Here is a 144,179-nt window from a genome sequence, read left to right on the forward strand (position 1 = left end):
CCCACTCCAGAGAGGAGAGGAAACCCAATCTCCTTAATGTCTATGTATTCCCTTTGGGAAGAGAACGGGAAAGTTCCTCAGTCTGTACCCTTCAAAATATAAATAAATGCTCCATAGAGTAGGTAAGACAACTGGAGTTTATAACCAAGGTTTTTATCCCCCTTTGAGGTGTAAATGCAGAGAAAGACAAGTTTCTAAATCCGTCCTGAGGTCTGTTGGCTACTCAATCACACTTCCCAGGCTGGTCCTTAAACCAAGTCTCATTTCTTTACTCAGAAAGCCCTAGCCATGTAGAAACATAAAAATATTTTTTCTACTGTCCCACACCACCTTCTGGTAGAAAGCAGGAACAGTACAGATTCTGAAGTTTTATTTAATATGAACCAAAAGGAGAACAAAACTCCTTGGCTGTCCTCAGTCTCTGGGGTCTTACACTTTCTTTTGTTATCATCCAAAACAACCAATGTTATGGTTTAATCAAAAAAGAAGAGTCAGCCTCAATTTATGAAAACCTACAATCAAGCACAAAAAAAATTTTTTTTTAAACTTTTATTTATTTATTTGACAGAGAGAGAGAGAGAGAGAGAGGGAACACAAGCAGGGGGAGTGGGAGAGGGAGAAGCAGGCTTCCCGCCGAGCAGGGAGCCCAATACAGGGCTTGATCCCAGGACCCTGTGATCATGACCTGAGCTGAAGGCAGACACTTAACGACTGAGCCACCCAGGTGCCCCAAGCACAAAAGATTTTTGAGGACAGTGTTTGGCGTCGTGAAGAAACATACGTAAAAATTCCTGTGCCTCGTGGAGAATGAGAAGCAAACTCATCAGGCAGAATTAGTGATCTGTCTCCCAAAGGCAGCCCCAAGGTTAGAAGATGGAAGCCCTCTAAGGTCAGTGATTCTCAAATATAGCCTATCACCAACTGTATCTCTACCGCCAGGACCCACTGCAGAACTCCTGAATTGGAATCTCTGAGATTCTGGTGCCCAGGAATCCATACTTTTACAGTCTCTCAGGAAATCCCCAAAAAGGCAAAACACATTTGACATCATCTGCTCCAAGTTTTCTCCGAACTCAAAAAGGTAGGGTTCTGGGAAAGGTGTACAGCTCCACCTACAGGTGATGTTTGGTATTACAGCAATTCAATGTGCATCTCAATATACACTAATCAGTAGTATCCTCTCCGTGGGATATAAAAATAGAAACCTAAAACATTTATTTTTTTAAACATTTATGTTTCTACAATTATTGCCTTCAGTTATTCTCTTTAGAGTGTCTTTTGAAATATTCAGGGGCATCTTGGGCAGATTCCATAACTTTCTAGACATATTCAGTTATTAAAAATCCAGACTAGTTTAAAACTTCAGACTTAAACACTATTTAAATCTCATCTCCTCTCTACACCCTCCTCACCACTAAGCAACTCAGGCTAGGTCAGTGGCATAAGGGATTAGGATATATGATCTCACTCATATGTGGAATTTAAGAAACAAGGCAGAGGGATCATAGGGGAAGAGAGGAAAAAATGAAACAAGACAGAACAGAGAGGGAGAAAAACCCTAAGAGACTCTTAATCTTAGGAAACAAACTGAGGGTTGCTGGAGGGGAGGGGGGTGGGGGGATGGGGTCACTGAGTGATGGACATTGGGGAGGGCATGTGATGTAATGAGCACTGGGTGTTATGTAAGACTGATGAATCACAGACCTGTATCCCTGAAACAAATAATATATTATATGATAATTAATTGAATTTAAATGAAAGAAAGAAGAAAGAAAGAAAGAAAGAAAGAAAGAAAGAAAGAAAGAAAGAAAGAACGAACGAAGAAAGAAATTAGGATAGAAGTTTGGGGTATGATCCACTCTTTTCTCCTCAGTCTGAGAGCCTTAAAGCAGAAAGAGGGCTGTGGTTAGCCCTGAAATACAAGCTCCCTCTCCCTCCGTCTTTTTGGTGTTGTTCTCCTGAAGCTGGTGGAAAGCAGAGAGGAAAGATACTTGCTGCAGGGAGAGATTCCCAGCTCCCTCTCTGAGTGAGGGTCCCCTTACTGACTACCTGGGGGGTCCCTCTGCTCCTGCCTTATTCTCTGACTTTTGTTTCCCTCACGTGGAGCCTAACAGGGCATGGGTCCCTCTTCTCAGGATTATCATCTAAGGAAACGGGGGTAGGTGTCCCTCTCCTTCTTTTCCTCCCGGGTACTTGTCCTGCTGGCACAGTAGACTCAAGCAAGTCTCCTGCTTTCAGGAATATAGAAGCAAAAAACAATTAACATCCTTCAGGGGACGTGTCACGCTGTCCCAAGAACTCCTTACTACTGTGCACTCCACTCTGATGGCAGTACTAGGGGGCCTGCGGGGTCTGCTGCACCTCAGCAAGCTACTGGCAGGGAAGCAAGATGGCAGCCCTTCATGCAGATACCTCTGATCCCTACACATGGCTTTCTTGGAGCATCCTCTGGTTGAGGAGGGAGGTATGCCTCTTCTCCCTAAGACAGCCAACAGCCCTTCACTTGGGTCAAGGGGTGAAGCATGGCCAATGGTGGTAATGCCTGTTTTGTCCACCTCTATGTAATCCCTGATGGGAGCCATCAGACCCAAATCAATGATTGGCCGCTCCCTTTAGAATGGGGCATGCTCCATACTTTTTTGTCTTCAGTCTCAGATCCTAGTTACCAACAATAGAGGGTAAGGAAAAAATCCTAATCAGCAGTCTGTTACACAGTCGTATTCCCCCTGAAGCTAATTGTAGGAAAGATATTGAACTCCAACCTGTCTATTCACCATTGTATTTCCCATGTCCAGCAAGGTACCTGTGACATGGCAGGTACTCACTGACTCAAATGAATGAGTGAATGAATGAATGAATGAATGAATTTGCTTCTATGTTGGGAACCAAATTAGAGAATAGATTCTGTTTTCTTCTTACATGTGTACTTACAGATATTGCTGGGAAACAGTAGCCGCCCGGTTACTATATAACTAGTAATAATAAATATAACTAGTAATAATAATAAGAGTACTAGTGATAATAATATAAAAAACACACACACCAAATGCTATGTAGGGATTATAGGTTTAATACCTCCAACAGCTCTCTGAAGTGAGTACTGTTATCCCCATTTTACAGATGAGGAAACTAAGGCTTAGCTACTTTAGTAAAGAGCCTCAGTACTCTCAGGATATATCAAGATTTCTCTCATCGAGCTTCTTTTCTTGATCATGTTGAGCTTCTTTTCTTGGCTGAAACCCCGCAAATTTTATTTTTGACCCTTCAGAGTAGGGATGGCAACTTGATATAATTCCACACAATGATATCTGAATGATAGTGGTTGCCTACAGCTCTGTGTTGATGAGAATGCTGGGATCCCAGCATGATCGAGTAATTATGCCTGCCATCAGATGTAAGGGGCAAGTGGTGGGACACACACGCGATCTCCCTAATCCAGGGATCCGTCCACACCTTTTCTAGCAAAAGTTCGAAGTTGGCAAAGTCTATCTTTGGCGTCTCCAGCATTACCTCCTTCTACCACCTCCTCACCCTCCTCTTTCTTAGGCTCGGTGTCTTGTCTTTCCCCCATTCCCATTTTGTCATGGATCACTTTTACTTCAATCTACACGTGCCTGTATTGTCCCGAACTTCCCATGGGTATTTGCATTTAATCTTTAGATTCATTGGCTGCTCTGCTAGAGTAGAAAGTGCACTGAACCTACAATCAAATGGCCTGAGTTTCAGTTCTACCTCCAGTATTTATTTCCTGTGTGATCCTGCAACACTGACTTAATTTCACTCAGAGCATCACTTTTGCCAAAACAACTTCCAAGATTGCTTTAAGAATCAAATAAAACCATGAAGTTACAAGGCAATATAAACCCTAATTATTAAGACATGACAGCATTTGTCTGCAGTTGAAGGAAGTTCGGGATCTGGTGAGAAGCTAGAGGAGATATTCTCCCTGACAGGTAAGGTCTCTCAGAACCTCCAGCATTATCCCATGTGGACAACACTGAGCAATTCATAGTGGCTAAGATGGTGGGTTACAAGTTCAGCTCCACTCTGTACCAGCCATCTGACCCTAGGAAGGGTGGTATTATCTATCACTAACATCCCTGTTCTTTATTTATTTGAACTGAATTATTGCCAATGGCTTTTACAATATACTGTCTTTTATAATGTTTAATTCTATATATTTCTATAATTTTCTACTTGTTCTAACATAACTGATTTTTCTTTCCCTTTCATTTTCCAGAACCCAGTCTAGAATTTTGCACTGTCTTTCAATTGTTTTGAATGGAAAATCATATTAGTGATTCTCATTAATATAAAAGAAATAGTTTATTTATAGTCTTTACTGTTCACATTTTGCCTGAAGGAGTAACCATTGTTTACTTAAGGAAGAAAGACTGTTGTCATCATTACCTCTGAGTATTAATTCAAGATGCTTGTTATTAATGGATATAAAATTAAATTCAACCTAGAACTCACTGCTTATGCCAAGAACTTCTCAATAGTCAAGATCGTTATAATCATAACTCATATTTGTATGATTTTGGGGGGGGGGGTTACCAAAACATTTTCACATGCACTATCAAATTTACTCAGTAATACAACTCTTTGAGGTGGGAATGGTTTTACCAATTTGAAGATAAGGAAACTGAAGCTCAGAGTAGTTATCCAAGATTCAAGTAGAAAGAGTCGATCTGGCAGCGGTACTGGATCTCACTCTATTATTATTCAATAGCTGTCTCAAGAAAACCAAAGAATGAAAGGAATTTAGAGACAAGTGATGAAGGAAAACATGGCAGCTGAAGCAGATAGACCCAGAGTTGAAGTGCATTTGTGCATCCCACAAGAATTAGTTGGGAACCTGCTATGTTCCACTGTCGCTCAGTTGTTGGGATAAAAAGGTGAACAACACAGATGTGGTCTCTGCCCTCCATGAACTTACTCTCCAGCAAAGAAAAGAAGTAAATAAACAGGTATTGAGAATTACAAAGGGCATCCAAGGTCTCCTCTTACAACTCATTCAGTTTGCAGGTCAAGAAGCTGAGGTCCTGAATGGTGACAAGATTTGTCCAGAATCTCACAGGCAAATTGTCAGAAATCCAGGACATGAAGCTAAGGTGCCGAACTTCTGGTGTAATGGTTTCCCAATATGTAAATATCATCTTCAACATTATTACTGAATAATAGGCCAAAGAAAGCAGGGAGATTTAGAATCAGAATTCTTATCTCACCTTTGACATAGGTAGGGGTTACAGCACACTCAGTTCCATATTATTGTGGTTGTTGTCACTACAACAGCCGACTTGAGAATCCGTGACAGAAAATATTAAGGCCTGCAAAACCTAAAATGTTTACCATCTTCAACTTTAAATAAATGTTTGCCCGCTCCTGTGGTAGTAGAAAGAACTCCAAGTTGGAGTCAGAACATATTGATCTTAGTGCCATTTTTACTCTTTACTGTGTCCCGGAGAGAGTCTAACTTTTTACCTGCCCAACATGCATCCCCTGCTTCTTCCAGTAAATCATCAAGGTGAAGGTTTCCCTGGTAAAGTCCTGTGACATGATAGCTGCGTCACTTAGAAGGAGTTTAAGCTCCAAGTAGCTGAGGACTTCTTTAAATAACTAGGAAATATAGAACTAAAGTAGAACTGCTTTATTTTTTTAAAGATTTTATTTATTTATTTATTTATTTTAGAGAGAGAGAGAGAGAGCAAGGGGGAGGGGCAGAGGGGGAGAGAGAAAGAGAATCTCAAGCAGACTCCCCACTGAGCACAGAGCCCAAAGTGGGGATTGGTCCCATGGGGCTTGTATCCTCTGTATCTAAGACTGTTCCCAGCAAATTATGGAAAATTAGTATTTGTTGGATGAATTTTTTTGCAGTGGTTCTGTGGATGCAGCATGAGTTCTCCAGTTTCCAAATACTCTCATAACTGCTTTTGCTTTACATTTTGCTTGCTTTGCTCATTTATGTTCCTTGCCTGTCTATGAAGGGACATGGCAGACATGGTGTGGACTCACGAAAAATAACTTTATTATGTCTAATGCCTGTCTTCTGCATCCAAATGGATACTAACGTGCACCCAGTGAATAGCAAGATGAAGTTAAGTTCTCTAAATTTCTTCCAGTTTAAAGCAATGCCATTTCAGGTAAATAGCCTAAATTTCATAAGCCTGAACCCTTGTGATTCACTCTGCGCATCACTGAATTTAGCCACGGGGCTAGATTAAGAGAAAAGAGAACGAGATGTAGGAAATTTAAAAGCCCAACACCTGCCATCTCTGGATTAGACATAACAAAGGGTGTCCCAAGAGACAAGAAGGGGGAAGAATAAAACATTCACCCCACTCCCCATTCTGGTCCCACCCAGGAAATAAGCTGCCAAAGAGACAGATGTGTCCTCATTTCCCCTCCCTGGGCTCTGGCTGGGTGAGGGGAGGGTGCATCCAAGAAATGAGGGGATAACAAAAGAGCAGGGTGCATGCCACACTTACACGTGGGGCTTTGGGAAGATATCGTCTCCCGTGATGCCCCAGTGACATCACTGAAAAAAAATAATTGCAGGGGCCCCTGGGTGGCTCAGTTGGTTAAGCGACTGCCTTCAGCTCAGGTCATGATCCTGGAGTCCCAGGATCAAGTCCCACATCAGACTCCCTATTCAGCAGGGAGTCTGCTTCTCCCTCTGACCCTCCCCCTCTCGTGCTCTCTCTCTCTCTCTCACAGATAAATAAATAAAATCTTAAAAAAGAAAAAAAAATAATCCCAGAGTGCCTTTGGCACATCAGACACACTGATCCAGTCATCAGGAACAAAACCACATTCCCTCCTTTCATAAGGCTTAGGTTCCGGGGGAGAGAGACAGTAAGTGTGATACCTAAATAAATTATATAGAATGGGTTTTTAAAATATGGTGCTGGCCTCTATGGGAAGAATAGACTCTAAGGGGGCCTAAGTGTCGGCAGCCATTTTGGTAATCCAGGCAAAGGAGTGGAGTGTCGCAGTAAAGCGGGGGGAAGTCATTGAATTTGGGAAACATTTGAAGATAGAGCCCGCACCAGTTTCTGTGCCACTGGATGTGGCAGTGGGAGAAAAACAGAAGAGCCATAGATGATACCAGTGTTCTTGGCTGTAGGCAACTGGAAAGTGAAGCTGACAGTACCCGAGGTTGGAAAGATGTGAGTAGAGTAGCTCTGGGGGGGAAGATCAGGTGTCCATGTAAGATCTGAAATGTTTAGTCATCATCAAAGTGGAGATATCGAGGAAGAGCAAAGGGGATAGATTTGATACTGAGCAGAGATGGAGATGACCTCAGTTTCCACGTAGGAAGAATAGGACACAGGAGTCCCTGCCTGTCCTCAAAGAGGGAGGCAGCAGGGAGCTGGGTTGAGAGCTAATTGCCTGCTATGTGTCCCCTATGGCAAAAGGCTAGATATGGAAGTGACAGGAGCCCGGGAGTTCTATGGTGCAAATAAAAGCTGGCATGAGGCCCAGTGGGCCAAGAAAGACTACTGGGCCATGACCAGGCCACAAGGGAGAAGACCAGGGGCCATACCAACTACAGCCTTCACAGGGCCTGCATGCACAGCTCCGCCCACAAGCACAACCCCCAGGGCAGAGTCCCTTTAATATCCAGATGTGTTTGAGAACCATGTCTCTTCCCAAGTGCCTCCAGGATCTGGTCAAATTCCTCCTTGAGCTCAGAACTCTGGAGGAGAGAAAAGGTCTCACCTTGAACTCAGAGCCAAAGTGCTCCGGGTGTCTAGACAACAGCTCTTTCCTATGGGACCCTGCGTTGGAGGAAGTATTTTACTCACTTTTTTAGGCAGAAAACTGAGGTTCAGAGAAAGCAAGTGATATGTTTAAGGACCACTAGGAAGTGCTATATATATATATGTACCAACTAAAATATCATGGAGACAGATAATTAGGTATTAGAGCTGACAGGAAGACATCTGGGAGCTGGGCTTTCAGCCATCATCCAAGCTCTGCTCTAAAGTTCAAGTCCCAGCCACTCTGGGCTCTGCATAGGCTGCTTCCAGGAGCCCCAGGGCAATGCTCAGAAAAGAGCCCTGGGCCTAGGCTTTGGGAATAAAATACTCTGAAACCAGGAAGGGGGCTCACAGATGCAGTAAGAGGGACCCAAGGGGATCTGTGCAGAACACAGTGTCCAGTGGGATTTACCTTCTACTTTACTTATTTGTTTATTTTTAATTGTGGTCAAAAACATAAAATTTAACATCATAACCATTTTGAAATGTATGACTCAGTGGTTTTAAATACCTTCACACTGTCTTGCAAGCATCACCCACCATCCACCCGCAGGACTCTTTTCATCTTGCAAAATGACAATTCTGTCCCCATGAAGCAACAACTCACCATTCCCCTTTCCCCAGCACTCAGCAACCACCATCCTACTTTCTGTCTCTATGATTTTGACTACTCCACATACATCGTAGAAGCAGAATCATATACTATTTGCCTTTTTGTGACTGGCTTACTTCACTTAGCATAATGTCCAAAACATTCCTTCACATTGTAACATGTGTCAGGATGTCCTTCCTTTTCAGGGCTGAATAAGTCCCTTGTATGTATGTACCACATTCTGTTTGCCCATTCACCCACCAATGGACATTTGGGTTGCTTCCACCTCTTGGCCATTGTGAATAGTGTTGTGATGAATATGGGTGTGCAAAGGGATTTATTTTGAATATAGACTGCACTGGGCATCATTATCTCATTGAATTCTCCAAACCACCACGTGGCATGGATTAGAAGACTGCTAGGCATCCCCCAACGTCCATTCCCCCTTCTTCCTTAGTAATAGAGCCCTCCTTCATTTTAAATGAGCACAAAGTAAATGAGCGCAAAGTAAACCAAAAGCAACAAAGGAAAGCTGCTGATGCTCAGCTTCCCTTGCAGCTAGATGTAACTACATCACCAAGTTCTCGCCAATCGGTGTGAAGAGAAGTGGTCTGTGCAACTTCCAGGCAGGTTGTTCAAAGCTAGTGGTGCCTTTATCTTTCCTCCCTTCCTTCCTTCCTTCCTCCCTCCCTCCCTTCCTTCCTTGCTTCCTTTCCTCCCTCCCTCCTTTCTTTCTTTCTTTCTTTCTTTCTTTCTTTCTTTCTTTCTTTCTTTCTTTCCTTTTTTCTCTCCATCTTTCTTTCTTAATACTTTCTGTTTCCTACAGGCTGGAATATAGACGTGGTGGTGACCTATTTTGGATCTTGTGAACAAGAGTACCACCCCCACCCAGAGACAAGGAGCAACAAATAGAGGGAGCATGAGTTTCTGACTTCAGCTGTTTGTAAGGATCCTGACATCCCTCTGTCTTGCTTTCTGCTTTGACGTCTTTGCTACACGTGTCAAGCTGTATCCCAGCTAATACTGATAGAGTATTATTTAGCTGTTGCCCAGATGAGGAAACTAATGCTCAGATAGATTGACTTACATGCAATCGTAGCCACAGATGGACCAGCTCTCTCTGGTTCTACACCAGCATTCTTTCCACTATACCATCTTGCCTCAGATGTTTACGTGATGGATATGCATATGGGTGCACACACGTGTATATGGGTGCACATGAATTTAGATTGTTTCATTGAATTAACCTTTCTGAAAAAAAATAAAAAATTTACAGATTAATATTTTAATTGCACCAGGGGCACTTAGGATTTGAAAATATTTTTTGAAGATATTATTTAAAAGAATTCTTTTATAAAGTGAAGGTTACGTCTCCAGTTTTGTTTTGTTGTGTTCTGTTATGCAAGTCAAGGTTTTCCTATACAACATTTAGTTTACTTAACACAGATTACACACGCACACACACACGCAGAGCTAAATATGTCTCAATTGCCTTAATAGCTTATGATATTTGTTTTCAGGCTTCATTTGTCATATTGGAGGAGGGAGAAATCTAGAAGAGGGGAGGAACAAGATGGGTAATTCACACTTGAATTTTTAAATAAAATTTCTGTAGATCTATCACATTTGCAATTTAAATTGTTTTTCTGTTGCATGAGTGGTTTAAAAACTAAAAAACAGAGGGAAGAAAACGGAGCACACTGAATCATTGGTTTATAACCTACAATGACCATGAGTTTAGTGGGAGTGTATGACTATACTTCCTTAATTCTGCCATCTGGCAAGGTTTTCCATGTGATTAATGAGAGACCATTGCACAACATTGCCAGGAGGGAAACAATTCCAATTACACATAAAGCTAAACCATAATTACTATGCAAATGATTTCAGTAATGTAATAGAATGGGATATCTGGTCATTATAGGGCAGACAATTCACAATGCTAATTGGGGTTAGTCTCTTTTTAGAGGGTAAATAATATTTACAGTAAAATAAATCCAAACTAATATTAGGTTTGATTTTGCCTATAATCAAGGGGCATGGTCTGCTTCTGAAATTACATTTACATTAAAAAGATAAACCATACTTGCTGTGGTCTCTATCAGATGTAAAATGACTTTGGACTGAAAATACTGGGAACAAAATGATACTGAGATGAGATTTAGGATTTGAGAGGAGGGGTCAACAGTTGAGGGTCTTCAGGCCAGAAGATCCATGTGGAAATAGACAAGCTTTAACTCTCAGAGTTGCCCAAATAGACCTGGGGCAGGAGGTGATGCTTAAAACCTGAAGTACAGGGGAGGACAAAGAAAAAGAAAAGTCCTGTTCGGTCACCCTCTTAAAACCTTGCTTGTCTCCCCAGTCTCTCTTCCATTACCCAAGTATAAGTCCTACACTACCACCTACTTGTTCTATTACGATTGTTTCCAGCTCAGTTTCTTCTGACTCCCTTCTCCTCCCCATTCATGCTCACCTCTCCCCCCATTCTGTGCTATGGTAGCTCATGAGGTCCTTGCTTTCCCCTGCTAAGTCCCACATGTTTTACCTCCGGTGGAAGTACCCAAAGGCTCCTTCACCAAACCTTTCCCTCCCCATTCTGCAAAGCCACTGGGAAGGCACAGGACCTGAGCTTGGACAATCAGATTTATTCTCCCAAGACTCATATGGAACGGAGCTCATTCTCCCAGCACCAGTGCCTGAATTTTGAGCCGTACCAGCAGCTTCCCCACCCCCACCCCCCAGCAGACAGGATTCTGTTGTGGCTCCTCCCATCCTATTTTTAGGTCAGATTTTCCAGCTTCACTCCCATTCCCTGATCCACACAGAATCCCTCCAACAAATTCCCCTTCTGGATGATCTTTTTTTTTTTTTAAAGATTTTATTTATTTATTTATTTGAGAGAGAGAGAATGAGAGAGAGCACATGAGAGGGGGGAGGGTAAGAGGGAGAAGCAGACTCCCCGCTGAGCAGGGAGCCTGATGCGGGACTCAATCCAGGGACTCCAGGATCATGACCTGAGCCGAAGGCAGTCGCTTAACCAACTGAGCCACCCAGGCGCCCCCTTCTGGATGATCTTAACCGGCATTTGTTTCTGTGCCTTTCCCAAAAGGAACCCTAACTTGATACACTTCTCCCGAGAAGCGTAAGATCTACATGGCATTCAGTGGAGGAAGTGAAAAGAAGGTCATTATCCTCTCCTAGATTGGAGCTGTTGCTAAAGATTGCTTGTATCAGTTTAAATTTGGAAATATCCTGTGAGTACATGACATCACCAGAAGCAGGGCAAGTAGTTGTTGGAGAACCAAGCTCCCAACACAGACCACATGGGTTTGAACCTCATTTCCTCCACTTGAGAGCTGTATGGCGTTGGGCAAGTTGCTTACAAGGAAAATGGAGAGAGCAAGAATACATTCCTCCTAGGATTGCTAGGAGAATGAATGAGTTATATGTGTGGATTTCCTAGAGCAGAGCCTCATACCAGCAAGTATTGTGAGCATGTAAAATGGGATTATTAAGATTTCTGAAAAAATAGCCTATGTGGGTAGGCAAATAAGATTTAAAACATAATGCCTTAATACACTTTCTTGACCTCTGTGTACAAGGCTTTATGTAGCATCCAAAGTAGTTCCCCTGGGGCTACAAATAACCCCATGATATTGCCATTATTCAAGCCTGGTGGGATGATTTTTTGTTTGTTTTTGCTTTTACTTTATTTGTTTGTTCCAGAATTTCTCCTTTAGAACTTTATTTAGAGCCCACTTACATGGGTTGTAGCGCCCTTGTTCCAGTTGGAAAAGGGTGTAGTTACATAATACCAAAGGAAAATGACTATTAGAGTAGGTAGACAGTGTGGGACCACTGTTCCTGAGGTCACCCAAACCCTGCCAAAAAAATGAAATTACAGAAGTGAGGGCATATGGGTCTTTGCTCCCACAGGCACCACTGGCTCAGGGAACCCAAGTCCTATGGCAAAATTGCAGGTGCTTGCTTGCCTGACAGCAAAGTCTCCAATCCAGGACCCTAAATGTCCTCGGCCCCTGACCCACAGATGGCCTCCAAGGAAGCCCAGTCCTCGGACACATTCCTGCCTCCCCCACTCCAAGAATGTGTCGATCAGGACCTGCTTCTGCTGTTGCTACCTCTTGGTCCCACATTCCCAGCCCTGTCCAGAGCGCTTATTAGGCTCTCCAAAGGTGGCCAGAGTTTGATGCATATTACCTTGAACCACATCCCAGGAGCCAGATCCATGGGATATTTGAGAGCCCACTGGTGTCTTAGTAAATTTAATCCTCTACACAGTTCTGGATTTGAAGATAATGCCACTCTCAGAACTCTGAGTGAGACACTTGAGCCCCCAGCTGCTAATAACAGCAAGAAATGAGTCCACGGGTCTCCCTCCCAGGCTCCAACACACACGGTGCTTTGCATTCAAGACTCCCCAGTGCCCTCAGATGTCTTGGGTCAGGTGTGGCAATGGTGGATATAGTCAAAGCACTGGCATATTTCAATGCATGTCTGACTCAGAGAAAGAGTGGTGGTTGAAGAGAAGTTTGCCCAGTCATGTTCTGATACCAAAAGGTGGTCCAGTCACCAAGTGCTGCATAGGACACAAAGTGGCAGTATCATCTTCTAGAATAACTCATCTTAGGTGGTGGGCAGCTGTTCTTATCTTTGGTACTACCCTCCTCTCTTGCTTTGGGTTTATTCTGCCACTCTTTTTCTAGCTTGTTGAATTAAATAGTTTTATTTGTAATTTCTTATATTTGTCTGATAAATGTATTAACTCCATAAATTAAAGTATTGCAATCACTAAACCCCATTATCCTTTATTTATAGTGTTTTTATTTTTATTCAATTCTAAATATTTTGTAATTTTTATTATAATTTGTTCTTGAGATACATATTATTAATTATTGTTTTTTTCATTTTTAAAACTATAAGGATTGTTTATAGTATTGATTGCTAACTTGATTGCATTTAGTAGAACAACAAGGTCTATAGTGTGTTTGTTTTCAGGTATTTGCTGAGACTTTGAGGCTTTGTATATATTAATTCTTTAATTGATGGGATCAGGGTGGTTTTATTATACCTACTTTATTGTATTGTCCAAATCTCCTTAATCATTAAAAAAATTCTGTCTGCCTTATTTATCAGATTCTTAAAAAAAGATATGTCACACTCTTTCATGATTAGTAAGAATATTCCCATTTCTCCCTGAAATTCTTTCAATGTTGGTTTAAATATATTGAAAATGACACTGGTAGATGCAGATGATTTCAGAACTATTTTAGTTTCCCGGTGAATTGCCTAATTTATTGGTGATGACCTTCTTTATCTCTTACAGTGATTTTACTGCTGTGAAAAAGCTAATATCAATTATTAATATATTTTAAGCATATGTTAATAATCCATAATTACTAGTAATAATTAAGCTAATATTAAATTGCTTTTAACTACTTTTTTACAGTTTTGGCTTGTATAGAAAAAGGTGTTTCAGGAGTCAAAGAGAGTGGTTTGGGCTCAACCCCATTCAAGCAAGCTGTCAGTCTGTGAGCTCAGCATCCCTCTGCTGAAGCCAGCCCCACTTGTGAGAGAGAGATAGCAGATGCATGCCCTGTAATTTCAGTCATTTCTCCCCTTGCTCTGCATGCCCTGGGTGGAGGTGGGGACGGGACCCCGCAAGTCTAGGTGGTTAAAATGCTCCTAATACATACTTCTTCGTTGGCCACAGACCATTCCAGAGGCTGCAGAGCTGAGGTCCCCTCTTCTGACCAGGGTCATCTCGCTTCTACTCCACCGCATCTCTTTCTCATCCCAGCTCAGCCTTATCAAGCTCTCTTCTCCAGGACAAGGAACACGTCCTAGTGTCTAGGATGCTCAGTGGCCATCAGGATACTTCAGCTCAGCTCAGCTTAGCTGTGTAGAAGCCCAGAGACCAGGGGAAACCACATGGCCCATTTAGGTGTATGTTTGTTCTATAAACTGAGGGAGGTACATTTTGTAAAAGTCTGAGATCATTTCTAGCTGAGGAAAATGCTATGAATCTATAAATCTTATTGCATTAGGTGACCTTCTCTTCATGTTGGGAGTTTCAAATCCTAAGTACTTTGCTGAGAAATTAAACAAACAAATCCCCAGAACTGAGCACAAGAAGGTGTGGTAAAGAGGAATGATGGCAAGGGTGTGATGTTAGAAAATTCTAGGATGGGGGCGCCTGTGTGGCTCAGTCGTTAAGCGTCTGCCTTCGGCTCAGGTCCTGGTCCCAGGGTCCTGGGATCGAGCCCCGCATCGGGCTCCCTGCTCCGCGGGGAGCCTGCTTCTCACTCTCCCACTCCCCCTGCTTGTGTTCCCTCTCTAGCTGTGTTTCTCTCTGTCAAATAAATAAAACCTTTAAAAAAAAAAAAGAAAGAGGGTGCCTGGGTGGCTCAGTTGGTTAAGCGACTGCCTTCGGCTCAGGTCATGATCCTGGAGTCCCGGGATCGAGTCCCGCATCAGGCTCCCTGCTCGGCAGAGAGCCTGCTTCTCCCTCTGACCCTCCCCCCTCTCATGTGCTCTCTCTCTCTCTCTCTCATTCTCTCTGTCTCAAATAAATAAATAAAATCTTTAAAAAAAAAAAAAAAGAAAGAAAGAAAGAAAATTCTAGGATGGAGCCTGGTGGAGCAGGAACACTTTTCTTCAAACACTCAAACTAATGATGACTTTTTTTCCAGAAAATTCCCCTTTTTTTGAACTTCCACATCTCTAACAAATGAAGCATACCAATTTTCAAAACAAAGCAAGCTATGTGTAAGCATAAAACATTTAAAAATATATAACATGCTTTTGAATTTTATTTTAGTCTTCCAAAAATCTAACAAAGCAACTTCCTATCTGTTAAAAAAGACTTTAAAATGTCTATTATATAGACCCTCTATTTATAGGAAATCTTTCCTATAGCAATGTTTTTAGTCTAAAGTTTTATATAATTTGGGAGAATCGTGATACTTAACCAAAATTCAGATGCAAAAAGCACAGAATCTGAAATCACCAGCACGGCCCTTTTGCTATTTCACTAGAGGGCAGCATGTAATAACAAATAATGATATTACAAGGTGATGAAGTAAAAAGCTATTTTAATAACAAATGTCAGCCTCACAAAGACTTTAAAACAACATAAAGAATTTGAGTGATTTTCAGCTTAGCTTTCAAGTGCTGTGGATCTATTAAAGGCATTATTTTACTCCACACATTCACGCACTCTAATTTAAGTACAAATTCTTGAGACTAAAGTATATGGGTAGAAGGGTTGGATTCTCTGAGACATCTTTTCTTCATTTACATTTAAACTAAAGGAAATGAAAACCGACCTCCAAGCCAAGAAAGTTTTCAACAGATACCAAGAACCAGTTATAATAAAGCCTTTCTCAAAGTCAGATCTTGAATTTTATTTGGCTATTAATGATATTGGAAAGAAACTTGAAACTTTAAGGAAACATACCAACACCACTGAGAAATTCACCTGCAAATTCAGGGCATGAACATATTTTGCTTGTCCTGAGTGTGTATGCGAGTGTGTGTGTGTTTTAAGAACTGCCCATATTCACATTCACACTTTTCCTTACAAAAATCCAGATCCCTGGGTTATCTGGAGCATACAGAAGGTCTGCCAACACTGAGTCTGTATTTTCACATGCAACATGGGGCTGAAATCAAATGGTGGCTATTCCTTTCGGACAAAGCAAGAGCCCTTCAGTGTTTCTCATGACTCTGTTATGTCTTTCCTAGCTATATTTGTTTTCTATTGCCATGTAACAAATCACCACAAACTTAGAAGCTTAAACAACACCCACAGATTAGCTCACAGTTCTGTGAGTCAGAAGTCCAGACCTGGCACGACTGCATTTTCTGCTCAGGGTCTTACAAAGCCAACAACCATGTGTCAGCCAGGCTGCATTCCCATCTGGAACTTAGAATCCTCTTCCAAGCATATGGTTATGGCAGAATTCAGGTCTTTGTGGTTGTGGGCCTGAGCTCCCCATTTCCTTCCTGGTTCTGAGCAGGGCTACTCTCAATTCCTATTGGCCTTCTGCATCTCTCACAACGTGATCGCCTCCCTCTTCAAAGCCAGCAACGGAGAACTTACCACGCACCAAATCCCACTCATGCCTCTCATCTCTCGCCAGAGGTAACCCGGTCCCCTTTAAGGACTCACCTAGTTAGTTCAGGCCCACCCAGGTTACTCTCCCTTTCTTAAAGTCAGGTGTCCTGTATGACATAACCTAATCATGAGAGTGATGACCCATCACCATCACAGTCCCAGAGATTATCCAGACCATGTAACACGAGGCAGAAACCAGAATCCTGTCTACTGTGCTTGGCTGAGAGTCAGTTTGTCATTTATTATGGAGCATAGCACTCTTAACTTTTTCAGAATGGAGTTTAGAGGGAATTGAACTATTTCTATGCAAATATTTCTATTAAAAATTGAGAAAATGATCAGAGGAAAGGCCATAGCGTTGGAGAAAAACAAGAAAAATATTCCTACACGTTTCAGATGAAAATAAAGAGCACTATTTTTAGACACATTTATGCATTTATGTTACCCATCTGGCTGCTTTGGGGGTTTCAGTCTGTGACCTGCGATTTAAAGCATCTCCTGACATACATCTCCACTGAAAATCTCTGGAGTGCCTCTCAAAATGCATCCCCTGCGACTCTTGGCTCTTCACTCCTACTTCTCCCTTTTCTCTTGACTTTGGTAGCTTAAATCTTGGGGGGGGGTCCCCTAAAATGAGAGAGTTTCCCTACACCAGTGTTTCCCAAACTATCTTGTGGTGAAGAAACGTTCTTCCTGCAATCTACCGCAGACTGATACTTTTGTAAATCAAAATAATACAATCAAAACAAAATGAACTCACTGATTATGTTGTTGGATGTTGGAGCAATATTAAATTGGTACAAAAGTTTCTAAATTTTATCTTGTTAAAGACTGGTAACCAACGGTTCATAAACAGCCACCACTCCTCTAACCACACAACTCTAACAACGACCTTTCATCAAACAAATTTTCAGCGCAAATCATATGTAGTATTAAGTGACATATATTGCTATGGCTGTAACAGCTAACTTTTCTTGTGGAATTATGATGTGCCGCCATCAAGTATTTTTCTAGTACTTTATACACATGATCTCCCTTAGTCCTCAAAATCTACTCATGAAGTGGATTCTGTTATTTAATAGGTATGCAAACCAGGCACAGATAATGTAAATAACTTGCCCACATACACACCGATAGTCTGTGTTCTCAAATAGGGGTGTTAGAAATCGTACCCAATTTTGTGTCAGGAAGCAAACTACAACTCTTCTACCTCCCGGATACATGACATGGGTTGAATTATTTAACTTCTCTGAGGTTCATTGTCTTCAGTGAAATGCAACACTCCAATATACAGCTCCCTGGGATAAAATAGGGAGAGATCCTTACATGATATAATTTGTATTAGCACTTTACAAATTGTAAAATTCTCTTCAAGCATTAATTATATACACATATCAATTTTTTTTCAAAGATTTTATTTATTTGAGAGAGAGAGTACAAGCAAGGAGGGAGGGGCAAAGGGAGAGGGAGAAGCGGATTCCCTGCTGAGCAAGGAGCTTGACTCGGGGCCCAGCACCCCGAGATATGACCAGAGCCGGAGGCAGACGCTTAACTGAATGAGCCACCCAGGTGCCCCACACCCATCAATTTTTTAAGGTAATACGGGCAGAGTCTCTAACCAATGTCCTTCAAAAAGCTTCTTTCAAATATGCTGTACCAGTGAGGGCTCAGCAGGGGAAGAAAACCCACTCTTCCATATAGAAGGAATTGAATACAGGGAACCAATTACAGAGTTGATGGAAGAGCTGAAAATCCAGAGGTAGAGAAATAACCCAGAGATGATCTGTATTAGTGAGGGTTCTGCCAGAGAAACAGAATGGTATATATATATATAAAGAGAGAAGAGATTTTATATCTATAAATAAATACATAATAATTATATAAGAATAAAACAACAACAACAACAACAAAACAAAACAAAAAAATACATAATAATTATAAATATATATTTTCTATATAAATATACATAATAAATATGAATATACAATAAATATGAATATATAACAAATAAAATTTGTATGATCTACATGGATTCAATACAAATAGCAAAGAATTCTCAGTCTCTCCACCTACAAATGCTTCACATCTTAATCTTTTGTTCTCAGCTTTGTTCGTCTGCTTTCCTTTCTGTCATCCTAATGGCTGCCCTAGTCTGAACATACCAATGTTGCTTTCATAAATACATAGATACACGTCATCTGAGTTCCATAAAAATTCTGTGAGCCATAAGCTTAGCAGAGCAGACCCTGGGACTAAAAAGCCTAATTGCCATAAAATAGTAAATGCAAAGAACATCACGTATTTATTTTCACCAAATGATCAAGGATCTGGAAAAGGTGGCAAGCGTCTAAGCAGGGAAACTGGCCTCAGGAAAAATCCAGGAAACCAATTCATAGAAAAGAGGGAAGAAGGGCTGAACCTAGATGTATTTTGAGGGGGTGCTACAGAATTAGTGGTCTTTTGTATCTGCATAGCAGGAGGTAAAGTGGACAGGGCTGGATTGTGGCTCCAGGGAAAAGAAAAGTTCACGATGGGCGCTGTGAGGAGCTGGAAGCAAGCTCACCAAAGAAAGGCAGTCGCAGGTCTGGTCAGGACCAGCTGTGGCCAGAAGTCATCAGTTCCCGATGCTTCCAATCAGTCTTGAGGCAAAATTTGTCTCCTCTGAAAGTCCGGTTCTGCTCTCTGCCTTTCACATGCAGGCATGTGAGTGTTTTGAAAATGTTTTTCTTACACATGCATTATATATCTGCAGGTGGTGAGAACACAGAGCTGTTACTATCTTTGTGTTACTATTTGTCCCCAAGTCTTCTCCTTTCTAGTTTAACATCTCAACTTTCAGTAATACCTCAGCTAGCAGTCATTTTGCCACCTTGACAGCTTTTCTTTGGAAATAGATAACTAACAAGAATTGGTACTCCTTCACATTGTGATGGTTAATTTTATGTGTCAACTTGGCTGGGCCACAGTGCCCAGATATTTGGTCAAACATTATTCTCAATGTTTCTAGGAGGTATTTTTTTTGGAAAATATTAACACTTAAATAGTGGACTCTGGGTAAAGCAGATTGCTCCCCTTAATGTGGGTGGGCCACATCCAATCTGTTGAAGGCCTTAATAGAAAAAGACTGACCTCACCCATGCAAGAAGGAATTCTGCCAGCTGATCATCTTTGGATTCGAGCTGCAACTCTTCCCTGGGTCTCCAGACTGCTGGCCTGCCCCATCAGATTTTGGGCTCACCAAGCCTCCACAATTACATGAGTTAATTCCTTAAAATATATCAATAGATGGATGATTAGATAAATAGATTTAAAGATAGATATAACAATTAGGGAGATACAGATGATAGAGATCGAGACAGAGACAGACATCTCGTTGGTTCTATTTCTTCAGAAAACCTTGGATAATACATTTTATGAAAAGTGCTTTCATATGAGCTATGCAGTAGGTGGATTATGAAAGTCTTTTGTGCCAATCAACTTATACATCCTTTTCAAACTTCTTTCACCCAAATAGGGACATAAACATTTGTGATTCCTCCTCCACTTCTCTTCATTATTTTCCAAACTCCAAACCCCACAGCGGCCACTGAATTTTCATGATATCTGGTATGTCAATATAGATCTTAAAAGAGTTACACAGAGGTATGCTAAGCCTCAATTCATTAATAGCACTTGTAAAAAAAATAATCAGTGACCAGGAACTTGTTTATTCCCCAACTTTCCCTCTGATCTTCAAATAAGTTGCTTTTATTCAAATAATGCAGGCTTTCTAACCTACCAGTTATAAATATTATTACTAAAGTGGATTTGAAATTCAGCATCAAATCTGGAGAGAATGGTGAGTATTCTGTTGGAATAAAGATGACTAATAATGTATTATCAAGAGCAGCAACAGCTAAGGCTGATGCAATTGGCAAGTCACCCTCGTATTTCCAAAAACAGACCGCCTTGTTTAGATCTGGGATGTACTACTATCACCCTTCTGATGTGGAACTCTCTGGGTCTTTTCTTTGACCCAGTTCACTGACAGCATTACTTTCAGGCAAACAACCTTCAGTTAGGATGAGAAGTGAACAGGAGAGCAGTATGCATCGGCTATATTCTCTCTCTCTCCTTTCAAATCTAGTTTATGTAGGGTTTAGTTTGGGGACAGAGCTGCTTCAGATCACAGGCACCAGTCAACCCAGATTTTAAAATAGCAAAATTGCTTTGGACTTGCTGGAAAACACCTGCTACCCTATGCAAATCCCTCCACCCTATACCACATTTTCCTCTTCCCTGGTCTCTGCTTGGGACAGATCTGAGGCCTTCCCACAGTAATGCTTCAGTAGAGTGGAGGTCCTCAGAGCCCTACTTTGGAGCTAGTGCTCACCCCTCTTCTGATTGGTCAGCATCCATGCCCTACTGATTGGTAAATATGCTAAATATCATACCTGGTTGGTAGGGAAAGTTTTGAACATCGTTTTTATTTTTTCATACAAAGATTTTTAACTAATCTAGTTTTGTTGAAAAATAAATAATAAAATAAGAAGCAAGAGCATTTTTACAGCAATCTACACTTTGTAGCTTTTCCAATACATTAGCTTATTCAACAACTCTTGATTGACTCCTACTGTTCCAAGCACCACGATAGATATTCACACATACATACACACAAACATCATTTACTCCTCATGACAACCTTGTGATGTAGGTGGTACTATAATTTCCCCCCAATCATATTAATATTAGCTAACATTATTCTGTGTGCTAGATGGCAGTCACTATGCTAAGCATTTTACATGGATTAGCTAATTTAATCTACAACAATGTCATGAGATATATGCTTTTTTTTTATTCCCAATATCTAGATGAGTCAACTGGCCCTGAAAAGATTAAGTAACATCCTCAAGGCTAATGAGCTGGTAGGAACAGAGCAAGGACACTCATCAAGGCTTTCCAACCACACTGTGTTCTCCATTCTTGAATGTCCCCTTGCATTACAAGTTGACATTGGCAGAAATATTATGTAAGAGGCTATTGTCATTTCTAAGTGGCTAAAAGTGTATTAAGCTCTACCTTTCAGCTTTAGCATTGGCAACCTACACATTTCACATCAGAAAAGTTAGCATCCCAACAGTTAACTGATGTCTAGCTGAAACTCTGCTCGAATTTCTCATTGGTAATTCTTATCTTTAAAGGATGGGCATCTTGCTATCCCTCAGAGACTCTTTCTGTGCTTTTATTATGCATTGTATTTAAGATGAAAAAACTGAGACTTCAACTTCCTGGAGATGTGTAGAGCAGAGGGGTTACTGGAGATCTGCTCTGATTCCTGCCCCCACCCCACCTTTCTTTACTCCTGTCCAGAGGGAAATGCTTCATCATAAGCTTTGGAACAGGAAATGTGCCTATTTCATTTTATCTCCAGCCACTAACCTAGTGCCTAGAACATGAGAAAATATAAAACATTGCTTGAATACAGGAATAAGTATGGGTGATAAGTGGTACCTTTTAAACGTCTCCAAAAGAGGCAGTCCCCTTAGTCATGATAACTATCATACTTCCCACAATATACTTTCCAACCTTCTCAGGTTAAAAAGTCACCATATCCAGCACATGACATCTGACATCTGGTTCTCTCTTCATTCTTTCATACAACAAGCATTTACTGAAATACTCATTCATTTATTTAACAAGTATTTGCTGAGCACCTATTATACACCAGGCAATGTACTCGATTCTGGGAATACAGTGATGCACAAGAAGGTAAGTTGGGTCCCTTTCTCAGGCAGCTTATGTTCTAGTTGGGGGAAGGAGGTGGAAATGAATGACCCAGAAAACAACCAAAAAATAATACACAAAATACTTACCAATTGTATGAAGAGCTATGCAAAAAAGGCAACAAGGGAAGAGATGGAGAAACTAAGAGTAGCAATGAGACGGTGACCTTGAGCAGAGATCTAAAGAATGAGGATGATGTTGTCATGTAAAATGGTGGGAAAGAGCATTCTAGGCAGAGAGAAGAGTAAGTGCTAGGTCTCTTGAGGAACAGAAAGGAGGCTGGTGCTGCTCAAGGCCAGTGAGAAATGGGAGGAGACTTGGGAAAGGAGGAGAAAGCAGGCCTTGCAAGGCTTCATGGTACTGAATTCGCCTTTTCTTCTCAGGGAAATGCAAGACCGATGCAGGGGAATGAAAAGAATTTTATGTCTACTGCAGAGAGGACTGAAGAGGGAAGAATAAAGGCAAGGAGGTGATAGTGTCATGGACAGCAGAAGGAAGCATATCGAGGCCTACATGAACCGGGTGTATGGGATAGGGACAATCTGGCTTAAGCGCCTGAAATAGGGAAGAGTGGAACGGGAACAGTTTACAATCAAGAACTTTCGATTTATATAGATAAATTAGCTTTCCATTGCCTATTAAAGACCCAGATGGGGATATCAAGTAAGGAGTTGGATATACAAGACTTGAGTTCAAGGGAGAGGGAGAGAGAGAGAGAGAGAGAGCACAGAGCTGGAAGTAATAAATTTGGGTATTGCCAATAGGTAGTGGTATCAAAACCAAAGAAATATATACAAGGATTTTCCTCTTTAAACACCAGTTATAAACAGTGCTAACTAATCCTACGGTCTTGAGCAAATAAACAACTTCTTCACCCCAATTTTCTCATCTGTAAAATGGGAATGAAAGTACTACTTCTTAGGGTTGTTGAGAGGATGAGTTAAATAATCCATGTACCCTCCCTAGTCCTGGACAAACACTCCATGAGTGTTAATGTAATTTTTCTCCCACAACTGCCTTCACACCCACTCTGGGTATGATTGTATTAAGACAACTCAAGTCTGAGTGCCTTCAGTGGGGTCACCTGGATGTGCTTGCTCTATCAAATTCTAGAAGTCCCCCTATTGCCCTAAGTCCTCATCTGCCATCTCAGGCAGCTTTGGCCACACTCACATGCTCACAGTTCTTTAAGCAAGTAGAAGGCACCAGTCTCAGGGGTGAGATGTCAATATTTCTCCTGGCAGACATTCCCCCTTTCTAGGTTTGCTTTGAGGACCATCCTAACTGGGCTTCAAGGAACAAGCCCTTCTCCCTCCCCCCAGAGTTGGGAAGAGCATGGAAATGCCATGATGCTCTTATACCTGTGAATCCCATTTAAATTATCTTCCCAAGCCTTTCCTTATATAGTTGAAGGTGGTCAATGGAACTGATAGTCAGAGGACCTGTTTTTTCATCTCAAAGTAAGTCCCCCAGAAATGTGTCCAGTGTTACTCTTTATAATGCAGGGAATTGTCATACATTATAACTAGCTTTGGTCATCAGCCAAAATTCCAACAGGAAACAGCCCATTTCTCATCATTTATACTTTATTTTTTTTTAGTATCAAATTTATTACCTCATTACAACCTCCATGCAAATAAATACTGGCCCATGAATCTGAAGTCGAAAGAGATTTAAAAAGAATAAGAGTATATAATATTGCCTTTCTTTCCATATGCTTATGATATTGGGTTACAAATATGAATAAGACATTATAAATAGCTGTACTATAGAAGAGTTCATAAAAAGGGTCACATGGGTGATGTTTGAATTTTAAGGGAGGGAGATAATTAATTGCTTCTCCTCAGAGTTCAGAACTAATTAAGAAGTAGAGTCAGATACACGGAGACAAAAACATAAGCCTTATAATTCAGAAAGGCTAGATTGGAGAATGTCGTTTATCCTGTAGCAAATGTAGGCTTCCCAAGACTCCCCCCACCCCCGCACAACTCAGAAAGGCAAGATGACAACCTGTCTTCAGAACCCTACCATATGCAGGCAGGAGCCATGAATGCATGCCTATTGTTGGCAGGCAGATCCCAGAGAGGGAATCACATGGCCTGTTTTGAAGAAAGGGACAAACAATCACGGAAGCTTGGGCAAATGGAGATCAGACCCTCCCTGCCTTCCAAATCAGGATGGTAAAAGAGGAGAGAGATACCACAAGTTTCCTTGTATCATTTTCCTTCCTTCCTCCTTTAAGAAAAAGGAGGAGGAAGGATAAGAATGGCCCCTCCAGAGGTAAATGAAAGAGCTAAATGCTGTGAACATGCCCAGAGTGAAGAAAGAATCCCCTGGACATGGAAAAACCCAAGGAGGACAGCATCATGATGTTCATTTGCTCTGGGGCCACAAAGCGTGAATTTTTCAGGGGAAGGTGTGCAGGCAGCATTCCTATTGGATGGAGGGAGAGCGTGAGTGGAGACGAGAGGAAAGGCAGGTATGCCTAGGAAAAGTGAGTGTTCTAGACGGACTTGAAAACCAAAGCTTCAATGGGGACTGGAGGCAGACAGGGAAGAGGCCGTCTGAAGCCAGGTTGTGGAAGATCTTGGTTACAAGCCAACGAGTTTCTCTTTTATTTGGTCAGGAATTGGAAAGCAGTCAAAGTTTTTGAGTAAGAGAGGAACATAATTATAGCAATGCTTTAATAAGATTAAGTGGGCAGCAGGGTTCAGAATATATTATCTAGGGAGTGTTTGGAAGCAGGGAGATCAGTCAGACACTCCTATATGGGTTGGAAATGGAAGTAACATTAATTAGTATCATTGCAGTATGACTGGAAGGCAAATGGCTTGTGTCGGGCTTTAGAATTTACAAAGTTCTTGGTGCATTAATTACCTCATGTGATCCGGCAACTGTGAAAAGTAAGGAGCTCAATGATAGGCATACCCTAAGAAAGACACTTCGCATCATCAATAAATATTAATTGAATAAGGTCAAGGAAGACTCTAAAGGACTTGATGACTACAAACAGGAAGGAAGGCAAGAGGGCAGTTAAAGATGATCCAAAGCCCTCAAGAACAAGGATAATTAATTTTTTGATTAAATATTTACTGAGGTTCTACTATAATGCCAGGAATTGTTCTGGATGCTGGGCTGTAGCAAAGAACCTAATAGACAAATAGCTTATCCTCAGGGAGTGTATATAGTAGGGAAAAAAATCATCAAAAGATCTTTAAAGAAAAAAAATTTCAGGGAGGAAAGGGAAAAAAATCAGGTTAAGAGGATAGAGGGTCAGGGAGGTGCTTTTATAGATAATGTTATCAGAGAAGTCCTTTTTCTGAAGGTGACTTCTGAGCAAAGACCACACGGGAGTGAGTTGGAGATCCACACAAAGTTCTGGAAGAAGAGTATTTAAGGCAGCAAGAATGGTAAAGGAAAATCCTCAAAGTAGGCACCTGTCTGGTATGTTCAAGGAGCAGCAAGGAGGCCTGTGCAGACAAAGCAGAGACCACAAGGTAGGGGTGGTAGGAAATGGGTCGAGAAGGAGAGCCAAAGGCCAAATCCCAAAGGATTTTGTAATCCAGGCTAAGGAACTCTGGCCATGTGGAGAATCATTTATAGAGGAAAAGTGTGAACTTGCAGGAGTCCAGGCAGGAGGTGATGGTCACTTGGACTAATGTGATAATGTTAGAGAAGATGAAAAACAGCCAGAATCTGTTTATGGTAAGATAAAGTTTATAGAACTCTTCATTGGATTTGATGCGGAGTGGGAAAAAAAACTAAGAATGCTTCTACGGTTTGTGTCCTGAACAGTTCCTTACTGAAATGGGGGGATGGTGGGCAAGGAAAACAAGAGCTTTGCTTACAGCCTGTTGTCTTTGATAAACCTGGAGATGTTGCAAAGGAAAGATATGATTCTGGAGTTAGGGGGAGGAGTCAGGATTAGAGATATAAATTTGAGATGGCTTTACCATCATCAAAAATAGAAAAGCCAGGCAAGAGAAACTGGTTCTTCTATTTATCCAGTATTTATTAAGTACTTATTATGTGTGAAACACTTTTTTAGGCCCTATGGGTGCAGAGCCCAAAGATGTAGTCTTCCTCTTCAAAGGTCTTACCATTTATAAGCAAGGACAAAACCAAATACACTGTAGTGGGATAAGGCCTATAGCAGCAGCTTCCAGGGAGGTTGTGGGAGACAGCAGTGGGCCACTGCATCCAAGAATTCAAACAAGTCTTTCTAAAGAAGATGATAGCTGAGAGAAGTTTTGAGGGTTGAAGAACTGTTTGGGGTGAAAAATCCAGGACCAGGGAGAAGGGCGTTTCAGATGGAGGGAGCATAGTTAATAGCATGGAGGTATTTGGTAGCACGACACATCCGTGCAATGGTGGTTCTGTAGGTAGGACTGGAAAAGAGGGGGCTTGTGGGAGAGTGGCAGGAGATGAGACTGGAAAGGTAGGCATGGACAGATCACGAAGGCCCCTTTGGACCATGCTAAGGGAGCTGTTAGATGGGAAGAGGACAAGTTTCATTTTGGAGATGCCGAGTTTGAGATACAAATGTCACATGTCTAGAAGGTAACAGAAAACAGAAGATCAGAACTCCAGGGAAGGTCAAGGCCAGATTCATATTCTTATGTCTATCTGTATCTATAATATCTCAGAGTGTCCCTCATAGGGATGATCGTTGAAGCCCCAGATGCAGATTCAAGTTTCATTGACATAGAAAATGCAGAGAAAGGAAAAGCAGGAAAAGAACAGAATTGTAGGCGGAGCCCACAGTTGAGGACTAGAAGAGGAGGAGGCATCAGGATGGAAGTCAGGGATGTTTATGAACTGAAAGAACACAGTGTCACCGTAGCCAAGGGGATGATTCATGAAGACCACTGTGGTTGGCAGTTCAAACACTGAGCAAGGTTAAGGAAGGTGAAAATGGAGGAAAGGTCATCAAACATGGTGACCAAATGGCCCCTTGGTGACCTTTGGGAGAATAAATAGAAGGCAGGGGGTAAAACTCAGCAGCAGAGGGTAGGGTGACAAGGAGTGTAGCAAGAGTGAAAAGCAGAGAAGGTGGACTTCCAAGCCTCCTTTCCCAAGCCTGTCTATTTTCATCCCTGGCATCCGCCTTTTGTACTCAACCTTCACGTGACCCTTTGCTCCTGGCTTTCTGTCCTGTCTCTCTTATTCTCACTGTCAACTGTCCCAATGTGACAGCATCTTTTGCCAACGGCAATTCTAGCATTTAGCCACAGGGCAAGCTAGGACCTGAGTCATCAAGGACACTTTATCAGATAAGGAAATAGGTCAAACTTACCCTGATGAAGGATGTGCTGTCTTACATTCTGTGAAATGAGCAGAATCTCTCATCTCATTCTCTTTTGCCTGTTTGCTAATTCTGAATACATGATGGATTTTGCCCATTTATTTTTCTGAATATATTGAAATGAGTATGTGGTTTTTACCTTTATTTGGTCAATTTAAATGTTTGATTTTTATCTATTTAAAATGTTTTTAAATTGAAGTGTAATTGACCTGTAACATTATATTAATGCCAGGTATACAACATATGATTCCATATTTGTATATATTGTGAAATGAGTATAATAAGTCTAGTTAACATTCATCACTCTATATAGTCACCAAAAATTTTTTTTCTTATGATGAGGACTTTTAAGATCTACTCTTTTAGCAACTTTCAAATATGTAATACAGTATAATTAACTATAGTCATCATACTGTACATTCATCCCTGGGACTTATTTATTTTATAATGGTAAATCTGTAACTTTGACTCCTTTCATCCATTTTGCCCACCCCCTACTCCCACCCTCTGGCAACCACCAATCTGTTCTCTGTATCTATGAGCTTGGGGTTTTGTGGTTGTTGTTTAATTCCACATATAAATGAGACTGTATGGTATTTGTCTTTCTCTTTCTGACTTATTTCACTTAGTGTAAAGCCCTTAAGGTCCATTCATGTTGTTGCAAATGGCAAGATTTCATTCTTTTTTATGGCTGAATAGTATTCCATTGTGTGTGTGTGCACGCATGTGCGTGTGTGTGCAAACGTGTGTGCACATGTGCACATACATGTGCATCACATCATTTTTTATCCATTGATAGACACTTAGGTTGTTTCCATATCTTGGCTATTGTAAATAATGCTAATACAAACATGAGGTGCATATATCTTTTCAAATTAGCATTTTCATTTTCTTTGGATAAATACTCAGAAGTGGAATTGCTGGATCATATGGTAATTCTATTTTTAGTTCTTTGAGAAACCTCTATACTGTTTTCGATAGGTAAGTGGCTGCACCAATTTACATTCCCACCAGCAGTGCACAAGGGTTCCCTGTCTCCATGTTCTTGTCAGCTCTTGTTATCTCTTATCTCCTTGATAGCCATTTTCACAGGTGTGAGGTGACATCTCATTGTGTTTTTGATCTGTATTTCCCTGCTGATGAGTGATGTTGAACAAATTTTCATGTATCTGTTGGCCATCTGTATGTCTTCTTTGGAAAAATGTCTATTCAGATCCTCTGACCATTTTTTAATTAAATTGTTTGGGCTTTTGCTATTGAAGTGTATGAGCTTTTTAAAAAATACATTTCAGATATTGACCCCTATCATATATACGATATTTGCAAATATTTTCTCCCATTCAGTAGGTTACCTTTTCATTTTGTTGATGATCTCCTTTGCTGTGCAGAGGGTTTTTAGTTGGATGTTTATTTTTGCTTTTGTTGGAGTGAGAGCCAAAAAATCATCACCAAGACTGATGGCCAGGAGCTTACTACCTGTGTGTTCTTCTAAGAGTTTTATGATTTCAGTTCTTCATTCACGTCTTTAATCCACTTTGAGTTTTTGTGTATAGTATAAGGTGGTAATCTAGTTTCATTTTTTTTTTTGCAAGTGGCTGTCCAGTATTCCCAACACCATTTATTAAAGAGATTGTCATTTCCCCGTTGTATATTCTTGGCTCCAGGATCTCTTTAAGGACACTTTCTACTGGGAAGAATACCCACCTACCTGTTAACAGTAGTTACCCACACAGGTTCTGGCTGGTTGTGGTGAAGGATGCTTTTTAGTTTTTACAATATACACCATTTTATTGTTTTGGGTTATTGTTGTTGTTATTGTTTTGTAACAAAAAACTTGTTGGTTTTCTAATTTTAAGCACTTTGTTAAAAACAAAACAAAAAAAGATATACCCTTCCTTCTAATCTGTAAAGGTACCATTTGGCTAAGATCATCTATACTTTTCTTTATATTTTCTTTTCATCAGTCTTTGGCAGCCAGCATTAACTCAATGGAAATGTTGGCAAACTCTCGAGTCAGACATTTGTTCACTTTAATATCATGGCCATATCTAGATAATTCTTCTCCTACATCAATTGATATCTAGCTTTTAATGTAATTGCATATCCAAACGCCACTTATGCAAATTAAAACAATGACTCCATTCAATAAACTGGAAATGATAACCACAGTCATTATAAAAATAAGTAGAACTAATCAAAGCCCCGTCTTCATAATTTTCTTTTTAGAGATGAACAACTGAAACAAATGATCAGGAAGGGAATAACTGGCCATTTATTCCAATCCCCACTTTTTCTAATGGTAATAAAGAGCACAAATAGCAAACAAATTAAGCACTGCTCCCCCTGAGCCAATCAATTACCAAGTCAAGACAGCTTTACCTCCTTCTACTTGAATCTTTTCCTTTTATCACTCGCTCATCCAGGCCCTATTCTTTTCCTTTGAACCATGTCAACAGCCTCCCAGATTCTATTCTTGCTTTTCTTAAATATAACCTCCACATCAGTCACTGAAACGAGCTCTCTACTGCAAAAACCCAGCCATTGCCTTGCTTAAAACTCTTCGGTGGCCCTTGGCGCAACATGGAATGGTTACAGTCTTTGTTATGACATGCAAAATCATTGGTTTGCTGGCTCCTACCTGTGGATCTTCTGAATTCAGTTTCATAATATGCCAGATGGAGATCTTCCCCTTGACTTGGGGTTACTGTGTGGAGCTCACATCATTGCCAGACCCCACTTTCTCTTGTGATGTGTTTCCCTCTGGGGAAACTCAGTGCTCTCTTTTGTCACCGTCCCTTGGTCAGGATGACCACGGTCCACTGTGGCAGGTTTTCCTAATTTTAACATTTGGTTGAATGGGTGGTTGACTTCCTTTCTTCCCTGCCAGGAGGCTTTTAGGATCCTATGCACAGATATCCATTCCCTTCCTAAACCTCTCTAAATAGAGAAGTCTTTTGCAACAGAATTTTTTTTAAGTTTATTGTATATCATATTCCAAAGTCAAGACATGCCTCAATTCTTATATTTGTGTTAAGGATGCAGCTCCAATATGACTTTCAATGTTCACTTTTAAATAAAAAATTCCACCACACCAGGCACCCTATCCCACATATATAATTGGATTTATATAAAGTTTAACTCACTATAGATATAAGAACACACATATATATATTAAATCTTTATATCTCTGCTTAAAAAATTACTTTCCTGATAATACTTTTAAATAATATTATTGCTGTTTTATAGGTGGTCTAGATCATTTCCTGGGGTCGATAGCACTAAGATTAGAGCCTCTGACTTTAACCAGAACACAGATGAATGAACCCTTTCATTTAACTGTTTATTCTTTCTTCTGCACCAGACTTCTAAAAGAAGGAGAGAAGCTAATAATTACAAATTTGTCAGAGACCTTTTTAAGGACCTGTTGAAACAGCTTCTGAATCTATAGACCTCAACCATACATGCACACATAAAAATATAATATCTAGTTCTTAAGACCTAAAGATTCTTTAGAGGTAAAATTGTTCAAGCTTGGCCCATACAAGCCCTTTCACCATGTGTAGCCCTACTTTTGGAAGATCTTACTCAGGCATCTAGGAAATGATGACCGCAGAGATAGGGATTTCCACTAAAAACCAGATAGGAGAACACTTTAGGACATAATACTGGACCCTCTGATGGCAGTAAAAATATCTGTAGGACCCACAGATATCTAGTTAATTAACAAGCTATGGGCTTTTCAAAACCCTTAAATACATAAAAATACAAAGTTGGCCATATGTATGTCTTCAAGTGCTCCAGCTTTCTGGGGCCATCTATTCTTAAAAGAAACTTACTTAAGGAGCTCTAGAACCTCTGGGAGGGCCAAGAAGTCATGTTTAGAGCCATCTAGCTAGGTACACCACTCAAGTTATGCAAGGAGTCCCTCCCATGTAGCTTGAGATTAATGGGAGAGATTATTAAAGCTTTGTGTCTTTCTTCACATTATAATTCTCTTTTTTCTTTTTCAAATAATAATAAGGACTTTCTAGCCCAACACTCACCCCATTTTTGTCTAGCTCACATGGAAGGCAGAGCTCAATTCAGAGCTTCCTGTAGTAATTCCCCACTTCCCTTTTGGAATAGCCTAATTTATATGGGTTAAACTTTATAAAACCAGGGTGGAAGTTCCAAGTAAAATAATTAAATTAGGTAGAAAGCATAACATGCAGCCACAGTCAATTGCTGCTAGATCAAGATACGAACATAGAATAGGTATGGCCTTTAAGTAGTCCCTGGATTATCAAAAACAAGTATCTTCTGCTTCACTTCTGCTAAGTCCTTGTGTCTTCTGAGGTCATAATTCCTTAAATATCCTAATAACACTGTCTGGGTCCCAATACCATATACCTTGGGAAACTCTGTGGCCACCCTCCCCTGACACAGGCATACATAGACAGACACGACATGCACACACTTTCCCCATCCTGGTGTCACTCTCTCCAAGGTACCCCAGTGAGGTTGTTTCTGGGGCTCAGCACATCCTCTGAGCTGTCTGCTGTCCCCACTCCTCTGCTCCAAGATTGTTGGCATCATGGATGCTATTCGTGCTCAACCAAAAGGGAACTACTTCATCCAGGAGATTAAGCTCCTACCATCCCTCCTTCAGAGAAGACAGGGGACAATGACTCACTGACACAAGGGTTTAGAAAACCACAACCCTTGTCTCAAAAGGGGACCAACTCTGTGGTGCAATTCAGGCTCCAGAGCTCCCCAGGGAATCAGCCCCAAGTTAGTCCCTGACGAGGCCATATCCATGCCATGCTTTCTTTTCTCAGTCCCCTCTCCTGAGGGCACTCCTTCAATACATCACATTCAGAGCAATTGTGGTCTCCGACTCTGCTTCTGGGGAACCCAATCTGATACAGTTGGGTTTAGTGGATTTTCTCCTGAAGGAGAATGATGACCCAACATAGAACAGCAATGATTTAGATTTGAAGTCAGTGCTACATTGTTAAAACAAGCAACATCAGAGTGGACAACGGCAAGGCATGTCGCCCTCTTCTCTATACAGGACAACAGTACAATATCATATCTATTTCGTGGTTTTATAGGATTTTATTCTGTCCTCTCTTGACTGCCTCCCAGGGAAGGAAATAAGCACTAAAGGAAAAGGACAGCAGATCCCGGGTGCAGGGACCTCCCAGAGTTTGACAGTTGTATTATTTAAAATGTTTCTGAAAGTTCTTGAAGCAAAGACAGGGCACAGGAACCAGAAAATTCAACTCTTGAAAATCTGCCCTTCCCCAGACTCATTTCTTTTATTTTCTCTCTCAAGCACTTTCATCCATAAACTAAAGAACCCTTCCCTCAGTTCTTTTAGGGACTATAACAGGAGCTGCTAACAGAATTGTGTGATGCCGTGAGGGAAGGCATGTTAAGAAACAAAATGCAACTGAGTAAATTTGAAGATCAAATTGGCTTTATTCAACAATACATGAATCATGCGGCATCCCAACCAACTAATAAAAAGGAGCTCCAAGGAAGGGTACAAAATGGGAGACTTTTACAGGCAGAAGGGGGTAGGAAAAGAAATTTTAATAGATTGGACTATTTGGGGCAAGCTTCCTTTGGGGGAAGGGCAGGGGTCTAGCGTGCAGATCACCTCACTAAGGCTGACCAGGTAATTCCAGGTTGACTGGATAAGGATCACATTCCTGGGAGAAGCTGAAACTGCAATTAGGGTAGGTATTAAGCCTTGATTTGCTGACATTGGGCTTAGCACAAGTAACTCCATTTGGGGCCTATTGTCTCTTTTTCTTTAACAGGTATACAGGGATCCAGTCATGAGGAAATCCTGTGGAAACCAAGATATGCAGGATGGGATGACGTCCCCTCCATGGGGCACAGGTGGCGTGGGGTGCACATTCACATTGTGCTGGCAGCTGGGTTAAGTTGGAAGGATGTATACAAATTGCCATGGGACTACAGAAGATGAAACCACCAAAATGACTTGGTGATGAGGAGGGGGAGTTTCAGGAAAGTTTTCACAGAGGATATGACATCTGACCTGTGCCTGGAAGGATGGGAGGTGGATTACCAAGGAGGAAAGGAGAAAGAAGGAAATCCCAGGGCAAGAGCACCCAAGGCACAGAGATGGGAACACAGATGAAGGTGCAAGGACCAGGTGAGCAGAGTGCTGCAGAGACGTGGCAGGAGATGACACTGGGCAGATAGCCTGGAGCCAGCTTGAGGAGGTCCAAAGCATCATGAAAAGTGTTCCGGGAGGAAGTGCCTTGTTCGGATGTATTATAGAGACCAATCTGCCCAGCGTGTGGGAATAGAGAAACTGAGAAAGAGAGAGAGAGAGAGAAATGAGAAGGTAGTGAAGCCAGTTAGGAGGCTTTTGAAATGTCTCTAGGGTTTATTGTGTATTTGTGACATGCTAGGCACCATTCCAAGCATTTTCCACATTGGATTTCACTTGATCCTCGCTATGACTGAAGGTCACAAATACTATTGTGCATCTCAAGTGACAGGAGGAGACAGAAGCTCAGGGGTTAAGTCAGTTGCCACGGGGTCAAAGCTAGTAAGTACAGAGCGACCAAGGAAACCTGGGGAGTCTGACTCCAGAGTCTGCAGGCCTTTCTTCCCCCCTCTGCTGAAATCTTCCAGGAGAGACACATGGAAGGACTCTCCTAGGGTAATAGTAGCTGGGATAGCTGGGGGACAAAACAAAGAACATCTGCAGGGTGAAAATAGGTGAGGCAAAGAGATAAGGACAAATAACCAAGGTTTGTAGTGTCAGCGAACCAAGGAGAGGGGACTGGAACTCATAAGAGAGGGTGCCACAGCTTCAGGAGTAAAGGTATGCTACGTTTGCAGAGCTTGGGAGACATCCTGGTGAACCGCTGGGAAATGTGTGACAAGCTCCCAGTCTCTCCTTCCTCCTTCCTATATAAGATACCCTGTCCATCTTCCACAACTGGGCATCGTCACCCTTGTGCTGTCCTCTGCTCTGTCGAAGTGTCTTCTCAATGAAATGTCCATGGTAGATGGGCAATATTGTGATTTCATAAGAAATGTATATCTGGTCTTCGTCCTGGCTCCTGGCACAGAGTTCCTAAAACCATTGGAATTTCCTAAGTGATGAGGATATTAAAGGTGTTTTTTTGTGTGTGAATTCGGTGTCTTCTGGAAAGTACCTAAGGACGGGGGCTGGTTGGGGGGCGGGGAACCAACCATATGATTAGAGCGTTGGGACTTTCGGTCCTACCCCCAGCCCTGACTTCCAGGGAAGGGAGAGGGGCTAAAGGTTGAGTCAGTCACCAATGGCCAATGGTTTAATCAATTATGCCTAAGTAATGAAGCCTCTATAAAAAACCAAAAGGAGTTGGGTGGCTCAGTCAGCTGACTGTCAAGCATCTCTCTTTCTCTCTCTCTTCATCTCTCCCTCTTACCCTCTCTCTCCTGCCCTCCTGCCTGCACTCCTATTTGTTTTTATTAAAACAAAATCAGCAACAGATACAGAAAACTATTCATTGTGCCATTATTTAAAATAGCAGGTTAGAAACAATCCAAATGTTTATCAATAAGAGACTAATAAACTATGATACCTTCCCACGATTCTGTATAGTCAGCCTTGAAGACGTGAGGAAGTTTCCTATGCACCTATCTATGGATACAAAGATGAATTGTTAGGTGCAAAAAGCAAGGTACAAACTGCTAAGTCATATGCCACCTTTCATATATGTATTCTTATATTTGCAAAAAGAAACGCTGGAAGAATAAACCAAAAACAAAATTAATTCCCTGTAGACAGCTGAGGCAAACAGGGTGGAGGACACTAGAGTGCCCCATGTACGATATAATTTTGACTTTGGAATCCCATAAATATTACACGTATTCAGAGCGTAAAATTAAATGCAAAAAAAAAAAAAGCAATGAAAATATTTCATGCAGAAATTAGAAAGAGCTATTTTTCAGAAGCAATGCCCAGAGAGAAGTCAAACTGTGGTGTTTGGCCCTCCCGAAGTCGGGGAACCTGTGAGTGCCTGGTCTAGCCTCTAACTGCCTTTCCCACGATGGGTGTCAGATGGGAATGAAGGACAGTGGCAGGGAAAAGATGGGGAATGGACAGAGATAGAGACACAGTTTGGCTCAGGATGAGAATGGCCAAGAGGAAGGGCCAAGAGGACAGGAAGGGAGGAACCCCAGTGTAGATAAGACACTGCTTCCCCAAACCACCACTCCCCCAGTCTGCAAAATCTTCTCCCTCGGTCTTGCCTTAAATCTTTGTCATTCACAGATAACTTCTTAAGTTAAAAATATTTTTTCTAAATATTTAGAGGAGGCTACTGAGCAGTTTTGCTTGTGTGGCAGGGCTGTTTTATCACATTGAACGGTGTCTTTTTCCTCCGGCTGTGGGTATGCTCCTCCCTCTCACCCCAGCTGTGTGTTCACTGGGGAGGGGATGTAGAGGGGTAGAAGATAAGAGCCTGCCTGGCTAACGGTCACCGCCCCACCCCACCCTGCCCTAGGAAAGGGTGAGGAAGAAGGGGGAAATGACATCTGAGGTCCTGAAAATGAGAAGATCCTCCTATCATTCCAGGCAGGGAGGGGAAGCCTTGTGCCAGGAATGGTTATGTGGCTGGGACCCTCTGGGCAGGAGGAGGGACGGGGCAGCCCAGCCTGAGTCCTGTGCTCTAGGCAAGACAGGGAAACAGAGCGAGACCCGCTATATGTAAAGGGCTGTGCAGAGGGATCTTGAGGGACAGTGAACAAAGATTAAATGGACCCCCACATATTCTTTGGCAGAGGACAAGATCCAGGAACTAAGACACACATCAGAGAGAGAGAGAGCATGAGTGCAGGGGTGGTGGGGTGGGGAGGGAGTGAGGGTGTCCTCCCCTTTTCTTTTTCCAACTCTCTGCCATAATGTGATATAAACTTAGTATTATATTGGTTTATAGATCATTTTACTGTAGCGTTTATTTCACACTTCAATTTGGGGGATGAGATGTATGCCCAATACCTCCGATTCTTTCTCCACCTAATTAGACATGCTTAGACCCCCACAGGAATAGCAGCTTGGTGCACAGAAACAAAAGCAGGGTATCTCTGGTGTTCCCAGGGCTCCCCCAGCCCCTGGCTGTCCCACTTCAGTGTCCCATCCACACGCAGAGTGCCAGTGCTGGGATCCAGAGGCAGTGGCCTGTCAGTGGGGTCAGGAAACAGCAAAACAAACCAAGTCAGAAGTGTGGAGAACCTGTCAGGGTGGGATGCAGACCATGACCGCTCAGTCCACCTTTATTTAATTCATGTGCCCAGAACTAAATTCCATGGAGGTCAGACAAATATACATGACTCAACAACGGCCAACAAAATTGTCCTGCCCTTTGTCCTGAAGGCAAACAACAAAAATAGGGGGCTCAGCACGGGAGAACAGGGACAGGGTAGAAGGGGATACTAGCTAAACCCAGAAAAAGATTCCAAGAGAATGCCCTTTCTTTAATATCCTGTAAATTCAGGAACTGATCTTAGTTGCTATGTAAAGAGATGAGTTTTCTTTATGGTAATCACAGGCTTGGAACCTATCCATCCTCATAAACAAAGGTAACTTTTGGAGCTCTATGAATTGACAGGTGAAACAACTGCATTGGGATAAGAAGCACACATTTCATATGTCGAACTGACCTCATGAGATTGCTATAGATTCTACAAAAAAAAAAAAAAGGCACTCTACCAGTCCCTGCTTACCTAGACGAACTGGTTCTTTACCTTGCCCACCTTTCACACAGTATTGCAACAACGACTAACTCACCTGCTAGATGGTGAGCTCTGAGAGCGCTGTCTCTTCCTATTGTAACCTCACTGCTTACCACAGCACCTGGTGCTACTAAGTGACCCACAAATGAGAAGTGAAGGGGTGGATGAATGGCTAGGTGGGAGCTCAATGGATGGACAGATGCTGTGTGCATTGGCTACTGCCCCATTATTTGGGAGGTAACCCAAGTTTTGCCATAACATGTGCAGACAAATGGAAGGAGCAGGGAATAGGCGGGGTCATTGTAGAGTGTCGTTTTCTATTTTATCTGCCCAGCTCGCAATTGCAGAGCAAGGATATTGCAGCATCTCTGATGTCATGGGCAATATGCAGCAGCAGGACATTCTCGAAAGTAGTAGTATTCAAGGGTCAGGGCAGGTGATCATATTGTGGATTTAGGGACAATACTTAAGATCCTCTTGACTGAGGGCTGTAAGTGATAAGCAAATAGTTAAAATAGTTCATGGTAGAGCTCTGAGTCCAGTCGGGAATCAGGATTGATTAAGACACCAAAGTAGAGGGGCGCCTGGTAGCTCAGTTGGTTAAGCAACTGCCTTTGGCTCAGGTCATGATCCCGGAGTCCTGGGATCGAGTCCCACATCGGGCTCCCGGCTCAGCGGGGAGCCTGCTTCTCCCTCTGACCCTCTCTCCTCTCATGCTGTTTCTCTGTCTCTCTTTTTCTCAAATAAATAAATAAATAAAATCTTAAAAAAAAAAAAAAGACACCAAAGTAGAAGCCCAGTTGGATGGGCTGATTTATGATGGTTACATCTTGTGGGCACATGGCTGCTGATAACTCACTGGATATGGAGCTTTAGGCAGCAAGCCTGACGTCAGATCCTACCCCCAGAAAGCATGACAGGCCTACCGTGCTCTTTGGGGATCCCATTCCCATTCTCATGTATGTTCATCCTCTTCCTTCAACAATCAGTGCTTAACCATGCTCAAAGTTCTCTTCTATTAAAAGGAAATAAATAAACCGTTCAATGAATACGCAAACAAACTTCCCTTCCTACAGCCAATGTTGGCTTACAATTGTCTCCACTTCTTCATCTCCTTCTCACTCCTCTGTAAGTACACCCAGCTGGGTATTTTTTTCTCCACTCATGAGGTAGCTCTCACTGAGGACAGTGATGATGTCGTTGATGCTAAATCCAAAGGACATGTTTCAGTATGTATCCCACGTGCCCTCTGCAGCATCCATCATCGACTCCCGTTCCTTGATTTGACTTCCATGACGATGCCTCCCGCGAGCTTCTTCCTACCTCCTACCTCTCCTTCATGGACTCCCCCTTTGGCCATTTCTTTCCCAAATGTTGGTGCTCCTCCAAGTTTTCCTGAGTGCTCTTCTCTCATCTGTACACCCCTCTTGTGAGATGTCACCTCCTCCCTTGGCCTCAACACCCAGATGAAAATGACTGTCAAATTTATATTTGATCCCTGATATCTCTCCACATCACCAAAGCTGTATGGGTATATCCCATTTCCTAGACATCTCCCCTTGGCTGTCCATTGGCTGAAGTATGCCATTTTGATTCTGTCATTTTGAGGCAACTCGGTCTTAAGGACCAAAATGAAACTGACAAGGGCCAAAGTGATACACAGTAAAATTTGTTATAGAAGAAAAGCTGACTTGAGAATTACATATCATTAGTAAACTTAAAACTGCAAAATTTACTTCAGGAAAATTTTAGGCTTGATAAAAAGAAATGTAAACTATAGCTGACAAGAGCAAAACCAGCAAATGATAAAAATTATTATTGCTCACAAATTTATGGAAAATTAAAAAAATTTGATAAAAGCTTACATGTGTAAAATCTGACATGGTAAAAATAATAGAGATAAAAGAAGACTTACCATGGAAAAGCTATAATCTGTATAAATTTCACAAAGATCATGAAAAAGAAGTTGGAAAATCAATAAACTTCCTTATAAATTGTGCACAAGAAAGATTTTATCCTGATGGAAATGTTAGTAAAATAAAAATCTAAGTGACAACAACTGGAAACAGTTTAAATATGCTACATTGAACATGGGCCAAGGAATTAAAATGCCTTACGGAATTCATCCTGGAATAAATCTTTGCCACAAAATTCATCAGTGTTGATATCATCCTAACAGAAATGTTTATGTTCTAGAATAAAAAACCGAGAGGGTCAAAAATATATAGGAGCCCAAAATGATGAAGTCAAAATGTCCCACACTCCCCATGGGTCCTTCAAACCCCAGTTTCCAAACTGGACTCACTTTTCCTTCCTCATGCACCCCACACCCCTCCTCTTGTTTCCTTTCCCTGACTCCTCTCCCTCTCTTACCACCTTTCTCCTAACACATCTGACCACATCCTGCCTTTTCTGGCTCCTAAAGATCTCTTGATATACTCTATCTCCCCATCCCCACTCTAATTCCTGCTGTGGAGGCCATCAGCACGGTTAGTCAACAGCCTCTTATCCGGTCATACTGATTGCCTTGACTATCTCAAACCACTCCACACGCTGCCTAGGAAGGAGGTCTTTCAGAAAGGCAAATCTGATCACATGTTCTTTATAGGTTCCCTCCGCCCCGTGCCAGGCTTGCAAGGCTCCTTGTGGTATGTACGTCTCCAGCCTCAACCCCCCAGCTACTATATTAAGCCTCTCTCTGTGTCTTGACTTGCCAGCCTCTCTCTGGCTCAAAGGCAACACATACACTTCTCCTTCCACCCCAGATCCTGCTACCTTCACCCCAACCCCTAGAATTACTGTGCTAATGAATTTCTATCCATCCGTCAAGAATTAAATTGCAATCGTCTGTTTTCTCGTCTGTCTCTTCCACTAAATTATAAAGTTCTCAGGGCAGGATCACGCCTTATTCATCATTATATTCTTAGTACCAAGTACAGTGGCTGACATGTAATAGGATCTCTCTATGTATCTGCTAAACTGATGGATGGATCTTATTTAATCTGTACAACAATCCTGCACAGCAGGCATTTCTATCCTTATTTAAAGAAGCTCAAAGAAGTTAAATAATTTGTCCAAGTTCCTATAGCAAGTAAGAAGCAGTCAAGACTTAACCCATGAGTTTAACTAAAAAGTGCATGTTCTTTTTATTCCACAGTGCAGTGCATTTTAATTGTATGCAACCAAAATGCAGATAGGGGGACACAGTTCCTACAAATATGGCATTGAGAGTCAACAGGGGAGAATAATGCATTAAAAAATCATTGGAACAGAGTGTTGGACTATGGGTATATAAAGAAAAAGAGAATGGCCATGAGTGAAAGGAGGGGGGGTAGGTCAGACTGTGAGGGGGTATCAGGACTAGGGTTTAAAGGAAGAGTCAGAGCTTGACTGGCAAAGCTGGGAAGTGAATTCTGGGCAGATGTAGAAATGAGTTCAGTTTTCTTATACATCAGTTGCTGCATCAAATAAGCTTAAGAAATTAATATTCTCTCTGCGTGTAGTATAGATGACAAAGCTGCTAATGCCAATATTTCAACATTTTAAAACACTAAAGTGATTAAATGTATAAGAGTTTAAGTGCCAGTGGGATGATTTCTCAGAAGCGTTGAGCATGCTGCTGCAAGCTTCTCTCCTGGGCTCTGCCAGAGTCCTAGGGCAGGCCATTATGAACGTATTTCTCCATGTCTTGTACCTCATCAACCTATTTTGCTGTGTTCCAAGTGCTAATTAAAATTGTATGCTGCCTGCCAAAGTAAAAGCGCTTACATTAAAATAATAAGTGTCTAAATTAAATGGCTCAAAACGGAGTCTGATTCCAAGTTGACATATAGTTCTTACCCCACCCCATAGTTGTGGGGGGAGAGGGATGAGACTCAGACATAAGCTTTAATAAATAGTGCACTTTCTTACATTTATAATTATTCACACAATCTACCCTTTAAAGTTTATGAGAAGCAGCTTCCAAGTCATCATCTCATTTCATCCCTTCAACACACTGAAATGACTTAATCTGGAATTTTGAGGTGAAATGTGATATTCTATATATGAAGAATACATTGGTTATCATTACAATGTATCTGTAATTCCCTGTCCAAAAAAAAAAAAAAAATTCCTTTGCCATATAGCCAAACAAAACAAATTAAAAAAAAAAAGTTTGTTCTGCGGTGTGCCTGGGTGGCTCAGTCAGTTAAGCATCTGACTCTTGGTTTCGGCTCAGGTCCTGATCTCAGGGTCATGTGATTGAGCCTCATGACGGCTCCCGCTCAGAGGGGAGTCTGCTTGAGATTCTCTCTCTCCCTCTCTTTCTGCTCCTCCCCACCCCTGCTCATGTGCTCTCTCTCTAATAAATAAAATCTTTAAAAAAATGTTGTGGAAATATTACATTTAAGATAAAACAATGTGGGTAATACTTAACTAGATACTGGAGTTGGACATTGGGAATAAGACAATACACAATAAATGCCCAATAGACATGGACTAACGTTCTAATTGTTCTACTCAACAACTATGAGTAGTAGTGCAAGCAAATCTCACTATATATGAGGCTCAAAAATTTTTTTTGAGTTATTCTTCAACTTGTGAAGAAGGCCCAGAGGTATCGATATCAACCTTTTCATCTCCTAATTCCTCATTCCACTTCAACCATTCTTGCTCATTCTTCTGTCTATTCAATGCCCTGCCTTCTCTCACCATTTGCTCCCTATGATTTAGCCCTGGAAACTGAATCCATCTGGAAGTTCCACTCAAACACTATGGATCCTCCTACCTCTTCACTCTGTATATGCTACTCCATCTGTCTGTGAGGCCCTTTTGTTACCTCCCTCAGCCCCATTTCCCACCTGGCAAACACATCTTCCAAGACCCAGTCAATGCCACTTCTTTCTAAGCTGTCCTGGTTCTCCCCAAAGCAGCTTTATCCAATCTTTTCTTTGAACTACCATGGCACCTCATTCGTTTGTCTACTGTGGTCCTTACCACACTGCAATATTGTTACTTGTGGACGGGAAACACATCTCATTTATCTTTGCTACCCTAGGGCTTTGCATAGTACCTGGCACATAAAAAAACATTCAACAAATATTTGTTGAATAAGCAATAATAAAGTATGCCGATGAAAGGTAAGCAACTTAGGGTAAACACTGCAATTTAGAACAGGATGCTGGAGTTCATCTGAAGAAAAATATTACAAACTTAAACCAAGTCCACATTTAACTTTAGCCTAAAATAATGAGGTACCTAAAATCTCATCATCTTAGAAGTGAAAGGAAACTTTGAGACAATCTAGCTATATGGATCGTCTGCTATATGGATCAAGAAACTAAGACCTGGGTCTCATCTCAGATTTCAGACTAGTAAGCAGCAGCATAGAATCCTAACTCAGGTCTCTGGACTCCAAATTTACAGCTTTCTCCATTTTACTCCGCTGTCTTTCTACTGAAGACCTTTGCTAGTCCAGTGCCATCAGTTGAGACTAAATTCTAGGATCTAGGCCCAGACGAAAATTTTACCTACTTTGATGCAGACACACAAAAACAGATTATTTTGAGAAAACCATCCGTTAGCTAGAAACAAACGTTTGCATGGGTGAATCCACCTGTGTGCTTCAATGGGTCCCTGAAGGATTAACAGACACTGCCTATCTGAGTATTTGGTTTAAAAAATTACAGACTCAGAAGAAAAATCCTTGTTGATATGTTATTTAAAAAAATATATACTCTTAACACAAAGAAAATTATTAGCTTTCAAGAGAGAACCCATTTACACTCTCCATAAAACAGAACACTGTCTATAAAACACCAGGGAAGAGACCATATCACACCAATTAGGCTTCCTCTGTAAAACATGATTAAAATGGTGGAAGTAAACAAGTAGCAGAAGATTTAGAGTGGACATTAAGTTACCCAAAGTCAATGGCATCAATTTATTTTTGTACCTTTAATTATTTAATACAAGATTGATCTTATGGTCTACGTTAAGATAAACTAGAAACTGTGAAAGAGCATATAAAACTTGTAAAAATAAAATCAAATTGCATGAAACTTAATATTGTTTAGAAAAAGAATATCTAACCATGTCAGATCATAAGTTCCAGAATAATGAACAATAAAATTGAATATTTAAAAATAGTTCACAGCACTAGAAAAGAATTTTTATTTATACAATTGGTATTATGACATATTTAGGTATATGGATGAAAGATCAGGGTGAAAATAAAGAGATGATAAATAATGATCAGTGCCTGATTTGGCCTCACTTTTTTTAGCAATCAAATATTTATTTATGAATTATACATGTCAGATTTTTAACGGCAGCATATATCTGCTCAGGGGAATGTGAATTAATGTTAGTACCAGCTTAGACCAAGCATAATTAGGAGGACAGAACTGTCCCAAGAAAATAATGTTTGCTAAAGCCACACTATATGTTTTCTTTTTATTGCTATTTTGAAAAATTAGCCACATTACTGGTCTCCTTCACAAAACTGTACACCTAAGTTAGAGCATCCATACGGAAGGTAAGAGGTAAAAAATATTCATTATTTGAAATTGATACTAAATTAGAAAATGTCAGAAACAACAGAAGGATTTTGCATATAAACATAAACTTAGAATACTGAAAAGGTTATAGCAGATGCATATAAAAGAACAATCTGAAAACCCAAGGCCTTGAACTCAGATAAACACATTTCTAAAACCTGGAAAGCAGAAACGCTTAAGGGAGGATAATTTTGAGAATGTGAAAATCTATTATGCATTTGTAATACATTTTGGTAACAAAGATGAAACAGAGAAATACTTAGGTTTGCATAAGAAGAGATAAAATTTAAAAAATAGATGTTTAATGGTGTCTGGGTGGCTCAGTCAGTTAGCGTCTGCCTTTGGATCAGGTCATGATCCCAGGATCCTGGGACTGAGTCCCACATCAGGCACCCTGCTCAGAGGGGAGTCTGTTTCTCCCTCTCCCTTTGCCCCTCCCCCTGGTTGTGCTCCCTCCCTCCCTCTCTCTCTCTCTCTCAAATCAATCAATCTTAAAAAAAAAATAGATGTTTATGAGACCCAGAGAGTCCATTTACTTTTAACTATTTAGAAAGAGGAGAGAGGAATAGAAAAAAATGTTAGGATGGAAACCCTGATGAATGAGCAGAACAAAAGCAAATTGCAAGAGCAGGAGTGAACGATCACAGCCCAAAAGAACTTATCAGACATGCAAGTAAAGAGAAAAAATTACTCTTATCTTGATCCATGAGAATTCAATCAGAAACACTAGAAAAAAGTAAAAGTGTATCCTAAATATCTTGTAAAATCTTCTGATTACCAACAATTATTTGATAAGTGGCCAAAAGAAGCAATAAATAACTCACCACCAGGGAACAATGAAAACAGGACAATAAAAATTCTGAAAGGCAAAATCCAACATGAACTCACTGTTAAATAAAATCACCTTTATTGGGTGAATTATAAAAATAAAGGCTTTGCTAGCCAGAATTATAAAGAAGGATTTTAACAGTGATAAGAAGGATTTAACAGTTATCTGGAAAGTCTGAGTTCACTCTGCAAATAGATTCTTGTCAATTAGGTGACTAAATGATTAAAACCATTCTAAACACGACATTTCTACTTTTTTATGTGTATAATGAAAAAGGAACGATGTGCTTTCTCTTCAAAGAGAGAAATCTGGAATGGAAAGCTTGCTAAGTCATCACCATGGTCCCTTTCATCAGTATTTTAGAATTTTCCAGAAATTTAAAATCTAAACCTTTTATCTGATCATGAATAAAAGGTCCTATTAGCCAATATAGTATGGATTTGTGTTCATACACTTTTATTACATAAATATAACCTACTTTAGGTCTTTAGAACAGAGTATTTTTTATAAAACATACCTCTTAACAAAATACACTTATCAATAGGGTCTATTTCAAGTGGTTTCAGTCCTATATTCTCCTGCCACATAAATGCTTTTAGAAATAAGGTTTTGGTCATGACTGTTCTAGTTATCTTGTAAAGGCACATTAGAATCAAAGGTACATTATTCAATTTGTGCTACACCTTCCAGAAACAAACTGCATTGGTGTCCTTTAGAAACACATAGAATAAAGCCCAGTCAGGATAAAACTTAATGAGTAGCAGTCCAAAAGTGACTGCCGAAGATAGGAAGTATTAGTACTCAAACTCAGAGATTCAATAAACTCATATAAATTTGCTGCAAGCCTTGCTCTGGGCCCAACACTCTATTTTATTTCTTTAGAACATCAGTTGCAAAGCTGTTCTGATTTTTAAAAAACATCAACTCTTACTTTTCTCTTTGAAGACAAAATGATGAATTAAATTCAGCAAGACATTTTGCAAATTTGACACGTGACATTTATGGTTTAAAAAAAGTCATGTACTACTGAAATAAGTTTTCGACTGAGAAAGACAAAATTAAACTGTTACCTGTCCAGTGGTTGAATCTATACTACCAAAATTAACTGTGTAACAGTAATCATCCCAAATACCATTTCAGTTGCTGTTAAATGCCACCTTAAAGCAGTGTTCTTAGGCTGAGGTATGCATAGGTACAATATGGGAAAGTTGTTTAAAGTGGGTTTCTATCCTGAGACCTGTCATGAGTACTGGAAAGGTCGAACACTATGGGTTCTCATAAAGGGATGCAGAACTAATGCATGGATCATAAACAAGGTACATTAAAGACTTACACGTCTTTGATGTGTTATCAATAAAGTTACCACATTTTAATTCCCTGCATTCAGATTTTAGCCCAAATTACAAAGTCATTCTGTAATTAAGGATTTCATACTTTTCTATAAAATTCTTCATAATATAGGCATATTGAGCTATTTTTAACCCAAGAGTCCAAGAATCTGCAAAAGGGTTTGCAAGGATGTTATCCCAACATTTTGGAAGAGGCCATCAGGGTAATCTAGTCCCATATGCTATAAGGGGGGAAAATGAAGCATAGAGAGGTCACATGTGTTATCTTAGGTCAAAAGACTCTCACTGGAGAGTCAGAGAGAGTATAGGCCTTTTCTTGATTCAGGATCCTTGCAAGTCATCAAAATACTTGATGTTTTTGGGACTCAGGAAAAATATATAGAACTAGTATCAAACATATTTATAGGCATATATATAAAGTGCTATTGAGCTAAAATGCTTTATAGTTGAAAAATAAAACCTACTAAGTTTAAATGAAAGGAAACATTCAAAGTTATCATTAAGGAGAAAGAAAAGGGGAAACTTATTTATTTATTGGCTTCTACTACAGAATAGGTAGGTATTGCCCCATTTACCAATGAAAGGCACTGAGAATCAGTTTATAGACTTCACAAGATAGTTTTCTGGAGTTTGAATCCATGGCTCATGCACAATGGGTTCAATTTATTTTGTTTAGTCACAAAATCAAAATTATTGTCTTTAATTACTAAAATATGGAGTTATGCAATTTATTTTTTTAAATTGTGTATACTGGGGCGCCTGGGTGGCTCAGTTGGTTAAGCCTCTGACTTGGTCTCCGCTCAGGTCATGATTTCATGGGTTGTGGGAATGAGCCCACACTCCCCATGCCCCTTTCCATCTCTACACTCAGCGGGGATTCTGCTTGAGTTTCTGCCCTCCTCTCCCTCTTCTCCTAAATAAATCTTTAAAAAATAGAATAAAATTGTGCATACTACTCACCAAATTTCCATTCTTTTTAAAAATGGTATTTTGTGCTTGTCTATCTTCAAAACACAATAGCCACATGATAGATATTACAACCAGAAGGTACAAGAATACACAATTAAAAATATGTGCAGCAATTTTACAAGCTCTTAAATTTCTATCAATTATGCAAGTATATTAAAATGTAACTTTGAATACATAAATTCCTTTCCTAAGAAAGGTTTCTTAGCTTATTGAATTTTTCCCTTCTCTTTTACATGTAAGATTCTCCCCAACTTCTTGTTCTTGCTCTTCCCTTTCCTCCACTGAAAGTACTTCTCACGAGTAAAGTTATTTCTTTGACCAGCAGCTGGGACAGTGACATGTGAACAGCACACCAGCTCATTGTTTGCTTAATGGTTTAAATTACTGTACCTCATTGTCATCCAAATCCTGTTTTTCCCTTGTACTTTAACTCAGAATGTAATCTGATGTCTCTTTGATGGTGAGATTTGTCATGTTTTTAAAATATCCCTAATGTTTTCTAAAGGTGGTATTATAAATCTAGGCTTATATCTTTTTACAACTGATATAAAAAAACATTATGATATCTCAATTGCTATTTATTTTCCTTGGAGAATTGGTTCTTCTGTGCTGTGTAACGATTTCTTACATGAGATTGTTTGTAAGTCAGTATTTTGAAGATTTAGAATACACATTTGAAAACACCCTTTCCTGGATTCTGAATTAAGTTGCAGAAGGTTGAATTAACCCAAAGAAAATAAATTTTTGTATTACAGTGAGATATTTGATTATCTAATCATCAAAACCTATACAAGGGAAGGATAGTGTTAAGTGAAAAAAAAATTTTATATTGTTTTCAAAATGTTTAGTATGTTGATTTCATAATGGGTTTGAAATTGTGCAGTTTCACAAAGTATTAGATCAAATAATACAGCTCCAGTGAAAAGACCCAACTGATGAGAAGCTACACATCCCTTAGTTTTCCTGTCTTCATTTTGCTCCTCAGCGTGTGACACCTTCATACCTAGACTGTACACAGCTGCTCCTTTCCTCTTTGCTATTTAAAAAGGATAGGCAGCCTTGGCCCGTGATTTTCCTTGGGCCTGATAAAGAAAATGAGAGAAATCCATTCCTATAACTGGCTGCCTTAGGAAACAGAATGATTCTTTCTCTTCCAGCTCCTGTTGAGTTAAAGGCAGGGGCAATAAGCCAATAAATACGGTGAGGCAGTAAATGAGAACTGACATAAACAAGCAATAAACGTCTACTTCCTTCTTGAAACCAGTAAACAATGGAATGGGGATGGTATTATACTATAAAAGATCAGAGGATAATACAATTTGAGCTATAAGGCATCTTAAAGGTCATAAAATTTTCAGTATTTTTTCATCTTCAAAATCATTCTGAAGACTTGTCCAGAACATTTGTTTTTGATTGATTAAGGCTCAGTTTTGACTAAGTATAACATAACAGAATTTCATGGAGGACAGTCACAGGAATGTTTGGAATTCTATTCCTGTGAACTGTTGTTTTATGAAGGAGAGTAAGGATCTTCCAAAGATTGGTTCCTCCTTTTCCAGGGTGGGTGAGGGTCAGGTCCCACCTCTGGGGCCCTTTTAGTCCATCTTAGTCCCTCACCTGGGCTCTTACCCTGCTGTCAGACCGGCAGGTGGCTGCTTTCGGCATGCTGCCCCCAAACAGCCCACTGTTAAAATTGCTGGGTCTGCAAATTTAGGCACTCACTAGTGACAACAGAACCCTCAAGGTTCTCTGATGAATCAACAGGAGCTCAATTTTGCTCTATTCATACCCGTTTATATCTGGTTGTCAAGTTTAGGTCTAGGGAAAATTCCGAGGAGCTTAATGTTAGGGGAAGAATTACAACTTCCCTTTTGCACAGGTCGGTTCTGAAGTTGGCAAACCGACCTGCCACGGTCACCCTTAACAAAGCACGCAACAACCACGTGGGAAGCAGGTAGCAAAGTCCCTCGGCCCCTTCACTGGAGCATCTTCACTTGCACCATTCCTGCGGCGGGTGGTCTCGACACCGCGCTCCGTGCGCAATTACTCGCCAGAGCCGCAAAGGACGGGCCAAGTAAAGCGGCCGCCCAGGTGATGGAGCACCGGCACCGCGGCGGCCAAGGGCCGTACCCCAACCCTAATCCCGAAAAACAGCCTAATACACCCGCGGGAGCATGAAATGCACAAGGCACCCGGCTCCTCGGGCTTCCCCTCCGCGCCCCCACCTGTAGGGCAGCATCCCCGAGCTCCTTCTTGCCCGAGTGTTTTGGAAACTGTCAACGGAAACCCAGAGGCCAGGGAATGTGACGGGCGACCATAAATATGCAGAAGAGATGGAGTCCAAATAGCGGACGTATGGAGTCAGGGCTCGCGGAGGTCGGCGATCTGGAGCCGGGCCCTCGCTGCCGGGGCCGCGCGGTCGCTGCCAAGACCGGGCAGGCGGCGCCGGCGCACTCCGGGCACCGAGCCTGCAAAAGGGACCCCGGGCGGGCGGCCGGACACCTCGCAGACGACAGGCAGCGGGCGCAGCGACCGCCGCCCCGGGGCTCCTCCGCCGACCCTCCGTCCGTCGCCGCGCCCGGCCCCCGACCCGAGCCCCGGAGGCGGCCGCTCTCTCCGGCCGCGCGGCCCAGCCGCATGGAGCCTGGCGCGGTGTCCCGGACGGCCGAGCCCGCCGCGGCGCGGGAAACCACCTCTCGCCACACCGAGGGCAGGAAGAAGATGGCGGCGGCCGTGGCGGCGGCGACGGCAGCGGCGGCCTCCCACGCGCCGCTGACGCCAATGGCGCGCGCCGGCCGGCGAGCCGCGGATGGCGGCGGCGGTGGCGGCGGCCCGGGCTCCGGCGAGGGGCGGGGCGAGGCCGGGAGGGGGCCGGCCGGAGGCGGAGGCCGGGCCGGAGGCTGGAGGGAGGTGGCGGGGACAGTTTGTTGTGCTCGGAACATGGCGGGCGTCGGCGATGCGGCCGCCCCGGGAGAAGGCGGCGGTAGCGGCGCGGACGGCCCGGAGCGGGACGGCCGCGGCGAGGCGGAGCAGCCGGGAGGCGGCGGCGGCGGCCATGGGCCCCCGCCGGCGCCTCAGCACACGGAGACGCTGGGCTTCTACGAGAGCGACCGGCGGCGGGAGCGGCGCCGCAGCCGCGCAGGTGAGGCGGGCGGGCGGCGCTAGGCCGCGCCGAGGGCGGCGGGCAGCGTCTTGCGATCCGGGGCCCCTGCCCCGCGGCCGCAGCTGCCTCCGGGGCCGTCCGGGCTGTGGGTGCGCGAGCCGCGGAGGCTGCTGGGGGCTCCGTGGCTGCGCGGCCGCTGACAGCTCGTCGGGCGGGGTCGGCGCGCGGCCCCGGGGCCCCCGCGGCACACGCCCGGCCAGGTGTGTCCGAGAGACCAAGCTGCGGCCCGGGAAGTTCTGTCCTGGTGACTTGACCGCTTTTGAAAGGTCCTTCAGAAAGACCCCCGGGCTATGCTCCCGCCCGGTGTCGTTGGCGAGCACCTTCTACGTCGCAGGGAGCTCCAAACCGAGAAGCTCAAGGCTGATTTCTTAATTATTTTCGTGCCAAGGTGACTTTTTCGTTGTGTATTTTAAGCGAACTTGAGCCATAGAAACCTGTTAACTTGCCCTCCAAATGTGTGTTCCTCAGCCGCAGCTAGCAATGTGGTAATGACCGTGAAGTTCAGTACTTTTGCCCAGAACAGAAATACGTAGAAACCTCTCTTCAAAATGTTACCTGTGAACTTTTCCTAAACCGAAACGTAAGCCTCTTAAAAAAAAAAAAGGCTGTATAGGAAAAGATGCCTTTGTGAATCCTACTTTCAACGACCAATTTTAAGCATTTTGTTAGAATATTATTTTTTAAACTGTGGGATTCCTTGCTTTAAAAAATTTAAATTGCATTTGTATTCATACTGTAGTTGTATATTAGGCTTCAACGAAAAAGATTTTGAGATACATGTTTCATTGAGTATAGTGATCACATTTACATTTTTATGTAATTCTAAGTTTTAAACAGCAGCTAAGCCATAACTCCATTAAATTTCTTCCCCAAAAATTGCTTCTGGTGGGCAGTAGGGGCTCTATTAGCCATTATTTCCTTCAGTTCCTGCAAATGAATGTTAAGTCCTAAGGCTTACTGCATCATTGATTGTACTTGAATATTGAAAAATGTAGGAGTACTCAGATACCAGAAGGTTGATCAGGTGAGATCCTGTGTGATTTGCTAATTGTCAGAAGTAGACAAAGGTTAGATTTTGAAGAGGTCTGTATCTTTGAAAAATAAGTACAGACTGTGCCTTGTTCAGTCTTTTTCAATTAACCACTTAAAAATTCTCAACTGTTTGGTTTAGTTGTCAAATACTTGCTTTCCAGAGTATTTACTTTCTCAACTGGCAGGATCTAAGTAAGACAGTATTAAATCTCTCAGCTGTCTGTTTACTGACTTGGACTTGAACCTTAAAGATGCTCTGCTGCAAATGGAAACAAGAGTGGCCAGGTTTCACTACAATGGCTTTAAAATATTTCTGAGTTTCAGGAAAGCCAATATTATAAAAGCCTTTTTTGTTGTTGTTTGCATACACAGAAAATGAAGTTGTCAGGAGCCTTTTGATGAGCACAGATGTTAGGTTTTTGGAATAACCCCTAAGACCCCTTTCCTAGCCCTTCCGGAGATGGGTCTGAATATCTGGTACCACGGCCTTCCGCAGACTTCGCACCACGCACGCATTCTTCATCAGCATGAGTTTCTGAGCGTGGTTTACTTAACCTGTTGGAAAGAGGACTTTTAACCTAGTTGCAGAAAGTCTTTATCCGGGAGACACTTCCAGCTTTAGTTGTTGGGGTGGCCCTCATTGTTTCCCTAATTCCATCAGTCTTGTGTGAGGAGAGATGACCGTGGCAACTCTTAGGGATCAAGACTTAGGTAAGAATCTCAGGAATATTTCAGCTGGGGTCACCAGCCAGTGTCGGTCCATGTGGGCCCCAGGTGTCTCTACTCTGCTAGGCACACAGATCTTCCCCTGCTGGCATCCACCCTCTAACTGATGCCGCATTGGTTGGAGATTAGAATTCTTTCAGTCATTCTTAAATACCCAGGGTGCTGAGCGGCTCTGCTTCACATTGCTGTTCTACCATTGCGCCTTTCTACTGCTCTGTAACCTTTCCCTCCTCCCTAGTGCAGTGTTTAGAAAACTGTTCCCTAGGGGCTGGCCTGGGCCAGAGGGCCTTTGAGTGGCACCACCTAGTGTCATGTGGGAAACATTTCTCCCTGAATCAAATGTCTTCCAAGCCTCTGTGCTTATACTTAAGGTGTTACTTGTCCATTAAAAAAAATTTCTTTTTTAGTATAGTTGGCACAGTGTTGTATTAGTTTCAGGTGTACAGCAGAGTGATTCAACATGTCTGTAGGTTATGCTGTGCTCACCACAAGTGCGGCTACCACCGTCACCATACATGTCCTTTTTTAAAATTCTTATGCTGCCCCTGATATTCTAGTTCCTCCTCTCCAGTTTAGCGCAACCTTTGTTTTTCCCTTTGAAAGTCACAATCTTAGTGTCTTGGTGGCCTAACCATCAGTTAGTTCCAAAGTTCTTTTTACTATTTCTCCCAAGGAATTTAGGGGTCTTATAAATGTTTGTTGGCCTGTCCCAATAACCTAGGATACCATGAATGAGTACACTGACTAGGTGCTTATCCACACCCTCCCCATCCAAGTAAAATAATTCAAACCATAGTATTTGAGGTTAATATTTTTGTTCTATACCTATCTTTGTCCATTTATATGTCTAGAAGATATATATGAATATTCATTTGTGTATAAGCCGTTACATATACCATGTATGTGTATCTACATTAAGTGTAAGCTTTCATTTTGTTTATTTCAGACTCTGAATTACTTGATTCTCTATGCTCTGACTTTGGCTTACATGTAGCCTGGCGGTGGGTTGAAACTGTTCCTCTGGTACTGGTACTTACACCCTAAGAGTGCGAAAGGGATATTTCCACTCATCATACCTGTCTCTTTCTCTCTCTCAGAACGTTCAGTGTATATTCCACCGTTGCTTTATGTGGTCACAGTTCTTGGAGTCTTGGTATAGTGCAGAACTACAGATTCATCTCTTCCTTCTTCTTTTGTTCCTGCTCTTAAAAATACTACCAACTGGGGCGCCTGGGTGGCTCAGTCGGTTAAGCGACTGCCTTCGGCTCAGGTCATGATCCTGGAGTCCCGGGATCGAGTCCCGCATCGGGCTCCCTGCTCAGCGGGGAGTCTGCTTCTCCCTCTGACCCTCCCCCCTCTCATGCTCTCTCTATCTCATTCTCTCTCTCAAATAAATAAATAAAATTAAAAAAAAAATACTACCAACTTCTGTTGTCCTTTTTGACATAAGCTCAGATAATAAGTACATATTACCATAGTTTTGTACTCGTTCCCCACTTTACTCATCTGTAAAAGTTCTAAGGGGGAGAGTTTCTGTATAACCATGTTCCCATTTAGGAATCTACATCTAGCAAGTCAACTTTGAACTAAGAATTAGGCAATCTGTTCTTGGCCTGGTTCGGTTGTTAAATTGCTCTTAGACTCTGTGCTTGCTTAGTCCACTTGCCTAATTCTTTTGGCTCTGTTTCATGACTCCACTACTAAATGGTTTAGTATCTGAAGTACGTAAGTGGGCTCTGGTGCCCGTGAAGACTTAACAGTAGAAGAACTGGTGTAAAATAAGCGTTGTACCTACCAGTGAGGATAACAATACCTATATGATGCAGGTGTTGGAATATGCATAGGGATTGGTGTTGCTTGTAAAACAAAAGAGCTTAAAGTAAGGTCATGGGTGAACAGTATTGTGTCTGATTTCAACAGTGCTGTGGAACCCGTGCTTTTCCTTTTGTTTAAATGGTGACTCTTCCACTTCTAGAGCTTACACTTGTTACCCATCTCTTTTGCTGCTTTTCTCTTTCTTTACCCATTTTAGACCTCTTGCTTTACCTCCGTGAGGGAATGAGCAGAGGCAGGAAGAAAGCCTAAACTCCAAAAAGCCAACTGAGCTCCTTTTTACGGTTACCACAAAAGACTTTGAGTGGGACAGAGGTTTTAACTGTTCATATTCTCTACGCCCTATTTTTGTGTAATTGAAAATTTAAATTCTTATTACAATTAATTTATTTTTATTAAAATACCTTTTCATTTAATTGGTCCTTATCCTCCATAGAATATGTTACATGGTTATCCCTGTGGCCCCAAACTTATCCTCATGGATGATTAAAGGCTGTTGTTCTGAAATTATACTCTAGTCAATTAATATCTCACTTACAAAGGGAAGTAATGATAACTGTAAAACTGACTGGGAAGTTACTCGGAGTAACCACCACAACCCTGAGATAGGTAAGGTAGAGTTAACTTCTCTCTGACACACTATTGCTCTGCTTTTAAAACTCACTTGCTTATTTAACTAGCACATGTAAATTAAACAAGCAATGAAGTTATTCATTTTAGTCTTTGACTGGGCAGTATCCTGGCTTTTTAAAATGTTTAACTTCATCCTAGTTTACCCTCCAAAATTCATCCCTGACGGCTCCTTAGTGGCCCAGTTTAAGGAATGCTTGGGTGAAACAGGTCTTTGGAAAGACTGTAGCATTGACTGTCAGATTACTGACATTCTGATCCCATTTTCAGTCCTTAACCCTGAAACCTTGTGACCTTTGAAACAGTCACTACTCTTTGTGTCCCTGTTTTCCATCTATAAATGTATAAATTCATGAATATTCTACCTATTCCTTACTTCCCTACGTGAGACTATTTAGAAGCAGTTTGAGTGTCTTAAAAACTTGAGTGGTACCTTTACTATTATTTGACTTAGGAAGACAGAATCACTGTTGTATTGATTTCAAATGTGACTTGTACAAGGATGAACCTCTATGTTTGTGTAACAGACTTACATGTAATATTTTTACGTAACCTTAGTAAAGTTTATTACCATTTTATATTATTTAAGACTATGGAGATTCGCATGTTTTATAATATTTTCCTAACAGTTAACCAATATTACTTTCCAGTTTTTTAATGGTCAGTCCTATCTTAAGAAAGATATATTTAGACATATTACTTAACATTTAAATATATTTATGATTACTCATTACTTTTAATTAATACTTTTGTATCCTGGCTTCTTATTTCTAAACCAAGCTATCCCAGAAGATAATTAAACATAAACCTTCTTTTAGGGATGAGGAGGAAGCAATTTATACTGTACTTTTTCTCAATTTAAGATACCGGAACATAGAGCATTTCTGCAGTAAAAGATGAATATTGATTAAAATACTCTGGAGGAACTGATTTGGATTTATGATTGGTACTATTTTCCTTATATGAAATATTCACAAGTGGCAAAACTTAGTTTTTCTAATGTAGAAGCAATTGTTTGTATTAATAAGTATTTTTAAAAGACGTGCTGACGTTTCTTCTTGGTAAGAACTAGATAAATGAACTAAAATTGGTTGACATCTAAAAAGCTAAGTCAGTGTTCGGAAAATAAACATTTGGATTATTTTATTTTGGAAAATGATTTGCTTTTAAAATATAAAGACAGATGTTTGGCATAACAAGTGAGAGCGACTTTTGCTAAGAAGGAATGAAATGCCACCACAGTACAGAAGAAGTTAAAGTGGACCAGAATTCTTGAGGGGTGGCACCCACAGGTGAAGGAACAATAGCCTTCTTAGGCTATTAGCCAGGCAGCTGTACCCAAATATCACAGGTTAAGTAAGTTCAGACAAATCTGTAGAATGCTAGACAACAATGTTTAAAACAACAAGTACAAAAACAGTGAACCACAGCTGTACTTTGGAACAGAAGATTAAGTAGCATCCTGCAAAGCCTATCTATGGCTAGGGAAGGTGGAGCGGCTGACAGAGCAGCAGGGCTAACCTAACTAGCTCAGGCTGCAGGGCAACGTAAGCCCCTTCTCCCTCAGTATGAATCAAAGGGCTCTTTCTGGCCGGTTGAAGCCAGGTTAGGGCAAGGTTATCTTGTGGGGTAGATGGATGCTAATTATGGTGTAGGGGAGAAAGCACTCTGGACTTGGAGGTCAGAGATCCAGATTATGTTCCCAATTTGCATCTTAACCTTTCAGTGACTTTGGACAAGTCTCTTAACCTCTCTGATCCTCAGTTTCTTCGTTTGTAAAACGTGAACACCATTATCTTGCTCTCTTTAGCTCTCAGTTGTTGTGAGAATTTTATGAAGTACTGTGTGCAAGACCTTTGTAAACTGCCTCTTGGCATAAAGTGGGAGGATCCTAATCCCTTAAGCAGGGCCAGTTTTACAGGAGTGGGGGAGAAGAAGGTAAGATAAAGCTTCCGAAATATTTCACTCCACGAAGCTTGGTTCTTTTGTTAGTATTGCTTTAGTGTATCTTTAAAAACAATTTCCTAGCCCATCAGTATGGTGTTAATTATATGCAGGCACTCCTCAGATTCAGGACTCACTGGGGGCTGGACATTGGGAAGATGAGGATTCGTGGTGCCTGCTTTCAAACAGCTCATGAGCTGGTAAGGGAGCTGACCAGTTAACCGTGTTAACTTCACAGAAGTAAACCCAGGGTGCTGTATGTGAAACACAGAGAAAGAGGAGGATGGGGGCAGGGGGGTTTCCAGTTTTCTAGAAAGTACATAGTGGCCTGTTTACAAAAGCACTTGAGACAATGATAGGCAAAATAATCTAGTGCTACCTGCACCCCAGTGTTGACAGCAGCAGTGTCCACGATAGCCAAAGTATGGAAAGAGCCCAGATGTCCATCAACAGGTGAAAGGATAAAGAAGATGTGGGGGTGTGTGTGTGTGTGAGTATAATGGAATATTGCTCAGCAACCAAGAAGAATAAAATCTTGCCATTTGCAACGATGTGGATGAAACTAGAGGGTATTATGCTAATCGAAATAAGTCAGAGATAGACAAATACCTTACGATTTCACTCATATGTGGAGCTTAAGTAACAAAACAGAGGAGCATAGGGGAAGGGAAGGAAAAATAAAATAAGGCAAAAACAGAGGGAGGCAAACCATAGGAGACTTAGCTCTAGGAAACAAACAGGGTTGCTGGAGGGGAGGTGGGTGGTGGGATGGGGTAATTGGGTGATGGGTATTAAGGAGGGCAAGTGATGTGATGAGCACTGGCTTTTATAGGCAACTGATGAATCACTAAATTCTACCCCTGAGACTAATAATACAGTATATGTTAACTAAATTGAATTTAAATAAAAAATTAAAAAATAATCTAGTGCCAAAAAGCACACGCTTTGAGGATAGACTGCTTGATTTTGAATCCTGGCTCTCCCGCTTTCTTCCTGTGTGACCTTGGAGTCCTCCTTAACCTCTCTATCCCTTGGTTTCTTCATCTGCAAAGTGGACCTAACAGTAGAATATGCCTCCTGGTTGTGAGAGCTGTGCACTAAAATGTTTTTATCATTTTGATTTTTTTTTTTTTTTAAAGATTTTTTATTTATTTATTTGAGACAGAGAGAATGAGAGAGAGAGAGCACATGAGAGGGGGGAGGGTCAGAGGGAGAAGCAGGCTCCCCGCCGAGCAGAGAGCCCGATGCGGGACTCGATCCAGGGACTCCAGGATCATGACCCGAGCCGAAGGCAGTCGCTTAACCAACTGAGCCACCCAGGCGCCCTCATTTTGATTTTTTAAAAAATGTTTATTTATTTGACAGAGAGCGAGAACAGGAACACAAGCAGGGGGAGTGGGAGAGGGAGAAGCAGGCTTCCTGCTGAGCAGGGAGCCCAGTGGCGGGGCTCGATCCCAGGACCCTGGGATCATGACCTGAGCTGAAGGCAGACCCTTAACGACTAAGCCACCCAGGCACCCCTCATTTTGATTTTTTTAAGTGCATACTTTTAAATTTTCCATTGTGGAATTTAAATGGGTGTTTATAACTAAAATTCTTGCATTTCTAGAAGTAGAATCCTCACATACCACTGTTTTATATTTGTATTATAGTTAAGACACTTTTGTAGGTTTATATTGTACGACTTGTTTACAGAAAATTAGTTATTAGGTTAGCTAGTTTGTTGAATATACTTATTTGCCCCATTACCGTTTATCCATGAAAACAGGAGTGCAGAAGCAGCATCAGTAAACACTAGGGAACCCCCAAACCAGAATTGAGTACTACCTCAGATCCTTTGAAATTACTAGTAAGGAGTTCAAGACCTTGTGTCATGCTTTGCAGTTTTGTGCTTTCATGCAGATCCTCTCTCGGTCCCTTGGCCATCCTGCATGGACCCCAGGCAGGTTCTAAAACTGCTCCAAGTCTGTTTTCTCTTCTGTGAAATTGAGACCTATGATGTGAGCCAGGGTCACAGGACTCATGTGTGATAGAGAGAATGCCAGAACCCCCTTCTTCTGATTGCTAATCCCTGCTTTTCTTGTGGATCATAACAAAACTCTTATTACGGTAAAACTCGGTCAACTGCCTCATCAGGGAAGACGCCACTGCGGAGGATAATTTTCTAAGTAGACAGGGTATAGCTGTCTCAATCTTTTGATTTAGTTTGCTGTTTTAAATTTAAAAATCCGTAATAGCCTGTTGCTGTATTTCCTTAACACAGCTGACATACTAGCAGGCTGCCCAGCTTCACTCCCTGCCCTTCCTGTGGATAATGCAAGCATCCTTGTCCTGTAGCCCAGGGCGCTCACTGGCTATGCCTGCCAGCATGGCACCCTATCCTTTTAGGGGGGGGACGTTTGGATACCTGGTGGGTGAGCCTCTCCAGTCACTTAGACACACACACAGCCAGGAGGCTCCTTATCTGCAGTGGCAGCTGCGGCCAGTGAGGCGTCAGAGCTCGTCACTCTTTTCCTACTCACACCCAGCCTCGGGAAAGTCTGTCACAGGCTGTTTTCTCAAGAATCTGGTGTTCTCTCTGCTTTTACCACTTCTGATTTCTGATTCTGTTTTTGTTCTCTCTGCCACACTGCTCTCTGGTTTTTCCTCCTCCTTTGATCTCATATAGTCTTTGAGCAAGCGTGTATTGAACACCTATGACGTGCTGTACCCCGAGGATGCAAAGGAAAGGACAAAACGAGGCCAAAAATGAGTGTGGTGGGTAGAAGCGCCAGAACAGGTAGTCGCTGTGCCAGCCGAGTGGGGAAAGGCTGCATTCTGTTCAGAAAACCTGGGGATGGCTTCACAGAGCAGGCGTCTGTCCGTGGTCACCTGTGGGAAACTGGAGGGGAATTCTGTTCCAGAACCACCTGGAGTAACCGCAACCCTGAGATAGGTGTCAACCGACTGCCCTGTTCGCAAGAAGTGAAACGTAGCGTAACTAGAGAATGGTGACCTAGAGATTCAGCGGAGGCAGGTGTGGGGCATGCCTGAGAACATAGCCGGGGGCCAAGTTGTAGGGGATCGGGTGTCACCGCCGTGGAGGTGTAGGGCCTGGCCTGCAGGTGGCTGAGAGCACTGAAGGGGGCCCGCAGCTGGTCTGCCAGCATGCTGGCTCTGGCTGCCCCACAGGGTTAGGGCTGAAGGGAGGAAAGACTGGAAGAAGGGCATGAGTCAGGAAGCTTAGGTGGGAACTGGGGGGGGGGGGGGGGGAGGAGAAGGACCAAACTAGGGTGGCATAGAGAGAGAGGGGTAAGTGAATAAATGTGCCAGACGACAAGTCAGTGGGGCTTCGTGAGAGGAGAAGGGTGACCCCAAGCTTCTAACACACACTGGTGGTGCACGAGCTAAAGTCAGGGCTGCAGGAGAGGGTAGATTGTGGGGGAAGATCCTGAGCTCCGCTTGGAGGTTCAAGGTAAGGGTGGGGGGCTCCAGGTGGAGTTGCCCAGGAGGCAGCTGGAAATAGGGGTCCAGGTTCCTGCGGTCAGATATGGTGACTTCAGGATTCAGATGATGGTTTTAACCTTAGACTGTCCAAAGAGAATAGGAAAAAGAGAAAAGGACATGCCAAGGAATAAGAGCTTTCAGGGATGGCCGGCGTTTCACTCTGACTGGTGCTTCGTTAGGACACAGTGATGGGAACACTGAGCCGGCAAACCCTTGCAGGTCAGGTGGAGGAGAAGCTGCCAGAGACACCCAGGGCCGAAAAGTCGGGCGACTAGAGAGGGCAGCGCCTGTGGTGGAGGGTGGCAGGCAGGAGTGCGGACGGGAATCCTGGTGAAGTGACCTTTGGGGCTCGCTGCTGTCAGTACAGTCTGTCCTGCCTTCAGAGAGGCCTGCTGCTTCTCAGATTTTACATGAAAGGATTGATGTTTATGACATATTTATTGATCTATATCAGCTAATCAGAACTTCCTTTGCTTTCTGGGGCGCCTGGGTGGCTCAGTCATTAAGCGTCTGCCTTTGGCTCAGGTCATGATCCCAGGGTCCTGGGATCGAGCCCTGCATCGGACTCCCTGCTAGGTGGGGAGTCTGCTTCTCCCTTTTCCCTCTGTGTTCGCCTGCGCTCTCTCTTGCTCATATAAATAAATAAAATGTTAAAAAAAAAAAAAAAAGCACAGTCTTTGCTTTCTAATTGGAAGACTGAACTGAATAAAGAGTATCTGTATACATTTTTTAAAAGATTTTATTTAGGGGCGCCTGGGTGGCTCAGATGGTTAAGCACCTGCTTTCGGCTCAGGTCATGATCCCAGGGTCCTGGGATCGAGCCCCACGTCTGGCTCCTGGCTCGGTGGGGAGCCTGCTTCTCCCTCTCCCTCTGCCTCTCCCCCTGCTCATGCTCTCTCCCTCTCTGTATCGCTCTGTCTCAAATGAATAAATACTAAAATCTCAAAAAAATATATTTTATTTATTTGAGAAAGAGAGAGCATGAGCAGGGGGACGGGCAGAGGGGGAGAAAGAGGGACAAGCAGACCCCCGCTGAACGGGGAGCTCCATGTGGAGCTCCATCCCAGCACCCTGGGATCATGACCTGAGCCATCAACAGACGCTTAACCAACTGAGCCACCCAGGTGCCCCAAGAGTATAATTTTTATCTTTCATTGGTTTGGCTGTTCTTGTTTGCAGCTCAAAAGGCTTTCTTTTTCTCCCCTTCATACGGCAGATCGTGTTCTGGATCTAGCCAGTCTACAGTATATTAGAAAGTTCCCAATCAAAAATTGTACTCTGCATGGATTTGGTGATACTAAGCCCTTCTAATCGGAACATCTATTAATATGTGAACAATACAGTTCACCTCTGATGTCCCTAGCTTCAACTGTAAATGTACTGAGAGCATGATGCTCACAGTGTATTTGATGATTCGGCCTGCCCTGCTCGAAGCTGGGGTGGGTGGAAGTCTGCTTTTCTCTCCGTCTGTTTCGATCCCTAGATACCTCTTATGGTATCACTAACTCTCCAGAGAGAGGACAAATCTGGAGTTTAAAGAAATGTGTGCACGTATGTATATATTTTTTTGTGTAATATAACCTCTATACATGAGCAGCCCATTTGACCTGATGCTCAGAAGAACTCACCATCTGTTCAGTGCTGGAGGAAGTAAGCTGTTTTAGGCCCCCAGGAGGTAGTAAGTCTCCTTCTGGGTCTTCCTAAGGGCTTTTCAAGGGTGTTTTTGACTCTAGACTCTTCCCCATCCCTGCGGACTTTAAATCCTGGCACTCACATAAGATGCAATTCTGTGAGTCAGTACTCATACATGAAATCCACCTTCCCTCTTTGTCATTTTTTGGAGGGAACACCAACACTGTGTTTGGTAAAAGGGCCACAAGGGCCAGCTCAGGGCAAAGAGAACAAATTGAAACCTTTGGTATCCTGACTTCTGGAAGAGGGCTTGGCCTCCTGGGGAGTAAGAATAGGATGGTAATGGGAATCAGGGGTCCTGAAAAGTCAGTGAGATGATGGGCTGTCAGGGAAGGGGTTGGAACCTTAGCATCTCACCCCAGAGACTCCAGTTATAGCCAAGGGGAAAGTACTCAACCTCCTTTGGCCTTACTTTCATTTGAGACGAGGTGATTCTGGGTGAATTTGTTTTGGAGGAACAGAGAGAACAGGTGGACAAATCCAAGGAAAGGTGAGTCTTTCAGATCTTGTTGAGGTTCTACTTTGTATGACTTAGTATGATGATTATCCTGTTGGTAGGCCTTCCCCTAGGGAAATGGCATTATTTAGGTACTTTTGCAGGATCTCTGAGGCTGAAGAAGGAAGTTGCACTGATAATCAATGTAATTCACCCAGGATGGTTTTTGGACCCGAGCAATGCCTGTTTAGGTGACTTGGCTCTCTTTTAGCTTATGTAGAATCATATATATAGATACAGATATATACATTTATTCATTTTGTATATACTTGATCTCTACTCTCCCTTATGTCTATCAGTCTAGGTCCTATATCACCTATAAGACCCAGGACTGCACTCTTGCAAACACTTTTCTAACAATTCTGGCTCATAGTAATTGTTCTTTTTATATTCCTGTGGCTTTTTCCCTTTATACCACACAGAGTAGCAATTTTGTCAATAATTTTTGCTGATCATTTGTGTGTAGCTGTTCAGTTCTGGGCACAGAATTACAGACTGTTTTGTTTTATTCTCTTTTTGTTTTATATATGTATTATCTTTGGCCCCAGCTAGCATTTAAGTTTCTTGATAAATACTGTTCTTTTTGTTTTGTGTCATTTTCTTTTCCTGTAGAGCTTTCGTTGTTGAGGTTCCTCAGTGCTGAACTAACAAGAGGGTACTTCCTTGAACATAATGAGGCCAAGTATACAGAAAGAAGAGAAAGAGTATACACTTGTATGCGAATACCGAGAGAATTGGAAAAGGTACTATTTTTTTTTTCTATTACAAGACATCATTTTGAAAGTTATGTCAACATGTTAATTATATGAAAATAAATTTTGAACACCTTGCGTTGAGTTTTTAAAATATTGGAAATAATGTGATCATAGGTAATTAAATGTATTGGGAGTAGGACTTCCCATCCAGGAAGAGGCTTTAAAACTTGTGTTTTTAGTGTAAGTAGGATCCAGTGTTTCTTAACTTTGCTATGTGTTAAACTTACCGTATTTCCACTTGTGTCTCAGCCAGGTCACTTTTTCCAAGGAATTACGCTCTACCTACTCCTTTAGTTCTCATCAGTTTTATTGTACCAGGGGCAGTATTTTTTCCATTCAACATGACAAAGTATTTAATTTCAGCCCCTTTAAAGGTTTCAGTTTCTCAGAAAGCCCTCATATCTAAAACATAAATGACAGGCTCTTCAAAGAAAAAGACAATTCATTGCACCTTTGCCACAGAAAACCTCACGTGCTGGGGTGGGCGTGGCCACGGCAGCACTGACTCCGCGCACACTGTTCCCGCGGTTGGGTCTCAGGTCTGTCAGGACCAGTCAGAGATGTCGGGAAGGCCGCTCTTTTCCCTCTGCATTGCTGCAGTTGGTACGTCTGAGCAATTCCAAGATTTCTTGCCAGAAAGGAGGCATTAAGAAATAATTCCGCTTTGGCTGTATTAGAACACGGTTTTGTGCTTTTCTAGTAACTTAAAACTTTTAATAGTTTGATCAGTTCCTTAGAATCTTACTTTCTGTTGGAGTGGCTGTCAGAGGAGCTTTGCTGGTTTGCTCGGTCAGAGTCTTCTAGAACAAGAGGGGAGGGAGACAGTGAGGAGCGAGGACCCAGCTGGTCGGGTTGATGGTCTTTTACTTCCAGCCGTCCCATCAGTGTGATAGAGGGAAGGGAGGCAGCCGGAGAGGGGCGGTTCGAGAAGCGTTGCTTCACATGGGCTCGGGTGGCAGGTCGCCTGCTGCAGCTCCAGGGCGTTCTGGGCTCAGGTGGGGAGAGATGAGAGCAAGCGCGGCCTGGAGAGAGAACAGTGCTGACAGTGAGACAGTGGCTGCCTTGGATATGATTGCGTGGCTGCTTCTCTCGGGAGGCTCGGGTTCCAAGGAAGAGTCAGGGCCTGGGGGGTGAGACGGAGGAGTGTGGGGGCGCTCTCGGCACCACTGCTCCCCCAGTGCGGCAGCACCTTGATTTCGTACATTGGAATTTATTTAAGATTTTGGCCAGCGATGGGGGGTAGTGTTTCTTTTGCTTGCCAATAATAATAATAGTAATAGTAATAGTAATTCTTAGGTCTTTCTTAAACAGATTAACTTATTTTCTGAGCTCCCTTTTTCCTTCCAGTGATAAGCCAAGACAGGGAAATGTGAGGATACACGGCAGAGGGAATTGGAGGGAGGTTTGCTGGGATCTGTGTCCTTGTACAGGACAGTGCCAGCCACAGTCAGCTTTTACCCACCTGGTCTCTTCGAGGGAAGGTTTTTCTCTCACCTGCCTGAACAGTTGCGGATTCCCATTTTTCTGTGGGGCGTGCACAGAGATTTGCCTGCAATCCACAGCCAAACTATGGACACACCCAAGGGATTGCTTCAAAGCAAGAAGTGTGTGTGTCTGACCCGTTTTATTACCCGACGTGGGGCCGAAATGATGAGCAGCGGCCACAGCCCTCATGATGGTGAGCTCATCGGAGGAGGGTCAATACACATATCCTCTTCTCTTTACTGGCACCATTGACATGCCAAGCAGTTTCTCGGTAGTCGGTAGATTTCTCACAGAAACTTGCAACCGTTTCAGGTTTCTTAGTGTGAGTGTTGTCTTCTGGGGAAAATGCCCACAGGCCTTGGTTAAGACTTCACTATGAACCAGGGTGTTTTTCAAACCATGGTGCATTAAGGGACCACTGATGGGATGGGTAACTGATGAGGTAGGTTGCAGCCAATTAGGAATTTCTTTTTAAAGAAAAGAATAGAAAAGTTATCAGAGTGCATTGCAAAATACTTACAAATAAGTATTTTGTCATGAAACTTTGGTTTTATTTGTGTGTATGTAAGGGGAATAACATCAGAAAAGTTGAATTAACACTGCTCATGCACAATTGTAATAATTTTCTAATCCTGTTTCCTATTACAGAGGCTTTTGCTTTGGGCCTATTTAGGAAAAGTTGATTTAGTCTCTTAGAACAACACTTCAGAAGCATATTTATTGCTTAAAATGTATAAAAGGGTGCGCATTTTTCAGTTTAGAGCAATTTCTTCTTAACTTCTCAGAATAAGTGAAATATAGAGGAGACCAGAGTTTATTTCAGTTTAATCACAGGCGTAAATTTCTCGTAACAGGGTGAGTTCCTTCTGGTGTCTCCCAGACCTTTATGTTATTTTTTATTTTAAGAGGTGGGGGGGGCTATCTAGATGTTCATGTCAGTAAATTTATTGTTTAATTGGTAATACCTAATATATAATATCTTTCCCTGATATAGAATATAGAATACTTCTAATATATAACACTGTATTCATTTTTTTCCTTATTTTTTGGTAAATGCTATGATATTTTCATGTAGCCTTTCCAGGAGGAGAAACTTGACAGTTAAAGAGCACTTTGCTTCTACAAGGATTGCACGAGCTATAAAACACCTAATTAATGTTTATATTTTCAAGTCAAGAGAGTGGTCAACTCAGTATCTCTTACTGAACCTGTTTACTAATGTGAAAAAAATTCCAGAATTTTTGTGTAATTTTCTCAGTGGAAAAACACATACTTGACATTCAAAACAGGTAAATTGCTTATATATTCAAAATAGTATTTCCAGTGGCTGGTACTTTTTTCATATTTGAACAACTCATTCTGATGTGAAAGGATGAAATTTTGGAGTGTTTTGTTGGCCTTGGGGAGCATTTCCTTTTTTTCCCGCCACAAATCCCTTTCCACCTGCACCCACACACCCCTTGGGTCCTCATCCTAGATCTGTTCCTCACCGTGTGTGATCTGTGAGGGGTCTGTACTGTTCTCTTTGTACAGCGGAGGACACCGAGCTGCACTTTCTCTGCGGTCTAAACTGAAAGCAGGATAGTGCAGTGGTCAAGGGCATGAACGCTAAAGCTGGCCTGCCGAGATCAGCATCTCCACTCCACCATTTGTTAGCTGTGAGGCCTTGAGCCATTCACTTCTGTCCATTTGCCTCAGTTTTCTCATCTGTATATTAATTATGGGTGAGCCGAGCCCCATATAAATGTTTTAAAATATTTTATAGCACCTCACCTCAGCAACTTGAGGAATGCCCTGCCCTAGGAGAGCAAGAGAAATTTGGAAAGGTTTCTTGTCTCCAGGTTGCATTCCAGGGGATGTCCCCTCACAGGAGGGATAGCTGTCGTCTGGGGGCTCCCTGGACAGCAAGGGGTGACCGGGAGCGGTGTGGTTTCCATGGCTCCCCCATGTCCCACTTTGATCTTATGTTAGACTTTTAATCTTCCTGCTTCACTTGCTGCTAAATTTGACTTTTCTAACCCAGCAAGGGACATGGTTTTCTGACTCTCCTCCTTCTTGGATTGTTGACCACAGGCAGTTTGGGGGAGAACTGTTTTCTTCCCTCTGTCTTTGTAACCATGCTGTCTTAGAGTAAAGCGTGTCTCTTTCATGAAGGATTTAGCTGGTGGTCAAAAGAGATAGTAGCATACCCTGTCACCCTGACATTTTCTGTCAGGCCCTCTAGAGTCTGGCCTCAGCAGGCACATGACTTAGAGCTCATGGTTAGGTCAGACAGCAACACTTTAGAAGCTTTCTGAAATCAGGGCAGGATCACCAGTTTCTTAGACAATTCCTGGTAAGTGCTTACTGCCCCATAGCCCCCCTTGACTTGTCCGTTTACATCCCACCTCTGGCAGCTATTTCTGTGTGAATAAAACAGATAGCAGTTATCAAATAAGGATTAGGTGCCAGGCACTGTCCCAGGCACTTCAAATGAGTTAGCATTCCATCTCCCCCACGGCCTCATGCGATACATGTTCTCTTCAAGTCTTGTTTTCTCCATCTGCACCGACGTGGCAGTTGTGTTGATGTTTGTGCTGCATTTTGACCCCATGGGAACAATTTATCCTGCACCCCATGGGAACAGGATCCTTGTCAAGAGCTAATTTTGTCATCTGTGTGAATCCCAAACTGCAGGAAATAGTAAGGAAGTGCTCACCAAAGTATTCTTTAGAATTCCCTAATACACTTAAATGCTAGTTTAGAGAGCTACAGGTCACTTATTCACTTGTTTATTGATTTTTCTCAGTTTGTTTTGAATACCGTCTGTACTCCAGGCACTTCAGCAGCATGCAAGTACAGTGCTCACCTCCAGACTTGCGAAGGTAATGCGCTGCAAGGTGATGAGAAAAGGAGGTTGATTTTGCACCTGCATTTTTAGGGCTTGGGGGTGTGGGGGCTTGTGCTAGGAAGATCCGGAGGTGGCAAACTGTTAGGGACAGGAAAGGACGGGTACACTGGAGGAGAGACTGGATCCAGGTAACTGTGAATGGTCAGACTAAGCAGTGGAGACTAGCTTTGGGAGGATTTCTTTAGGAATGCTTTTACCTGCATATGTGACAGACTACCTAACAGTGGCTTAAACAGGTTTGAAAATTGTTTTGACGGGTCTAGAGGAAGGTGATCTCCTTTGTTCCAGCCAATTAATGAAGCCAGCCTAGGCTTGGAGTCCTTTTTATGTTTCCATTTCACCATCATTGGCAAATTGGCTTTCAGTCCTCTTGCTCGTTGCCTTTTAATAGAAAGATGCAGTTGCGACCTCAGGCAATGCCTCTGCGTTATCACCCAAAAGAAGAGGAGACAGACAGTGCCACCATTTGACTGTCCCTTTTATAAAGAATTAAAAGCTTTCCCAGATGTGCCCCCACACACTTCCTTCAGTGTGTATCTTATTGGCCGGAGTGAGTTGCACAGCCATCCCCAGCTGCCCGGGAGACTAGGACAGTGGATGTGATACTTTTCCAACGAAGGGAGGGGCAGACTGAGAATGGTGATTGGGTTAGCCACCCCTCAGAACTGTGCTTCTGAAAAATTTGTATAGCCATGTTCAACATGGATTAGCAATAAGAGAAGCAGGAAGGGCTCAAGATCTTTCGATGTTCCTAATCTTTCTTCAAATTAAAATAAATTGATTTATTTATTTTACCTCTTAAGAAATAAGTGTGCTTGGGCGCCTGGGTGGCTCAGTTGGTTAAGCGACTGCCTTCGGCTCAGGTCATGATCCTGGAGTCCCTGGATCGAGTCCCGCATCGGGCTCCCTGCTCGGCAGGGAGTCTGCTTCTCCCTCTGACCCTCCTCCCTCTCATGCTCTCTGTATCTCATTCTCTCTGTCTCAAATAAATAAATAAAATCTTTAAAAAAAAAAAAAAAGAAAGAAGTGTGCTAGATACATGTCAGGTGTAGGTTGTGATGATTACAAATCCTTTTATCAAAATTACTTCCTTTCCGTTACTTCCATATGTTTATGTAACTGCCTATCATAAAAGGTAGAACTAAAACAAAAATACATTTTTGACTTTTCTTTACCTTGTAATTCTATGCTTTTTGGCAATTTTTTATTTCATTGTTACCGTAGTTTTTTAATATGTTTTTTCAAAAATGGAACTCAACTGCTTAGTCTTCAATGGAACTGCTTAGTTGTCTTAAGAACCTAGTAAATTTTCCTAAGCTTTAAATCTGTCAGGTTGAAGGTATAAGTATTGCTATGGGTATAGAATGTTGTTATTTTTCTGCATAGACAATTGCTATTATTGAAAGGGACAAATGTTACTGTGACACGGGAAGATTGGGGGTCAAGATTCAGTAATGTTAACTTTTCTTCTCAGGTCTGCAGGTGATAGGCGAGTGGCCTGATCAAGGCATTGAACCTCCTTGGGCTTTGACTTTCTTTGTCAGAGATTATGGGGTTGGACTGGGGCATCTTAAGAGAGCTGATCATCCATGACTCTGAGTGAGTTTGCGTACGAGGAGCAGGGGAAACAGGAGCAAATGGAAAGCTTCACAGAAAGGGAAATTGTACTTACCTAGGGGAGGAACTTAGATCTGCTTTTTTGAGGGTGGGGGTAGAGGATGTAATACTTGCAAAAAATAATTCCACAAGTTGTTTTCAAAACAATGAACTTACTCAGAATTATCACAGAAAGCCTTTTCGTTGTTTCTCAGTGTGAGTGTGTGTTAACAAAGTGTAGTCACAGCCATCGTTTCGCCTTTATTTCAGGAAAACAGTCCTGGGATTTCATGGTGAAACTGTATTGAGGACTTACCCAGACCCACGTGTATGGCAGCAATTTCTGGGGCATCCTGCTCAGTTGCTCATTTCAAGGAAGTGTGTTTGGGCGATCATTCCCCTAAGTTCTTCTCATGATGCAGCTCTTGTCTGTGACACACCCTGACTCAGATGTCCCACCATGAAGCTGCTCAGAAGCAGGAAAGCCATGGGGATCTGCATTTTTCAGAATCCAGAATCTGGGCAGCCCAGGCTGACATTCCTCAGGTTCTGAGGCTTGTTGCCCCCTGCTTGGAGTGGCAGTGGCCAAGGCTTCTTCACGCCTCTGCAACAGTCTTCACCTTTCTTAACTCTCTTGGAGGACAGGACCCGTTTGGCAATGGCAGTGGCAGCCCCCTCCAGAAGTGGGGCTTGGAGGTGATCGCGGAGCGGCCCAGCATCCAGGGCCTCGTGGCCTGGTGGAGGCCCCGCTACCTGTTGGGCGTATAGGACCCATGCAACAGCTCTAGGACAACCAGCCGAAGACTTCAGGCTCTACCCCATTCACTGATGTAGTTAAAAGACAACTTATGAAGTCGCCACTGTGGGCCTGTGTTTATCTTTTTGAATCAGGAACTTATTTCTGTCGTGTTAGCTTTGGAAACAGTTTTACATCTCTCTCTTCCTCTCTCTTTCCGTTGTGCCATTGCAGGCCATTGTGATCTCTCACTCAGACCATTGTTCTCCTTCACTGTCCTCTCTGCTTACTCAGCTTGCTGTAATGCTCTGATCACTCCCTAAAAAAGTAGATTGGAGCTGAGAAGTGGTGTGGTGGTGTGATGGTGGCCGGCAGCAGCTGCCACACCTCTGTTCCTCAGCGGGACTCTCAGATGTGCCCTAGGGTCCGCAGGGCCCGTCCAGCCCGCTGTGTTACAGCGCTCTTTGCTCTTCGCAAACACCAAGTAGTGGTCCCTGCCTCAAGGGGCGTTGGGAGCATTCAAGAAATCAATGTGGGTCAAGTGCTTAGAGTATAACAGTATTCGACATGGCTGTAAAAGAAGCAGGAAAATCCAGGACCTTAGTCTTTCTGCAAATTAGAATCTTTAATTTGTTTCTTTATTTACCTCTTAAGAAATTTATTCCTCATGTTAAAATATATGTCAGGTGTAGATTGTGATTATTACGAAGGCTTTCATCCACATTCCTCTGTTTTCTGCAGTTACATATGTATATGCAGTGTTGCTTTGTTATAAAGGTCCCTGGGTCACGGTAATCCGTTGTTTGCCTCCTCCTAGACTGCAGACTTCCTGGGGGTACGAATTTTTGAATTCAGGTAAATAAAAGTTTTTATAGGGATGACCTTGAAGCAGTAATTGCTTTCAAAGTCAGTCATTTGTAAACTTTTTAAATTGATAACTTATTCTCCTAAGAATGATAATCCATTCTTCCAATAATGGGCCTCTGCATGTGGGTTTGTTGAGAACTCCTGGAACACAGGATAAAGGTATGTGTTCCTTCGTAATTACTGAAGATGGTTTCTGTCCCTCTTGTATAGTGATCACATTCAGCCTCCCACTCACGCTGCACCGGGGCATGCCCTTCCCTTTGTTCGAAATTCTGTTCCTTCTTACTCTTGCCTTTGTTTGAAATTCTGTTCCTTCTTACCGTGCCTGCCAAAATCTAGTGCCCCTCTTGTCTCCTCTGTGGGAGATCCTTGCTAACTCTGTTCCTCCTCCCCTTGGTGCACAGTCCCCAATGCCACACTCCATTCCTGCCCACCCTGCTCAGAGTACGTCATTCACCAGCACTGTGTCCAGCTCACTAGATTGTAAATTCCCCAGGGGAAGATGTCCTTCCTAATGACCTTTGATCCCCAGTGTAGAATTGAGCCAGATATGGTCTCAGCTCTTTCAGGAGGAGACCCTGAGCTTTATAAATTGTGAGGCCAGGGAAGAAAAGGGAAACACGGCTTCCTGCTTTGCTCCAGGCCAGCCACGCCCCACCAGTGGGTGCTGTGTGGTGGTCATGGTGGAGGAGATGGTATTCAGAATTGCCAGAAGATGGTTTGTGTAATTGAGAGAGGCGTATCCAAAATTGTGCTATTTTGATTTTAGCCATAAAATTTTATTTATTTTGAAATCTTGAAAGGAAGGCAGGATATTTTTGTTAAAAAGGGACAGATTTTAAAAAGGTTAAGAAACCCTGCTCCATTCTCCACAGAGAGAGGTTTTTTTTTTAATTTATTTCTTTTGAGGTGAGTCTTTTTCAAATGATGAAGAGCAATAGTAGTAGGTCCAAAATGAATGTGGGAAGAGCTGGTTGTGGAAATGTTCACTAGCCTGTGATGTTTTGTTGACCAGTGTTGCAGAATCAGTGCCATTTTGTAGTTTTCTTAACATTGAAGTTCAGATGTTAAAAGCTATGTCAAATCTTTTTTTTTTTTTTTTTAAAGATTTTATTTATTTATTTGAGAGAGAGAGAACACATGAGAGGGGATAGGGTCAGAGGACGAAGCAGACTCCCTGCTGACCAGGGAGCCCAATGCGGGACTCGATCCTGAGACTCCAGGATCATGACCTGAGCCGAAGGCAGTCGCTTAACCAACTGAGCCACCCAGGCGCCCCTCAAATCTTTTTTTAAAAAATATGTATAAGGCCAAATACAGTAGCAAGGTTGAGGCTGGAAGGATGAGTAACAGGTGTCATAATAGAAACAGTGATTCCATTTTCAGAGTTGTGTCTTCCGCAGGCTGACGTCTGGCCCTGTCTCTGCTGCTCACAAACCAGGCAAGCTCCTGAGTCTCACTGCAGAGCAGGGGTGAGGGGGTGCTTCTGGCCTCTTGGGTAGGGGAGGGAGGATGGACTGAGGCCGTGGGTGCAGTGCCCGGGTGCACCGCACAGTACCTGTAGAAGGCTTCCGAAGTCCTTCCAGACGAGAGCTCCTGCAAGACAGAAAGGCCTGCTGACATTTCTTTCCTTACAGTGTTCCTTCTTACAGGTTTTTTATTCTAAAGATTCGCAAGAGCTGTCTTATTAATTAAGCAGATTATTTTGAAATAATTATTTGCCCATGTAAATTTTAATAAATCCCTACTTCTGAGAATGAACTTTAAGAGAAGTATTCTCAAATTGAGTATCTGTAATTTTGTGTCTCAGTGCTTTTCGTTCATTTTTGTACAAAGAGCTTCCCAGTGTGTTCTGACTCCGAAATTCTCTGCAAAGCTCCCTGTAGCCACTTTGAACTGTCTTCACTGCCCATGTGGCTGCCCATGAAGGGAACTGAGTTCCAACCAGCCTGCCTTTCCGGGGACCTGTTTTTCAGACAGTGAGTTACCACCCTTTAGTGGGTTGTGAATTTAGTGAGACTGATATTGTTTTATAAAGGGGAAGTAGAAAATATCAACTTGAATTCCATGGACTAAAAGTTAACCTTATTTTGGTGAAACTTTTCTTTTGGGTTTTTGCGTGGTTATGAATGTTTTGAGTGCATATGAAAACATAGTATTTTTCTCATGGTGGATCATGGTTCGAGTTTGAATCCTCTTCTTTGGGCAGTTTGCTCCTTTACAAAACTTTGAGTTTTGTTTTTTTTTTCTTTTTAAGACTTTGGCCTTCTTAAAATAGTGGTCATAGATTTTATTCAGCTATCATAGTCTCTGCCGTGAAAGCTGCACAATATTTGATTAAGAGAAAAGGAGGAACAACTCAAAGAATGAGTGTTAGCCCGGGGAAGGTTTCCCACAAAAGCATGTACAGCATTGTGTCTTCTTCCATCACTGGGAAGATGCACAGAATGGAGGAGCAAAAGCCAGAAACTCCATGTTCGATTTCTTCTTGAAATATTTTCATCATGCTTTGCCATGCAAAGTAACTGAAGGTGTGAAAGTACATATTATTCTCATAATATATGCCCAAAGCATTTAATTCTTAGTAACATATTTTCAAAGTCAGCAATAAATCTAAATATGTGAAATTTATTTGTCTTTTATAAGTTTGATCCATTAAATGTTTGTTTGCGTTTTTTATGACACTAGGCAAATTAGCAAGAGTTAGCACAAAGAAAATTGTGTTAACCCCTATGCCTAGTAAAAGTAGGGAGTAGGATCTCTTTGCTCTGCTTAAACTGCTTTAGAGAGAGCGTGCAGGGCCTTGGGTCGGGCAGACTCGGGCTCAAACGCCAGTTCCTTTATTCTGACCCCCAGCTTTGGGCAGGCGTTCAGCTTCAGAGCTGCGGTTTCCTCAAGTGTCAAGTAGGGATGGTAATAACCACTTCAAAGAGCTGTCAGGAGGATTAAGTAGCAGGCTCTTACCACCGCACCTGGAAGATGTGAGCGCAGGAGCCACTGCTGCCCGGGCCCTCCAAACTCGGGGCGGGGGGTGGGGGGGGTGGCATGTGAATGAACCGAGAGATGCCCACGCAATGTCCTGCGGGGCGCCCGGCTCACCCTGCACCTGGCATGGTTTCTTTACCTCCTTCAAGGATGAATGTTTCTGTGGTTACGTGTTGTTTACTTTATTAGGAGATTTTCTCATTTTCATCCGTAAGGAATTAACAAGAGCCTGAGCCTTATGAGAAAGTGCACCATCTGAGTAGCAGGTGCAGTAGTTGAGTCCGCAGTCCCATGTTTCCAGAACCTGAAAGGCATTTCTGTTGCTTTTCTTGTGCATTGTGTGTTCTCATGACACAAGTGCTTTCCCTCCACCCAGCTGCAGTGTCCCCAGACCGCGGCCCCTTGCTTTCCTTCCAGTTTTATGTGACAGTCTGTGACACTGACCGCCCCAGGCAGTTCCGTGGTCAGCATACCATGTGAGATAATTGCTAGCCCACTTGGTCTGCCGGGCTGGTTTCAAATGTGACTTCTGTTACTGTTGTTCACCGTGAACGATGTGAATACAAATTCCTCAAAGCCAGAGAAAGGTAGCTGTACTGTTCTTTTTTTTTTTAAAGATTTTATTTATTTATTTGAGAGAGAGAATGAGAGAGAGAGAGCATGAGAGGGGGGAGGGTCAGAGGGAGAAGCGGACTCCCTGCTGAGCAAGGAGCCCGATGCGGGACTCGATCCCGGGACTCCGGGATCATGACCTGAGCCGAAGGCAGTCGCTCAACCAACTGAGCCACCCAGGCGCCCAGCTGTACTGTTCTTTAAGAGGTTTTAGTCTTCATAATTTCTTTCCTCCTCTGTGCTCTTGCTCTGCTTCCTCCTCTGGAAACTTCCTCCCCCTTCCCCCCCCACATCCCCTCTTCTGCCCAGTCTGCCCTCTCCGTGTGGCAGTAGCCCTCCTCTTCTCAGATGTCTTCAAGGGTCTCCTCTGGAGCTTTTCCTAGATCTCCCCAAGTTGGTTTGGCCATTCTCTCTCTAGGGCTCCCCTGTTCCTTGAAAACTTAGTTCTGTTATAGTGGCAGTCTCTGTGTGGGTGGCTCTGTGCTCAGATGTGAATGAGCTTAAACTCCATCCTGGTGTCCTGCCTGGCTTTGTGCCTGCTGGGCTGAGCGTGTTACTTGGCCCATATTAGCAGCTTTGTAGATGTTGGATGAATGAGTAATGTGCTCATCCCCAGTGGAAGGTCAGGAGAAAGACAGCCACTTACTCTCCCTCCCAGTATGCGATCTCCTGTTGCATGCACACTGAGATACCTTTTGGGATGTGTGGGCTTCTAGTAGTTTCTGCCTTTGGAGTGCAGCCAGCAGTCCACCAGGGAACAGGGAAAGGCTTCTTGGTGACGGGAGAGTAATAAATACGGACCACCAGCTTTCCGTGGACCATGCTGTCTTCTACAACACTCTTTTGTATGTAGAACAAGGAAGCAGATGCAGGACCGTAGCTGTGCTGGCCACACACAGGATGCCTGACTGGCCAGCAGCCTTGGAGGGAAGACTGGAAAGTGGTTTGCAGCACATGACTTGGTACTTTCATTGGTGTTCATAGTGAATCTCGTTTGTTTAAAAAAAAAACAAAAAAGCTCTTAGGTTCTCTGTATTCTGATTGAGAAATCTGGCCCATATATGTACATATTCTTTTGAGACATTCTTGCAAAAGGTTAATAAAATGTGTCCTTTCTTTTAAAGGTTTGCTAGGGCTGTGTCACAAAGTACTGCAGACCAGGCGGCTTAAACCACAGAAGCTTATTTTCTCACAGTTCTGGAGGCTGGGAATGGAGATCAGGGTGTCAACAGGGTTGATTTCTTCTTAGGCCTCTCTCCTTGGCTTATAGATTGTGTCTTCTCCCTGTGTCTTTGTATCATCTTTCCTCTGTCCTTGTCTGTGTCCAGATTTTCTCATCTAATAAGGACACCAGTCACATTCGATTAGGACTCACTCTAATGACTTTATTTTAACTTAATTACCTCTTTCAAGAACGTGTATCCAAACATGGTCACATTCTGAGGTACTGGTGGTTCGGACTTCAACATATGAATTTTGGACAGACACAGTTCTGCCCATTACATTGTGGATTTTAACTACTTGATAAATTTACGTAGGACAGTTCATTGCCTGAGGTTACATGGAGTGTTATGTGTGAGGGCATGTAGAGCGTACCATGTTTGCATATCAGACATACAGAAAGTCACCCCTCGTCCAGTAGCTGAGTGTGGTAGCCTGGGTGTGGCCACTTCCCCAAGCCATCAAAAGACTCTACCCTCCTGTGAAATATAGTCCTGCGTTTAATGGGACAAAGGTATAATGTTACAGAATAGTAGGTAGGAAGGATGGGGCAAGCGCATAAGAAAGGGGAAGAGGTACAAAGGTTAGCAGCTACTCCTCCAGTTAAGAATAATGCCTTCCGAGTACAGCAAATTTGAGTGCACGTGAAATTATGTTAAAAGTAATAATCATTTTACACATTTATGGCAAAAAGACAGTATTTTAACTCAATATATGTCTCAGTCTTTCTTGCCCATGAAGCACTCTGACAAATAGGAGACAGCAAAATCATAAAGAATCAAGTTAGAGTTAAAGGTTCTATCTGAAAGATTTTCTACAGTATCTTTAAAGTTTGAGGAAGTCCATATCAGGTGTTTCCAAGCTGTGGTCGGGGGCAGATTATCTCTTGAGTAATTGACTTTTCTAGGTGGTAAACCAAAGGCCCTGGGAGAAGAATACAAAGTTGCACTTAAAGAGGATTTTTCATTAAATGTGGCACATGTGCCCAAGTCCAACTACTAACTTGTAATTCACGTAGCTAAGTTTTGAGAAATGAATCCTAACAATGTTTAGAAATCCCTCTTTTGAAATTTTCATCTACAATTATTTAGAGAATATTTATTTTAGTTTTGTTTCTTGTTTTCTTCTCTCCTTTTAAAATCCAGCTCATGGTTTTTGGAATCTTTCTGTGCCTGGATGCATTTCTGTATGTGTTCACCCTGCTTCCTTTAAGAGTTTTCCTGGCACTATTCAGGCTCTTCACTCTGCCTTGCTATGGCTTAAGGTAAGTTTAAGATCGTGAGCTATTTCAAATGTTTAAATTATTTTTGCTACTTATAAAAGTAGTTTTTACTACTTGTAGTTGTTAAAGTAAATAATCACTTGGATAGATTTTGCAGAATAGGGATAATTTATACATTTTCATTCATACTTTGGCCCTTAATGCATGAACTAATGCTGTTTATCTTTTTAATGAATATTATATAATGTGTTTATATAATATTTGTACTTTTTCCATGCACACTTTTTTGCCAAATGGTTTTGAACTAGAACTTTGCTTTGGCCAGTACAGTAATATTAATGCAGGTGGCCACGTAGAAGAGTGGGAAGGCATGGGAGCCAAGGACCCGGTGGCCACTGTGCTGCTCACCCAGTACCTTTGTGTTTGTGAAGTCCCTTGACCTCCAAGGCATCGTCTGTAGAATGAGAACTGGGTTCTGGGCTGGGAGTTACCAGAATCTCCTAAGGAGCTCTTCAGGGGCTCCTCTTCCTCTCATTTAAGAATCACTGTCTTAGTGGCCTGGGGAGCCTTAGTTACTGATTCCCAATGAGACTCCCTCCGATTGGTGAACGCGGAACACTCTTGAAGGCCATTGTCCTAGTGGGAAGGCTCAGACAACCCAGCCCCACATTGCTTAGCTGGTGAGGTGTGTGGACAACTGCTTAACTTCTCTATTCTCTAAGCCTGTTTCCACATCACAGTAAAAAGGGGATGTTGAGAGCCCAGCATCTTCTACCACAAATATGGGAGGTGTAAAAAGAATACCCAGCATGGTGCCTGGTTCACAGTAGACCAGAACAAATATTAGTTTCCTTCCTTCCTTTTCTACCAAAACTAGGAACAAGAAGATGAAAATGTTGTAAGCTTACGTGAATCTTAATGCTTTATTGGTCTTGAGGTTAGAAGTTTGGGTTTTACGGTTTTCTTTTTTTGTACAGACATGTCAACATGTCTCCACTCTGTGGAGTCATTCTCTAGAATATTATTATACAGTTCTTATGTAGCATAGTTGCCCAAGTGACATTTCTTACATGGATCACTTCTCTAGACACATTTCATTCTGGAAAAGTTTTAAAATGCTGAAATGGACAATAATAAGAAACTTCATTTAACTATAAAGTAGGTGACTATTCTATGGTATATAAAAATATAATTAATGTGATTATCAATGACTTAACCATGGAAACTGAGGTATAAAATTAATGGTCAATATACAGAATTATGTGTTGAGTCTTTTTTAAATGACTAAAGTCTTAGAAAAGTCTCTTTTAAAGTAGTCAATGGGCAAATACTAAGCACTGAATAACACATATGGTCCCTTTAGAAATAAACCGTAACCAGTTTCTTTTTTTCTTTTTTTTTTTTTTAAGATTTTATTTATTTATTTGAGACAGAGAGAATGAGAGAGAGAGAGAGCACATGAGAGGGGGGAGGGTCAGAGGCAGAAGCAGGCTCCCTGCTGAGCAGGGAGCCTGATGCGGGACTCGATCCAGGGACTCCAGGATCATGACCTGAGCCGAAGGCAGTCGCTTAACAAACTGAGCCACCCAGCCGCCCCCGTAACCAGTTTCAATAAGGAAGAAATCCTTCCAATACAAATTGGAGGAATTTATTGGTCATGATGATCATATTGTAAAAAGAGAAAAATTCTCTGCCAGATTACATGGGGTAAAACGATAAGAATTCAGATCGCATCGCTGTTATTTGTGATACTTAACATGCTGTAGCCCTGCCTACCAGGATAAGAGAATTATGTTACATAGTTTATTAATTACATGTTAGTGAAGTGGAAGACTCTTTTTAGGAATATAATCATCAGCTTTAGGATAGTCACGTACATTCTTTATACCTTTGGGAGAGTTTTTAATGCTTTATTCTTAGTAGCAAACCTTTTTTTAAAAAGACATTTGTAGCATGATACTTTAACATTAGCAAAGCCTAATCTCGTTTTTTTGTTTTTTTTAAAGATTTTATTTATGTATTTGACAGAGAGAGACACAGAGAGAGAGGGAAAACAAGCAGGGGGAGTGGGAGAGGGAGAAGCAGGCTTCCCGCAGAGCAGGGAGCCTGATGCGGGCCTCGATCCCAGGACCCCGGGATCATGACCTGAGCCAAAGGCAGACGCTTAACGACTGAGCCACCCAGGCACCACTCGTATATTTTTTTTTTAATCACTATTGGGGGCTCAATAAAATTATGGCTATTTTAGGGGCACGTGGGTAGCTCAGTGGTTAAGTGTCTGCCTTCGGCTCGGGTCATGATCCCAGGGTCCTGGGATCGAGCCCCACATCGGGCTCCCTGCTCTGCGGGAAGCCTGCTTCTCCCTCTCCCACCCCCTCTGCTTGTGTTCCCTCTCTCGCTGTGTCTCTCTCTCTCAAATAAATAAATAAAATCTTAAAAAAAAAAAAAATTGTGGCTATTTTAGTTTTCAGAAGACCAGGAAAAGTATCTGATAAAACATTACTAAATATAAATCTTCATGTGGACTGCATAGCACGGATGGACATAGAAATTTGGATAGAGCCAGGTGAAGCTACCTGACATAAAATAACGAATGCCACGTGGAGGTGTTCACGTCTACACTGTGAGCTAAATTAACTTTTTAGTTATTCTTGGATCAACAGTGTGCTCCAGCCCATCTCTAAGTGAATGGCTTTCAAAGACATAGGATGTTCCATATGGCTATTGGCATGATGAGATAAAACATTATAGGGAATATCCTAAGAACTCTCTTCCTTCTAGAGAGGGTCCTTCCCTGGGTGTGTTAGCACACAGGGGCTGCTTACTGAATTAGTGACAGCGGTGATTTGTCAGTGTTCCTGAAGGCCCTTTTTAGGCTCTGTTTGAAGACCTATCTGGTTATTGTACACATTTCCAGTGTTCCTTGTCACTTGGGAGAAGCAGGGCACCCAAATAGCATGAGAGAAGTCTTTCAGTGTTTGTTCTGAAAACTAAAAGAGGTGTTGCAGAGAGCTGGCGATCTTCAGTCCTCTCCTCCCATTTGCTTTGTTGTGAGTGGCCGATGGTCCCTGGAGCCAACCTTTTCTAGATATTTTAAGATTTTTTTTTTTTAGATATAAAGTAGAGGTGGTTGCTTTTGTATATTACTTTGAAATATTTCAGTCTAAATTGAGTAGCATTTCAAAACAAAATTAAAATGTATTCTCTTGTCAAGGGTTTAGAGCTAAAATGACACCAGAGGGCAGTGTGTCACCCCACATGCAAGACTCTGTTCCCTTGTCCTTTGTAAACCATTCTTGCTATTTCTGCAATTTGGACCAACTGAAAAATTACGTTTTGTGCGGTCACTAATAAATATATGATGTATATCTATAAAATGTGAAATGCAGTTAAAATTACATAATAGAACTTCAGCAACTTTCAGTATTCTGTGCAAGTGTAGGCCAGAATACACAGAATATGAAAATACTGCCTTACTGTCTTAGTAAAAGTATGCTTTATCAAAACTGAGTGATTTGTGCTCACAGTAGTGTGTGTAGCAATTTATATTTTCTTAGAGCAACTTAGAAAATGGTGTCTTTTTGAGCATTATTTTTAAAACCACCAAATTTGAAGTGTTTAAAACTTGAGCTATAATGAGAAAAATTATAGTAACAAAGCTATTGTTAATATTATGTCTAAGACCTTTTCAATATTTTAGGAATATAAAAATACATTTATTTTAACAAAATTATTATTTAGAAGTAGCCAAATTCTGCCTTCTTATACCTTTTCTTTCAACATTTTCTACTTCCATTAAAGGTTGATTTATCGCGCCTGTAGCTGTGCTATGTTCTATCTTTTTCAGCAAGCAAAAAGTGCTCTTTCCTTCAGTCTGACCTTTATTTTTTCAAAGGGATAGAAAGAAATTAAAAGAACAATAAAGAAGTTGATTGTGGTTTTTTTTTCTAACTGTTCCCTTATCCTTACATTCCTATATGTCTTTTACTATAAGAAAGTCACTATCTTCCTACTCTCTTAATTCTTTTTAATTATTCCCCCCAAAAGGGGGGAAAAGGATATTCATCAGAGTAATCAAGATGCTGACATGAAAACCATGACTTTGCAGTCTCTAATATTGTCTATTTTCAGTATCACATCAATAGTTGTGTCAGGTTGTTGCCTTCTTTCCGTATTTGTGATTAGTGTGCTTGCTTCCTCTGCTTGCAGAGTTGTATCTGGTACAGCATGTGTGAGAGGCTTTTGAAAACTGACAGCCTCCCAGATTCTCTGCTTTAGAATTTATTCTTTGGACCAATTTCTAAATATTCTGTAGACTTGCCATGGTTTTTGGTTTGGGTTTGGGTTTTGCTACTTTTGACAACTTAGTACACAAGCCTTTCGCTAAAGCTAAAGGCCAGAGCAATCCTGCGCACCCTTACGAGAACCCAGCCTTCACTGTGACTGCCCACCGGCAGGCACTTTGCCAGCTTTTGGTCCTGTTACAATGTTGTTCTTTTGAGAAGTTGGCAGGGTGATTATCTTGACTTGGTAGGTGTGTTGTGTTGCCTACAAAGGATCACTGTTTCCATAAAAAGTTTAGTAATCTCAGGAATATTTATTTGAAAACATTTTACTAATGAATTAACAATCTTGAAAAGTCTTCACTCCCAGATATTTTGTTGGAGACTAAAATAAGTAAAGAAATATATCCAAATTGTTTAAAAGCAGATCCCTGTGTTTCTTCCCTCTCTTGCATGTAGGGTAGTATCATTTAGAAAGACATTTGAGAAACTTCCTGAATTAGGATAATTTTTTAATGATATGGAAATCAGAATTAAATTTTGATTCATTATATGAGGTACCTGTGTTTCTTGGAAGAATGAAAGTATTTCATTTTTTAGAAGAGTAGACTGCTCTGTATTATATTAAAGAGGTATCAGACCTCATTTTTCCAAGTTTACTTAGAGAATAAATAAAGTAACCAATTGTGGAATTGTTTTTTATTTACCTGGCATTTTTGTGAATCCTCTTTCCTGCTCAAACTTGTGACTTCATTTTGTGTTTTAGAATTCTCCATAACTTTAAGTTAAAAGTTGAAGGAAATTGTAGAGAAAATGGTGCTATCTGGTGCCAAGAACTGAGTTATTTTTGAAAACTTTGCTCAAACATTTTAGATGGTAGTAAGTGTAGAGTAGGCTTAATAAATGCCAGAGTGTTTTTCTTTTACTATCAGAGCAAATAAAATCTGTGCCAGCAAATTTCCTGATCGCACTTCTGTTTTAGGCAGAAGAACTCTTAACATGAGCCTTTGTGGACTTTTTTGTGTTTAAAGAGGCAATAGTGTCTTTTTCCTCTCAGAGTTTACCCCACAGGAAGGCTTTTATCTCTCAGAAGAATGATGAATTTCAAATGCTTGAGAATTTCTTAACCTCAACCTTCCTCTGTATGCCTTACTTCCTTCAAGATATTTCACCCAAAATTCACTTCACACACACACACACACACGATTTTTCTCTTCAACATAAGCCTCAATTGTGCCCTAAATGGTTTAATATCCACCTATAGCACATGAAGGGAGAGCTCTTGGTGGCTTTCTCTGGGGAAACAAGTATGTTTGTGATTTCCTCTTACCAGGTTGATCTGCGTGGCTGATAGGTAGAGAGCAATATATTTGTTTTATTAGAGAGTCTTCATAAATCAGGTTTTGTTGTCCCGTTTCCTCACCATGGCACTCTAAGTAGCGTAGCAACATTACAACCTTCTCTCTTTCTTTCTCTCTCGTGAATCAGACCGAAGGGAGGAGCACTTTCACCTCCTTTATAGAATGGAATGTGGTGTCACAGGGACTCCTTGTGGTGAGTAAACCCTGATTTTTCGTTCTCTACTCTTGGCCAAATTGACATCCGTGCAAACAGATATTAATTATAATGGAAACAACAAAAACAGCATAGGCGGACATAACCATTTGAGGACAGACACCTGAGGAAAACGTGGTCTCTATCCTTACTTGGTCCTAAAGCTTTGTCCACATTTTTGCAAGATTTGACCATGATCTTATCTAACGTAGGAAAATCACTCAAATGGTCTTTAATTACACTTGCTGTTCTAGACCTTGAGAGCAAGTACTTTTTCCCCAATGCCACAGTAGTCAACTGAGCTTATAATAAGTTCCTTCCATATAAGCAGTTTTTGTTTTGCATTACTCCATAGCTTTATTAAATCAGTTGGGTTTTTTTCTAGTGTAGTTTGAAATTATTTTAAAGCCCAAGGAAACACTTTAATCATTCAGTTTAGCACTTAGTAATTACTTTTCTACTGTATGTCAGGAAAACTTAAGATTTAAAATACTGTTTTCTTTTTTTTTTTTTTTTAAGATTTTATTTATTCATTTGACAGAGAGCACAAGCAAGGGGAGTGGGCAGGGAGAGGGAGAAGCAGGCTCCCCCTGAGCAGGGCGCCCGATGCGGGGCTTGATCGCAGGACCCTGGGCTCACGACCTAAGCCAAAGATAGATGCTTAACTGACTGAGCCACCTAGGTGCCCCAAATATGCCATTTTCTAATTAAGGAAAATATCTTAATCTCAATACTTTATTTGAATTTACTTCAAAATTATAAAGGGACTTCTTTTTTAAAAATGTTCCGGAACCATATTGAATATTTTACTTTTTCTTATTTTACATTGTTTCAGGTATACTACAAAGAGCTAAAAGTGTTAAAAGAGAGAAAGAAAGATTCAGTCTATGTATTTTATAATGAAATATCTCATGCCGATAGCTTGACACTTTTCTACACCAATTTGAAAATCAACCAGGCAGGGATTATCCCATTTTTCTTACTCATCTGTGTTGCCCTTTCTTTTTTCTTGATCTTTCTCTATGCTACCAGTTTTTACTTTAATCTTAGCGTGTTACCTTCTGCTACCGAGCAGGAGGAAGAAGCCTACGTAGATCATCTTTGCCCACTGCATTGTTCTGTTCCCACGAATCTAGGAGCCCTTTGAAAAACAGGCAGTGCTTTAATTGACAATTGCTCATATCCAGTGGAAGTATTTGAATGAGTAAAAGATGAAACTTAAAAATGAGAAAATGTGGTTTCTGTATGAGTGGCTTAACATGAAAATTAAAAAAAATATATTTTAAGTTCTGTTGAATATCTTGTTTAATGTTAACTTGTCTTGCCGTAACTCACAGCCAAACCTATGAATTAGATTAGTGGGTTTTTCACTTTGTCCAACAGCTTATTCTACTTATTTGTGTGTTCATGTGAGATTTCCAGCATTTGCAAAATGAATTGCTAGTAACTACCGTTTAACAGACATTTATAAGGAAGAACTTGAACCTTAAAAGTATTGTTTGACAGCCAATTCCAAGTCGATTGGCAAGGCTGTGGATAAGCTTTTTATGGAGTTGGAAATACTTATCAGATAGTCATCTAAAAATACCCTGACAGAGAAGGAAACAAATACTGGGACTGGTTCAAGTTCTTTTAATCCTGTGAACTTATTTTGAGGTCAGGTCTTTTCTTACTCAGAGATGCTGTGAAACATACAGATGTCTTTTAAGGTGCCACCTTAGAAATAGGTTTTATTTTTGCAACTTTCCTTTTTTATTAACAGGGACGTTTATAGGAAAACAAGACTCTGTTTCTTAGGAGTTCTGCTACTTTTATTTTTATTTGAATAATACTCCTTAAAATCATAGTCATCTCTAGAGCAACCACTTAGGACGTTAGCAAAGGAGATTTTCACCAGAGCAGGGAGCACACAGAGAGCAGTGGATCCAGTGAAATATGGTCCTGTTTTTTTTTCTCTTTTTAGAAATAACAAAAATGATGGGTATATTTGCTTTTTAGCACAAAATTTTTCCAGATGAGCTGTCAGTACAGTGATAAGTTATATCATATTAACTTATACTGAAAGAGAAAGGGTACGGAGTTGTTGATTTAAAAGTTCTTTTAAAGAAAAGTCTAGAATGGTAGATGGTAGTAATGAACGTGCCTTCTGGAGCCAGACTGCCTAGGTTCAGATCCCCGCTCCTCCACCTCTTGACTTAATAACTGTCCAGCTGTGAGCACACTCCTGACTGCACCTTGCCTCATCTGTAAAGCTGAGATGGTCTAGATAGTACCTTGCCCATAGGATTATTGTGAAAACTGAAATGAGTATTTTCCAAGTGCCTAGAACAGTGCCTGCCACATGGTAACTGAAAATTGTAGCATAAAGTGTTTGTACGACTTTTCTGTGGTTTTACAACCTGGTTTGATCTTAGGCAAGATAAAGTTAAATTAAAGTTGTTTATGCTTGCTTGATTTTAATTTTTTTTTTAAGATTATTTATTTATTTATTTATTTGACAGAGAGAGAGAGCGAGAGATAGTGAGAGCAGGAACGTAAGCGGGGAGTGGGGTAGGGAGAAGCAAGCTTCCCGCAGAGCAGGGAGCCCGACATGGGGCTCAATCCAAGGACCCTGGGATCATGACCTGAGCCGAAGGCAGATGCTTAACAACAGAGCCACCTAGGCGCCCTTGATTTTAAATTTTTATCATCTTAGTTCAAAATATGTCATATTGTGTTATTTGGGGATATATATTTCAATGTTTGTTAGCTCTAATTCGCAGCATGACTTGTAATTAATACAGCATTCCTTCATAGACACACACTAACACATTGGCCCTTTGTTGTATATGTTTATAAAGACACACGATTGGATATGATATATATAAAAACCCTTTGTCTCTTAAATAAAGTTACTCTGGCTGAGATCACTTAAGTAGCTGCCAATCTAGTACCAAAAGCTCTAAGTATAGTTTTCTTTAATTAGTTATCAAAGTCACCATTGTAATTAGTGTATATTAATTAATACTACCCTACTTTGGGTACCTGTCATTTTCTTTAATTCATAAAGCATGACCTGTAGTTCCTAACTACAAAGGCACACGCCTCTTGGTGATTTGCGACATTCAGCATATGCAGAGCTGCACCCGGCACTTCGCAGGCAGGGACGGCTGCCGTAGTCTGTACTGATACTAGCTTGTCCCCCGGCTGTCCCAGGGGACATTCACACACGGGCCAGCAGCCCAGGAGTGTTCAAAATGCCTCCTCTTCTCATTGGTTGAATGAAAAACCTGCTTCGCTCCCACTCCCGACAAACGTACTACCTCTTCTGTTTTTAATCTTGTAGGGTGGGAGCAGAGAATTGCCTTGATGAAATAGCCCTTGGCACAGATCTGTGTTGGGGGCTGGGTGTTTAGGAGATGGGAGGTGAAGATCCCTCTGTTTCCGTGAGGAGAAACGGGCCGGCGTCCACTTGGGAGAAAGGAACAGCACTGGAGAAGAGTCAGGGGGACAGGGCAATAGTGCTAGAGATTGATCAGCTTTGTCCTTGATGCAATTTTGCCCAAAACCTCAGCAGCTAAGAATAATTTCACTTTGGTAGTGAAATTATTAGTTTATAGTGCTGGTCTCAAGACACAAGGTCTGACATAGACAAATTCTAACCTGTCTCCCCATTTAGACTCGCTGGTTCAGCCCAGTGTCTTCCCATCTACTTCTAAACCTTTATGGACATAGTTCTCACAGAATTTACCTCTTTTCAGGATTTTTGCAATTCTTATATTCTTTCTGTGAACAGATCAGTTTCATATCTGACTGAAAACCATGTGCAGTATGCACTGTGAAAAATAAGAATGAGGTTCTGTATCACCTGCTCACAGAGCTGGTATTGCAAGCCTCGTTTGTAAAATAATCCTTCACTGTTCTTGTAAAACAGTGTTTCAGGTAACGGTTTGGAAGACCTACAGATTCCTTGTTGAGCCCTGCAAGGTCTCTCGAAGAAAAGAGCCCCTGATCTGAATGTGGACAATGGTTAGGGAATAGTGAAGACATGAAGACCTCAGAATGCCGAGGGCCAGCTGGAAAATGAGCTCACCCCTGAGGTAGTTGCTAGAATGTTGTCACGATGGTGGGAATGAAGGGATTCTGCAACTCTTGAAGAAAGTACTGGGGGCTTTTTGTTGATTATGTAAAAGCTTCCCAAACAGGAGATGGAGCATTTCCTGTCTTGAGGAATTTGCCTACAGTAGACACAGAGCAAGCTGCCTTCCGTTCTAGCCACAGGAGTTTCATATCCACTGAAAGAAATCATAAATTTCTTCTTTGTATTTTTTGCTGTGTCTTAGTCAGATGTTTCTCTCCATGCACAATTTAGGTTTTGCTCTTCATACTCTGACCTTGAAGTGTAAGGGAGGAAACTTCTTTTTTCCCACCTAGATTCTTCTGCTGGTCCAATAATTAGATTGTCATAAAACAGTTTCACAGGAGAAAAATGTAATTTCATACATACAGGAACTCATAAAAATAGGCAACTCAAAGAAGTGACCAGGCAGGACACTTTTATACCTTTAAGACAAAGAAATAATAAATTTGTGAAGAATTAACAAGACAAAGAAGTTTGGGCTTGGGATAGCAAGTTAATGAAGAAGTAACAAGGGTGGTTTGTACAGCCTTCTCAGCCCTGAATTTCTTATCTCTGGTGGTAAGGGTGTCTTCTGTGCCCAGGTGCAGGGAGGCTGTCGTTCCCTGGGGAATTTATCTCCCACTTTGAAGAGGACAGAGGAGGTCAGAGTGTCCTTCTTGCACCAGCTGTTTCTTACGTAACTTTAATTCAAAATAAGATGCCACAGTAGCGTATTTTGAAGTGGACTGGTTTGAACCCCATTGAAGTAAGCAATGATTCTGCTCGTGGTAATTAGGAAAAAACTCAGCTCCTGTCAAGCCAGTAAGAAAAAGATAGGGGAGAATTCCACATAAAATATAAATAACTTAAATATATAGAACTATGCCACTATCCTAACGGGAATAATTAACTGAAACTATGCTAGATGCCATTTTTCAGCAGTGGGATTGGCAGAGATCCAACAGCCCATGGAATCCCGATTGCTGCACATGCATGGCAGCCTTCCTCAGGAGCTACTAGTGAATGCGCTCATTGGCACAGCCATCGGAGAGGGCAGTTCACTGCTTCTGCTGAGGGAACATACCCTCCGATTGTAGGAATTTGTCCTACAGATGCATTTTCATATATGAGGCAAGACATGCACATGGTATCATGGTTTGTAGTTGCAAAAGACTGGCCATCTGCCAGGGTGGTCTGTAAATCACAGCGCATCCACACAGTGGAGCACGACGCCGTCATAGAAACATGAACTCCTTGTGAAGCGACATGGAGAAACCTGCTCTCCTGGTAAATGGAAAGGGCAGAGCGCTACCCGTGTGTGGAAAGGGCTGATCCAGTGGGCTACAGGGCTTTAAGATGAGGCTTAGGTCAGAATCATGGAAATCCATTGTTTCAAAGCGCGTTATCAGCAGACGCTGCCCTCTGTGTTCCCTTTGTTAAGAGGACCCACTTTTTAAAAAATTTCTTTTATTTTTAAAAAATTTTTTTATTATGTTATGTTAATCACCATACATTACATCATTAGTTTTTGATGTAGTGTTCCATGATTCATTGTTTGTGTATAACACCCAATGCTCCATTCAATACGTGCCCTCTTTAATACCCATCACCAGGCTAACCCATCCCCCTTCCCCCTCCCCTCTAATTACTATTAGAAGTGGGAAGAGGACCCACTTCTAATAGTAATTCTGGTTTAACACCTTTGTTTTTGGTTTGGCAGAAAACTTCACACAGTTGAGTAGTCAGTATAACTTGTTAGTTCTTAAAAGAGCGACTTAATTCTCATTATCTCTGTATTCCAGTGTATGTCCAGTAAAGATTATTTCAAGAGCATGTAAAGTAAAACTCATGTTTTTATTACTTCTTATGTATTTCAGGGACAGACGTTTGCTTCAGCCTGCTCAGGTGTGTGACATTCTGAAGGGTGTCATTTTGGTAATCTGCTATTTTATGATGCACTATGTTGACTACTCCATGATGTATCACCTGATAAGAGGGCAGTCAGTCATCAAGCTCTACATCATCTACAATATGCTTGAGGTGAGTGAAGGCCCTCCTGTACCTGCACGGTTAGCCTAGCCTCCTGACCTGCACACGCTTGATTGAGGCGCAGACTTGGAGCCCAATGATACAGAACACTCATCTGACAACTCTAGTATTGGGACTGCTGGCCTTGGTTCATACAGTCACTTGGAGACCTTGTTAAAATGCAGATTCTAATTAAGTAGTTCTGGGCTGAGACTGGAGACTCTCGTCCTCATGATATGGTGCCTGCTGCTGGTCCTGGGTCCCCAGGGCATGACACGTCCTCAAGTAGGAGAGAAGAGTACCTGCTGTCCAGAGACTTTTTAGTCAGTACCCCCTTGAGAATGTAAATTGTCAGATGGTAGGGAAATTTGTTTGCAAATTTGTTGGAAACCCATGTATACTTCTTACTAAAACTTGAAAAATTATGAAAAAATGTTAGGATCTTATATATATTTGCTATAATAGATTTACTTTTAAAGTGCTTTGGAATTTTTACATAGAGCAAGTAAACATAACTTTCCCCATTTCTCCAAGTACTTAATATTTTCTAAAAAAGATTTTATTTATTTATTAGAGAGAGAGAGACAGAGATAGCAAGAGAGAGCACAAGCAGGGAGGAGAAGAGAAGCGGACTCCTCGCTGAGCAGGGAGCCCGACGCAGCACTCGATCCGAGGACCCTGGGATCATGACCTGAACCGAAGGCAGACGCTTAACCAATTGAGCCACCCAGGCGCCCCAATACTTTTAATGCAATATATTTCACTTTAAAGCAGTCAATATGTGAGACTCTACTTTCATACAAAAAATAAATGAAGCAGCTACACAAAGCAAAAAAAACATGCTTTGCTCTATAGGCAGAATTTTAATCAGTTCTTAAAATAGCAAGTTACTCTAGGTTATATGAGAAAACTTTTGAGATTCAAATGCAGTTTCCTATATTTTTAGGGACACAAATAAGGTCTACTTATCTTTTAACTTGGCTGGGAAAGGATTTTTCCTCGTGAGTGGGCAGATGGAGGGGTGTAGGGGCTGCTGGCCTTTCCGCTCTGAGGCTGCATTGCTGTGGTGGATGAGAGCTTTCCATCTCTTCCCAGAAGCCACGGAACTCTGGCCATCCTGGTGCCTCCTAAATTCGTTGACCAATAGGATTTAAAACCACACCCCAGCTTCCTGATTCTAGGCTCGTTGCCCGTGCTCCTGCTCTGCCCCACCAAGTAGGATGCAGACAGTGTGGGTGAAGTTTGCGGGGCAGAGTAGCCATTCTTTCACAGAGAGAAAAGCCTGGGCTCCTCTCGTTCCTTCTGTGGCCTATCAGGCTCCTTCATTGCCTTCCCTCTTAGGGGACTGCAGGTGACGCGGGCTTCTCCCTACCCCCACGCTTAATGCGTATGCCCCCTAGTTTACAAAGCCCCCTGTAGGGTGGCCTCAACACTGTTATTAGAGAATAGGCCTCAAGGGAAAGGGTCCATGAATTGCTGATCAGAATGGCTGAAATGCGTATTCGCTTTGCAGACTATACTTGTTGAAGTGGTTTCAGCATAGTGGACAAGAGTCCTGGCTCTGTTCTAGAGATAAGCCATCTCTAACCGAACCCCACTTCTTCCAGTCACTGCCTCGCTACCCTGGACATGGCTGCTAGTTGCTGAGTGGGTCTAACTCTTACTGTCTCATCTGTGAATGCAGGTGCTAGGGGAATCACGAGCGTGCAGGGAAGCAGTGTAGAGACAGGGCTTAGCACGGTGCCAGACGTGTGTTGAGTGCTCCCTAAACAGTGGGTCGCTGTTATGCCTGCGTTCGGCAAATATTTAATCGACAGTTACTTCATGCCAAGCATTGCCTTAAATCCTGAAGATCCAGAAGTGAGCAAAGCCTGTTCTTAAGGAGCTTATGTTCTGCAGGTGGAAAAGAGACTGTAGACCGGGAGGTATTTGGAAGTGATAAATACCGTGATGAAAAAGAACAGGGTGATGGATTAGAGACTATGGGAGCCAGAGATTGACAGTCTGGGTGTGGATGTAACATTCTAGCCAAAGCCTGAATAATATATGCCCTCCTTTCTTTTTTGTCTGCTGCTTTTTATTCATCATACTCTGTTCATGGAGATCGATACCTCAAAGTGTCTTTAGGAAGTAAATCTGCGTATTACATACTCTGTTGTTAATCCAGAACAAATTACAGCTACTGTTGTCTATAAATATTAGGTGCAAATACAGTGGGTCAAATGATATATTTATCCTAAAGGACTTAAGTTCAAATCCTGAATCTGAATTTAAAGAATTAAAATCAGACTGTGATTGTGATGTGCCTCTCCCTTTTATTTTTGCCACTATGTAAGACTCTCCTTGTTATAAATATATAGCTAATTAGACAAAGTCTAATTCAAATAATACAAGATTTTGAGCACTCACTGTGTGTCAGAGAATAAAGAGATCCCTGCTCTTCTGTGGCTTGCCTTCTAGTGGGATTTAAAGTCAGAGCTCCAGTATTTTTGAGTTGCATCTGAGTTTTAGTAACATATTTAGGTGGAATATTAAGAAACACTTTTCAGAAAAAAAAAAAAGAAAGAAACATTTTTCCAATGATTTTTCTCCTTAGGTAGCAGATCGTCTGTTTTCATCATTTGGACAAGACATATTAGATGCTCTCTATTGGACAGCAACAGAACCTAAAGAAAGAAAAAGAGCCCATATCGGAGTGATCCCTCACTTTTTCATGGCTGTTCTCTATGTCTGTATCCTTTAGAATTACTGGAAATTTCAAGTCAGTGCGTATTCTACGTTATTTTATTTGGTTAGCTATTTCTCAGATTTAAAGGTGTATGTGTGTGTGTGTCCTGAAGATTAACGTGAAATGTCTGCTTTCTTTTAATGAATTGGTTATAGTAGTAATTGTAAATTAAAGAGCCTCATGTGTGTTTGCTCCCTTTAACTGGTAAAAAGCAGTTCTAGTCCCAGTGTGACTGATTAGATGGAAGAACTTGAGAATGCAAGGTTCGTATTTATACATACTTTATAGAGCTCAACATAACTTTCATACCTATACTGGAATTATTTGGAAGTTATCTTTAAGCCTATGAATTTTTTGTTAAAGCCTAGGGCTTAAAATATATATGGTTCATCTAGAGGTAAAATATGAAATTGATTGGGGAAGAATTTTGGAAGTTTTATCTCCTCTGCCCCCCACACCCCTCCTTAAAGCTTATCTTTTGAAGAGTTAAAGGCTTCACTATATAAACTGTGTGTGTGTGTGTGTGTGTATGTACCCATCTGTATATTTGTACACACACATGCATAGCTACACTGAAGTTCCATATGGGGTCCAGACTCATTCACAGGAATGTGTACGGACTCTGAAAGTGTTGTACTTGAAAACATTGGATTAATACTTGGAAAGATAAGATATCTATAAGTGTAGTAGTTTGTTCCAAGTATGTGGAGTAAAACAGTTATTCTCATTTAAATAAACTATTCCATGTGTAATATGAATATAATTCTGCAACTTGTGAATATCTTCAAAAATGACATGTAAAGAAGAATCTCAATTATCAGACATTTCTTATCATCTGACATCCCCACTCCCCCACCCCCTGCAGAACTATAGAAGCCAGTTGCTTCCAGACTAACTTTTACTTTGTGTTCTTTTCTATTTTAGAATGCAAATTAGCTAAGTCTCTTTTTTCAGTATTTACCATAGTTTATTCCACTTACTAGAAACTTTTTTGAGGGCTTGTTTCCCAGATCTTGTGCCAAATGCCAGAAGTCCAGAAAGAACAAGGTAACCATCTTCCTGGACTCACAGTCTAAGTGCATAGATGCCCAGAGGCTCATTTCTGCTTTTGTTTCGTATGGGTCCCGTACATATTACCTGTCAAATTTGTATCAACTATAGCTAATAAGATAATAAAACACTAACACAACTGGATTTAGAAAGCATGATCATCCCCCCCATTATTCACTTTCTAAATTACATAGTTTTATCTACTAATATGAAAACAGACAAGCTTTTTCCTTGACATCACTCACTGCTAGTTTTGCATGCAATTCTCATCATGGTTCAAGCAACAACTCTCAACGTGGCTTTTAACTCCCACAACAAGTCACTGCTTACTATCATGATGTCTAATAATGTAAGTATGAGATTTTATTTTGTATTTTTGAGTTTATATGGGCACTTTAATGGCAGTATTCTGGATGGAATAAAATTATTTTTTTTTAAGTGTTATTTACTGTCCAGGAAGTTTTATATATAGCTTTGTCCATTTTTAAACTGTTATAATGATAAAGGTGATATTTTTGTTTACTATTTCAGTTTGTTGAAATTAAAGGAAGTGTTTTCAAGAAGTTTGAAAAGAACAATCTTTTTCAAATGTCAAATAGTGGTAAGTACACTTAGCTTCTACATGCAGCTTTAGGCAGTATGATTTTGCAATTCATTCTGAAACTCTGTGTCACATTTCCTCCGGGCTACTGCTTCTTTGACTTAGCTGTGCTTTCTCTAACTCCCTCAACATCTTTACTGGGTTTTCTTATTATTGTGGTTATCGTAATCTCAAGATATTTAAAAAGATAATAAAATATGACAAACATTTGTATAGCACCATACCATACTTTCAGAGCTTCTTTTTAACCCAGAAATTTCTTTGTAGCAGATGATATTCCATTTTATAGATGTGGAAACTAATGCACAGAGAGAGTAATTTGACTTCCCCAAGGTCACCTGCGCAGATGTCAAGAGCAGAGTTATGACTCTAAACCTCAGGTTGTCTCTCTGTGCTCAGCTTTTTCAGTTATGCCTTACTGGCTCCTTACTAACCCTAAGAAGAATGAAAGCACAACATCTATCCCTGGAAACATTATCTTTCATAGTTACAAAATCAAAGCAGCATAGTGTCTTGGTTCTCAAAGTATAACCCATGGAACCCTGGAGGGGCATCCCTGAGACCCTGGAGTGAAGTTCACAAAGTCAAGACTGTTTCATGAGAATATGAAGACATAATTTATCTCTCACCGTGTTGACATTTGTACTGTGGTGGAAAATGGGGGTGGAAGAGCCCACCCCCAGAATGGCTGTTCCCGTAGTCTGCCACTGGTGAGCTCTAGCAGGAGTACCGAGTGACTGGCCTTCTCATGCTTTGACGGTGTGAGTGGGAAATGCTACATTTGCCCTGGAAAACCTTCTGGTAGTTTCTTATACAGTTAAAGGTTTGCTTGTCCTATAACTTAGCAGCGAGAACACATTTTCACAAAAGACTTGTACAAGAAATATGGCAGCTTTATTCATAGCAGCCAAAAACTGGAAACAACCCAATGTCTGTCAGTAAGAAAGCAGATAAACAAATGGTGGTATGGTCATGCTGTGGAACACTACTTAGCTATTAAAACAGACAAAACCACTGATACGTTCAACCATGTACAAAACTGGAATTTCCATACCTGAATTAGGTCAGTGAAAGACATAAATGCCTTACCAATGTGACACCATCTTATATATAAAATAGTATATTTATTTTGCAGACATTTATATGTAATTGTACTTTCATAATTTTCTGACTAAAAGAAAGTTATACATGAACTATATTATTATTTATATAGAGTGAAGTATATGTTAATTTTTTTTCAGATATTAAGGAACGATTCACGAATTATGTGCTTTTGCTAATAGTGTGTCTAAGAAACATGGAGCAGTTTTCTTGGAATCCAGGTACGTAACTCTTAACAGATACAGTGCCTTCTAATTTTACTCTTGAACCAAAAACCATTCTTTCACATGGAATAAAGTGAATATTGCAGAGAACTTCAAAAACTTTAGCTGCTCCGCTCCTTGGGTGTTGGAAATACCTGTTTGGGTAGAAGGGACTGATCATGTTCCCCGTAATGTGGCGGGTGGTAGGATGCCACACCGCATGAAGTAGTCTTTGGCCCGTCATTTCCTGTCAACCTCACAGTGTTTCTAGAGCTGGGTTGAGTGGACACTGCTCAGCACTGCAGCCTCTTTGTTTTCTTAACTGTAGTGTACTGGGGTTATCTAAATGCAGTCGGCTCTTTTTCATTTTCACGGTTCGCCAAAAGAACTTTTGTTCTTTCTTAACATTTGTTTTTTACTCATTCACTGTCTCTTAATTAGCATTTTGAATAAGGATAAATTGAAAAAAATATCATGTAAGGAAGTACATTTGGTTACTTATACATCTTTAAATCAAGGCTGACAGGAAGTTGTTGAGATTCTATGAATTTTCATTATCCATTCACTTAGCAGGCATTTCCATACAGCCAGGCACTGTAGCACACGTAGAGAGTCCTAAGATAGATGTAGGACTCCCAGGCTCATAGTAGAAATTGACAGGTGATTATAACACAGTCTGGTAATGCTGAGTGAGGTTGGTGGGAAATGGTCAAGTGCTCAGGTATCTCAAGTAATTGAGTTTTTTTTATGTCTTGACATTTTTATGCAACCTCGTTCTTTAGGACCGAGATTATACTTCGCATTTTATTTATTGCCCTCAATGCCATGCACATTCCAGGCTTTTAATAACTTCTTGTTCATTTATTTTGGTTCGTTGCTAGTTTTCAGATACCTGTGAAAAACCAGAAACAGGTGTTAAATGAGATATATGATCTTGGAAATACATTTCCAGAAGTTATTTGCTTATAGAAGGCATAAGATCAAATGATCTATTTTCCAGTGGCTTGAGTTCCTGTCTGAATAGACCCAAAGTCTGCCTGACTTTTGGCAGCAAAGCCCTCCTCCACACATACTGGATTCTCCGTTTATAACCAAGGCAGCTAACATGGTATCTACGAGAGGCAGGGGAGTGGGCATGTGCGGCTGGTCCCGGCAGAACTCACATGGGATCAGCAATCCTGGAGCAGGGCTGTTGTGCCAAAGGACAGTAATCCTGAGCCTGCTGACCACTGGATGTTTGAAATCCTCTTCTCATTTGTATTGTGACTTTCAACTAGTTACCTTAGGTCTTGTTTATTACTGCTATGGCAGAGAGTGTGATAAAAGGAACACTTAATATTTATCTTTTACTCTTTGATTTCTTTAATTTCTTTTCTTAAAAACCAAAATACCATTTATGGAAGCTTCCTGTAAGTTTCCAAGATCATGAATAACATAAAAATAATACTAGCTATTTTGTGTGCCAGGCACATTATTCTGCACTTTATCTCCTTATTTAATTCTCATAATGGCCAAGTATAGAGACTTTTTATTTTGTAAATGAGGAAACTGGAGCTTAGGTCATTAAGAAACTTGCCCGAGGTCATGGAGCCAGTTAGTGGCAGAGTTCAATGTTGAAAGAAGTTTCCTGATTCCCAAAACCCCAGCACGATGCCAGGCCCACTGAAACTGCCAGCACAGAGGGCCAGAGCTACAGTCTCTCCACCCCGCCCTCCAGGGCCCAGATCCCAAATTGCCTAGGTCCTTGTCAACGATTCTAACGTTTTCTTGCTCAGTCCCGCCCTTATATCCTTCTTCAGGGTCTCAGGAGGTTATTTGTTTGCATTTTTTATCAGGTACTTGATACCAAATTGACATTTTAATAAATATGATAAAGATGAGCAAATGTGACAGATTGTATCAGTATGACAGTGAAATAAATGATCAGTATCTTTAAGTCATAGTAATAAAGAGGGGAAGAGATTGTTCAGTTGACTTCAGCACCTGTCCCTACTAGCTATTTACTGTCACATTAGGCAGCTATAGAATTAAAGGATGTTATGACAAGCTTGCTTAATTAGCCATTCTACCAGTGTATTGGCTCCATGAAGAAAGTTGGGGGCTCTGTTCACCTCTGTGTCCTGCCCCTCAAGGGTTTAGCACAGAGAAAATACAGAATAAATAGCTATTGAGTGAGTTATCCTTTAACTTGATAAAATATAGCTCTTTTGATAATTAACTGAATGCTAGTTTTGTCTCTGTTATCATTTATTGACAACATTGTAGGTTAGCCCTGTGGAGATTTCAGATTTCTATGGCAGCCTGTGATATTATGGTATATGATGTTCTATTCATATTAAGAGATTTAATTGTCTCTTTTCCCCTGTCCTTTCTAGATCACCTCTGGGTGTTGTTTCCAGATGTCTGTATGGTGATTGCATCAGAAACTGCTGTGGATATTGTAAAACACGCCTTTATCACCAAGTTCAATGACATTACCGCAGATGTATGTATTTTAATAAGCAATTCAGTGTTTAATGTTGATTTCTGTGCAAACTGGTGCAGCCACTCTGGAAAACAGTATGGAGGTTCCTCAAAAAGTTAAAAACAGAACTACCCTATGACCCAGCAATTGCACTGCTAGGTATTTATCCAAAGGATACAAAAATACTGATTCGAAGGGGCACATGCACCCCAATGTTTATAGCAGCTTTATCAATAATAGCCAAATTATGGAAAGAACCACAAATGTCCATTGACTGATAAATGGATAAAGAAGATGTGTGTATGTATGTATACACACACACACACACACACACATCAAAAAGAAATCTTGTAATGACGTGGATGGAACTAGAGTGTGTTATGCTAAGCAAGATAAGTCAGAGAAAGACAAATACCATATGCTTTCACTCATGTGGAATTTAAGAAAGCAGATGAACATAGGGGAAGGGAAGGAAAAATAAGATAGAAACCTAGAGGGAGGTAAACTGAGGGTTGCTGAAGGGGAAGTGGGCGGGGAATGGGATAAAGGAGTGATGGGTATTAAAGAGGGCACTTGTTGGGATGAGCAGTGGTGTTATATGTAAGTGATGAATCACTAAATTCTACTCCTGAAATCAGTACTACAGTATGTGTTAACTAACTTGAATTTAAATTTAAAAAATAAAAAAATAATAATTATGAAAAGTAATATTTTCTAAAGCAAAAAAATAATGTTGACTTCTGCTTAATATTATAAAGATGTAAAATAAGGCTAGGTTTACTCCGTTTATTAAGATAAGAGTACTACTTTGAAGTTAGAATTATAATTTTAAATTTTTAAAAAGTATTATACTACGGAAAGTATGTTATTTCAGTATTGAACAATCCTGGTTCCATACTTTTGGGTGGAAGTGTAGTTTGGCCAATAGTTCAGGTCGGAGTAGAGTGTCGCTAACTCAATCATTATAAATTGTTAATACTATCATCTGTGTACTTAAACTTTTAAAAATCACATTGTTTTTATTTAAGCATAGACTATCAAACCTTTTCTCTCTGGCTAGATTTTTTTAAGTATTTTGTATTTAAAAACTGATTATTTTTCTGTGACTGTAGATTTCTGAAAAGTTGTAGAAGACAGCTTTTTTGGTGAAAGCACTCAGGAGATTTGCTTTATGTTTCATCCAGCTGTTCTGTGGACTTGCCACAAATAGATGTGTGCTGTAGGCCCATCATACACACAAAGCCTGGGAGTTCTGGCGCCCTCCCCATTCCTACCTCAGCCCCTAAATGAATATTCACTTGGACAGTTTCCTAGATGTTATTTGGGTTGTACTTTGTCTTACCGTGGTACTATTTCAAAAGGCAGAGATTTGAAATCTAACGTGGTTGCAACTGCTACAATGTGATGATTTGATTAAGAGCTTCTGAATGCTTTAATAAACTTAAATAAGATTTTGCACTCTTTTATAAAGCACTGATCAAGTAATTTCACTGTTTACTCTCTTGGTTTCCTCAGTGCAAAATGGTCCCCTTTTCATGGGATCATTTTCTGAGCATCTGAAGTCAAAATTAATAAACTTGATTCAAGTACTTAGTGCAGTTTTTAGTGAAATGACAGTTTCCGGTGCTTTCGTAAATGTTACATTCTCAAACTCAGTTTTACATCTTGCTTAGCACCCACTGTTTGAATTGAGGTATCATTATCGTTATATAGACAGTAGTAATTTTTAAACTATGCATTTAAAATTTCAAAATTATTTTATATTTATTATGCTACTTAAAATAGCCACTCTTCCCCAAATTCTAAACTCTCAGGATCATAATCATTGACTATTTATCCCTCTTTGAAGAAAAATCTTTAAAAAGCTTGTGAACATAACAGTTGGGGCTGAGGCTTTTTTACCTTTACTGTAGGAAAATAGAGAAGCACTACCCAGATGTCTCCTTGGCTATCAGCACCTTTTTCCTGGTTAATTATTAAACGTTTTCATCTACAAAGTCAATTAAATCTTTGCATATTGTATATTTGTACTATATCACTTAATATTTCACTCTTATTTGTCTTTAGGTCTACAGTGAATATAGAGCCAGCCTTGCTTTTGACCTTGTTAGCAGTCGACAGAAAAATGTGAGCATTATATCGAAGACATAGTAGTCTGAAATTACCTGAACAATGGTTTAATTTAGTGTGGAATATTGGTTAAGGGAAAGTTGCATAAACTTCAACTTCCTACTTATCTCTGTTCTCAACACTATGTTTGTAATTTAGTAAAATAATCATAGTACTTAGTATTAAATAAGGTATGATTTCTGTAGCATACTAACAGTTACACAACTTTGGATTTAAAACTTCTTATGAACATTTAGATTTCCACATTTTACTCAATTACATAATAGTTGCCGGGTTTTCTTTTTGTGCATAGCTTCCCCCGTTGAGAACGTTTGCTGGTGGTAAGTGGAAGTGAACTTTTTCAGTTCCAGAAATCCTTCTCTCCTTTCTCTGTGCAGGCATATACTGATTACAGTGATTCCGTGGCACGGAGGATGGGGTTCATCCCTCTCCCACTAGCTGTTCTAGTAAGTTCGTACTTTTTTCCCTTTTCTACAATGAGATAGCTATTATGATAAAGTATTAGTAAATGAATTATCAAGAAGTTTGTTTCAGAAGGACCTGATATAAAAACTAAAGGGTAAATGATCTGGAAGGAAATTTTAAGTTACAGTATTATTCTTTTGGATTTTGAGCTGTCCAACAGATAAGTAATTTTAACAAATATTTTATGTAATGGCTTTCCTGGTAATGAGAGTACTCATTTTTGCTTATTCATTTGGCAAAGATTTTTCTTTTTGAATGGAAATGCCTAGTGGTAGGCATGTGCGACCACTGTAGCGTGTATTAACGGAAGTCTGAGAAGTCGATCCAGCATTTCTAAAAGGCAGTTGGACTGCTTTGATGCAGTAATTGGAGTTCTAGGAATTTATCCTAAGAAAATAGTTATAAAAGGCACATGATCATTTATAGGCAAGATTATGCATTGCAATGGCATTTACAATAGAAAAAGTTTGGAAAGAAATAAAATAGGTTAAATAAATTTTGTTATGCTCAAGTGAAGACATAGTCCCTGTCCATTATAGTCATTACTTTTTACAATTGTTCCAGAGTTTTTACAATGAAAATTTTTACTGTTATACTCAGAATATATATATATATTTTTTTTAAATATTAGCACTGAAATGTATTAAATCAATCCAAAAAATAGTCACCAGCTTTGAATATTTTAATGAATTGCTCAGAACAGTCTTGCAAGAAGTTACTAGCCACATCAGGCTATAATAATGTTAATTAAGGTTTGCTGGCTGTACCTGTATTTGATTATGTTCCTCGTTGGCTACCTACTCTCACATCAAAACAAATGCAACCGTCTTTTTGCCAAAGGACATCTAGAGTTCTCCCCCTAGGTGCAAAGTGTCATGGAAGTCAACTAAGAGATGTATAAAGAAATTGTAAGTGATACCAACTGTATTTGAGACCAGCTTGCCTGACCTTTTTTAAAGGCTGGAAGATTAATAGATTTAATGTTATGTAAATTTCATTGTGACTCTCCAGACAACCGCATCCTCAATGTTTTCAGTTCTATTAGCAACTTGTTTGTTACATAATAACATAGCTTTCTTTTGTTTGGGAAAAGGAACTCCTAGAACTGTGGAAAAACAGTATTTTAAGGAGTAAAATTGTTTAAGAGATTGATAGAATGTTAAAATTTTTCTGCATTTGTTTCCTAGAACTGGAAACATGATACATATAGTGTAATAAGGATAAACCTAGGTTGCCTGACTTCTTTTATTTTTAAAGGATTGGTTAAATGATTGGATTTAAATGTGGCTCTGCTTTGCCAAATAATAACTAACTAGTAGCAATTTATTTGCCAGAAAACTCTATTCATAATTAGTATGGATTTTTTAATTTAGTATTTTTAAATTTTTCTCTGGCCTTTGTTTTATTCCTTAAATGAGTTTTTATGGTTGTTGTACCAAAAGATTTAAGTTTAGCTAATAATTGATTAATGAAGTGCTTCTGGAGAACCTCCTGCATTTTCAGAGGGGATAATGCAGTTAGGCAGTGATCCAGCGGGTTTTCTCCTGTAGCACTTTTCTCGCAGAGCTCCAAAGTGACCCCGTAGCTTTGGCAGCCATCTAGGAGCCTTGAGGAATATTCTGAGGCCTCTTTAAGGCTCACGAGTGGCAGTGTTTCTCTCTAAATGTTACCTTACGTCCTAAAATGAAATCATATCCAGGCAAAGTAAAAGAAATGATATATTAAGGTCTCATGGAAATTAAGCTTTAGACATACATACCTTAAAATTACCTAATAATATATTAGATAAAAATGAAATCACTTAAGCCTTGAATGCAGCAATTGGCTTGCCTTTCATATTAATCAGTAAAATCCTAGAGCCACGTTAACGTCCACCACGAATACTTGTACAGCAGGTCATCTCCCCAGTAGAGCCTGTGACAGACAAGGACTTCCATATCGGTCTTCTCGTAGTGGACCTTCAGGGAACACGTGACAGTTCCCTCGATCTCTACCCAGTTGTTCTTTTACTAAAAGCATTTGTAAAATATGGTTTAAAATATATCTTACGGTATTTATTTAAGACACTCTAATAGAGTTCCACTTGATGATAACTTAACATTGCTGGATAAGGTCTGTTATTTTCCCAGACTTTCCATTTACATGTAGCAGTCCCCCTAGACCCTGAGATGTAGACACATTATTAAGCCGAACCTGTAACGTATAAATATTTTCCAGTGACAGACCCACCAGATTAATTCAGTACACTTCCAAGGACAGTGCTGTGATACTCCGTTTTTTCAAGCAGTACACAGCTCCTAAGGCTCCCTTTTCCCTCTCTTCCCCGGAAGTCACTGTGGGTTCCTAAAAAGACTCTCAAGGAAAGACAAAGAAAGCAAGAACAAGGGAAGGGTGCGCTACATGGTTCTAGCTCTGGTGGGCACACATGCAGCAAGATGAATTTGATTTTCCAGAGTGATTTTTCATTTTAAAAAATCAGCTGATTTGCATCTCGGGGGGGGTACAACTAAATGGGTCATTCACGAACCTAGATACAGTGCCCGACTTCAGAGAGTCAGCAACAGCTGAACATGACATTAGCCACAGGCTTCCTAAATTTGCCTGAACAAATCCAAATCAACCACAGAAGTTTTCACAAGCAGCCAGATGTTCATGCAAATTGAAAAATCTAGAACTGCTTACTTGGATTTAGACAGAGCCTGCAGGAGTGTATCTAAAATGTTGAAATCAACATGGAGAAGTCTTTATTTAAATATTAACTAATAACTCTGTGGTTGTATGTTTTGTTTGTGTGTTTTTGTTGGTTTGTTTCTGGCTAGCTCATCAGAGTTGTAACAAGCTCAATTAAAGTGCAAGGAATCCTGTCTTATGCCTGTGTCATACTCTTCTATTTTGGGTAAGATTAACTGTTCTTGAATATGTTTTTGATTGTACAGTAAAGTATGTATGCAAGATGTAATGGAAGTTACTTGCAACCAAAGCACCCTACATCCATTCTCACTGGCCCGGGGCTCCCTTAACAGCACATACCTCCAGTTGTGTTCGTAACTTGGTGACGTTCAGTGAAATATGCTCCTGTTTGGTACTAGTATTAATAGCACTGTCGATTTTATTTTAATCTTTAGCGGAATCAGTTAAAGCTCTTTCTGCTTAGGGTTTCAGTTGCATTCCTATTTCCGTTCACGATAAAATCTGCCATTACAATCAGACATTTTCCTGTGTTTAAAAACATCTTTAACTCAGTGAATCCATGGGGCTCTCCCCACCAAGGTTCTGCTCAGGTTCTAGGAGTCAGGATGCCCCCCCCTGGCCATCAAGCCTCTGTCCCTGCAGTGTCCCAAGCCATGTCATCAGTACCTTGATTGGTGGCTTTGGTTTGACACTGGGCACATAGGAAATTGTGTTGAGGCAGGGAGTCCGGGGCCTTGATTTCTCCTAGAGCCTGCCCCTTTTTCATACTACAGGAACTGACTCACAGCTTCTAAAGGTCAAGGAACCATACACATCTCTCAGTTTTTTGACATTAAAAACCATGAGATCCTGTATCTCTGGTGCAAATGCTCACATAGCACTCCAAGGTTCTTGGCATTGTGCCTTGTTCATCAAGGGCTGTTGCTATAATTGCTTCCATCTTTGTTTAACAAAATATTCTTTTGTTTTTCTTTTGACCTAAACTGGGAAGTGAAGCATGTGTATGCAACATTGAAAAACCTTTGTTTAGTTACAGTTGTGTGTGTGTAAATCACCGAAGTGGACGTGCCTTAAGCTGAATGACTGAAAATTCACGACGCCCCCATCACTGTTCCCCTCGATAGTCCACAGAGGCCCAGCTGCTCACTGACCTTTCCACTCCACTCATTTCTCCTTATTACCTTATATCAGGGTAGTGCCCAAATTATCCTCTCCTCCTTCAAAATCTTTCCCAAACCACCTTGTCCCTGAAGCTTTCTTTATTCTGTGACCTCACCAAGCCCAGGACTCTCCCTTGAGTGTGGACAAGTCAGAATTCAGTTGGGCCTCCTGGCACACAGTGCTGGGCTTTCTCCCCACCGCCTCAGGTTCTGCCTCTTTCCCCCGAGACTTACCATGGCCTGAGCTGCAGGTGGAAGGCCTCTGCCCTCCTCCTGCAATCGGCACTCCTCAGTGAGCACCCGCTAGGTGCCAGGTACTGGGCCTGGGGCAAGACTAGGGCCCTGCCTTTGTAGCACTGAAATTCTAGTGGAAAAATAGACAACCAGAAAAGCAAATCTCTGTAAAGTGAGAGTTTATAGTAATCGTCAGGAAGAAAAATAGGGTAGTGTAAGGAGATGGAGAACAGCGGAGGTGCCTGCCTTCCAGCCTCTCTGGTGAGCTTCAGTGGAGACCAGCTGGAGCGAGGGAGAGAGCCATGCGGATGCCTGGGAGGATAGCAGACTCGGCAGAGGCGACACAGGACAGGCCCGACAGGAACAGCAGCGGGGAGCCCGGGCGCCAGGAGCACAACAGTCGAGACGGAGCATCGCAGAGGACACCCAGCAGCCCCGGGAAGGGCTTGGGTTCCGGCTGAGGGGAGGAGGAACCCCTGGAGGCTTCAGAGCAGAAGAGGGCTAGATCCAGCTGGCTTCCGGCCAGGACCACTCTGGCGGCTGTGTGGAGAACAGCCTGGAGTGTGGCAAGATGAGAAGCAGACCTCGGGCCAAGTCAGGAAGCGGTTACGGGCCTCCCAGGGACAGGGAACTGTGGCTGCCACGCCAGTGGTAGCAGTTGGAGTGCTAACAATTTGTCAGCTGGTGGCTTTGTTGAAAGTGGAGCCAGACGGGACTTGCCGGTGAATGATTGGATGTGAGGTGTAAGGGAACCTAAGGAATCAAGTGTGATTGCAGAGTTTGGGGCCCAAGCAAGGAGGGTAGTGGAATCGCCATACTGCAGTGGGGAAGCCTGTGAGAAATACATGCGGGTGTGATTTTGTGTTGTTTTCTTTTGTGTTTTGGAAGGCTTGGCTGTAGTAAGTTTGAAATCCTGTTAGATATCCCCAAGGCAGGGTCAGGGAAGCAAGGGAAGGTACGAGTAAAGAGTTCCGAGCACAGTCGGGTCTGGGGATAAATTGGGGAGTGTTTTGCCATGAAGATCCTGGGGGCCATGGATCTAATGTGAGGTCCTCCCTGGATGTTTGCATTCTTAGCTCCTGGAGGGGAGAGTCTAGGGGCAGTGAAGGAAACCTGTTTGCTTCTTTCTTTGACGTCCCTGCCAGGCCCCTCCTTAGCCTCGCCCCACGGACTCGCAGTTTCCTGTGATTGTCAGGATCTCACCTCAGCCGCCTCTTCACTCATGTGACACTGGAGTGGGGTCCGTGGTTGTCATTTAAGGTCCCCATACATGAGAAGATACCAACATGAAAAGTAGTTTTTCAGAATTTTTTTTGCCAGATTTGTATCAGATACCTTAAAATGTCGTATACATTTTGGTCCCAGAAATTCCACTTCGATAATTATAGCTATCTATGCATTTATCTTAAGGAGATACAGATTTAACCTAAGTTTTCCTAATTAGAAACTTTTAAATAGAAACAAAATATTGGAAATAACCTAAATATCCAGAAATTAAGGGCTTTAGAGGGTAAGGGCTTCCGGCGGCTTTGTTATATGGTAACTCAAACAGTGAAATATTATAAGACATTAAAATAATGTCCCTGAGGAATATTAACTGGTAGGGAAAATATTCATAATAATATATATGTAAAACAATAATAGCATTTAGCAAAATTGGTGGACATTGCTGTGTGCCAAGCACTGTTCTGAGCACTGACTGGAATCACCACTGGATTCATGGCTAAGAAATGCACTCAGGTCCACACAGGTTCTAAGCAGTGAGTCAGGATTTGAATTCAAACACTTGGCACCCAGAATCTGCCCTGGCCCCGAACTCCAGCCCCTACTGCTTTGTAATATAGACTCTGTTTCTAAACAGTGGAAAAGTACGGATTGGTATAAATTCATAAAAGCGACTGAAACATAGCATACCAAATATCACAGTGAATAGTGCTGGACTCTGGAATTAGAAGTTATTTTTTGTTCATCTACATTTACTAAATACATTTGTTTTGCAGTGAAAGAATAAATGTTAAATATTTGTACCAGGTAAAACTTCAAAGTGGTACAATTTCTTATTGTAATGAGAACTAAGGAATCGATCAGGCATTTTCCCTTGTGGTAAAGAAGCCTCATGGGAAACTCGCCCATCCCAGACTTGGGCCTCCGGCTCCCAGGCCCACACTCCTCACCTGGCCCTGTTCTTGTTAGCAGCGGTAGAAGATGACGTTTGCTGTGACTGAGATGAATTCCAACCATGGGTGTTTGTTTCCTTCTGGTTTTAGGTTGATATCCCTGAAAGTACTTAATAGCATCGTGCTGTTGGGGAAATCATGCCAGTATGTGAAGGAGGCCAAGATGGAAGACAAGTTGTTTAATCCCCCTCCAGCCAGTGCACCAGGCAAACCACCTAATAAATCACAGAACAAATGTAAACCCTCTCAAGGTACGTTTGGTTCCTTCCATCCCTTGTGTGAATCATTTTCCAAAGAGTTAATGATCTGAATTTTCCCTAGCAAATCACTGTTTGGTCAGTGTTTCGCAGTGCTTTCAAGATTTGATTTCACTTTGCTGAGTTGTCTTTAATATTTGTATTTTAGATCTCATCGCAAATACACCTAACACAGTGCTCTGAGTTTTTACATTTATTCCTTATCCAGGAGATGATCGTTGAGCACCTGTTACAGGACAGGCCTGGGGATAACGGCAGTAGGGAGGAAGGGCAGCGCCGATTCTGACTTGCTGGGGAGACAGGGAGAAAGCGAGGGGGCAGTCATGCTGTAGAGAAAACGACAGCCGGGTCAGAAAAGGGAAGTGTGACTGGGAGTCCAAAACTCCGCCAGCCAAGGAAGCAGCACCTTCCTGGGAGGAGGAGCACCAGCAGCATGTGCCAAGGCCCAGGGTGGGAACCTGCTGGGCGTGTGGAGGGACCCCAACGGCCGGGTGGCTGGAGTGGACCCATCCCACGGGAGAGGAACTAGAGAAGGAGTCAGAGAGGCCACCCTGCTGTTTGCCATGCGTCTCTTGCTGTGTGGGAAGGCTCTGTTTCAGGAATGGGAAGTGCATTTCAGACAAGTGTCTCAGTGCCCCTATTGGGTGTTTTGGAGATCAGGAGACCGCAGGCCAGACACCATGAAGGAAGGTGGTGCAAGAGGAGTGACGTGATCTAGCTGGATCACTCTCCAGCTTTGTGGGAAGGAGACTCAAGGAGAGCGAGCCAGAGGCAGAGGCCAGCGGGGAGGCCACCTGGGTCAGAACAGGGGCTAGTGGAAACTGTGGAAAGAGCCAAGATGTCCATCGACAGATGAATGGATAAGGAAGATGTGGTATATATATACAATGGAATATTATGCAGCCATCAAAAGGAATGAGATCTTGCCATTTGCAACGACGTGGATGGAACTGGAGGGTATGTTGAGCGAAATAAGTCAAACAGAGAAAGACATGTATCATATGACCTCACTGATATGAGGAATTCTTAATCTCAGGAAACAAACTGAGGGTTACTGGAGTGGTGGGGCATGGGAGGGATGGGGTGGTTTGGTGATAGACATTGAGGGGGGTATGTGCTATGGTGAGCGCTGTGAATTGTGCAAGACTGTTGAATCTCAGATCTGTACCTCTGAAACAAATAATGTAATATATGTTAGAAAAAAAAAAGGGAAGAATGAAGGGGGGAATCGGAGGGGGAGATGAATCATGAGAGAACAATGGACTCTGAAAAACAAACTGAGGGTTCTAGAGGGGAGGGGGTGGGGCGATGGGTTAGCCTGGTGATGGGTATTAAAGAGGGCACGTTCTGCGTGGAGTACTGGGTGTTATGCACAAACAATGAATCATGGAACACTACATCTAAAACTAATGACGTAATGTATGGTGATTAACATAACAATAAAAAATTAAAAAAAAAAAAGAAGAACCGGGGCTAGTGGTGTGAGCCGGGAGCACTGGCCAGATTCCAGATAGGTCTGGAAGAGCACAGGATTTGCTGATGAGGTTTCACAGTGTGAGAGAGAGAGGAAGGATGATTCCGGGGCTGCTGGCCTGGAAGATTTGTAGGCAGAAGTGGGACACTGATACCGTGTTTGTCATTAGATCAGTCCCGTCTGTTCCATATCCGTTCATAGGACTTGTTGTTTAAATGGCTTAATTTTAAATACGCGGAGCTGCTGTGTGCTAGGTAATATCCGGGACGCTGGAGATACAGAGATAGTGAATCGTGCCTGCAGGACCTCCCAGACTGACAGGGGAGATGGCAGAAGCGGGTAATCCAGAAAGGGGAGCTGGTTGTCGGCAGGCATGGGGGGGTAGAGGGGACAGGAGAGGCTCCCATCCTGGAGGTGGTGATGCCTGAACTAAATTTCAAAGGGTAGACGAAGTGAGCATAGGGGAAGGGGCCTCCGTTTGGACTTCCCGTGGGTCGAATGCTCAGGGCTGCTAAAGTGATTACACGAAGAGGGTGGATGTCCTCGAGTCCGCTTGCCCCTGACGTCCTGAGTGTGGGAGCCAATGCTAACTTTTCAGGCAACAATCATTAGCACTTGGTCATGTAGGAGGGAGTTTGTTATACGGGAGTTCTGATCTTCCCAAAATCAGGGAGTGGTGTTATTTGTGAGATACTATCCACATAATAGCCCTTCTATAAAATTTTAATTGAGCAAACAAATGGCGTAGCCCCTGAGTTTCATTATAAACCATGGCTGCTTATATGCCCTAGGCTACTTGGTGTTGACTTGCTTCACCTTAAAATATGGGTGATGGACACTTCCTTCCATTACCACTCTCTTGGTAAGCGTGTATATATTATAAGTTGGAGGGAAATCCTTTTCTAATGAGCTGGATCTGTTTTTCCACAGAAGAAAACCTGTCCGCTTCGGTCACCAGCCAGCCTGTTCATCCAAAGGAAAATGTCATCCCATTACTTGTGGCAAGCAGTTCTGATCAGTTTCTCACAACTCCAGATGGTGATGAGAAGGACATAACGCAGGAAAGCTCTGAATTAAAGCACAGATCCTCAAAGAAAGATTTGTTAGAGGTAGACAGGTTCACAATCTGTGGAAACCGAATCGACTGAACTCTGTGGCCTCTCGTGCCCGGCGGAGTCCCGGGGTGGGAGGTGCTCTGCTCCTGGGACGGACAGATGCGAAAAATGGCACTTAAATATTTATTTAAAAACTTAAATTATTAATGGAAAGCGAATCTTAATATCTTTCTTCCAGTAATGGGGTCTGGCTGCAGGTCAGGTCGCAGAAGAGCAGCGACCTCCAGCCTGGACTCTGGAAACCTGACGGGTTGGAGGACCCCCACCTGCTCAGTAGAGAGCAGTCACCCCCGGGCCTCACGGGCGAAATGCCAGAATCACTCTGCTTCGTCAGTCCGCGCTTCCAGAACATCAAATTGCCTTGAGGCCTCTTCAGTACAAGGATATACCTGGAAAACTGTGAAGCTTTTCCCATGACATTACCTTTCCAGTCCCATACTATTTTCACAAACAGTTTTCAAACTGTCCTTCATCTGCCAAAGCATTAAAAAAAAATAATTAAACTTAAGTCAAGATAAATATTCTTACCACCAGAATAATCCTTGAAGAAGATGTATCTGAATTAATCAGAATAAAAGGCTACCTAAAATAATTCATGATGAATAGTAGCATTTTATAGGAAAAAACCCTAACCCGGTTTGTTTATTTAAAAAATATTCATTAATGAAGGTTGCATCACGGAGAAAAACGTTTCATAATTTTTCAGTTTACTCTTTAAAGCAGAATGTGAGCTGTGTATTGTTCCATTGCAATGGATAAAATAGAAATACCCTTACAAAAAGGCACTCTTTTATACTGAAAAAGCAGAGCAGTGTTAACTTTAATGTATGGTTAACTGGTTTCGCTTTAAAACAAATTGCTTCATAAATTGTTACAGTTAAAAGGATTTGGTGTTGAATGGGCTAAAGAATTGTCAGTGTACAAAATTCAAAGGTGTCAACTTTAACAGTTTTTTAAAGTGGCAGCTTTAAAGCAAATATTCTAAATGGTTTAGGTAGCGTCTTGCTTGGGCTTACAAATGCGGGAGTCCTGCTGATTGGACCGTCCGTGGGGGTGTCTGTGCTGGGGGCCGGCAGCCATGTCTTTGGGCCGCGAGCGTGGCTGTCGGGGGCAGGGAGGTGTGTGTGTATGGATGTTGGGAACAGCAACCAAAAGGTGCTTTTTGGTTTTGTTTGAGATCAAGATTCCATTTCTGCTAATTACTAGCTTGTGGCCCACATCATAAGAGAAGTCATTTCCCACCACAGTTTTATCTTGAGAAACCTTTCTGCATTTTTATAAAAATTCTACAGCGTCTCATTTCAAAATGTGCAGATGTAACTGTTAACTGTCATTTCCTTTCATGTTTTCATGTTGAAGTTCAGCTCTTGTGCTGACCCTTCGGGCATATGATATGCAGAAGATAAATTTTAGGGGATCCAACTCTTTCCTGGGTGAAATACAAAGCATGCTTTAATGTTTTGGCTTCTTTGGCTTCTGTAGAAATATGGAACTGAATCTTAATGTTTTGCATTAACTAAAGAAATATGAAGATTAATGTTCATGTAGGGTAAAAGAGGATATCTTACTGAAATGCTTTTGTGAAACCAGGAAGTATTTTAAGTTAAAAATGAAAGACTCGTATTTTGTGTATGTTTCAACGAAGCCCCATTTTAGAATTCTTCTTATATCCATCTCCTCTTCACCACCAAAAGGAACAGTGTCCACGTGAATGGAATAGTTTGGGGGAAACTTTGCCAAACGTAGCCCTGATCAGAGCAAGAATATGATTTGGGTATATCTTTCAATTCGGCTTGAATTATCCTGTTATTATTGTGCTGTCATTTTCGGAAGATTTCATTTCCTTTGCAGAATCTATTGGGAGTTCGGAATGATGTTCATTTCCTCTGTTAAAATGGCATTCAGTACTAATTTTATAAGTGCATCTTGTGTGAAACTCAATAAATTCAATTTTGTAATCTTTTTTAAAAAGGTCACTGAACTTATTTTAATAACGTTTACTGTTATATTCGCTGGAGTAAATTTCCCACTCTGTAATAAGAATTTACTTCTAATTTACAAGTGACAAGGCTGTCTAATTTGAATTCTTCTCTTGGTCTTAATGGTGGCAAAATGTTGGATTTTTGTTCTGGGGGGTAAAAAAAAAAAGGCCAGTACTTGATCACAGACCATTTCCTATCTCTCAGCCGATGGAGGCGCTTGCATTTGACAGGTGTTTTGAATGTCACACAATGTGTTTTTCACATCTGAGAGTCAAGTTCAAGACAGTACTTTGCTTTTTAAAAAAAATTTAAGGCACAACATAGGTCAGACTCTAATTAGCTTTTCCTTTGGAACAGAAGCATAAGCATCAAGGGTCATTCAGGAGCTTGTCCAAATTTTCTTTGTACTTCGTACTTCTGTACTTTGGCCAGTATTTAAACTGTACACTCATTATATGTATACATGGAAGAAGCGTGTTGTAATTAGATCCCCAAAACATTTCTGCCACTGCTGCTAACTCAGCAGCGGAGAATATAAGTTCACAAAATCATTTAAAATCACTACATTTTGATATGTTTCAGGTTCATTTATTCTTCCAACAGGGATTTACGAATCACCTTATATGCCAGGAGGCTTTGCTAAGATGCTGGGATCAGCAGTGAGCCCAACTCCAGCTCTTCTGGGGAAGACCAGTAGTAAACAAGTCAGTAAGATAGCGTCTCCTGGAGACACATTGCCTAATGACCAGAAGACCTTCCAGGTTTGTTTCAGATCTAAAATAAATATGGTCCTTTAACATTTTATAGAAGTCTGATTTTTTCCCTATTGTATTTTCGTAAAATAAAATAATTATGTAGCAGTTTCACAATACTTCTATAAAATAGAAACAGGGAAATAATTTTTTTTTTTTTTTTAAACTAAAGACTGCCAGTTGTCCACCAGAATCTGTTCTGTTCCATGAACAGAGTTGCAGCTGAGCACGTAGCTGCCTTGACAGTCGGGGACTACATCCCTGAGTCCTTGCTGTTGCTTGTGGCCTCATGACATTCCCACCAAAGGATGGAAGTCAAAGGGATATATGCCAATATGGACCCCCTTACACCTTCTCTTCCCTTCCCACCAACTGTAACCCAGAGAAGGTGTGACTTTGCCCCAACCATGCAGATAAATGCCGCGTCCATAGGATGGCAGGGGGTCAGATCCTGGGTCCCTGAAGCCTCTGTGGAGCAGAGTCGCCTGTCCACTAGGAACACTCAGACGACACATGAGAGAGGAATAAATGCCTTTGTTTCTAAGCTACTGAATCCAGAGGGTCTATATCAGCCCAAATTAATACACTAAGAAATCTGGAAGGGTCTATTTAGAGATCTTCACATAAATGTGAGGTGTTCGACCTCTAAAACACGTACTTCTGAAAACAGTCTGGATTCTCATTCGTACTCTTTGTAGGGAAAAGCTAAAGATGACTGTGTCCCACTCATTCAGAGGTCAGACTCCAGCACTCTTGGTCATCTTGAACGGAACCTTAAAATTTGCACATAAACGGCAAAGTCCTATTTGTTCATTATACTCTACTGACGAGATAGGCCTTGCTCCTAATCGCTCAGGAAATTGTGTACAGGAAGAGTGAATGATAAATCTAGTCTAACAGCACAGAGAAGTGGAAATAAAGGAGTTAATACATCAAAAGAGCAGCAAAGGTATGGTCATCTGGGGCCAGTTTGAGGCAAGTGATTGCTCGAAATATCCCTGCGTTAGGGTTCAGTGTGATATGCGGCATTCGTGAGTGCCTGAGACATAGAGGATGGTTTAGGTCATGTTTAATCTGATTGAGACATGTCTACAATTGAGGAGGAAGTTGTTAAGGAAATTGGCATTCTAAGAGAGTTTTAGTGATCTGAAAAGTTGGCTTACAGGGAACAGCTCGTGTTCAGCCATGCTTGCTTGGTCTAAATTTCAATAAGAAAAGATAACAAATTTTGGCAAGTTAGTAGAAGGCCCCTTTTGGCATAGTGCAGTAAAGGTGTACTGGAAGTTGTTTGATACTTAATGAAAAAGAAAGGTAAGTATCCGCACAGCATATTTCGCTCTCAACTTACAACTTTTTTTGGCAGGTGGGGAAGTTAAGGGCAGTGGGGGGAGGGGAGTCTTGGGGTTCAGGTGACACCTTTAAAAAAGACTGAATCAGGAATTGTAGAATGTATAAGCTCTTGAAGGGTGAATTGTAATTATTTTTAGTAAGCGTATTCTATTTCATTTTAGATATGTCTGCATAAGAATATAAACACTAGGAAATCGCTATAATATCAAGATTAACCAGATAGAGTGAAATACAAGAAAAATGCATAAATATCTTGTAGGGCTTGATTTAACACATATTAATTGCACAGTCACTGTGGAAAGCACAGATGTAAATAAGCTCTGCTCTGCTCTAAGTTCTAGCGGGCAGACTGATGGTTGAACTGGCTGGGCAATTCCAGTCCTGTGACCTAAGTGCTGCCATGAATATGGGTACTGGTTGCAGCAGAACATCTAACTTAGACAGGGCCCCAGCATCTATCTTGTACGGTTCCTGGCATGATCAGGTGGCCAGTAAATATTTATTGGATGACTAAACATATGAGCCATTGTGGGGAATGTTTACTCGGACCGCCTGAAAAAGAGAGTAGGAGTGAGATGGATAAGAAGGAAAGGAAGGGTGAGCCAGACAGGGACGAAGGAGGAAAGCACAGCATGGCCCCACATGGCCTCCCATGGCTGAGTGTTGCGTGCCAACCATCATGCTGAGAATACGAGAAGGAAGAGCTTCAGTCCAGAGGGAAGGTGGAGAAGGAGGCAGGGGCTAGATCTGGAGAGCTTTGAATGACTTACCAAGAATCTTGGACTTGATCCTGCAGGCGATGGGGGGGAGCTTACATGGGATCTTCAATTGGATCATTGGAGCTATCAAATGAGAGGATAAATGAGAAGAAAAAAAAAAAAGCTACTTGTAAACTATAAAGCGTTAGGTAACCTGTCCAAGGTCACACAGGTAGCACATATCAGAACAGAAAGTTAAACCCCTTCCCTGAGAAGGCTGTGGTGTCTGCTGCTTTTGGGAGGAGAGAGAAACAGAGACCAGGAGACCCTGCGACCGTGGCCATTCCCACCAGAGGAACAGGACTTAGCGGATGTGGGGCATGGTGACCTTTCAGGATGTTGGGTGTCTAAGACGTTTGCCCCTCTGGGAAGCTCGGGGAGGGCCAGCTGGTTGTGTGGGATTGGAGGCAGGGACTTGCTCTATGACACTGCAAACCTGCTTATCTGTAGATCAGGCTTGATAATACCCACTTCTCGGGATTTTTGGGAGGAATAAGAGTGTATCTGAAGGGGCGCCTGGGTGGCTCAGTTAAGCGTCGGACTCTTGATCTCAGCGTCGTGAGATCAAGCCCCTCATCAAGCTCTGTGCTGGGCATGGAGCCTGCTTAAGATTCTCTCACTCTGCCCCTCTCCCCCCAAAAAAGAGTGCATCTGACGCTCGAATTGTTCACTGTGCAAATCTAAGTTGGTGACCCTCATTGCCTGAGACCTCAGCCTAGATTAGTGGTCCTCAAAGTGTGGTCCCCAACCAGCAGCATCCCATCACCTGGAGACATGTTAGAAATGCAGATTATTCTCTGCTCCCACCCAGACCTGCTGAACAGAAATTCTGGGACTGGGGCCCGACAATCTGTTTTTACAGCTCTCCTGGTGATTCACAAGCTCGTTAAAAGTTTGAGAACCCAGGCCTAGAGCCATCACTCTCTAGGATCTAGATCTCAGAATTATGGGGCTCAAAACAACCCCATCTGCATTTCCCAAGGTAAAGATTGGAGAGACTAAAACAGAATTTTGGTCTTTAGCATATACTTCCAGTTTATCGAAAATCTGTATTTTATTGCTGTTGCTCACTCAAGGCCAGGCAGCCAGATAAGACAGAGCAGGGTTAGAAGCAGGGTCTTCTAGATCTTCCTCAAACCTTGCTTGGCATTCTTCTGCCTACTACACCCTCAAGGTTCCGCCCCCATCCCCTGGCACTAGAATCTTCCAGATGAGTCATGCAGAAATCATAAAGCACTGGGTCAACATATCACATGAGACTCCAAAACTTCAATCACCAAAGCTGAGGAAGAAAGGACACAGAGTCCGCTAAGTGGTGCACCTGAGCTCCCAACTGTCTGTGGCAGATTCACTCAATGGAGCACCCCCACTCTTCCAGGAGCTGGTGACATGGTGGACAGGGCATGCAGGGTCTTCTCTTTGGAAGCTTCTATTCCAATATTCCAGTGGAGAAACCACTGGAATACAAGAGTGGCTGAGTATTTGCAGAAGGTAATGGGGACCATAGAGAAAACAAGGTAATGAGAAAGGGGCAGGATGCTTTCTTGAAATTGGATGGATCAGCCAGGAAGGTGTCCGCTGCAGCCTGAGCTAGAAGGAACCTCATTCAGGCAGGGAGCAGCCAAGTTCAAAGCCACTGGCACGAGAGTGAGCTGGCTGTACTCTACCAGCAGAAGGAAATTTAGCAGAGTCGGAGGTCATGGGGCTGGGGTCCAGGTCATCCAAGCCCAGGGACGGGAGTTAGGGTATTGTTGGTCCAAGGACCGGGTAAGGAGTTAGGATATTGCTTTTTTTCTGACTGTGGAGATTGGGTTGCAGCGTGGCTAGCATGGAATCAGGGATACTGGTGAGGGGGCTGGTTTTGGGGTTTGTTTTTGTTTTTAAGATTTTATTTATTTATTTGACAGAGACACGGCGAGAGAGGGAACACAAGCAGGGGGAGTGGGAGAGGGAGAAGCAGGCTTCCTGCCGAGCAGGGAGCCCACTTGGGGCTCAATCCCAGGACCCCGGGATCACGACCTGAGCTGAATGAAGGCAGATGCTTAACGACTGAGCCACCCACCCAGGCGCCCCAAGGGGGCTGTTTTGAATGGAGTACCCTGGGCTCAGGCAGGCCTGGCGTCACACCAGGGCCGGGCCAGGAGCCCCCCAGACTGACCCCAGACTGACCTGGGAGGGGCAAAGCAGCCGTGGTCTGCAGGCCCTCTAAACCTCCCCTGGCGATACAAACACAGAACAGAGCATTCAGCCTAGACTCGGTGCTTCGTTTCTTCCATGCTGACACTACCGAGTAGGCCAAGTCCATCTTTGTCTGATTCTGCTTCTCATTGGACGATCCCAGTGATGAGCGGCCTTCAGACACGCTTCCCTGCAGAAATGATTCCCTGGGTCAAGCTAGATGGCTCATCGGTCCACGAGAGAAACCAACAGAAACCACATTTCCTTACGGGGAAGTGGAAAGGAGCACAGAGGGCGCCAACTGAGGAGCAGGAAACTGGGCTCAGCTCTCCCGCTGTTGGACCTGGGAAGGGAAGGAGCTGTTGGCAGGTGAAGTAAAGCCATGCGCTTTCAGATTCTGTCCACCTTTAACTGAAAAACACAGCAGGAGAGAACATGACTTGCCCTTGTGAATAGAATGGAGATAAGTGCACTGTTCATTTCTCCCTCGAACGTAGCATGTTTAGAGGTGGCCTAAGTCCCAGACTGATGGCGGTTTTGCCTTGAAGGGTTCTCACAGGGCACCCAACCTCTCCCCCAGGGGCAAGCTGCCTTCTCCTGCACCCCTGATAGGTTGTCATCTACCTGGGACATGAAATAACTGTAATAGTAGTAGTAGTAATAGTATAGTAAGAGTAAGAGTAGTAATTTTAAAAGCAGTACCTATTAGACATCTACAGCAAACCATCATACAAGAGCCTGTTAATTCCTATCTCCTTTGATCTGCACAATGTCCCTGCAAGGTCCTCATTTTACAGATGTGGAAACCAAGGCTAGGAGGCTCTTTTCTCAAGTTGCCCAGCTAGAGAGGAACAGAGCCAAGATTTAAAGCTGGATCCCCATGATGACAGGATGTTGGCCCTTCCCCAATCCACGGAGCATGGACCTCAGCACAGCCCTACACGACAGCTCTTAGCAACACACACAAGATTTGTTTCTTCATCAAGTATCATGTCATCTGTGAAGAGTGACAGTTTGACTTCTTCTTTGCCAATTTGGATGCCTTTTATTTCTTTTTGTTGTCTGATTGCTGTGGCTAGGACCTCTAGTACTATGTTGAATAGCAGTGGTGAGAGTGGGCATCCCTGTCGTGTTCCTGACCTTAAGGGAAAAGGTCTCAGTTTTTCTGCATTGAGAATGATATTCGCTGTGGGCTTTTCATAGATGCGTTTTATGATGTTGAGGTATATACTCTCTGTCCCTACACTCTGAAGAGTTTTAATCAAGAAAGGATGCTGTACTTTGTCAAATGCTTTTTCTGCATCTATTGAGAGGATCATATGGTTCTTGTCTTTTCTTTTATGTATGCAGCATATCGCATTGATTGATTTGCGATGTTGAACCAAACTTGCAGCCCAGGAATAAATCCTACTTGGTCATGGTGAATAATCCTTTTAATGCACTGTTGGATCCTATTGGCTAGTATTTTGGTGAGAATTTTTGCATCCATGTTCATTAGGGATATTGGTCTATAATTCTCCTTTTTGGTGGGGTCTTTGGTTTTAATGCAGAGAATGGGGAACCCTCCTACAATGTTGGTGGGAATGCAAGCTGGTGCAGCCACTCTAGAAAACAGTATGGAGGTTTCTCAAAAAGTTGAAAACAGAGCTACCCTGTGACCCAGCAATTGCACTACTGGGTATTTACCCCACAGATACAAATGTAGTGATCTGAAGGGGCACCTGTACCCCAATATTTATAGCAGCAATGTCCACAATAGCCAAACTATGGAAAGAGCCCAGATGTCCATTGACAGATGAATGGATAAAAAAGATGTTATACACACACACACACACACACACACACACACACACACACACACACTGGAATATTATGCAGCCATCAAAAAGAATGAAATCTTGCCATTTGCAACGACATGGATGGAACTGGAGGGTATTATGCTGAGCGAAATAAGTCAGTCAGAGAAAGACATGTATCATATGACCTCACTGATATGTGGAATTTAAGAAACAAAACAGAAGGTCATGAGGGAAGGGAAGGAAAAATAAAACAAGATTAAATCAGAGAGGGAAACGGTAAGAGACTCTTAATCATAGGAAACAAATTGAGAGTTGCTGGAGGGGAGAGGGGGATGGGGTAACTGGGTGATGAGCGTTAAGGAAGGCACGTGACGTAATGAGCATTGGGTGTTATATAAGACCGATGAATCAGGGTGCCTGGGTGGCTCAGTTGGTTAAGCATCTGCCTTTGGCTCAGGTCATGATCCCAGAGTCCCAGGATAGAGCCCCGAATCAGGCTCCCTGCTCAGTGGGGAGTCTGCTTCTCCCTCTGTCCCTCACCCTGCTCTTGTATTCTCTCTCTCTCCCTCAAATAAATAAATAAAATCTTTTAAAAAAAAGCATTTTAATAAGACTGATGAAACACTGAACTCTACCTCTGAAACTAATAATATACTATATGTTAATTAATTGAATTTAAATTTAAAAAAGGAGTTTCCTAACAAAAGTATGCATAACCAATTTTCCATTCCTTCTGACCTCCTTTGGCTCACATTTTCCAGACTCTTGAATGATTCTAATTCTCCCTAGATTGGCCTTGCTGAGTGCTATTTTTAGAATTTGGATTATGAATGGATTGTTCTGGTTCTGCTCATTGCCAAATCACCTTTTTTCTCTCTACTGAATCATGACGAGGCATAACAACGTGGATTTATGTGACACCTGACACTTTTTGAATTGTCTCTCCTTGGCTTCTCATTCACCCCTGCAAGGTGGATACAATAGGGTTTGAGATGTCCATGTACCAACCAGGAAACGAGAGCCCTGATTTTCCAGGCACTTGGATGCCATGCCTGCACCAGACAGGTGGGCTCCCCACCACACACCGGGCATGTGCTTGCAAAACACATGGTCATAATGTGCCCAGCACTGCTGGCCCCTTGCAAAGGAGGGAGGGTGGGGAGAGGATCTCCTTCCTGGCTCCAGCAATGGCAAATACCACTCACTTTGAAAGCTTTTTATTAGTTTTGATCCTCAAGTAATATCCGTTCATTACTGGAAAGTCAGAAGGCTGTTAAGAAAAAGATGGGGTGAAGAGAGGAATACCTATAATTTTACCATTTAACTTGGTGCATGTTCTTTCAAACTGTTTCGGCAAAGGGACACACAGAGATAGGTTTCCTCAAATACACTCTACATGCTGATTTGAAGCATGCTTCATTTCCTTCACATGTGGTGGGAATTCTTCCATGCAACAATTTGAAATATTTTCAGTGCGTGCATAGAATTCCATATATGACCATATCATCATTCCTTTACTCAATTCCTTTTTGTTGCACGTTTGATCATTTCTTTAGATAAATTCCTAGAGCTGGAATTACTTGGACAAAGACTCCAAATCACTTGTGATGTGTTGTCACAAAATAACCTTCCAGAGGCACACATTATATGAATGCTCTCACCAGCCCTGGGCTGGATGACTGTCCTAATCTTACCAACTTTACAAGGGTTTTTAAAAGGGTACCTAGCTTTAAGCGTATGATTAAATATTTTTAATACATTTATTCGATATTTTTCATTTTAGCAACATGCATATTCATATCTTTCATTTTCTTTTCAGTGTTAGCTGGAAGTAGGGCAGGGGATGGGGGGCATGGGAGCTTCGTGATTGCCCTAGACCAGTGTTTTTCAACATTTTGGGTAGAGACCCATAATAGGAAGTATATTTTACATCAAAACCCAGTGGACACACACATATATGCCTGAAAAGTAAACTTTTACCAAACAATGCCTACCTTTACTCTGATTTTTTTCAGATATTTTCTATTTATATTTTTTAAATGCTAGTCATACCATACTAAATTGATCCCATACTCTTGTGATGGATTGTGTCCTACAGATTGAAAAACATTGGCTTAGACCCAACATCATCAGCTGCCTGAACATACTGGCCCTGAACAAAGTCAGGGTGTTGGCACATCCAGGATCTGATGAGTGCCCTCTTCCTGGCTTGCAGATGGCCGGCTTCTGGTATCCTGGCCTGGTGGAGAGCAGAGGGAGAGAAAGCGAGCTTGCTGCTGTCTCTGTCCATAAGGGAACTGTGCATTTCACATACACTTTGACTGGGCTTGGGTGACCCAGGTAGCTGGGAAAGCATTACTTCTGGGTGTATCTGTGGGAGTGTTTCTGGAAGACATTAGTGTTGATTCGGTAGGCTGAGGAGATTCGTGGGCGGGCATCACCTAATCCCTGCAGAGCCCACATGGAACAAAAAGGGGAAGGAAGTGTGAGTTCTCTCTGTCCTGGAGATTCCATGTCTGTTTTCTCTTACCCTCAGAGCCCGGAGCTCTTGGTTCTTGGGCCCTCAGCCTCCAGGACTTAAAACCAGCAAGCTCCTCAGTCCTCCAGCCTCAGACTCAGACTGAATTATACCCTCGGCTCTCCTCATTCTCCGGCTTGGAGACCAGACTGCGGGCTTCCAGTCCTCCATTACCATGCGGGCCAAATCCCCTGGTAGATCTCCTCTTATCGGTAACTGTGGATCTCCTAATGGGCTCTCTTTCTGGAAAACCCTGACTAATTCAGGCACTAATCCCATTCACGAGGCTCCACCCTCATAACCTAATCACCTCCCACAGGCCCCACCTTGGGGGATAGGATTTTGACAGGTGAATTTGGGGGCGGTTATCCCTGGGCCAGAGTGCTCAGATGCCTAGTGGCCTTTACTCCCAGGATTCGTGTCTTCAGCAACAGGCTGACCCCACTCAGGGGTACTCCACGGGTGCACTCAGGTCTCAACTGTTGGTCTGCATTCTTTTTCTCCAGTGGACTACATTTTCCTCATGTCTCTTCAAGTATGCAGTTGTTACCAATGTTCCCCCAAGGCTCTCTTTGAATTCATCATCTGGAGGTTTTGCTAAGAGGCTTGGGACAAACGTGTCCTGCAGAACAGGAGTCATCTGCGATGGGCCCACAGTGCACAGAGCACCTGATGAACCGGACCGGCCTCTGGGATACGGCGCTCAGTGCTTCCTTCCACCACTGTTGCCCCAAAAGGCTGACGACCCAGCAATTGGCTATGAAGTTACCCCCTTCCTGTCTAGACTGGACACAGAATTCCTTCCCCCAGAAGGGCTCTGCTCGGTTTTCTTGGTGTTCAGAAATAAAGCATCTTCGTTTTCACTGGGGTTTCTTCCCCATCCCGTTGGAGTGGCGCCTCCCCAAATCTGATCATGCCACATCCTGATACGTTCATGAAAGTCCCAGCTCCTGTCAGTTGGGCGGGTCAGCCTCTTTGTCATAAAGTGATGACGGACGATGCGGACAGGAGGCATCCCAGTCCCATGATGCCTTCGTGACTGGCTCACGCTTGTAGGCAGAGATTATCCAACCGGTTAGATTAGATTAGATCCGCAGAAGGAACAGACATACCTCGCTTTATTGCACTTTGCTTTACTGTGCTTCACAGAGACTGTGAGTTGTTTTTTTTTTTTTAAGATTTATTTATTTATTTGAGAAAGAGCAAACACAAGCAGGGGGAGGGGCAGAGAGAGAGCGAGAAACAGACTCCCCGCTGAGCGGGGAGCCCAATGTGGGGCTCAATCCCAGGACTCCAAGATCAGGACTGGAGCCAAAGGTAGACGCTTAACCAACTGGGCCATCCAGGTGCTCCTGTGTTTTTTTATTTTGTTCTGTTTTAACAAATTGAAGGTTTGTGGCAATCCTGCCTCTAGCAAGCCTATCAACACCATTTTCCAAGAGCATTTGCTCACTTTGTGTGTCTGTGTCACATTTTGGTAATCATCACAATATTTCAGACTTTTTTTTTTCTTTGAGTCCTTGTTGGAAAATGGTGATTGGTAAAAGGTTAAGGAACACCGAGACAAAAATCTCCCCTCTCTGGTAAAGCTGGGCTCCCTGGGCCTTGTAGCTGAGAGAAATGATCACGATGTGATGGACCTAATATCTTCTAGACTGTGTTCTCATCAATCACAGTGTTTAATGGCTGAAGTGGGTTTAATAATACTCATCTCTCAGCGAAGGAAAACATGCCCTGAGAAGGTTAGATAACATGCCCTGGGAGACACCTGTGGCTGGTGATGGAGATGGAACGCACCCAGATGCAGGTCTCTGACCCGCAGCTTTGGGGGTGTCCCACCACACCCCCGAGGAGAGCACCCTACTGCCACAGCAAATTAAATCGCTGTCATGTCCTAATTAAAATGGCATTAATTAGCTGTCACTTTTAACACAGATGACCCGATAGTGATGTCTTTCCTCCACTTTGCAAAAGTCCTTTTACTTCCAACTAATTAATTAGGCATCAAGATAATCCCCCCTAGCAAGCTGCTGACCCGATTTGAAAAGCTGAGGCTGTATCTCAGTGTGGAAATAGGACCCCAACTGGGAGTTAGAGTCTTCTCTCCATGAACTCCTGAACTCCGTCTAGACTCACAAAGGCAGCCTCCCAGAGCCCTGGGTTTCATCCTGGAAGAGGCCATTTTCCCTCTCTGCTGTTTTGATCAAATGATAAGCTTCTAGTTTTCAAGTGCCATTTACAACTCCTGAGAGCCCACATGCCGTGCTCCCTAAGCTGTTCCTGGAGGCGGAGGCCCCGAGGGGCTATGACAGGCAGGACTGGTTTGTGTTGATGGATGCTTGTGACCTCACCTGGACTCTACTAAAAGTCCTGTAGGTGCTTGAGGTCATTCACGCCGCACAGACCATTTTTGAGCTAGGTCCCTCTACTTCCAGCAGGTAAGACCCAGACTCACAGAGAAGCAGCGAGTGCAAAGGAACACAGTAAGGGGCAGAAGCAGGATTCCAACCTGGACAGTCTGCCTTCCGACGCCCCTGGGAACCACAAGGCCGCCCCGCTCCATCTGCAGCCTTCCTGCGGCCCCAGGGCCATGGGTGCCCGCTGGAGGGCTGTGTTGTCCCCAGCGCAGACGGGGCCAGCGAGCCATGCAGGGTCTGAGCATCGTACTTTCCTTTCCGGTGGGCCCCTCCGGATGGCATGGACATCAGCCGGTTCGACCCTCCCGGCAAAGGGGACTGGCTTCTCTCGGGCTCATAATTGAGGAGTCTGTGGTCCGCAGAGGCCAGGTGAGCCCCTGAGATCATTCAGCAGCTGTGGAAATGAGAATCGAACCCCACTTGCTGCCACCAAAGACCGTGCCCTTGAAGCCGAATGAAGAACGACGGCAGGAAACGATCCAGCCAGGACGGGTGCCAATCAAGAAGGACAGTCCAGCAGCCTGTCACCTGCTGATGAGACTCCCAGGAGAAACCGGGCTCAGACAGGAGTCAGAGGTTCCTGAGTGAAAACCCCAGTAATGCCAAGGCTTTTGTTTCTCAAGCCTCGGGCTCCAAGACACCCGACAGGTGAATATGCCTGCCTTTTTTTTTTTTTCCACTTTTTACTTTTGTTTTTTGTTTTGTTTTGTTTTGTTTTGTTTAAAGATTTTATTTATTTATTTGACAGAGAAAGACACAGCGAGAGACGGAACACAAGCAGGGGGAGTGGGAGAGGGAGAAGCAGACTCCCCGCCGAGCAGGGAGCCCGATGCGGGACTCGATCCCGGGACTCCAGGATCATGACCTGAGCCGAAGGCAGTCGCTTAACCAACTGAGCCACCCAGGCGCCCCACTTTTGTTTTTTTTTTTTTTAATATGCCTTCCTTATGGGAGATGAGATGTCATTGTTTCCATGAAAAATCAGTACTCACCTTGACTAGGGTGCTTCCTTCTGGGGCAGGAGTGTGGAATTCAGCCAGTTCCATCCAGCAGGGAGACTGAACCCGGTTCAGAGGGACCCACCCAGGAGAGCAGGGCACCCAGCAAAGCCAGGCTACACATTCGAAGGGTGAGGCGGGGAGGGAAGAAAGCATCTCATGCACAAGGAGGGCGGAATTGCTCGTGGGGCTGGAGCATTGGAAGGGGTGATGAGAAGAGAGCCTGGGCACAGATGGGGGCCCTCCGGGGAGGCACCCCTCCCCCAGAAGCACTCCCGCATGAGGCACGGCAGTGGTGGGGTTATGGGACTGAAGGCGGAAGTCCCCACCGCAGCCCCAGCAGCACCCCCGCCCCCCACCATGGGCCCCATGACGTTCCCGGAGGAGCAGTGGGAGTAGCAAGCCCGAGGGTCCCAGGAAAGGGGCAGCCACCCTGCGGGAGAATGGGGGGACCCCAGAGAGTCCCCACCCCTGTGCCAGAGTAGAGTCCCTGTGCCCCAGGCCTGCTACGCCCCTTCCCACCCTCCGAGGGGTGAGAGGCACACATCCAAAAGATCAAACCGAAGGAGGCCCAGGAGCTCTTTAGACTCCTCTCCAGAGCTCGGGGCCCCCCAAGGTAGGAGGTAGGGGGGTGCAGGACGCCCAGGCACAAGGGGGCCCAAGAGGGAGAGGGCCACGGGGTCCAGAGCGCAGGGGGTGGGGTCACAGGGAATTTGGAGCACAAGGAAAGCCCAGGGGGTTGGGAGGCGCAGAAGGTGGGGTCAGGGGAGTCCTGGGCCCGGCGCATTGGGCTGGAGAGCCTGGGGCCCAGCAGGGTTCAGCAGCCAGGTCCTCCTCGTCGCCCAGCACCACTTAAAAAGAGAAGCTCCGCTTTCATCTGTGAATCTGTGGCAGCTCTGCCCTGGGGGCTGCTTCCGGAGGGACCCCCTCCCGGATGCCCTGCCATCTCCTCCCCATCCAGCCCACTCAAAGGGCGGCACCCAGCACAGCTAAGGCCCGAGTCTGTTCTGATGGGCGGGAGCCTCTGCCTTTGGATTGTGAAATATTTTACGTATTACCCTTGGTACGGAGTGGAATTCTCCCTGACAAAAAGGTTCTCCTGCTTCAAAACAATTGAAAACCATACTACCCCACCAAACCACCTCTTTCTACGCCCAAGATCCTAACTGGGGCCCACAGATGGTTTTGACGCAAGAGTATTTTCAGTTGGGCCCATCAAAAGGTGCTTTAAAAATCTGAAAATTTTGCATACGAATACCATTTCTGGTTTTTTGGGGTTTTTCTTCAAGATTTTATTTTCTTATTTATTTGACAGAGAGACACAGCGAGAGAAGGAACACAAGCAGGGGGAGTGGGAAAGGGAGAAGCAGGCTTCCCGCCGAGCGGGGAGCCCGATGCGGGGCTCGATCCCAGGACCCTGGGATCATGACCTGAGCTGAAGGCAGACGCTTAACGACTGAGCCACCCAGGCGCCCCACATTTCTGGTTTTTCACTTGCTCTAGTCCCATCCTCCACTCGCCCGCTCAGCAGCAGTCTTGAAAAATAAATCCACATTTCCAGTACTGGCTGGAGCAAAAGGGAGCTGGAATTCTCCCAAAATGTCATTCCCAAAGACTTGTCATTCTTTGACCCGACTGCAGGTTCCCTAGAAGACCCACTCTAAAGACTTTTTTTTTTTTTTTAAGTGGGTTCCACGCTGGGTGTGGAATCCAACACAGGGCTTAAACTCACGACCCTGAGATCCAGATCCGAGCTGCAATCAAGAGTGACTCGGCTGACTGAGCCACCCAGGCACCCCAAAAGTCTTGTCTTTATTTAAATGGACTCAAAGTCCACCCAGGATAAAAGTCTCTCCCTGTATTAGGCTGGCCGTAATAAAAATATATAAGTATTGGCAGAGATGTGGAGAAAATCGGACCCCTCACGCATTGCTGGTGGGAATGAAAATACAGTACAGGAGCTAGGGGAAAACAGTCCAGCAGGTACCCCAAAACATTAAACACAGCGGTACCAAATGATGCAGCCACTCTCTTGTCCATCTACCCAAGAGAAACAGAACATAGGTCTGCATAAAAGCCTGGACATGGATTTTTCATAGCAGCATTATTCATAATAGCCAAAACTTGGAAACAACCCAATGTCCATGCACATGAAATGGCTAGACAAAATCCCATCTGATGGAATGTTATTGAGCCACAGAAAGGAACGAAGCCCACGGCATGGAGCAATGAACCTTAAAAACATGATGCTAAGGCAAAGAAGCCAGACCCAAAGACCACATAATGTAGGATTCCATTTCTAGGAAGTATCCAGAATGGGCTAATCCAGAGAGACAGAAAGTCGATGAGTGGTTGCCAGGGCTGGACTGAGGGGGAACGGGGAGTGGCTGCTAATGGGTATGGAGTTTCTTTCTGGAGTGATGAAACATTTCTGAAATTAGATAGTGGGGATGGTTGTACGACTTTGGGACTGGAATAAAAAACCACTGAATTTTACACTTCTAAATAGTGAATTTTATGGTATGTGAAAAATCTTAATAAAAACAAATTTAATCAATTAGCAAATGTCTAAGGAGGACACTGCTAAGATTTGTGCTGTGTTTTACACCAAATGTCAGCTCCAAATTGTACTTTGGATACTGGCCTTCTATATCTGACATGTCTTCTGACCTTTTGTGACAGAGAGCCAAGACTGTGGTTAGTTACTCTGGATCTGATCAGAGAGAAAGTAAGAGCAGAGTCTGGTTTTGAAGCATTTTAGGAGGGGGCTTGCTGGCTGGCTGGCCGTGTCAGCTTTCTGGTCTGCATACCTACTGACTCTGTACTTGGGCCTAGAGGAGTTAGTAAGGGAACACTTGCAAAGTCTAAGCCTAAAAGTCAATGAAGAAATAATGGAAATTGTCAAGTTACAAGAAAAAAGCATGAAGTGTGAAAAATACTCGAAAAGTGTATGATAGCTAGGATATTGCTAAACAAATCAATAAGAAAAAAGATAAATGGCCCATTGAAAGAGAAAAAAGGCACATGAAGAATTGATTCTTGAACAATAAATACAGCCAATAAATATAAAAACATGTAATCTCTCAAGTAACTTAAAAATTACAAATTGAAACAATAACATGAAGCCATTTTTAGCTTGCAGACTACAAAGAACCGTGACATTAGTGTGGATGACGGTTGTGACCACTTGCCTGCATTTTTGGTGGGGACTATTAGAATGAATTTTCTTGAGGGCTATTTAACAAAGGTGTCAAAAGAATTAAAAGATACAGAAACTAATTCTGTATATGTAGGCATCAGAAATAATTATTCAAGTTCTAGAATCAGATAAACCTAAGTGTGTAGCCTTGACCATTTACTAGCTGTTTATCCACAGGCAAGTTATTTACTATCTCCAAACATCAGTTACTTTATCTGTAAAATGGGATTAATTATAATACCTGCTTCCTAAGGTTCTCTGAGACTTCTTTAATCCAGACATTTGTGAAGCACTCAGCTCAGTCATTGGCTCTTACTAAGCATTCAACAAATATTCACTATTTTATTATCATTAAGAGTTTATTCGAAGAACATGTGATGTTCATCACAGTGTTATTTATACTGACACAAATTAAGATGATGTCTGAGAATGTGGAGTGTTTAAATAAATTGTAGTTTATCTACATAATGGATTTCCATGCAGATATCATAAAATGCAATAAAATCTTCATTGACATAGAAAAATGTTTATAGCATATTGCTAGGTGAAGAAAAACAGGCTAAAACACTATAACATGAAACTGTTTATATAAAAAGTGTTTACAGAGACTGCAAGTATGTGAGTCAAACTGTTGAGTGATCATGTATGTGTGATCAGACTCTAAGTGATTTCTTTCCCTTATGTGATTTTTAAAAAATAGGCCTTATTTTTTTTTCTATTCATATACCTGCCTTTTACTTATTTTTATCTTTTTCAAGTATAATTAATATACACTATTATCATTTCAGGCATAAATATCATGATTCTATACACTACTCAGTGCTCATGACAATAAATGTACTCTTTAATCCCCATCACCTATTTGCCCCATCCCCCCACCCACCTCTCCCATGGCAACCACCAATTTGTTCTCAGTATTTAAGAGTCTGGTTTTTTGTTTGTCTTTTTCCTTGTTCACTTGTTTTGTTTCTTAAATTCGCCTTATGAGCGAAATCCTATGGTATTTGTCTTTCTCTGACTGACTTATTTCACTTAGCTTAATACCCTCTAGGTCCATCCATGTTGCTGCTAATGGCAAGATTTCATTCTTTCTATGGCTGAGTAATATTCCATTGTATATATACCACCTCTTCTTTATCCATTCATCGATGGATGGACACTTGGGCTGCTTCCATATCTTGGCTATTGTAAATAATGCTGCAAAAAACATAGGGGTGCATATATATATTTTTGAATTAGTGTTTTGTTTTCTTTGGGTAAATACCCAGTGGTGGAATTACTGGATCATATGGTAGTTCTATTTTTAGTTTTTTGAGGAACCTCCATACTGTTTTCCGCAGTGTCTGCACCAGCTTGCATTTCCACCAAAATAGGCCTTTTTTAAAAAAAGATGTATGTATTTATTTATTTATTTTAGAGATAGAGAGCACAGAAACGGGGAGGAGCAGAGGGAGAGGGACAAGAAGGTTCTGTGCTGAGCACCAGAGCCCAACACGGGGCTGGATCCCAGGACCCTGAGATCATGACCTGAGCTGAAATCAAGAGTTGGCTGCTTAACCGACTGAGCCACCCAGGCTCCCCAGGCCTTATTTTTTTTAATGACAAGTTTTAGGTTCACATCAAAATTGTGTGGGAAGTACAGAGTTCCCATATATCCCCTTGTCCCCCATAACCTCCTCCCCCAATATCAACATTCCCCACAGAATGGTACATTTGTTATGATCAATGATTCTACACTGACACATCATTATCACCCAGAGTCCATAATCTACAGGAGGGTTCACTCTTAGTGTTGCATATTCTATGGGTTTAAACAAATATATAATGACATGTATCCACCATTATAGTATCATACAGAATAGGTTCAGTGCCCTAAAAATCCTCTGTGCTCATTCTGTTCACCCCTCCCTCCAACCCGTGGCAACCATTGATCTTTTTTACTATCTTTGTAATTTTGTATCTTCCGGAATGTCATCTAAGAGTCATGCAGTGTGTGGTCTTTTCAGATTGGCTTCTTTTACTTGGTAATATGCACTTTAGTTTCCTCCATGTCTTTTCATGGCCTGATAGCTCTTTTCCCATTAGCACAGAGGAATATTCCACTGTCTGGGTGTACCGCTGGTTTAATCCATTCACCTCCTGAAGGACATCTGGCTGCTTCCATGTTTTGGCAATGATAAATAAAGCTGCTATAAACATCCGGGTGCAGGATTTTGTGTGGACATAAGTTTATATGATTTGTTTTGTAACAGCTTTATTGAGATATAATTCCTATAGCATAGCATAGTATTTTCAAGCTCCATCCATGTGGTGACATGTCTCAGTACTTCATTTCTTATTATTGCTGAATAATGTCCACTGTATGGATAGACCACATTTTCTTTTTCTCTTCATCATTAGATGGGCCTTTGGGGTACTTTCTCTTTATTGGCCATTATGACTAATTCTGCTAAGAACAATCATGTACGAGCTCTTGTGTAGACACACGTGGGCCAGCGCCTACACCCCAGAGTTGCTGAAGTTAATGCACACCAGCCAATCCCAAGTCTGCTGGTCCAGAAGCACATTCCTTTCCTGGAAACTAGGAGAAAGACTCTTGTCCGCATTTCCCCTTGCTCCTTCTACCTCTCTACTGACCCAGGTACTTCCCTGTGCTGAGCCTCCTGTTTCTGGGGCTCCGTTCAGGACAACACACATCTTCCTTCGTGACAGTCACTTCCAGGCCTGCATGTCTTGCCATCCCCGATTGAAACAAATCCCAGTTGCTTTTTTTTTTTTTTTTTAAGATTTTATTCATTTATTCATGAGAGACAGAGAGAGAGAGAAAGGCAGAGGGAGAAGCAGCCTCCCAAGGAGCAGAGAGCCCGACGCGGTTCTCAATCCCAGGACCCCGGGATCATGACCTGAGCCGAAGGCAGACGCTTAACCATCTGAGCCACCCAGGCGCCCCCCAGTTACTCTTTAAACAATCCCGGAGACCCAGCCTAGAGCCCCTCCCTCCTCAACAGGCTTCAGGGGATTCTGTAAGCACCTAATTCCCTGTACGAAGTCTCTCTTTTGCCTAGAAACAGCTAGAGGGTTCTTGTTTCCTGCAGCTAATCCTGAAGGTAAAGCCACCAACCCCAGACTGCACGGCCGGCCGGCCAGGAACAAAGCGCCACACCCCCTGCCTCGAGCAGGAAGGCTGACTCTATTTACGCTGGCATTGGTGTCACTATCTACAGTCTCAGAGACGTCCCCCCCGCTGAAAGCACTTCCCCACTACAGAACGTTGCCCTGGCCAGTCTGTGACCTTGGCTGGCCCGCCTCCAGGGGAAGCCGTTGCCTGAGCAAGGGTTTGGCAAATCCCCTGAAGTCTAGACCATTTCCCCACAGCAACCTGAGCTCCAGGTTAGGTTTCAGTCCTTGGGAGAAGAGGAATCTGAGATTTCCGTGAAGCTGAACTGAAGGTTCCTTTTACCGAAAAGCCCAAGGGATGGCGGGGAATCCAAGGTGACTTCCTGCTGCCCCCCACAGTCTGCTGGAGAGGCGCTGTGTCTCCGGAGGAAGCTTAGGGCCGTCAGATATTTCTACCTGTGTGTTTCCTGTGGATTCTCAGGTCTGGGCTCCTGGAGGCAACTTCCCACATTAAAGGTGGATCCTAGAGCTTGTTCTGGTCATTTTCAGGTAGTAAAAAGATTCCAGTCCGACCTAAGCCAGAACTTTCTTTTTCTTTTTTTTTTCATCTCACCTCCCATTCAAACCAGTGCCTCTCCCCACAGCCCAGGCAGAAGAACAGCGGGAACGGGGTATGGGGTGTCCTTCAGCTCATCTTTTTCCTTTCCTCTCCCCCATATGCCTTGCTGTTCGGCTTCTCTGGAATTGGGGGGAGAAGGGTGAGCAGGAGGGGCAGAAGGTGGGAAGACAAGCCAGTCCTGTTGGACTCCTGTTGGAATATCTGACCACTGGTACCTGCTGGAGCAGATGCCCAATGGTTGGTCCTTATGTTAATTTCCTAGGGCTGTCGTGACAAATTACCACAATCTGGGTGGCTTAAATCAACAGAAATGTATTCTCTCACAGTTCTGGAGGCTAGAGATCCAAAATCAAGGTTTGGGCAAAGCCATGTTCCCTCTGAAGTCTCTAGGGGAGGATGCTTCCTTGCCTTTTCCAGCTTCTGGTGGCTTCAGTGTCCCTTGGCTTGTGGCCACATTGCTCCAGTCTCTGCCCCTGTCTTTATATGCCCTGTTCCTCTCTGTGTCTGTGTCCAAATGTTCCTCTTCCTATAAGGACACTGGTCACAGTGGATGAAATGCCCACCCTATTCTAGCATGACCTCACCTTAACTAATTACATTAGCCACAACCTCATTTCCAAGTAAGGTCATGTTCACAGGTCCTGGGGGTTTAGGACTTCATTATATCTATTGGAGGGACACAGTTCAACCCATAACGGCCCTCTTTCTCCTCTCTTCTAGGGTGCACTTTTGTGGGTTGAGAGATATCCCAGCTGCTCACTCCCACCACTGTCACCACCTGGGCCCCCTGGCATGCGAGATATCTTCCTTGTCTGACTTCTCAGAGCTCCTTTCCATTTCTATTTTTTTTTTAAGATTTTATTTATTTATTTTGACAGAGAGAGAGAAACAACGAGAGAGGGAACACAAGCAGGGGGAGTGGGAGAGGGAGAAGCAGGCTTCCCACTGAGCAGAGAGCCCGACATGGGGTTCGATCCCAAGACCCTGGGATCGTGACCTGAGCTGAAGGCAGATGCTTAACGACTGAGCCACCCAGGTGCCCCTCCTTTCCATTTCTTTACCTCCTGCCCTACGGTTCACCATGGAGGTTCCTTGGCTCAGCAAGCAGCCCCCCAGGGCAAGGTTTTCACCAGGGTGGCTCTGCTCTGGTTCCTTCCTTGGCACTCCCTTGGCCACAAGGAGACTCGCACGATTCTGGCCCCACCGGCCTCTGGGAATGCAAGATGCTCACTTTGCTGCCTTCGCTCCTTTTTGTGCGTGCAGGACAGCTCCAGGAAGGGGCGCGCCACTTGTCACTGCACTGTGCTCTGGTCTTGCGGTGGCCCCCGGCCTGCCCCCCCGGCAGCTCAGGAGACATTGAGTGCCAAGTCCAAGGGCGCCAGACTGGCCTGCCTGCGCCCCTCACCTCAGCCACGGTTTCTCTTCCGGCCCCCTCCCCCTTTGGGGATGAGGAGCTCCTCAGGAGAGGAAGAGAAACACCATAACATTCCCCACATCTGTGAATTTGCTTTAAAAGACCGTCTTTGATCAATCTCTGAACTGCTTATGCAGGAGGCGTGTGGGGAACCAGAGTCACAAATTTTTGCAGTTTTGGGCATTCCTGTGGGGCTCTGTTTACCACCTCCTTTCAGAACATGTGAGAGCCCACTGCTTTCGACTGGGGGGACTCAGGAACTCTCTGCAGGCAAGAGAAGTCTTAGCATCCTGGAAGATGGATGCAGTGCCTCGTTTCGAGTACTCAGTAACTGACAGTCTTAAAAGTCCAAATTCCCCCATCTACCGTCCTAACCCTCTACCATTTCTTTTCTTGCTACTGAGCAGACATTTGCAGCCACAAAGGCTTCCAAAAGAGCTGGACTCCTCCAATGCATGCTCTGTGAAACACAAGCTACCAGGTGTTCACCCTGCTCAAGTTACCCTCTTGCCTCCCAGGCCCCTGGACAGGGGGAGATGGGATCTGGGCATGTGCGAGTGCTGTGCACTGACCACGTCCCCTCTCGTGTCCGCAGGTCCTGCAAGAGGGCAACTCCGACCACTTTATCTTGAAGAGAACACCCCCCAACCCGGACAATCTCTACTCCTTTGCCCTTCTCAAGTGTGCTTCAGAGAAGTTCTCTCTACTGGAAATTATAATAAATCGTAGCTTGTTTCCCTCTCCCCTGTGAAGCTGGGCCCTGTCTGCCACACTTCCTGCCACACCCAGGGTTTAGAACAGAGTCTGTCATGTGGTAGGTATAGTGGGTTGAATGGAGCACCCCTCCTCGACCCCCCCCAAAAAGTTATGTCCAGAAGAACCTATGTGTGTGACCTTATTTGGGGAAAAGGCCTTTGCAGATATAATTAAGCTAAGGATCTTGGGATGAGATGATCCTGGATTAAGATGGGCCCTAAAAAAACCAGGGTAAGTGTCTTACAAGAGAAGGGGAGGAGACACAGGCGAGAAGGACACATCAAGACAGAGGCAGAGCTTAGAGCCATGCAACCACAAGCCAAGGACACCTGGAGCCAGCAGAACCTGGAAGAGGCAGGGAAGCATTCTCCCCAGGATTCTTCAGAGGGAGCACAGCCTTGTCACCTTGATTTTGGACTTCTTGCCTCCAGAACTATACAAGAATACATTTCCATTACTTTAAGACACCAAGTTTGTGGTAATTTGTTATGGTAGCCCTGGGAAACTATGACAGTAGGCATTCAGTAAATGTTTGCTGAATGAACGCATGCATGCGGCCCCAGCACCCGGCCCCTTTCTCTGAGATCCTGGAGAGCCCACTGCATTGAGGGGTCACCCCTAAAGGAAGAGTAGGTACCGGAACATCGTATGTAAGTCCCAGCTCTGCGGCTACATGTCAGGTCCCTGTTGTGGCCTCGGCCTCCCCAGTTGGAAGAGATGGTCTCCCAGGTCCCTGGGTTTTCTAGGATCCAACAGGATCCTAGACGGCAAAGACCAAGAAGATTCTCTGCAAGCAGCTCTCTCCAAGCTACCCTGCTTGCCCTGGGTCTGAGGCCCCAGGGGCCCATGGGAATCCCTCCAGAGCAGGGCACAGGCTGTGTGCCCAGCAGCAGAACTGCTGTGTGTCTGCATCCGCCCACCCTCGGGGCCTTGTGCTCACCTTAGTGATCATTGCTCTCCCAGGGCTCCCCGCTGCAGATGGGACCAGCTGGCGGTAGAGCTGAGGGTAAAATTGTCCCCTGGCTAGGAGACAAATCCTGCGCTTCACAAAGGACTTTTACCTCTAGGTCAGGGTGGGGGAAGCCACCTCAGGGCTAAAGGCTTGTTTCCACTTAGCGGACGCTGGATGCCCCGTGGTATTGCCACGTCTCCTAGGAAGACTGGCCAGCCTCCCCAACATAGAAAAAGGAGACTATTTTTGGAAACTTGTAAAGATCTACAGAAATGTATCCACAAACTGCCTCTGTGCTCTCCTGAGAACATCCAAGGCTGGCCAAGGCTGGGTTCATTTCAGCAGGCTTATCTGGGCTTTAAAAAATTCACAACCTCAAATATTTATGCTGAATTTCAGCTGACCTCAATCTCCCGGCCTTTCCACGGACTGAGTCTTCCTGGCAGCTGCAGCCCGTTGCAGTGATTCCTGCCCCTGGCCGCTGGGTGAAGCCAAAAGGACACGGGGCTGGGTCATGGGATGTGGCGCCTTGGAATGACCTGTGTGACTTTGGGGAAGTTCCTCGATCTGTCTGGGCCTTGGCTGACTCATTTGGGAAACAGAGATCACAGCATCAGCCATGCTTACCTCAGGAGGCATCAAGAGGATCTAGGCAGCTGGGGACTTGAGAAGGGTTTGCCAAGAAAGGGCTTGGGGCACCCGGAGAAATGGATGGGAAATCTGGGGGGAGGCTTTAACCTTGCCCAGAGAAAGGTGTCGCCTTTGCGTCTAGCTTCTGGGAGGTAACCACCGAGCCCTTGGAATGTTCTGCTTGATAAGAGAGTCTTTATTTCCCTGGGGGCTCTTGAGCCATCCTAGAGAGTCTACAAATAACCGTGTGAACTCTGGTGGGGCTTTGGGCCACACAGTATCAGCTCATCCTCCAGGGGGGCTGGATATGAGAGTTAGCCTTGTGGGCAGGGCTGTCAGCTGTGTCTACACGGCTAACGACCATAAAAACTCTGGACGCCAAGGCTTGGGGGAGTGCCCCTGGTTGTCAAGACTCAGCATAGTATTGTCACACACGGTCGCTGGGAGAAGTAAGGGCTGCCCAAAACTCCACTGGGAAATGACATGGAACTTGCTTCTGGAATTTGCTTGCTTCTGGAACTCTCCCAGACCCTCCTCTCTGCTCCTCTTAGTGCTGATTTTCATCTGTGAGCTTTCACGGTCGAAAAGCAAAAATGGGAGTATGACAGCTTTGCTGAACCGGAGGGTGGTCTTGGGGACCCCCCTGAACTTACACGTTGGAGAAGGAGCAACATAAAGGGGGGGATCAGTGACAGAGAATGCAGGAGAAGCTCCCAAGGGAAGGTGGGATGGGACACTACCCCTGGTTCCTGCTGGACACTCACCGCTGCTCCTTCTGGACCCTCATCTCTGCCCCGGCCTCTTGATTCTGACCACCCCAGGGAAGTGTTTCTTGGGATCCCGCATGCTTATGAGTGATGCAAAAAACCCCTTGAAATCCTGGGAGGAAGCCTCTGATTAGCTGAGCTTGGATCGCATGCCTGTTCCCTGGTGTCCCGGGGTCTGGGAGAAGGTTTTCACAGTGGAGGAGCCGTGCCTCCCACCTGGACCGATACAATGGGGAATCCCTCCATCCCTCAAATAGGAAGGGTGATCTAATGCTGAGCAGCCAAAAAAGCTATCCACTCCAAATGACTTGGATGGGTCAGAGCATCTCGAAAATTCTCTCTGAAATTAAAGGAGACTGCTTGGAAGCAGGCCAGCTTCGTGGGTGTGCAATCTGTGCGGTCCCACAGCGCCTCACACTTGTTTCAATGCTCTGCTCTCACCATCTTGAAATTCTTCATTGTTTTCAAATAGGGACCCACATTTTGATTTTGCACCAGGCCCTGCAAATTATGTTGCCTATCCTGCCCAGAAGGCACGGAGCATCATACAAATGTAAGGGCTGGCTATAACCTTTGTTTTACTAGCAAATGGTCCAATCCATCAAAGTTATTTTCACGGCTGCCTCTTATGTTTTCAGTATTTGTTTTGACTTCGACTTAGTGAAACCACCATCTGTCCCACTTGTAATAGGCCCTGAGCAACACCCTCTGTGGGCACCAAAGCTTCCTAAACAGCAGACCTCCTCACTTGCCCTGCTGCCGCCAGCCCCACCTGCCTAAGTCCTTGGTATGTCCATTTCATTTCTCCTTCCCTCCAGACCTGCTCCTCCTTGGACCTTGGTCATCCTACACTGCCCTGGTTTGCCCTTTCTCAGGCTGCTGCTTCTTTGTCTCTTCCATTGACGGCGTCTGCTCTACTTCCTCTCAGTCCTTCAACCCTGGATCATTCCAGGGTGAGTTCCCTCTGGAGTCTGCCCTCCTCTCTAGATTCACCAGTTTCCTCTCATGCCTTCAAACAGAATGCCCTTGGAAGCCCAGAGGCTTCCAAGATGGCTGCTCTGCTGGCTGATGGGCATCACCAGATGGATATCATCAGCTCAGACCACATCCTCCTCCCCGCTCTTGTCCTCCTGATTCTGCCCATTTCAACATCAGCCTTCCAGCATAGCTCATCTCAAGTTCTTTCCTGCTTCCACATTGTTACCATACCTAAGGTATATCCATCAGTGACATAGTTCCTATAATTATTTCCCATAGGATGGGAAGGTGTGCAGAATCTCTGGGTAGGGGACTGGGCTGGAAAGGTATGCTAAGTTAGCAAAAGCTCCCTAGAGTTTCTGCTAAGTGCCCCAAATAGGGCATGGCTCTCCAATTCCAACCCCAATCTTCCAGTTTAGATGTACTGTCTAGGACTTGATAGCCATCTGTGTATGTTGTGATATTTGTTCAGCTGTTGTAACAATGGTCAAAATAACAATGACTAAATCAGGAGAGAAGTTTATGGCTCTCTCAGAAGAAAACAGTCTTCATGGATGCAAAGGAAATCTGGTAGAGCCATTCCGTAATGGTTAAGGACCTAAGCTCCTTCTGTCTTGTTGTTCCACATCCGTAATATATAGCCTCCACCCCATGGTCCAAAATGTCTTCTGAGCTCTAGCAAACATTTCTGCATTCTGGCCAGCAGGAGAGGGAAAAGAGGAAGAAGGGCATGTCTTTAAGGACAATTTCTAGATGTTAGACGTGACATTCTGTCTCCTTTGATTGGCTAGATGTCTGAACTACAAGAGACAGTTTTTGTTTCACACAGCTATGACCCCGCTAAAGATGGAGATGTTCTTTCTAAGGAAGTTAGTGTTCACAGACAACAAGCATCTCTACAGCAGTAACACAAACAAAAGTCTTATGTGGAACTTTCAAGAAAGCTCATTGCAAGGAAGAGAGTGTACCCTTCTGTTTCTTCTATTGTCCCTTGTTCTGGCCTCTGAGAAGGCCTCCCCTAGATTCCATTTACATAAGAAAGAGATAAACATCTGTCTTGCTTAAACCACTGTCAATTAATGGTTTAGTCATATGTGGGAAAGCTAATCCTAAGGCCTAAATGATACAGATGTGAAATGAGTCCCAGATATGGCAGGTGAACTCCAGATGATTTCCCCATCTTTCTGTGGATGAGTTTACACAGCATCAAAAGTGCTGGGGGATCTGTGTAAGAGAATTAAAAAGAGAAGTAGGATTTTGCAAAACAAATCAGATTCAAGATTTAGGGTGCAGAGGGGGGTACTGAGGACCTGAAAATAGTTTGGAAGTTAATATTTGAGATTCATTCTAACCCAGTTAATATGCACTTTGAGATGGGAAAAGCTCAGAATGTACATGTAAAAAGAAGAACTACTTACAAACCATAGACGTTATTGTCAATGGGATCATAACTACAGCCCGGTGAGACTTGGTGACCTTGGGATAATGAATGTGTGTGTGTGTTTGTGTGTGTGTGTTCAAGTGTGTGCATTTTGGAGGCACCCTGATTATGTGTTCGGCTAGATTCTATATTGGCAAATGGTAAAATCGGTCTTTGGTCCAAGTTAAGGCCAAAGCTGAATATTACAATCATGGTAGAATAAAGTCAGGCAATAAAAAATAAATCTGGTATTTTATCCAAAATACATTGATTTCACATTTTTGTTATTAAAACAACTTAGTAATCAATTTTAAAGCTTGAAATGATAGTATAGGAACCATGTACCATCATCCCCAGCTGCTATTTAGCTCCTAAATCACTATCCTGCACATTTGTTATACCAAATAGATGCTCACTTTGAACTATTGGGACAGGAAGATATGTTAGGCCAACTCTGTCATAATAAATATGGCTGATGGCGATGTTGCCAACAAATTATCAGGCTTTCCTCAAACTCTGAGAGTAGTGATTAAAATAAAGATTTATCATCTTTTCACCTACTTGACTTGAGAATTTGGTTTATGATGCTTCTGCAATCTTACAGAAGCAATCTCACAAACTAAAGCTTTGGGCACTCAAAGAAGATACTTCCTCACAAATTTGATAACTTAGGTGAAATAGACTAATTCCTTGAAAGACAGAGATATCAAAACTCCCATAGGAAAACAGATAACCTCCATAGCCTTATATCTATTAAAGAAATTGAACTGATAATTAAAGCTCTTATAGAAAAAGGAAACACTAGACTTTCATTGGTGAGTTCTGTCAAACATTTAAAGAAAAAATAATACCAATTCCCTGCATATTTTTTTTTCAGAAAATAGCTGACAGAATACTTCCCTACTCACTTTAAGAGAGCAGAATTACCCTAGTACCAAAGGCAGTCAAAACATTACAATAAATGAAAACTGTGAACCAATAATCTCTCATGAATATGGATGCAAAAATCCTTAACCAAATAATGGCAAATGGAATCCAGCAATATATGAAAAGGATAATACATTACAATTGTGTAATGTATTATCAGTGTAATTCAGGAATCAGGAATGCAAGCCTGATTCAACCTTTATAAATCAATCAATGTAATTTTTAACAGACTGAAGGAAAAAAAACATAAATGTCATGACGATAACTCTCAAAAATCTAAGGATAGAAGGGAACATCTTTAATACCATAAGGGAATATGCAAAAAACTTAACATCATATTTGATGGTACCTGAATTTCCACCTGGTGCAATATGACAAGAAAAGAAATTAAAGGCGTACAGATCAGAACCAAAGAAAGAAGGTATTTCATGAATATTTGCAGAAATGCCCTTCAGGTTACTGCCCTTTCTTGCATTTTTTATTTCTTACATTTCAGGGTGTACTTATGGCTCTCCATTATCCTTTCAGAAAAATTTGTTCTCAGATTTTGGATCTAGAAATGTGGTAACGGACCAATATCATTTGCTTTCAAGAGAATAAAATCACACCTGAGGATCCAGCGCATCTCTGTTTTCTTTGCATGCACACAAATTTCAGCCTTTTCTTGGTGTAGAAGAATAAAATAAATCTTTAAATCAGCTCAGAGATGCCAGATATGACAAAGGGGTAGACTTGGCTATTTAGCCTCCCAAATGGCAAGGCCAAGTCTAGTCTTATATGTGAGCAAACACTGAGACCAAAGTCAAACTTCTGTGAACACTTAGTGTTTACCCAGGTATTACCAAGTTGCTCAACCAATGAGAAACCCTTCTCTTAAATAGCCAGGGTTAGGGCCATGCCTCAAATCATCCACTTAGCAAGAAATACAGGGTTTTAGTAGGTTCCCTCCGGGAGGTCCCAGAGGGAGACAAGCATGTTTCAAAATCTGTCCTGCATGTTACTTGTCACTTCAACAACAACCTCTGCACATCTTACTCGTCCCCTGGCGATAGCCTCTTACTATTTTATAACTGCTGTTTTCCCAAGCATGGCTCCTTTCTCCCTAATCTCCAGACCCCAGCTGAGACCAGGTTCGGATAGTTAATAAATTACTCCTGTAGGTAACATTCTGAAAAAGTAATAAAAACAGAAAAGAAAACACTTAAACGGGATACAAAATATTATGGCTCCCTAAATCCAGAGGCCAAGTCCCCTAAGGGATCCTACCTCTTACCAACTTGGTGTCTGAAACAGGAGGACAGCCTTTGCCATTTCTCCCTGCTAGTTCCTGGGATCTTCAGTCTTAAACCCAAAAGGAAGGATCAAACGTAATCTCAAAAAAAATGCAACTCTGCCTTCAAGGAACACATCTGCTTATGGCACTTTACAACCAGTGGTCTGCAGCAACATGCTCAGAATTTCTTCAGAGGTTCTGCCCTTTTCTGTTGGATGACAAGAGACTTATCACAGGGTCTTTGCAAAATCAGTGTGCAGTCTCTGTCAAAAGATAAAGTTTTCCCTAGAGCAATAAGAAGGCTTCAGCTTTCAGGTAAAAATAGTGGTCTGTTCCCACCTCTATGTATTGAAGTTTCAAAAATATCAAGTCCAATCTCAGAGCATCTTATTACAGATATAGATCATGGTAGACGTTCCTGGTGGCCTCCTCAGCATCCTTGCTCCCCTCCTTCCTTCTCACTATCTGTTTAAGCTCTATGTTGGGTTTTCTGGTATGCGTAGTCAAACTCATTCTTGACTGCTGTGTGTGTGTGTGTGTGTGTGTGTGTGTGTTTAGCAAAATTGTGATCAACCAAATTTCTGTTTCTGGAGAGTGTGATGAAGTGGATCTTCCTGCCATGAGGCTACCCCTCTCAGGATGCCCAGTCCACAGGGAGCCAAACTGACCAGATGCCATCTCCTAACTAGAACAAACTCAACATTATCAGTGACATTCTCTGAGCCACACAGCAGGGCCAACAAATATTTGTGTTTGCAAATATATGAATGAAATATTTCTTGCCATCAGGGTCCATATAATCTAGTGGAGGAGGTCATAATTAGCATTTATGAGCTGCAAGGTCAAATATGAGCTATAATTACAGGGACCACATTTTCAGGATCAAACCCTGCAACAAGAATTCTAAGAAAGCAGGCTTCTCTGATTTTTAAATATGCTTAAATGGAAATTGTACCACAGTATCTGAATCTAAACGCAGCCGACCGCTTTTCACAACCTCTATGCCTCCCACCTGATGGGAGCCACATCATCCCAAGCCTAGCAGTGACTGCCTCTACCCTGGTTCTCGTGGTTTCCCTTCTCACTCTCCTCAAGTGGTGCCGAGGGTTATACGTGGCCAGTGGGCAACAGAAACACTGTCCTCTGGAGTCCCAATCCAGTGTCACGGGATGGGAGCCTTGGGTAGCTAGTGGTCAGGTAGTCTGGTCCTTGAAGGAAGAAGCCAGCAATGCAATTTGAGCCACTGGATTCAGCTGTGCCGGGGTTTGCACTGATTCTATCTACATCCTTGCGTCAACAACCTTCCCTTCATGCCGAAACTCCTTTGGAGCCAAGTTTCTGTCAATGGCAAATACAAGGGTTCTGGCAAACATTACTTTTTCTAAGTTTCAGTCTCCTCTTCTGCAAAATCAGCTGCCTCTTGGCCTGTTGTGAGGATCAGATGGACTACTATTGCCTCGTGGCTTTGCAAGTATGAGGCCCAATATCCATTGTCATGTGCCCTCCAAAAGCACTTATCGGCTAGGATGCTTTTGGTTGCAAGAGGTTGAGCATGCAATGAAAATTAATTTAAGCAACGACGACTTCAAGTGTGGTCCCTGGACCAGCATCAGCGTCACTGGGAGTTAGAAATGCAAATTCATGAACCTCACTGCAGCCCCACTGAGCCAGAATTTCTGTGCTATAACAAACACAGTGGCTTCAGCCACAAAGGGTTCATTATCTCTTGTAACAAGTAGCACAAAGGTGGCTGGGAGCAGGGTGTCTAAGTTTGCTTGGTCAAGGGCCTCGGCGCTTCCTACGCTGCAGCTGGGTTCACTGGCATTTGTCTCACGGCCAAAAGATGGTGGTCTGGGCCTCCATTAGTGCATCTCCTTTTAATTATTATTATGTTCAGTTAGCCAACATATAGTACATCATTAGTTTTAGATGTAGCGTTCAGTGATTCATTAGTTGAGTATAACACCCAGTGCTCATCACAGCACGTGCTTAATACCCATCATCCGGTTACCCCCTCTCCCCACCCCCCTCCCCTTCTGCAACCCTCCCTTTGTTTCCCGGAGTCTCTCATGTTTTGTCTCCCTCTGTGATTTCTTCCCATTCCGTTTTCCCTCCCTTCCCCTGGGGTCCCCCGCGCTCCAATAGCATATCTTTAGAGAATCATGTCCAAGAACAGGAAGGGTGATTTCTCCTCACATAGCCCTTTTCATCAGGGAGGAAAGCTTTCCCCACATCCCCGGCATCTCTGGGATGAGTGCAGGAGGGCTGAGAGCGGCAGAAGCAAGTGTGCTCTGCAGGGATTTGAGCAGCAGTGTGAACCTTGGTCCCTGGGCTCCTCCAAGTTGAATTATTTACGATGCTGTATTTATTGGTCGGCTTGTATTTTTAATTAGCATCCTGGGAAAAGGCTGCAGCCTTGCAGTCAGTCCTCCTGTGGAATCTCACGGAAAGCTCCACGGCCCATCCGATTGCTTTGGTAACGGGATCAAATACCCACCACTGGGAGCTGGTGCTGTCGCTGCACCAGAAGCCGGGCCTGAGACCTCTTCCTCGCTCCACCAGGCTGGGGGCTTTTCCTCGTCCTCGGGAGGGCTTCCCTTCTCCAGGCGGAGTCAGGAAACTTCCATGAGATGGTGCGCGTAAGGGCAGGCCAGGCGCCCAGCACCGAGCCGGGGGCAGGTAGCATTTCCTGGCAAGGCATCACCCGAGGGCCTCGTACAGTCTCTGAGCAGGACCTGAGCGGCCCCGGCGGCGGAAACCCGGGGCTGGAAAGCCTGCTTCCCCAGCTCTGTTTTCGGCAGCCCGCATGGGTGTCTCCGTGCACAGCCAGATGAGCAGGGCCCCAAGCCAGGCGGGAAGCAAACAGCGGCCCTGGGAAGCCAGGAAGGCGGAATTAGAGGCTTGGAACCATCCAAAGGTGAGGGGCCCTGACCACGTGATCCTAAACCCCAGATTAGGGGCCTCGGATACATGGGAGGAGGTACTGCGGTGGGCTGGAGCAACACGCAAGGCCTTCGGAAACAAGCAGTTCTGCCCCTCACTAGCCAGCTGTGTGACCTTGTGTGACCTTAACCCCACGGGGCCTCTGTTTTCTTCTCCGTGAAATGGAGCAAGGATAATGACCCTTGCTATCAGCATTGGTAGCATTGGTATCAATTGATTGATAGCATTGATATCAGCGCCTATCAGCATTCAAAAATATATATATATTTGCTTTCTCTGTCCTTTCTGCAAGTTACTCGGGCTCCCTGACCCTCGGTTTCTTCTTCTGCAGATATGATAACCCCCAAACCACTAAGTTGGGAAAAACACAGTAACAGCTGATGTGTCTGCGTTGATGGAGGATTCCTTCTGTGGCTCACCCCACTTTCAATGCTTCATACGAACTATTCCCCCATTTCTCCTCTCCGTAAACCCGTGAAGTAGGTACTATTACATCTGCATTTTGCAAGTGAGGGAACGAGACAGGTTAAGAATCCAGGCCAAGGCACGCAACTGGGGACGTGGCCTGGATGCTCGCCCACATTTGCATGGGGGTGAAACAGGAGGTTTTCCCCTGAGATGTTAGTGCAGAAATTGGGAGGGATGGGACTGGGAGAGATTTCAAGTTTCTGCATTGGGCTTTTGTCCATTTCCAGGTTTTTTTCCACCGTGAAATTGCAACTTTATCATGCACATAGAAGTCTCGACAAAGGTTAAAATATATCAAAACCAAAACCACAGTCCCACCCTTCTCAAGCCCATGCTCTGTGGGCCTTTATAGGACATCAAGTATGCACAGAGACAGATGCAGCCTGGTGGTTTCCAGGGGCTGGGGGAGATGGGGGAGGGGGCAGGGGTTGGGAATCTGGAGCTACTGCTTACAGAGAACCATGCTTTGTTTTGAGGGTGCTGAAGATGTACTTGGTTTAGAACCAGATAGACGTGATACCTGCACAACACTGTGAATGTACTAAATGCCAGTGAATTGTACACTTTAAAGTGGTTAATTTTAGGGACGCCTGGGTGGCTCAGTCGGTTAAGCGTCTGCCTTCGGCTCAGGTCCTGATCCCAGGGTCCTGGGATCGAGCCCCACATCGGGCTCTCTGCTCGGCGGGAAGCCTGCTTCTCCCCCTCCCACTCCCCCTGCTTATGTTCCCTCTCTCGCTGTGTCTCTCTCTGTCAAATAAATAAATAAATAAATCTTTAAAAGAAATAAAATGATTAATATTAATTTTACTTAACCTCAATTTAAAAAAAAAAAGGAGAGTGGGATCGTACCTGTAGCTCATTCCTGTCCAATAGCCAAATCTGCTAGAATGACTCCCCCTCCTGCCCCCCTCAAGGCAGCTTCTATGAAGAATTCCTCCTCCCGAGGCTTTTCAGGGCCCCTTGGAGAGAGGCCAGCCCCCCTGTTGTGGGCCCCACTGCCATCTGTGGAGAAGGAGGGATTTATCAGGCCCCTTGGAGCCTGGAGGGTCTTTTCTAGATGACAACTTTGTCCTTCCCACTTTGTTCTGCTCCACAGTGCCCTCTGCAGTGGTCCTGGTGCGGCCCCTCAGGGCCCAGCAGTGTCGGACAGTGTGGTGGCTGATTGAATGTTGGCCCCTGTTCTGGGCCTAATCGTTGTTCTTTACCTGTGATGTCGTCAGTCGAGGTAAATCCCTTCCCCCCCATAAGCACCCTCTGTCCTTTGAATCTGATCCCCTGAGGCTCCCTGAGCACAAAACTGGAAAGTTGATTTCACAGGCTTAACAAGATAGAAATGAGGTAGAAGACTTTGGTGGCCCCCAGGCCATCTTATAACGTGGACTTTTCTCCCTGCTCTGCTGCTTTTTGGAAGATGGTTCCATGAAAGCCAGCCAGGCATGGGGGTCGCTCTGGACTTGCTCTGTGGTCTGGGGGCCTCGGTGGCCAGACCATCCTGATTCCTGATTTTGGAAACAACTGGGAAACCAAGTTGGTGAGGCAGCCCTGAAGGAGAGAGGGCTCAGAAGAGTCAACTCCAGGAAGTCTAGAAGGTCTGGCTGTGTTTACATTCGGCCCTTCTTCCCTCATACTAATGGCAAGCTCTCAGTAATGATCTCCTGATGCATTCTATGGAGAGACAACACAAGCTTGACTCTCGGCTCCTCACTAACTAGCTGGATGACTTTGGGCTGTCTCTGCTTCCTAGAGCCTTGGTTTCCTTTTTATTTATTTATTTTTTTTAAAGATT

At 42.8% G+C, this 144,179-nt stretch overlaps 1 protein-coding gene across 1 annotated transcript; it reads left to right on the forward strand.

The window, feature by feature from the left end:
- Positions 1 to 49,886: 49,886 nt before the first annotated feature.
- TAPT1 (transmembrane anterior posterior transformation 1) lies at positions 49,887 to 110,149 on the forward strand. The gene is made up of 14 exons (XM_044912775.1): positions 49,887 to 50,135; positions 62,608 to 62,738; positions 76,288 to 76,406; positions 88,178 to 88,340; positions 90,925 to 91,060; positions 92,358 to 92,455; positions 92,638 to 92,707; positions 93,949 to 94,029; positions 96,387 to 96,496; positions 98,543 to 98,602; positions 98,983 to 99,051; positions 101,890 to 101,966; positions 105,423 to 105,587; positions 107,974 to 110,149. The coding sequence occupies exons 1-14, from the start codon at positions 49,934 to 49,936 to the stop codon at positions 108,209 to 108,211; spliced, it is 1,719 nt and encodes a 572-aa protein (XP_044768710.1). The 5' UTR covers positions 49,887 to 49,933; the 3' UTR covers positions 108,212 to 110,149.
- The last annotated feature ends 34,030 nt before the right edge of the window (positions 110,150 to 144,179 follow it).

The sequence above is a fragment of the Neomonachus schauinslandi genome, chromosome 2, assembly GCF_002201575.2.
Source record: "Neomonachus schauinslandi chromosome 2, ASM220157v2, whole genome shotgun sequence".
In the NCBI taxonomy this organism is placed as follows: domain Eukaryota; kingdom Metazoa; phylum Chordata; class Mammalia; order Carnivora; family Phocidae; genus Neomonachus; species Neomonachus schauinslandi.

Bases quoted from the DNA above. Each gene is read 5' to 3' on its own strand.
- TAPT1 (XM_044912775.1), top strand. From the start codon at position 49,934: ATGGCGGGCGTCGGCGATGCGGCCGCCCCGGGAGAAGGCGGCGGTAGC. The intron at 50,136-62,607 runs GTGAGGCGGGCG...CTTTTCCTGTAG, and splicing joins GCGGCGCCGCAGCCGCGCAG to AGCTTTCGTTGTTGAGGTTC. The intron at 94,030-96,386 runs GTACGTAACTCT...TGTCCTTTCTAG, and splicing joins GCAGTTTTCTTGGAATCCAG to ATCACCTCTGGGTGTTGTTT.